This window comes from Chelonia mydas, chromosome 9 (assembly GCF_015237465.2).
Source record: "Chelonia mydas isolate rCheMyd1 chromosome 9, rCheMyd1.pri.v2, whole genome shotgun sequence".
NCBI classification, from domain to species: domain Eukaryota; kingdom Metazoa; phylum Chordata; order Testudines; family Cheloniidae; genus Chelonia; species Chelonia mydas.
In genome coordinates, this window is record NC_057855.1 from 70,940,932 (window position 1) to 71,085,110 (window position 144,179).

Sequence of the window (144,179 nt, forward strand, 5' to 3'; positions counted from 1 at the left end):
GTTTCAGAGTAACAGCCGTGTTAGTCTGTATTCGCAAAAAGAAAAGGAGTACTTGTGGCACCTTAGAGACTAACCAATTTATTTGAGCATAAGCTTTCGTGAGCTACAGCTCACTTCATCGGATACATCACAGTTTCCCAGTTAGCCTGTTTTGTTTTTGTTTTTTCTTCAGCAAGGGTCTCTTCCAGCTTCCATCTCTGTTTTAACTTGGGGCACATTGAGTAGCCTTTATAAAACATTCCATTGTATTTGGAGTACGATTTAAATATATCATGGAAACATTCTATAACAGTTTCCAGAACAGTACAGGAATCAGGTATGGGTATATGTCAATGTTAATGGAATATGACACATGTTAAAGGGGAAACTAACACCTGTTTTTATTTCTATTCAGTCAAAGTACAGCACATTTGCAGAATTAATCCATATCCTTTATCTAATACTAAGAAGGGCTAATAGTTTGAAAATAGAAGAGTTAGAGGAAAATAGATCTCTCTTCAGAATTAACTTGCAAAAAATTTCAGATTATACTGACTACAGATATGTCTCCTGTTGCTCTTAATAAGGATAACTTTACTATGATGATATGTGCAGCAGTGTACAATGCACTCCCTTTTATAAACAATTCCAGCTGCTATTGATAGATCTTTTCATTATACCCATAAAAATGATTGTGTGACAAATGAAATTTAGATCCGCTGGTATAAAAATGAAATGCAAGAATACAAAATTGTAACATTGATATAATAAAATATTAACCTAAATCTATGAAAGGGTTGTTTAACTAGATATTTTAGAGCAATTTCTAATTGTCTGTCTTCCATTTTCATGTACAGTTTCATAGTAAGTACAGTTTTTCATTGTCATTGCTTCTAATGAACATGATATTAGGTCATGTCCCTACGGTGATAATTAGATGATGAAAGCATGAGTTGGGTGCCAATGTGACCACACAAGCTTTCCTTACTGAGCTGTAGTTCATGCTCTTCCATCTTTATGAACTCTCTTCTTATTTTCAAGTGCGGAATTGGTCAAATACAGCACTATGTGTTGAAATCAGTCAGACTAGATGAGGCTTCATTTGGTTCAATGCCAATAACTTGCTCTTTTGGTCAAGTTCCATCACTTTCTACTAATAAATATTTCACTATCCCTATGTTACAGTGAGTAATTCCCTGGGCAGCAGAATATTGGTGAAGTTTAAATGAAAGGGTTGTACAACACTGTGAAGTTCCAGTGACAAAACATCATGTCGGCAGCAGCTTCAGATTCGCATTGGAAAAATGGCAGCAGGATGTGGCCTTAAAGCATAAAAGAGGGTGGGGTTTTTTGTTTTGTTTTTGGAGGGGGGGGATGTGATCAAATAGACATATATTAAAATGCAACAAAATTGGTCCACTACCCTAATCTTGTTTAATGAAACAATCAATTGGAAAAGTCAAGTTTAAATAAATGAAACTGTACTTAAAAATCTGCCATGGCTAACACATTAGTAAATTTCACAGCATTACAAAGGAAGCTTGCCTAGCCAGCCTACAGCTCTCTGTGAAGAATAACAAGTAGCAGCCTCAGGCTTACTGTTGTTGAACTCAGCTCTACCTCATTTCTAGAATGCCTCGTTATAAAATTGAACTAGCCTGTACAATAGAGCAGGTACGAACAGAGGACTACCTGGTATCCAGCCTCTGGCTATTGCTAATGTATGATGCTTCAGAGGAAGGGAAAAATCCCATAATACATCTATACACCTAGCCAAAAGTACAGAGGCAAACATAAGGTAAAATGCCTTCCTGGCCCCTGCAGTGATGGGCTTATGTCCTGTATAATGAGATTAAATTTAAACTTCTCTTAACTTCACATATTATTATTATTAATGGTCAATTATTCAGCCCATATTAAAGTTCATCTGCACTATTTTATTCTGTCCTTCTGTTGCACTGTATGAAGAATTATTGCCTTGTCTGAGTTATATATTTATTAACTATAAATCTCAGTGGGTGACCCACTGGTTTTTCTGTTATGAGAGGAGCTTCTGGGGGAATCTTGTTAAATATTCACTCACTGAGTTAAAAGGGTGGTGTTTAGAGTTCTGCTAGAGTGACACCAAAACTAGATAGTGTTAAATCACTTCTGCTAGAGTTCATGCATCATAAAAATAATCTATAGTCTATTTGTTCCTTTAGAAAGGGTGTACTATATAGCAGACATTCAGAGAAAAAGAATTCCTGGTGCGGGGAGACTCCCAGGCTTCATCCACCCTGTCCACAATATACAAGGATTTCATTCTGCTGTCTATTTCAAGTTACACTAGTAATTGAGTAAGAGGCCTTATCTTTAATAAATTTAATTTTTCTGGATCAAGTAAACAATTCTAGCAACTGCACTTCTTAGCAGTTTGTTTGTCATGGGGTTATTGCCTTATGGTTACGGTAAAACCTTTTCTATTAAATAGTTACAGACACAAGATTCCACAGTCCCTTATCTTTCCTCTCTGCCTTGCATCCAACCCTGGGATATGGAGTTTATTGCAGGATAGGAGAAAAATGTTTGCAGAAGCCCCTTGTTAAAATATTGGTTGCACATCCTAACAGGATGAAGGAGGAGGACTTTCAGGTTTCACTCAAACCCCAATTGTTCTGAATAGCTTAATCAAGTCCCCTCTAACTCTCTTCCTTTTCTCATAAATGTTTCGCTACAGCCACATAAACCACTTTGTGCTGTGATCCTTTTTTTTTGTTGAAGATTCAAAGTACCCATTTTAATTTCTCTAACAAAATCTGTCACTTTTATTAAACAAAGTAGAGGCTTCCACAGAATTACGGAGAAAAAATTGCTCTCCTTGGATTCCAGACAGATCAGAAGCTGCTCTTCTAGAATTCCAATTAGGATTCAGGGCCGAGCAGTTTAGAAGAAAAAACTTGCCCTGTGTTTAACCATAGGCACTAATAGCCAATGGGAACACAGCAGGCACGTGGAGTTATAATTAAGGCATGTGGCGTATTACAGAACCCATTTATGCCTGTTTGTTGCTTCATTATACAACTGATATCCACTCTACATCACTAGCTGTGCAAGAACAGGTCAGGTCATAGTTTCAAAGACACACTTTTATGGAAAACTTAAGTGCTGCAGGTAGTGGGGTTAGTGGTTTAGTATTTAGTGCATTTCCCTTTAAGACAAGTACTGAATTGGTGCCACTCAGCATGCTATAAGTAGGAGTTATGCTGTTTGAGTCTTTCAAATGAGATATAAAACCAGTGTCTTAACCTCGTGTGGTTATTAAAGGAGCCCATAAGAGTTGTTACATTAACTACAGTTTTGTCATCATATTCTAACTCAAGTCATATATTTTGTTTATATAAATGTCCCCTACAATATGAAACAGTGGCACTTTTCATTTTATGCCCTAAATCTTTGGCTCATGGTGCTGTATGCTGTTCAACAGCTGCTGTGTTTTAGCCCAAAATTGGCTGAATTTTCTGGGTGGAAGTGAGAGCCCCCTGATTTTTTGCCCAACCAAGGAGCCCTTGTGTCAGCCCCTCTGCTGTGGGGTTGGCCATTAAGTCGAGTGTGTGAATGTGAAAAGTGACCATAACCTGTACCTTGTAACTAGCAATGGGAGCCCTCATCTACCTATCTATTGGAATGGTTTGTTAACGTTTCAGAAATATTGTTTGTATGACTTACAAAATATGGGTTATTTTGTTAATATTGATAAATCAGATAAGCTTAACTTTGTTATCCAAACAGGAAATGTACTGGGCTCTGGTCCATAAAAAACCCCTAAAAACTAAGTGCCGTGTTTAAAATGATGGGGTTTACACTACAGGACATCAGTTGTTGCTAATGTCTTAGTATTTGGTTTCCAAAATCACTTGGTAACTCAGGAAGTAGACAGTTCTGTTATTTTGTATTCCCTGTTCAGAACGTGTGTGTGTGAATTTCCTCCAGATGGTAGCCACCCAGTCATGCACTCTGAACATATTGTAAACTATTCACTTTTCTGTAAGCTGAAGACTTCTATCCAGTTTCTTTTCCCATTCCCTTCTTCTGATCAATGCCCAAAAGAAAATCCCGTGCTATCCTTAGCTAGTCTCTTTCAGGGCAGACAGCCAAAAAAAAGGCATTAGTCACAAAGATATCCAAAGGAAGACATGAAGGTATTAGAAGTATGCTGTACTAAAAAGTATATCTCACCTGATATGTCCATAATTCACTGTATTCCAAAACTCTAATTCAGCATTGAATATATGAGTAATTTCTAAAGATCTCAGACTCGAAAAAAAACAGTTTTCCCCCTCTTCATTATATTGTTTTGGTAGTGTGTTGATTTTTTTTTTTTTTCCAGCTTGCTGCTGCTTCTAACATCACAGCTTTGGAAGGCTTCTGCAGCTGGTTCCTAAAAAGAAACCTATCCGAAATTCACATTTTGCCATCAGCTCAGAGCAATTGTTTTTGTCATTTCAGCTGCTTAAAGAGTTTCAGTATTTTATACAAAAGACCAAACTTTCCCATGAGAGTTGGATGCAAAATTCTAGTGTATTGTTTTTGGAGCTAACACAACTAGAATGATAAGCCTTCCAGTTTAAACAAATTTAGACTGTTGGTCAAGAGCACAGGAAGACTTAGTGAACTTAATGATTAGAAGGCTTAATGAACCATTTTGTTTTTCACTCTGCTCTTGGGAGTAGTCAGTACAGGGATCCTGAATATCCTGAGTCTCACAAGGAATGGGGATAGCTGTCTGTGGTATCATTTCCCTTGCTCAATGTGAGAGAAATTTCTGTGGGAATGTACAGCAGAAGAACCCTGGTCTGTGTATAACTCCTGACAAGGGGCCTGGAGGGAGCAAAGGTACTGAATGGGCAGCAGCTTGGGGAGACAGGTCATCAGCTGATTCACCTTATACTGTATTCTGATGACCAAACTCCTTGCTACTTATGCAAGGTCGAAGGATGTGTGTGTTTTGAACCCATTTGGAGTTTCCTGTCCCTATTGTAGAATCAGTACATGTAGGGGATGAGCTCTTTATACTTAGTTATTAATTGTTTTTTAATTGTTACCTATCTGTTTCTCACCTTCAGCATTGAAAAATGCTTTTTTAACACCCAGTTAATTTCCTATTTCTGTTGCCTTATATATCTGAAGTATATGAAACATTTTAGTCCTATTTTTTAAAAAAAAATCTCACCATCAGGCATATTAATAAACATTTTGAAGACTGTTTTGATCAAAAGGCAATGTTGAATTTTCTACAAAGAGAGTGTAAATTACACTTAACTAGTCCAGTTATATTTGAGACCAATTATAATTTATGGAATATTAATTTTAGTACAGTTCATAATATAGCTAGAAAAAACTTTGAAATGAATATTAAACATAGGGTAGACATTAACAGTGATTTATCTTCTGTCAGTAATTTTAGACCATATTCTTGCTTGAATTGAAACATTGTTTTATTAAGACAAGAGCATAGTTTTAAGTACAACTTCTGCAGTCACTGTGTTGGTATTTTGGGAGAAAAGCTCAGAGCTACCAATGATTGGTATGTATAGGTCGTACACTTTGAAAGTGCTAAAAAGGTATCATTGCAGGATGAAGTAAAACCTTAAATTGGACTCATGGTCAATATTTCAAACAAAGAAAATAAAATGTAACAATTGTGAATATTCTTTCATAAGGGTTCTGAGATTCTCATATTTCCTCTTAAAACACCTTACGTGGAAATAGTAGAGCTTAATCCTACAATGATCTGGAGGGTGAGGTGCCTGCTGCCAGCTGTCTGTCTATCATAAGTACTCATACGGCTCTGTAATAGGGTACACTCACTGCTGTGGCACCTCCATCTAATATGGGGATTAGCTCTCTCCTGATCTGGCGCCCCCTCCTTTGGTTGCGTGGCCCATGATCGGTCAGTCTCTCTTTCTCTAGACTCAGGGTATTCCCTCTTCATGATATGGTGGAAACCCCTAGTTCTAGCACCTATGCTTCCAGGTGCAGCCTGTAAGGTTAGTTGGCCTATTTTACTGGCTCAGGCCATATGTGGGGTAGACACCCCATCATAGGCCCATTACCATAGTATCTGAGTGTCTCTCAATCTTTAATGCATCCATTAATGTAATTAAAGCCAGCACATGAGAAATGCAGTAGCAAAACAATCAAACTCAACAAATAAATGAAAGTTAACATAATTGGCGAAGTTTCTACTGTATCAGGAAATACGCACTCTAATTATACATATATATATTTTAAAATCCCATGAATAAAGTATACAAAGCATGGAAAGAACTGTCCTGTGAGTCAGAAATTAACCAATAAATCAAAAGCACCATTAAAAAATAATGGAGATTCTTGATGTAGAAACTGAACATGGTTATAATTAATACAAGATAACTTTTTAAGTGTCACACAAAAAATACAGTGTAAAATAAAATAGTTGGTATGAAACAGTAAATCAATGTTAAAATATAAATTTTGACTTACAAATTTCTGAACTATGTACAACTAATATTTTGTTCCTTGTCTAAATTTAGACTTATGTTTAATTTATATTATGGTAGTGCTCAGAATTCCCAATCAGGATTGGCACCCTGCTGTGCTAGGCACTACAAACTTGGAGGTTAACAAGGTCAGTGCCCGACAGATCCCTTTATATAATACTCCAGTCATGGTGAACAGCTCTACATGGGTTCCAGTCATTGGGATTCCACATGGGTTCTCAGGTCTTCCTGTATGTTGAATTTGCAGCATCTGACCTCAGAAGATAGGCAACATAAAATGGGGTGGGGAGGAGACAAGGGAGACAGTCAAATATATGCAGTTGTATAACATGTCATAATTTTGTATACATTTTCTATATGCCTGTGGAAACCCCTCTATACATTTTCTTCACCCATTTGTGTGCTTTTTCTAGCTGCCTGTGGGTATACTATGTGACTGGAATAAGCAGGTGGTTGATATTTCCATATTTGGCATGGTGGAGATGATATGGCAATGCATTAGGAGGCAATAAGAAGTGAAAGGCAAAGTTGTGAAGGCTAAGAAGCTTGAACTCGATGTGATAGAGGAGAGGAGCCAGTGAAGTGACTCAAGAGGAGGTGATAAACTAGGAGGATGTTCAAGAAAACAGGTTAGAATATTGTTTAAATGTGGTGTTACCTAATTCATTCTAAAAGCAAAAATGAAAATTGCCAACAGAGATTTGCATAAGCACAAAAGACCTATCGTCTCTGGCAGGCATGACTTAGCTCTGTCCAAGAAGACAGTGGCTCCTTCAGAGACCACACAATTTCTTCACGCAACCTTGAAGACACAGGCAAACGCCTATGGGAGCATTCACCGCAAGGGTAACTTCGGAAGAGCTGGAACAACAATATCAGCAAGTGCCCCGCAGCTTCTGCTGGGTGACAGACTTGTAACCAAGGACAGTAGAAATCACTGAGGCCCCCTCCACCCTGTCACTTTTTTTTTTCTACACAGTAATTGCAGACCTGCTTCTTGTGCAGAACTCTGGTAGGCTGCAGGCATGGCAAAAAAAATTCAGGGACTATTTGTGGGGGGAAAATTCAGACAGATCTCTTAAATACATGGCTTTACACTCAATGTCATTTCCCTAGCTCAACTCACAGTACCCCCGCTGCGGGGGAGGTGAGAGTTTGGGCAACTTGGGCATGGAGGGGGGCGAGAAGGGGCAGACACAGAGCTCCTAGCATGAAGGTGGGAATGGGGAGAAGGGTGTCTTTAGGGGATGCCTGTTTTTTTACTAGAAAGTCCAGTTGAAAAGGGGACCTGACAGTGTCTGGTCAGATCTACTGACCAGACACCCAATATCCAGTTACTGCAGGTGGGCAGGCACCAAGTCATCACCCACGCCAGCCCCTACTTATCCAGGCCTGCCTCCTACCTGCATTGGGTGGGTGCAGCTATCAGCCCCGGCTCTGCAGGCGAGTCTCTCCCAACCTGGGCAGAGGTGAGGGAGAGAGATGAAGATCAACAAGCAACAGGGGGAGGGGGAAAGAGGAGCCAACAGGGACGGGGTTTCAAGGGGAAGGGGCAAAGGGCAGGAGTGGGGCCTCGGGCGCAGGGACAGGGCCTCAGGGGGAAGGGACGGGCAGGGGCGGGTCCTCAGGGGGAAGGGGCCGGGCAAAGGAGGTTCCGCCACTCCTGCTGGAGTGTTTGGTTTTTAAATATTACCCTAGATGGCTTAGGGGGCAGACAGGAAATAAGGGTTTACACCTAGGCCTTGCAATGGGGGGGTGAGAAAATGGGGGACCTTGGAATGGGTGAAGGGTGGATTAGGGGAGCCACACAGAACTTGTAATGTGGGGGGCAGAATGGAGGAATTGGTGCACACTCAGAACCCAGCCATAGTGGGCATAGTGGAAGACCCTACCAGTGCGGCGAAGGTGGACCCCACACAGCTCCTGGCATGGGGGAGAAGGAGGGGAATGGGGCACATAGAAACCCTATTGGGGGCAGATTGAGGGATATAGGGAGCATACAAACCCCTGGCAGAGGGGGAGATGCCTGCAGGGCATCCCTGAAATAGAGCAGGATGGGAAGGTGGCACGCAAGGAGCTTGTCGGGTGGAATGGAGGGATGCAGGCAGCCCCGGTATGTGCAGTATGTTCAGTCTACACAATTTACAAAGTGTGTGACTCCTAGACAACTAACATTTCAATCCTTGATATGATGTCTCCGCTGTTTTCCAAAACATCTTTCTCTTTTTCATCCCTCACACACCCTTGCTCAAAAGGAGTCCAGCTATGGGAGATATTATGCAAAGCTGTAAATTTTAATGAATCAGTCATGTTTTATATACCATATAAATGTTTGTGACTGTACAAATGGTCTGGTCATTGGATAAAGTTGATTGATGCAAGATGATAACCTGATTCACTTGCTGACTTTACCATGTGGAAGAATGCAAAAGGATAAGGCCTATATCTCTACTATCTGGCCCTGTGCATAGTTATTTACAACAGTAACGTGTGTGTGTGTGTGTGTGTGTAATGCTACCATTTTGATTTGGTAGCATTTTACACAGGTTCTGTAGAGATGTAAATAATTACACGGACAGTAGAAAATCAAGTTCTCATTGGCTGCAAGAAACAGGCCTGAAACCAAACCCTGGATCCAAAAATGTTGAAACTTTGGGGGAAGTTTGGATCTGAAGTTTGTGTGTCAGGCACATTTCCGCTTTAGTTTCTGTGCACTAGCTGCTAATGTTTCTCTCTCTCTCTCTCCCAAGGTTACCTGTGATATGAACACTTCTGTAGGAATTTGCTAGGGTTTTAGAACTATTTTTTTCTGCCACAATTTGAATAGTATCTCTCCTTTCCCTTTCTTTGCTCCAATTTGAAGAAAAATGTATTTGGTGCAGGAGATGTAAAACCAAGTATTCTGTTCTCATCTGCTCCTCACATCATCTTCACCCTTTTTTTCTCCAAACATTTTTTTCTAATTCCCCCTAAAACAAGACACATTTATTATTGTTGAGAGCACTCTCAAATGTTGACAAGAACTTGTGTGTTAAAACTGACTGATAAGGATGCAGTTTTATTACAGGTCAGTCTTTGTGAAGATACTCAGTGTTGAAGGGCCTAAAGTATAGGCAGCTCCAGAAATGGTCAATACTTAGTTTGGCCATTCCTGGTCACTAGCCATTTCTTGCATCAGTAACTCTGTGTGCACACTCAAAGACTGAGTAAACTAAGTCAAACCAAGGCTTCTCCTACTGACAGCTGCTCCTGCCATCAGTGATAGTGTTTCTTCTTTCCCTGAGGAGCTCTTGGGGACCACACTACATCAGGTGAACTTTTGGCCAATACCTAAAATGTTCTGCAGGAGGGAACTTGTCCTCATTTTTTTTTAAAAACACCGGGGTTTGAGAAATCATTGCCCTCCTGAAAGTGACCACTGCTGGGGGCTTTCTAGACACTTGCTCCTATGGTGATCCAGTTCCATTGGCAAAAATAGTGATCACACTGCAAGAATTCAATACCTATGACAGAAAGGCAAGAGCTAATGATTGCCCAAGGACAAGAAAAGTCAGTCAATTATCACCTAAGCTACATAAGTGGAAATGCAGGAAATATGCATGCTATCATGGTAAAGATCATATAACTGCATGGAATGGAAGGAGGGGGAACCCACTTGTGTGTGACATAACAGTCTCTGACATTTTGCCAAATGATCCAGATAACATCTTCAGGGTAGGGGAAAGAACTCTTAGCGGGTCATGCAAAGAAAGTAAAGGGAAGAAGGGAAATTATTTTAAATATGTCTGCTTTTTTTTTTTTTGAGTATTAGAAATAGCTGAAAGCCCTACCAGTTCATTTTTTGTGTGATTCTTTATTGTTATGCTGCATATTGATCTAGTGTAGTAATGCTGGTTTATACGGTGTGATTTATTTATTTAGTCATTTCTTACATTGAGAGGCTGAATCTGTCCTTTGTAATGTTTACTGCAGTCCACAATACCCAATTCCTAGTGGCAAATGTATTAAATCATTGTTACAGATAAAATGCACAGTCTAAATGTTGCAACACAACAAAGATGAAATTTGGCATTCTCTGCTTTTGTTAATCTACAGTCTATCAGTTCAGCGTATGAGAACAGACATTTCTTCACTGTTTAATCAACTATCTAAAGAAATTAAAACTAAAAGAAATTAGGGTGACTTATAGATTCAGAAAAGGCAGTAAGTTCAAGATGGTCCACATTATTTTTTTTAATTAAATGTAATTTGCTAAACCTAAAAAGAATAGAGGCTGGGTCTTGAAAAAGGGATGAGGATTCTATAGAAATCGGTCTGTTGTTAAAGTTTACATTGCAGTATATAGGGGAAAAAAAAGAAGACCAAGTGTATTAGATTTGGAAGGAAAAAATAAGGAAAATGGTGTGAGAATTGTAGGAAGCTAAAGAATAGCAAATTAATGACCAAAGAAAGATATATCGTGGTGAGTGACTATGTTAGATTTAGATTTTCGGACAAAAGTAATGAAGTCGAGGAGTACAACCAAACCAGTCAGAGGAAACCAGGTGTGAGCTTGTTTTTCAGATTTCATTCAGTACAGAAGATTATGTTTCACATAATCTTTAAAACGATGTATATAGAGACTTACCTTGTGGAGACTAAATTCTTTAGCTTTAAAAGGTTTATACAGCAGTGTCACAACCTTGGCTCTGAACATCTGAAGATTGCATTGTAATATACAGCATCCAATCATATAGGCGAATATGAGTAATAAAACCTAGGGCTCATAAACTGTCTCAGACTATGTACCTGTACTGCATTTTAATACGATCTCTCTACTTTCTGTATCATTAAATCTGACATACCAAATTTTATTCCCTTTAGTCGTGTTGTTAGGATGACTGCCCACTAAATATAAACCTTAAGTGAAGATGACTTCACCTTGGTACTGTACTTTCTTTGCTTCAATTAACTTTAGTACTTACCCTGTTTCAATTAACTTTGCAGCATGTGTTGTAAAGGTCCTCTTATTAATGTGAGATATTCTTCTAAGGCAGGAAACATATTTGGAGGGTACACAGTGGTACAGAAATGCATTAAAGAAAATATCAATCTTTTGACAACTGGCAGCAGTTAAAGGCCCAATTAAATAATACAAACAAAGTTATATTATATACCACTTCTGGTTTAAAGAAGGGACTTAAAACCACTACTCTTCCAAAGAGAGTCTCTACAAAGACATCTCCTTGACGTGCTCTGTCTGTGTTGTTCCTATGTATCCTGTTTATCTGAATTGGACTGTAAACTCCTCAGGGCAAGGACCATGTTTTTTTCTGTGTTTGAAGTGCTGTATAAATATTATTATTCCTAGCATTCGCTCTTCCCTTTAGATATCTCTAAAGTGGATCTTTATTTGGATTTTGCACTCTAATGTGAACTGTCAGCTTGAGTGTCTGATCAGGAGGTCGGATTAAGCCTATTGACTTGAAGCAGGAGTCATTCAAGAAATCCACAATGAATGTGGAGATGTCAACCTGTAAATGAACCAAGCATGAGAAGATGAGAGAAAGGTGAAGGATAACCAGTTCATGAATTGAACCGATCCATATTTCCCTGAAACAAAACATGAAAAAATCGTGATAATTAATGAATGGGAATGATTTGATTTCCATGGAGAAACAGAACTCGGTCATCTTTTGTTTTATTTTTAATCACAGTGGTAAACACGTATTATTAAGCTTTTCTCTTTGGTTTTTGTGTTCGTGTTTTAGCTCTGTCTTTTTCAGAACTGGTCTTTGATCTTGCTTCCATTAGCTCAATACAAAATTTGACCAGGATTTCTGGGTGTCCAACTTGAAAGACCTTTAAAAGGGGGATTTTCTGAACGTGATCATCCCTCACTAAAAATCAGACCCCTTGTCATGTTTTGGGGCCCAAAAAACTGGAGGTACCCAAATTTACTACTCACTTTTTATGTTTCCTTGAAAGGGAGAAGAAGCAGGCATTATATCTCTCGGGTACTGACATGGGGAAATCACTTTATTAGTGCATTACAATGAGCTAATTAATTCAGCAAACATTTTGGCAGTTTTTCAGCAGAGGGAGGTGTAGTAATCTTTTAGTCCTTAACTAAAACTAAATACAGGCTAACATCACACCTTAAAACCTAGTCTAGAAGAGCCCCTAATGAAAGAGAGAGGCCCCAGAGGGCAATCTGTCCCTCACAGTAAAAAGATTATAATTAAAATTAAAGGTTTCAGAGTGGTAGCCATGTTAGTCTGGAATTAATTTGCAAACTGGGCACCATTAAATTAGTCTTGAATAAAGACTGGGAGCGGATGAGTCATTACACAAACTAAAAACTATTTCCCCATGCTAATTTTTGCCCTACTGTTACTCACACCTTCTTGTCAACTGTTTGAAATGATTATCCTGATTATCACTACAAAAGTTTTTTTTTTCTCCTGCTGATAATAGCCCACCTTAATTGATTAGTCTCATTAGAGTTGTTATGGCAACAGGCATTTTTTCATGTTCTCTCTCTATACACATTTTCCACATGCAGTGGATTATATATATAATCTTCCTAGTGTATTTTCCACTGCATGCATCCGATGAAGTAGGTTTTAGCCCACAAAAGCTTATGCCCTAATACATTTGTTAGTCTCTAAGGTGCCACAAGTACTCCTCATTCCTTTTATTAAAATTAAAATGGCTGAATAACTGCTAAACATACGATTTTCAGTGAAAGGCCCTTTCCCATTTTTCAAGGAGGCACAAAACCATATGTAATTTTCGTATTATTTTAATTATTTTTTCCTAAAATCCCACACTTGTCATTGCATTATACTGTACTTTGGCAGAATCCTCGCCCACCTTACCTGTTCTGATATTTCCCCTTATAACTACCGTCTGCTTAAAAGCTATTACAAGAAATATATTGAGTCACAAGTAAATGCTCTAACAATAATGAGGAGCTATTGAAGCAAAAATTACTTGAATTACTGAAGCATACTAGAGGCCTGAAAGATGTCCCACAGAAGCAAGGAGAAGCCCAATTTAACATTTTGCAGTCTTAAAAGGGAAAGGTAGAATGTTGTGATGGAAAATGTAATAAAGTCACAGTGTTTAAGTCCAGAAGGGACCACTAGATCATCTAGCCTGACCTTCTGTGTATCAGACCACCAACACTACCCAACAAGCAAAATCCAACTCTGTTATCCAATTGTTCAGTCTTCCCAAAACCTCATTAAGCAGTTTGTATCTTCCCAGATGTTTCCATGTTCTTGGTTTTCTTCAGGCTTGCGTACATGCCAAACTCATGTATATGAGGAGTGGGGGTCTTGTAAATGTAACATTTTGCAATTACAAATATGTTAAGGGTTCCCTTGTAGCATTAAAGGCAAAAGGGAGATAAATAACTTAATTTTCCTTGCCAGCTGTTTTCTACAATACTATATGCCGACTGTATGATTTTACACCTGGGCCAGGTGGGTTTGGTGCAGTGTGTGTAAAAGATCATTTCTTTGTTCTTAGAAGCCTATTTTTCTCGAGTCTTGAAGATAATAAGGTGATAAGTAACAGCCAGCACGGATTTGTCAAGAACAAATCATATCAAACCAACCTGATAGCTTTCTTTGACAGGATAACAAATGTTGTGGATAGGGGGGAAGTGGTAGACATGGTATATCTTGACTTTAGTAAAGCCTTTGATGCTGTCTCACATGACCGTCTCATAAACAAACTAGGGAAATGCAACCTAGATGGAACTACTAAAAGGTGGGTGCAAAAGTGGTTGGAAAACTGTTCCCAGAGAGGTTTCAGAGTAGCAGCCATGTTAGTCTGTATTTGCAAAAAAAAAAAAAAAAAAAAAAGAGGAGTACTTGTGGCACCTTAGAGACTAGCAAATTTATTTGAGCATAAGCTTTCCCAGAGAGTAGTTATCAGTGGTTCACAGTCATGCTGGAAGGGCATAATGAGTGGGGTCCTGCAGGGATCAGTTCTGGATCCGGTTCCGTTCAATATCTTCATCAGTTATTTAGATAATGGCATAAAGAGTACACGTATAAAGTTTCTGGACAGTACGAAGCTGTGAGGGTTTGCAAATGCTTTGGAGGATAGGATTCAAATTCAAAATGATCTGGACAAACTGGAGAAATGGTCTGAAGTAAACAGGATGACATTCAATAAGGACAAATGCAAAGTACTCCATTTAGGAAGGAACAATCAGTTGCACACATATGAAATGTGAAATGACTGCCTAGGAAGGAGTACTGTGGAAAAGGATCTGGGGGTCATAGTGGACCACAAGCTAAATATGAGTCAACAGTGTAATACTGTTGCCTCCTCCCCCCCCCCCCAAAAAAAAAAAAAAAAAAAGGCGAACATCATTCTGGGATGTATTAGCAGGAGTGTTGTAAGCAAGACATGAGAAGTAATTCTTCCTCTCTACTCAGCACTGATCAGGCCTCAACTGGAGTATTGTGTCCAATTCTGGGCACCACATTTCAGAAAATGTGTGGACAAATTAGAGAAAATCCAGAGAAGAGCAATAAAAATAATTAAAGGTCTAGAAAACATGATCTATGAGGGAAGATTGGAAAAACTGGGTTTCTTTAGTCTGGAAAAGAGAAGACTGAGAGAGGACATAACAGTTTTCAAGTACATAAAAGGTTGTTACCAGGTGGAAGGAGAAGAATTATTCTTCTTAACCTTTGAGAATAGGATGAGAAGCAATGGTCTTAAACTGCAGCAAAGGAGGTTTAGTTTGGACATTAGGAAAAACTTCCTGTCAGGGTGGTTAAGTGCTGAAATAAATTGTCTAGGGAGGTTGTGGAATCTCCATCACTGGAGACTTTTAAGAGCAGTTTAGATAAACACCTGTTAGGAATGGTCTAGATAATGGTTAGTCCTGCCATGAGTGTAGGGGATTGGACTAGATGACCTCTTGAGGTTCCTTCCAGTCCTGTGATTCTGTGATTAACAGAATGTCTGTGACACATTCTTTTCTTGAATCTGGGTCTTATCATGTAATGTCCTCCCATTTTCTTCCTCTCTGTGCAATAGAATTTGAAAAGAGAAGACAACACCAGTGAAAATAATGTCATGTGCAATATTATTTAGTATATTGTGTATAAAAAATTGGTTTGAAAGGAAGTGAAAAGGGAATGTAATCAAAGTTATACTGCTAATGAAAGGTTGAGTGAAATTTCTTAAACTAAACACAGTCTTCTGATTATTTAACACACAGCAGCTATGTTCCATCATCCAAGCCCCTGACTTTGCATTCTTGCTCCACACACTCAGGTTGCCCACCACTGATGTAGATATTTGTGTCCAGAATCCTAAGGATTAGGTGACATTGAGATTGCTGCACAGCATAAATATACTGGCACATATGCTCTTCTGGAACTGAAAAAAATTTCTTCTGTAAAGATAACTTTACCTCAGGTTATTTTCAAGTGGCTTGATTTGTAATATTTTCTTCCCTGGGCTTTCCTGTTTTAATAAGATGTATGGTAATGTACTAATAGCTTTGAAAAGTATTGTTACTCATGTCTAGACCTACCATAAATTTCAGCAGCATAAGGTGATATGATTGTGAGTGCGGGATTTGCCAAAGATTGATACAGTACACACAAGTTATTGAGGGGAATGGGAGAGAGTAATATTCATTCATTAGTATTCATTAAACTCATGCCAAATATGCTTTATGGGGACTTCATCACAACATTGCATCAGTTCTTTAAGCATTGTTGAATGGAGGAAAGGCACTTCATGAAGACTGAAAGGTTTGATAAGCAACAGGACAACTGTACAATTCATTGGAAATGTAACCTTGAAATAAAATTAAGCTACAAGAGCAGATTATTCAGGCATTCGTGTGTGCAGATGTTGTTGAAATACATAGGCTCTAAACTGCTGATTTATTCCTCACTAACGTAACTTGCACTCGTACATAAAGTACACCTGTATATTTCCCTAAAATGAGCAACTCAGACAACTGTTTGCATTTCTATGTCTCTGTTAGGAATGATGGATTGAAAAATAGGTCACCACTACAGTCCTACATTATCCACTTGCCAGAGGCAGAGAATCCTCCTGTGCAGCATAGTTTATTTTCTTCATAATCATCCTTCCTCCCTGGCTCCATGTGGATGTTCATGGTTTTCAGAGGGGATGATACAGCAGGACAGGGTCCACTCTCCATGATCTCATCCCTAGAAATCTGGGTGAGAGTTTTATAGAGCTAGAGTTCTATTATGTTCCTCTAGGTCCTGCTACTGAACAGCCACAGAGGAACCCAATTAGTGGGGTCATGGCTTCTAAGATTGGGAGGATATGTGGCCCTCCAAATCCATGCCTCTGAATCCCCACCAGTGAAACTTCAGAGTTGTGTCCAGTCCTGCTTAGCTCCAACTATATTTTTTTTTCCTGGAGGAAAGAACGATCTAATTATCTACTAAAAAATATGCCTATCGCAACATGTGGTGTACCTCATCCAGTGAGTTAAATGCCCCAATAACAACTGAGTGGGGAAACCAAATAATCACTAGCTCAAGTGTTTTTGTCTTTTATCACCTGTAGGTGAACACTTTTCACAAAGGTCAGATATAGAGTGATCACGATCAGGCCTCTTCCTCAGAGGAAACCTGCACAACACTCTCAAAAGGTGAGCCTGGGAGCTTAAATTCATCACTTTGTTACACACTAAAAATCATGGTCTTAATAAAGGCACTGGTTTTATGGCTCATTACAACAATCTGTAGCCCTCTAACTTCCCTTTTTTTTTTTTCCTATCGCTGCAGGGGTGTTAATGGGACACTTCACCTTGAATGGTCCCTTAGAATACGTGCTAACTACTTTGCTAAACTATCTGTTTGACCTTGTATTTAGCTGTGACATTCTGAGTACCTTTTCTAGACCTGAAGAAGTCTGTGTAGCTTGAAAGCTTGTTTCTGTTACCAATAGAAGTTGGTCCAATAAAAGGTATTACCTCACCTACCTCTAATCCCCCCAAAATACACATTTTCTGTTGTGGTGTAATAATAATCCTAGAGGTAGAATGTAAGAATCCTTGAGGGGTAGGCACAACAGTTCTTCTGCCTCTAAATGATTTTTTTTTTTCCTATAACTCTGAAGCTTGAGGGATTTGCAAAACTGCAAACTCAGTTTTGGTGTCCATTACATGGCCATACTTTAAGAATTCAAACACTGTCCAACCAATGGAATTAATCTCACGATGTGTTGTTTTTTTTTAAATCTCTTCAGAGATTTTTATCGCTCTGCCATAGAGATAGTATATATTATCTTCTCAGCAACTAAAACATAAAGTGCAATTTTGATCACTTTCGCCTTGAAGGGAGTTAGGCTTCAAAGCTGCCTAGAATTAATTGGCCAATTTTTACCCAGAACCTACACAATTTGCAGGTTCAGGGGTCAGCCAAAGAAAAACTGATCATGTTATATCCTGATATAGCACATAACCTTACCGTAGCTTCTCAGGCTTAGAGTTAACCCAGTCTAGCCATAATGGTAGAATGAAAAAATCATGTCAACAGGCCTTTTAAATAAGATTTGAGAGAGAGATTTTTTCAAAGGCATAAATGGGAATGAGTTAGGTGTCCAACTCCCATTGAAAAGCAATGGGAGTTGGGCACTCAACTCCTGTTTGTATCTTTGCAAATCTACTTTAAAATCACTTACATCCTCTTAAGATATTTCTTCACTGCTAAAAAAAGTTATCTTGCGGTAGAAAACACACCTAACATACATTAGTTATCTTGCTGTAAAATCCTACTGGAGGCAGGGATCTAGTTTTTACCATGAGGTAGCAAAGTGAGGTCGACCATGGAGAAGGAATGTAACTGCATTAGGGTTTTGCAGTGAGATAACTAATGTGTGTTAGCTTTTACTCTGTACATACAAACCCTTTTGGGCAGTAAAGGTGCAGCCAAGTTAAGATTTCTCAATGCCTTACCTCAGTACCCCATCATCACAAGACTGCATCAATGGCATATCTTTTTGGCGAATGTGATTTAGGCTTTTCAATCTCTCGCAGCTTCTATACCAGTGCCAAAGCTTGGGGTATGGTTCCTCCCAACCAACAGATGGAAATGAGACATCAAGACTTCTGATTATGTCATGTCCGCACATAAGGAGCTAGCCATCTTCTAGTCTTGAATTGTTTCTATGCCCAGCAGGTGGAGGCCACTGTCCCCAAAAGGCTGTTGCTATGAGAGAGAAGAAAGAAACATACATTGGAGGCCTTGGCAACACTTAATTTAAGAGCTCTCAGTCCCATGTGAGGGAGTCCCCTCCCCCACAATATGCTCTTTAGCTTCCTAGCTGCATTTAACATGGCAGTGCTGAGTTTCCCCTCATGCAGTGGGGGATTCCCACACACTTACCAGATGTCCACCATTGTTGACCCGAGCAAGGGGACTGGGGCCCAGCGTAGGAACAATCTCTATTTCAGCCTAGCATTTTCCAACCCTTCCTAACTGACTACCTTTGCTGCACATGTGAAATTTTTCACATGACTGCTTAATTGTTAAAAGGCAATTTAAAAACTTAAATGTCTAAACAGAAATAAAGGCAGGGCACATTTGGCACCTAAAACCAAGCATGGAATAAAATAAGATTCAATACAACTGCTTACTTTTATGTATGTATAGTTTAAAAATAATCTTCACAATTTTTCAGTAAAATATACAACTCCGTTCTTTCAAATGTGTGTTACTTTTACTTTTACACTGTCCTGTCACTACATGGACTAAATATAATAGCAAACGCCTGCTTGTGGTGTGCATTCCGCAGAAGAGCCCTGTAAGATTTGTATCAAAGAATTCTACTCCAGAGCTTGTGTTCTTTTTGTAATTACAATTCTGTTGGAAAATTCTTGCATTATACAATGAAAATAGAACTTAAATTTACATTAAAATATCTACCAAACTATATAATTCAGTCTAAGAGTTGTGTCCCTTCCCCAAATCATTGCTTAAAAATGAAAATAGCAAACAAAGCGAGAATCATCTATGAAGAGAAATAGCCTGCATGTAGTAGGTAAAGAGAAAATACCTAAAGAGAACCCTGAATTCTGTCTATGACCCTGACATCAAAGTATACCTTGATGTGTGTATGCACTAAATATATAATTTAATTTTAAAGAGAAATAAATTATACTAGTTTACATGTTATAATACTAGGATACAAAACAAAATACATATCTAAAATACTGATATGCCGTCAGTTCATAGGCATTGCCAAGAAAGGTTATCACAGCATATTTAAACCTTACCAGATCAGGTGACAGATATTTGCATTTAGTTTAGCTGATTTTGCAAGTTACTATGATTAATATATAACATATTTGAAAGAGTAGGTTTCATCCATATTGGAAAAACAACATCCTTTATTTATAGCAATCATCATTACTTTCAAAACGTGAAGCTTCTGAGAAGGATTCAAGAAATCCGGGCCACTAGAGGATTCCACAATTTTTCTATCCATACTGTAAGCCCAAGGTGAAGCTCATATTTTCTAGTTCATAAAGCTCTATAATCTTAGGCAACTCTGACTTCATGTATATCAAGGTAACCCTAATGGATTTTACATATCCAACATATACTTTAATGATTGAAAGACCACCAACAACTCTTGAGTAGAGCAGCTACCCAAATTAACTTTTGGAAAACTTTATCTTATGCTGTGCACTGAATGGAAGCATGCAGAGAGGATGCTTTCTGATCACTCTTTACATTAAAATTACTTACCAAATTTATGATCGTGTTCTTCTCCCAAGACTTGTTCCCAACCTTCCTTCAAACCAGTGTTTGGGTATCCCCGCCTGTTTAACAGTTTCTACTCATGAACATTGCCTGTTTTTAATGACACCACTATTTTCCACTTACAGGAGATGTATTGTTTGGAGGGTTCTTTTGGTATGTTTTTATTGGTTCTAGCTTTCATAGTAAGATTTTTTTATATGTATGGAATTCAGTGTTGTCGCCAGCTATGTAGTGCACTGCTAATTGCTGGTGTGTTTGATACTGTTCCTCAGTCCTACAGTTGGTTAATGTCCTCTGTTTCTGAAATAATAGTGTTTTTTCTTAGATTGAGGAAGGCACGGGCTTTGAACATATAACACTTATTTGGCTATCAGAGATGACGTTTCCTTCACTGATAATTAGCATTAAAAAAAAAACCCCTCTTGAATGGCTAGCTCAGATGTTATGCAGCAAAGGAGGATAGTAGTAATACCCAGATCTTATGGTGTTCCCTCCAGTACTCAGACAGATCAGCAATGTAGTTATTGAGCTGTTTTCTCAAGTAGCTGTGGTGAAAGCTAGGGATTCTTGTTTCCAAATATGAGCACTCGAAACTTAAACTTCAATTAGTTTTCATCAGAATTATCAGACTCCTCCACTGTTCCCTTTATAAGTTAGAAGAAGACTTTTTGTAAAATTGCTGGAGTTGATAGAGGAGTAAATGGGAAACATGGAAAACAGAAGTCTCAACCAAATGAAAGTGTATTATCTTCTCTGTTGTTATTCATTATCACTTGCTTTTCCCATGCTATGGCTGATTATTTTGTACTTAGTGTAAGAGCCATCTGTGTACCAAGGAGACAGCTGTTACTCAAAGTGAGGACTAAGAAGAGTACTGAAGTGATAATGCTCGGTATTCATTGTACTGTAGACTGTTTAGGAGATTCCTTGTTTTTAGCAGTCTGTTAGCAAGCAATACACAAGATCTGTTGGGTTTGTTTGGGTTGTTTTTGGATTGGAAATTCCACTGCATTGCTTCTCAAGTTACTGTGTGTTCTCAGAAAAAAATTATAATAAAGCCAATGATTTAGTTGTAATGCGTTTGTCACAGTGACAGGACAAGCTGTGCTTAAGATCCCTTTTAGTCCCTCTCAAGTGCACCACAAAGGTATTTAGCATGTAGATCAGAGGGAAGGATAAAACAAAAAAAACTATATTATTATTACTTCTGTTACTGTAGCACCGAGGAGCCCAGTATGCATATCTCCCCTTATGTAAACCTTAAGCTTTCCTTCCACGCTTTAGTAAGTTTCATTGAGCCCAATTACTCCATCTTTGGGTGGGGAGTTGGCCTGCTTGCTGTAAGTTTGGTCTCTTTCTCTGGCCTTGTCTACAGAGGTGGTGTAGAGTACATGTAGCTACATAAAAAACAGGCTGCGTCCACACTGTGGTGTATTGCTCCATAAAGCAGCAGAAGGTTCTGGCAGGGGCAGAGGCGGGAGAGATAGTTAGGCTGGAGCCTTTCCCTACTGCCTCCCTTCTGCCAGAGGCCTTCTTGCTGCCAGAGTCTTTCACTGAAGTGGGGAAAAGCTCTAGAAGCTCCCTGTGGTGAAGTGCTCCAGCAGCAGGGAGCTATCAGAACCTTTTCTCGCTCCCTCCCCCTGCCAGAGCTTTTCCCTGCTGCCGGAGCCTTTTCCTGCTGTGGAGAATTTGCTGCTCTGGGGAGGCAATGGGACACTATACTGCTAAAAATAGCAGAGTAGACACAGGAGACATTGCTTGTGCATTTAGAGAGCTGTGTAGGGTACATGCCCTAAGGTTCTGTACTCTACTCACCTAAGCAGTGCCTCACCAGCTACATGACTGTCTTACGCCAGGCTAGGGAGCTTGTAATGTACATACTGTAGGTCAGTGGTTTTCAAACTGGGTTGCCACCCAGTACTGGGTCACAGAATGTAAGGCACTGGGTCATGTGGCTCTGGTCAGCAGCGCCGACTGGGCAGTTAAAAGTCCCATCGGTAGGGCTGCCCAGCTAAGGCAGGCTAGTGCCTACCTGTTCCGACACTGTTCTGTGCCCCGGAAGCACCCAGCAGCAGGTCCGGCTCCTAGGTGTTGGGGGGAGCCTTAGGGCTTGGCACACTGCCCCTGCCCCGAGTACTGGCTCTGCACTCCTATTGGCCGGTCACCAGCCTCCGCCTAGGAGCTGGACCTGCTGCTGGCTGCTTCTGGGGTGCAGCACGGTCCCTGCTGCCAGGACAGGCGGGAAGCCTGCCTCTGCACCCCGACTGCACCGCTGACCAGGAGCCGCTGGAGGTAAGCCTCTGCCCCAGCCCCATGCTCCAATCCCCTGCCCCATCCCTGACCCTCCCCTCAAACCAAGAGCCCCTTCCTGCACCCCAAACCCCTCATCTCTGGCCCCAGCCCAGAGCCTGCACCCCCAGTCCAGACCCCTGACCCCCTCCCACACCCCAAACTCCTCATCCCCAGCTCCACTGCGTCACGGACATCAACAATTTTCTTCAACTGGGTCGCCAGAAAAAAAGTTTGAAAACCACTGCTGTAGGTGCTGCCATGAGTGTAGATGTAACCTGTGTGCCTCTGTCAGCATCTAACCCTGGATAGCTGCTGACAACCCACTTAATCCCTCCCGCCTCTTCCCTCGGCCAGTATCTTCAAAGTTTTAGTATTTCTTTTATACCTAGGCTTAGGTCTGGAAAAAGTAACTTTTGGAAGCCTCGTTGGAAATAGGCTGGGGGTATTCCCCTGTTAATTGTTCTGCACTTGTTTCTTCCTGGACCATTGGTATTCTCTGCCCTGTAACTTTGCCATTCTTTTGTTTTCCATTTGCTTCTCCACAGTCTCTTTGATTTAACTGGTTTCAGAGTAGCTCTATGATTTAACTCTATATAGTCAGGCACAGTTGTAAACTAGTAAGCAGAGGTGCATATAATACCCAGAGCTTCCTCTTCTCCACAGCAATTGTAATACTTTGTACATGTAGAAATCAATTTTTTAACCCAAATCCAATAGAAGTGTCTGATTCTCCACTGCTTTCCCACTTGGGTAGTCATTTATGCATGTGGTGAGTGACGATAAAATGCTGCCACATCAGAATGGTGGCGTTTTACATTCAGTTTGCATGGATACACATTGCTAGATGAGGCAATAAAGAGTCTCAAGCTAGTATGCTAGCAGGGTGGACATTCCAGCTCAGGCTCTCAAGCCCACCTGACACCCTAGGCTTCAAAGCCTGAGTTCCAGCTCAAGCCAGAACATCAGCAGTGCTATTTTTAGGTTGTTAGCTTGAGCATCGTATCACTAGTTTGAGTCCCACTAGTGCAAGTCAGTCTATCTGAGTTGGGAGACTTGTTCCCAGATTCAGAGTAGACATACCCTTACAGGCTCTCTGTGCCTCAGGTTCTCATCTGTAAAATGGGGAGCCACCTGAAAAGGTGTTGAGGATAAATACATTTAAAAGATTTTGAGTTGCTCAGCTACTATAGTGATAAAGATAGACTGTTACTTTCTGACCTTTCTGACAAATACTCTTCTTGGGATGATATATGTGAGGAGGAGCAGCCTTCAAACTCCCTCAGATCTTATAGTTCTGCATGGAATGGAGGTATTCAGGAGGTATTTATTCAGGTATGTAGGACCACCTGTATGATGCTTCCCAGCCTCTCCTTTCCATCCGTCATTAACCATTTGTTTCTACTTGGGCTATCCACATTCCCTCAGCGGCATAAACTTACACTTGAATGTTCTCCTAACTAGGAGGTCGCAAGCCATGGAGAATGGCTGCTTGCTACCCACAGCTCCATGACATGCCCCACTGACTTGAATGAGATTTTGGGAAGCAAGGATGCAGAACTGTACCTCAGATGTAATATCTCTGCACTCACATAACTCAAAAGATGGTAAACTAGTTTCATTTGAATTTTTAAACAATAGCTACTGGGCTGAGGCTTTGTATGTTAGTAAGAAAACGTCTGCAGCTCAATTACAGCCAGGAAAATATGTTTATAATGAGCTTCTTGTGTCAGTGTAATCGAAAGTAAAAGAGAGAACTTCCTTTGGGAAATAAGCCAGCCAACTAATAGCATAAAAAAACCCTCCTACTTTATTTATGCTCTTCAATTTGGCAAGTGATGAGCACAGCTCAAAGACAGTTCCTGTAAACATTTACACTAATGAGTAACTTTACATATGTGGACAATCCTGTTGAGTTCAGTGTTGCTACTCACATATGTAACATTATGCACATGTGTAAGTATTTGCAGGATTGGAGCCAAAGTGTCTTCCTAAGAGAAAAAAATACCATGCATTCCTTTTGCTCAAATCACACTTTTTGCATTGAAACATCAGCAGTGCTTCTACTTTAACACTTTATCTGTTGTTATGAAGAAATGTAAATAAAGCAAGAGTTTCTTTTACCTTCGTTTTTGTTGACTTATTTCCAACAGGACATTTTTCATTTCATTTTGGAGCATGGTGGTTTCCCTTAAAAAATGTTCTCTTGCCTTAGTGACTAAAATAGTTTATATAAGATTTCCTATTTGTATTCTCTTTAGTAAGCCTGGGGAGTACAGCAAATACATCTGTGACATTATTTTGTTATCCAAGGCAAAGCTGGATATTTTTGATGGACAGTCATTGTCAAACTCATTAAACATTTTGGGGCTCTTTTTTTCTTGTAAACTGCTGTTCAAATGCCACTACTGAATTGACTTGTATTTATGAAGCACCTCAATTCACATTTTCCTATTAAAAAAAAAAAATCCTTCTTTGGAGTTTGGGGTCAGAGTTCTATATGAAACAATTCCCCCTCTCCCTGGCTGAGATATTGAACACCAAATTTCAGCCGTAAGCAGTTTTTATATGAATAATAGACCATGAAACTAGAGGTTGACACTGAAGGGAGCAGCTCCCGTGTTGCTACAAATAGTGGTGCTCAGTAGTAAAGCTGCAGAACACTTTCCATTACAGGGGCCTAAAATACTAAACCCCTTCACACACACCCTCCCTTTTTTTCCCCTTTGAATTGCAAGCTAACCCAAAAATCTTATTCATCCAATTCTAGTTAACACCAACATGGCATCCTTGGTCTTTAGATTTTACATTCCTATGAACTTAATAGAGGACAAGGAAGTTCACATCACTGAGTAATTGTTTCAGGCTGTCTTCAGACTCGGCAAAAATCACTGCCCCCAGTTACCCTCAATGCCCCAGACATCCTCAGTGCACATTTGGAAGGCATTCCTTGCAACTATTATGGTTAGAAATGTACTCTTTTTCATGCAACCATAGATTCTGCATAACTGTGCCCGATAAATATATCAAGGATGATGAATCTGTTTAACATCCACATTTTGTGGATGTTTTATTAATGCGTTATTTTTGAATTGTGAGATAGGAAAAAATATATTTGAGCTTGTTTTTAAAAGGTGAGCTGTTCTCCCTCCCACCCCAAGAAGATAAGTCAAATTACTATCTTTGAAACTTCAAACTGGTAAAGAAAAAATGACTGTACTAGTGACTCGACTAAATTTGTCCCACTGATACAATCCATTAATGGTGAAGATAGAAGTCTTTGCCACAGGTGATTTTTCTCTTCCAAATTCTATATATTTCAATACGTTCTAGCATCAAATATGCCCTGTTACTAGAAAAAATGGTCTGTTAGCTCTGATGTGAGGTCCAGAAAAGTGAGAGTGCGTGTGTATAGAAGGTCTGACTCTTGGCCTTCAAAATGCTGGTCATAATTCTTTCTTCTCCTGTTCAGATTTGGGGTGACTTACATGCATGCTCTTTCTCTGATGCTATGGCCAAGTCATCCACTATATCCACTGCTAATTGAGGGTCTCTTTCTTTTTCTGTGAATACGCTATGGGGACATTTATTGAAAGTGTCTTGTTGGAGAAAAAAATCTAATTATAAAGTACCTTAGCATTAGGTTGAGTCATAAAAAAATATTTCATATAGGACACCAAGACTCTTTAGACCTGTCATTTAAAAATATGCTACCTTACCTCTTCCAACACAATGGCATGAGTGGGAGCCTGTCCAACCAGCCTTTGAATAGGGGGAAGTGACCATTTTTAAAGAGACCATTTCTAATTTAGAAAGAGAGTTTCAGTGTTCTAAATGAAATCATTATTTTACAAATGAGTTAATACAAAAGTACTCTGAAGTATCCAGTGTTTCTCCGTAAATTACCTTGACCCAGAACTTACAAAAGCAGAAAATCCATTCAAAGAAAATCAAGCTACGGCTAGACACAGCAGTGAAACAGAGTGGGGGTGTTTTAGTGTAAGGCCAAGAAACTTTCACTAGTGCTTTTATATTTAGGTTTGTCTATTGATGAGTTCTAAGTAATAACCAACGGACTTTATTCAGTTCTGTTTTTACCGGCCTCTGCTGGTCCAACTTAGAGACAAGGGCTTCCAACAGTGGAAAGTGTACCTAAAATGGTGTTGCAATGGTTCAAGATGCTCTCAGTCACTCATCTGCTGTGGGACCCTTAGCCCATTGTTACAAAAGTGGGCAACACTGGCATGAAGGGCATGTGTCTGGGGAACATGCCAATTTCAACTCACCGAGTGCACCACCAACTCAAGCATGGATCATCCACAGAGTATACTTGTCCCCATAGTACAAGAGCATGCCATCTGAACTTTCCATATACCAGGGGACCAACCAAGCCCAGTGTACTACAGGTAATATGCAGTAGTCTTTCCATTTCAGAGCTCTCAGTCAGGGAGAAGAGATGGGGTCCATTGGCCTTGATGATTCCCTTTCTCAGTGGTAGACAGCGAAGACAAGACAGCTGTAGTGTGGATGACCCCCCAAAACTTCACTTCTCCAGTGGTTAGTAGAGGCCCCCAGCTATCCAAGAGGAAAAAACTGGTTCCAGAATCATCTCTCCTCCATCACTGCAGCTGATACCACTGGCTAACTCCTGTATTTTCCTGGTGTTTGTGTGTGTTTGGTGTTGAAGGAAAGGGGTTCTCTTGAGTCTGGATTAGTTCAATAATAAACCTTGAATAAGTCATTTTTGATTGTATTTATTGATTTAGCAGTTAGTAAAGATAGCACATACACAGAAAGGTATACAGTTACCAGCTGCTGCAGAAGATTTTTCCTGTAGTTCTCTGACAAACTGTGTCCAATCTTTAGATGGTGTTACTTCCCCCTGGTTTCTTAGGGTAACTATACCATTATTATTCTTCATTGTTTATCATTACAAGCTTTATTGATTTCCTCCTTTGGGAAATTTCTTCTTAAGTATCAGAGGGATAGCTGTGTTAGTCTGTATCCACAAAAACAACAAGTAGTCTGGTGGTACCTTAAAGACTAACCAGATTTATTTGGGCATAAGCTTTTGTGGGTAAAAAACCTTATTTCTTCAGATGCACAGAGTGAAAATTACAGATACAGGCATAACTCCCTTCTCTTCATGTGCCAGTATATTTATGCCTGTATCTGTACTTTTCACTCCATGCATCTGAAGAAGTGGCATTTTTTACCCATGAAAGCTTATGCCCAAATAAATATGTTAGACTTTAAGGTGCCACCGGACTCCTCCTCCTTATTTTAGGTTATTTTCTAAGTTCCTTGTTCCCTTGTAAAATTCCAAATGCCTTAAACCTTATGCTTAGTCATTGTTCATTCCCTTATTTTGGGTAATATCATTCATTATACCTCTTGCACATATTTTGCAGTTTGAATTATTAAAATATCTATTTCAGCTATTTTAAAATATGCTAAAGGATTACTGCTTAGTAAAATTCCATTTAAATTTAGCTTCACTGCAAAGCTTCATAAGACTCTTTCTCCCAGACAAGCCTTGGGTTGTTTCTTTGGCCTCTTAAGTGTCAATACGTCCATGAGACTGATTGTCTATAAGAGAGAAGTGGGTAAACAACAGCACTAATGCACATTGTCCTCCCTTGGAGGGAATCTTTGAAAAGTTATTGTCTGAGGTGTGCATTATTTTTTCATCACAGCACTCTTGGCCTATGGAAATTCTTTTAGAACAGACTGAAGGGTAGAGACAGGTTGAGGAGCTCCTCACCCCTATAGATGTGCATTCGAGGGGCTAATCACCCTCGTCATTTGTGGCGGAGGTGAGCAGGAAAGGAAAATAGGACTTCTCCCCCATACACACATACAACGGCTTGGGGAAAACTTTTCAAGGACATCCGTGCACGGCTTCCCTGTCTCTGTGGCCTCCGCCTCATTGAATTTCTGTACAGGATGAAGCTATCTAGCGAAGTTGGATTTCACTACTTAACTTTCTTTAACATAAACATAATCTTCAACTTTTGAAAAGGCTAAAAAATGGGGAACATTTCTTTTTTTATTCCTGTTCTCATATTTCCCATTTTAACTTGAGCCTATTGCATAGCTTCTTATGTTCTGTTTTTGGAGATAGTAAGGAAATATCAAAATACAGTATTCTTATAGCACCTTAGAATCATAGAATATCAGGGGGGGACCTCAGAACGTCATCTAGTCCAACCCCCTGCTCAAAGCAGGACCAGTCCCCAACTAAATCATCCCAGCCAATGCTTTGTCAAGCCTTACTTTAAAAACCTCTAAGGAAGGAGATTCCGCCACCTCCCTAGGTAACCCACTCCAGTGCTTCACCACCCTCCTAGTGATTTTTTCCCCCTAATATCCAACCTAAACCTTCCCCACTGCAACTTGAGACCATTACTCCTTGTTCTGTCATTTGGTACCACTGAGAACAGTCGAGATCCATCCTCTTTGGAACCCCCTTTCAGGTAGTTGAAAGCAGCTATCAAATCCCCCCTCATCCTTCTCTTCTGCAGACTAAATAATCCCAGTTCCCTCAGCTTCTCCTCATAAGTCATATGCTCCAGCCCCCTAATCATTTTTGTTGCCCTCCGCTGGACTCTTTCCAATTTTTCCACATCCTTCTTGTAGTGTGGGGCCCAAAACTGGACACTACTCCAGATGAGGTCTCACCAATGCCGAATAGAGGGGAATGATCACGTCCCTCGATCTGCTGGCAATGCTCCTACTTATACAGCCCAAAATGTCGTTAGTTTTCTTGGAAACAAAGGCACACTTGACTCATATCCAGCTGCTCATCCACTGTAACCCCTAGGTCCTTTTCTGCAGAACTGCTGCCTAGCCACTTGATCCCTAGTCTGTAGCAGTACATGGGATTCTTCCTTCCTAAGTGCAGGACTCTGCACTTGTCCTTGTTGAACCTCATCGGATTTCTTTTGGCCCAATCCTCTAATTTGTCTAGGTCCCTCTGTATCCTATCCCTACCCTCCAGCGTATCTACCTCTCCTCCCAGTTTAGTGTCATCTGCAAACTTGCTGAGGGTGCAATCCACGCCATCCTCCAGATCATTAATGAAGATATTGAACAAAACCAGCCCCAGGACTGACCCTTGGGGCACTCCGCTTGATACCAGCTGCCTACTAGACATGGAGCCATTGATCATTACCCGTTGAGCCCAACGATCTAGCCAGCTTTCTATCCACTTTATAGTGCGTTCATCCAGCCTATATTTCTTTAAAAAAAGAAAAGGAGTACTTGTGGCACCTTAGAGACTAACAAATTTATTTGAGCATAAGCTTTTGTGAGCTACAGCTCACTTCCACTGAATGAATCCGATGAAGTGAGCTGTAGCTCACAAAAGCTTATGCTCAAATAAATTTGTTAGTCTCTAAGGTGCCACAAGTACTCCTTTTCTTTTTGTGAATACAGACTAACATGGCTGCTACTCTGAAACCTATATTTCTTTAACTTTCTGGCAAGAATACTGTGGAAGACCGTATCAAAAGCTTTACTAAAGTCAAGGAATAACATGTCCACTGTTTTCCCCTCAGCCACAGAGCCACTTATCTCATCATAGAAGGCAATTAGATTAGTCAGGCATGACTTGCCCTTGGTGAATCCATGCTGACTGTTCCTGATCATTTTCCTCTCCTCAAAGTGCTTCAAAATTGATTCCTTGAGGACCTGCTCCATGATTTTTCCAGGGACTGAGGTGAGGCTGAATGGCCTGTAGTTCCCTGGATCCTCCTCCTTCCCTTTTTTAAAGATGGGCACTACATTAGCCTTTTTCCAGTCATCTGGGACCTCGCCCAGTCGCCATGAGTTTTCAAAGATAATGTCCAGTGGCTCTGCAGTCACATCCACCAACTCCTTTAGCACCCTTGGATGCAGCGCATCCAGCCCCATGGACTTGTGCTCGTCCAGCTTTTCTAAATAATCCTGAACCACTTCTTTCTCCACAGAGGGCTGGTCACCTCCTCCCCATACTGTGCTGCCCAGTGCAGTAGTCTGGGAGCTGACCTTGTTTGTGAAGACAGAGGCAAAAAAAGCATTGAGTACATTAGCTTTTTCCACATCCTCTGTCACTAGGTTGCCTCCCCCATTCAGTAAGGGGCCCACACTTAGCCTGATCTTCTTCTTGTAGCTAACATACCTGTAGAAACCCTTCTTGTTACTCTTAACATCCCTTGCTAGCTGCAACTCCCAGTTGCCTTCCTGATTTGACTCCTGCATGCCTGAGCAGTATTTTTATACTCCTTCCTAGTCATTTGTCTAATCTTCCACTTCTTGTAAGCTTCTTTTTTGTGTTCAAGATCAGCAACGATTTCACTGTTAAGCCAAGCTGGTCAACTGCCATATTTACTATTCTTTCTACACATCTGGTTGGTTTGTTCCTGCAACCTCAGTAAGGATTTTTTTAAAATACTCTCCTGGACTCCTTTCCCCTCATGTTATTCTCCCAGGGGATCCTGCCCATCAGTTCCCTGAGGGAGTCAAAGTCTGCCTTTCTGAAGTCCAGGGTCCATATTCTGCTGCTCTCCTTTCTTCCTTGTGTCAGGATCCTGCACTCAACCATCTCATCCTCACTGCCTCCCAGGTTCCCATCCACTTTTGCTTCCCCTACTGATTCTTCTCTGTTTGTGAGCAACAGGTCGAGAAGAGCTCTGCTCCTAGTTGGTTCCTCTAGCACTTGCACCAGGAAATTGTTCCCTACACTTTCCAAAAACTTCCTGGATTGTCTGTGCACCGCTATATTGCTCTCCCAGCAGATATTGGGGTGATTGAAGTTCCCCATGAGAACCAGGACCTGTGATCTAGTAACCTTGTGACCTTTCATCTGAGAATCTGAAAATGGACTACATTTGTTAATTAAGGTTCACAGAACACCTGCGGCAGAGACGTCAGTAAAATGACATTTGGAGTTTGTGTCTGGATGAAGGATAGAATCAGGAGTTCAGGCTTCTAGTCATATGCTTTAATTATTAAACAAGCATTCCGTCACTTTGTACTTAGACCGACTGAAGGAAGGTCTGAGTTTCATGACACACACAATGTGGGACCCAGAATCATAATTTCTCTTATTTTTTCTGGCATATGTTTATTGTCTTAAAATAACATGGATATAAATTAGTAAATCTAATCTATAATACAATTTCTTTTCCATGAGGGAATGAAAAAATATATATACAGTTAGGGCCCTACCCAAATTCACCGTCCATTCTGGTCAATTTCACAGTCATAGGATTTTAAAAATTGTCAATTTCATGGTTTCAGATATTTACACCTGAAATTTCAGGGTGTTATAACCATGGAGGTCCCAACCCAAAAGAGGGTTGAGGGTGCAAGGCTATTATAGGGGGGTAGTGGTATTGCCACCCTTACTTCTGTGCTGCTGCTGATGGAGGTGCTACCTTCAGAGTTGGGTAGCCGGAGAGCAGTGGGCAGCGCAGATGTGAGGGTTGGATGGTATTGGCGGGGGTCATCACTTTTGCAGTAGGGGACAGGACTGGCCTTACAGTTGAGTGACCACCCAGGGCCTCATGGTCAGGAGAGCACTGTGGTCTGTCCCTCCCACCCCCGCCCCCCCACACAGCCAGCCCAAGGCCCCTTTAACCTCTGAGTGCTGGGCCCAGAGCTGGGGGATGGCAGGGCTGGAGACAAGGGCACGGAAACCTTTGCAGAAATGGGGAGGCACCAGCGCCAGAACCAGAGGAGACTGGGGGCCATGCCTCACCACTTTCTAGCATGGTCTTCGTTTGGGAATACAGGGGGCAGCATTGCCCCCCTTCTCCCACCCAAACTGTAAGCCTCAGGCAGGTGCTATTCCAGTCACCATTATTCGCTCCAGCCCCTTCCTGTGCCACTCCACGCCTGCCTAAGGCTTGCAGTTGGGGGAGAGGTGGCAACACCACCCTTCTGCACCCCCTCAAACTAAGCCCATGTTAAAAGGGGGTGTGGCCCCCTGGACTCACCAATTCTTGCACCATTGGCTGGGGGGCACGGTGCACTGGGCTCCAGCTGCTCGTCCCAGATGGGCTGGGGAGAGATGGGTCTTCCTCTTCTGCTGCAGCGGTCACTCCCAGAGCCATGTCAGACCCACTTCCGGGAATGTCCCCTGGCTTCAAGACGCTCTGCAGCTGCTCCTTGTACAGTGGCCCCTCCCCCCACATCTGGGGAGCAATGGGGGCAGGAGTGGCCCCTGCCGCAGAAGAGGAAATCCCATCCCTCCCCAACCCCTCCAGAAGTAGCAGCTGGAGCCTGGCGCATGGTAGGAGCCTCAGTTGGGGCTCCCCTAGCCCTGCCCATCCAAGGCAGATTTCACAGTCCATGACGCATTTTCCACAGCCGTGAATTTGGTGGAGACTTATACCAATACACTCTGGTGTTTTTAGTCTTTTTCAAGTATATTGGTGGAAAGAAGCATATTTAAAGAAATTGTCCAGGTCAAGTGAATGCTCCAGCTTTCAGCATTGAGTAGGATTGTGCCTGTTATACAACCATCAAGTAATGGAAAGATCAGGTTAAAGACTCCCCTGGAGTTCTTACTGAGTGCACAGATATCCAATGAAGTCAGGAGTTGCTCATCAAAGGTTCATTCTGCTCCGTATACAATGTCTTTTAGAGCCCTTAATCATGTTGGTATTTAAAATAATAAAATAAGTTAATATATTATTATTATTCGCCCCCCCCAAAAAACAACCAAAGGTGAGAAAAATTCACCTCACCTCTTCCCTCTCCCTTACCTTGAGAAGTGTTTATATTGTTTAAAGAGCTTCCTAGGAGAAAGGCATGTTTTATTTTAAATTTTAAATTCAGGCAATGGTAAGATTCATTTTTTTCAAATGACATTTAGGTATGTGATTTGATGTGATTCCGTTTTTAATTCATCCATTATCTCATTGCAGTCATTCATTTGAAATGAAGAATTCCTATCTATTGATTGTATCCGCTTTACCAGTGATCCGAGTGTTGCTCTTCGAGAAAAGAAAATGTTAGACTTAATTCCACCTGGTTCTGTACTCAGAGTGCTCCCGAAAGTCCATTAGAGCAGGGGTTCTCAGACTTTTGTACTGGTGACCCCTTTCACAGAGCAAGCCTCTGAGTGCTTTTTATAAGTTAAAAACACTTTTTAAAAATATATGTAACACCATTTTAAATGCTGGAGGCAAAGTGGGGTTTGGGGTGGAGGCTGACAGCTCGTGACCCCCAATGTAATAACCACATGACGCCCTGAGGGGTCCCGACCGCCAGTTTGAGAACCCTTGCATTAGCGTATAGAATGCAGGTTGACCCCTTCTGAGTGACAAATTAAAATATAGAGGAGCTACTGGACAGGCTGTTTGTAATAGGAGCTATGGAGAAGTATTCCAGGGTGAGGGTTGTTGGTCAGTGGATGCGATCCAATGTGTGGTCCTCTGATCTGGTAATAGTACCTAACACAGCAGTAAGTGAGATTTTACCTGCCCAGTGGTAACCTATGAGTGGGACTGCAGCTAGTTAGTGCATACCATTACTGTTAATGCAAGCAGATTTTAACTTTTTTTACCTATTTTATAAAAGTCCAGAATTTGACCCATTCATTGTAAGAAAAAAAAATCACTAAATTACAACATTACAAAAATACAAAAAGAATGTCTTTCAGGGCTGCAATAGCCACTTTAACTTGAAAAGAACAATCATGCACATTAATGACTACATTCTTGAGGAACTTGCGGTTAAATTATAGTCCCTCCATCCCTGGACACAGTTTATTAAAATATTTCCCATTTCCTCCCGTCCACAAATAGTTGCTCTTAAATGCTCTTACACAACCTGTCAATGCCATATTTTCAGTTCAATTAAAATATTAGAACATATTTGAGGATTATATATGAGAATGATTGAATATAGTGAGGATCATTTAATCCATTCCCAATTAAAGAGAGGTTAGTTTGGTAAGACGTATAAGAAAAAGAATAACAGGTCTGGTGCTTAACTCTGTGTTGCTTTCAGTAGGTATGAAATCAGATTCCGCATGGCTCTGGAACTCTCCACCTTTTGTTGCTTTCACGGATCAGCCTTATTTCACACTTGAAATACCAGGTGGGGGTGGTGATAACAAGCCTGAATAATGAGACTAAAAAGCATCTGTTTGCTTGTGGTCATTCTCAGTTTTGTAAGATAGAGTGACTTTACTCCCAGTTTCACCTGGTTTGTTTTTTTTTTCTCAGCAGTAGGTAGGAAACCCCTGTTTTCTGGGTTTCAGTACAATAATCTGGGTGGAAATAGAATGAGTTGCTGATAAATTTGAATTGCTACAAGAGTCTGGATTATTGGAGTATCTGGTCTCCTTGTATTGAATTTTATTTTGGGGTCTCATGTACTGGCTTTCTTATGTGACTAATTCTGGACTTCTAATTCCTTGTTCTGTTTCATATTCTAAATGGCTGCCCTTACCAAAATATCATTCAGGAATTATGTTATGGCTGTTTGCCTCATCATCCTTCTGCTTTCCCAATGATTCTAAATTGGGTTCCTGGAGCAATCTTCAAGGTCAGTAGCTTTTTCATTAAGTGCAGAGAACCTTAGCTTTTCTGAGTTACATGAGTTCCTGTGCTCTGGGCCACTGATTCTACTTTTAGTAATTTCCATTTATTTTTGTATTTGGTCAAAGTTAATGTGACTAGGTGTGAGAGTTATCAACTTTTAAAAAAATGAAGTGCTCATGCTTTGAGTCTTGTATATTACCTGCATAATTGCTGAGCTATTAAGTCCTGTCTCCTCTGTGTCATTAGCTTTAGGTAGGTCAAGAATACAGGTTCCACCTCAGCTAGGCTGAAAAGTCTATAGAAAGTGATTTTCTGTCATTCTTTTACCATAGTGGCATTTATATCTGTTAATAAGTTCTTGTTATGTTGTGGAACAATGTCAAATGCTATGTGCGATCCAAAATTATGCAGGTCTCCAACAGAGCACTTTAGAATGCAGATGTCAGCATTAATAATCTCTAGTCCTTTACCATTATTGACTTGATCAGAATAACACTTCTACAGAATTATATGTGTGCATTGTGTGTGTGTATAAACTAGAGTTACACAGAACACCATTCCTGGCTTCTTCTCCCTGCTTCCAACTACAGCTGTCCACACTAGTGCACATACTCACACATGGTGCACATATTCATACTTATGCCGAGTGTCCACATTATGCTATGCTGGACTCGGGTATAATGATGCGTACGTGTATATAAGTGTGTCCACGCTGCTGCTGTGTGATGTTGGCTCTGCACACATCACACATTTGCTGAAGGCAGTTCCTATCATGTTGCCCCTCCCTGTCTCTGCAAAACTAGGTGGAAGACTTGGGGCAATAGGATGATGATCTGGTTCTACTTCTTATTGCAGGACAAATAATTGTGCAGTGGAGTAGCTGACAGGTGAGAGGCAGGATTGAATTTGGGCAGAACTTTCTGACACATTGAAGATGGCTGGTCTTCAGGGTCAATAACAATTCATTCAGCTCACACAGCACAGATATGGTGAATGTCAGTATTGCCACAAAAAGAAAAGGAGGACTTGTGGCACCTTAGAGACTAACAAATTTATTAGACAGAAGCTTTCGTGAGCTACAGCTCGCTTCATCGGATGCGAATACAGACTAACACGGCTGCTCCTCTGAAACCTGTCAGTTTTGCCACAGTATGCCGTTGGGCTGGTCATCCCTTCTGGTGCAGGAGAATAAGCACTGTGTGGTGGGATCACATCATTTCAGAAGAGTGGAATGAGCAATGGTGGCTTCAGAACTTCCAAATGAGGAAACAGGCCTTCATGAAGCTGTGTATGGAGTTTGCACCAAACCTCCAGCAGGAGAACACTCGAGTCAGGGAAGTTGTACTGCTGCGGAAGTGGGTGGTTATTGCCCTATGGAAGTTGGCAACACCAATAGGTCTGTTGCAAACCACATTGGGGTTGGAAAGACCACCATGTTGGGGGCATGGTGATGCAGGTTTGAAAGGCAATTACCACAGTGACCTACTCACAAGTAATAGGAAAAGCTGAAAAATTAATAGCTGTATTTAAGAGGATGATATTTCCAAACTGTGCAAGGCGAGTACTTTGCCCGCCACCGACAACAAGTGAGTATGTGAACTGAAGAGGTCACTATTCGTTTGTTCAGCAAGGTTTGATAGAACACAGAGGCAGATTCATGAATACAAACATGGAAACATTCAAGATGCCTGGTTGCTGAGGAGACCAGGTTTGTACTTGAAGAGTGAAGAAGGGACTCTATTACCCAGAAAGGATGTTATATTCTATCCCGCGTGTCTGTGTCTTGGGGCCCCTGCATACTTGCTCCTACCTTGGCTCATGAAATCATAGCCTAACATCAATGACCCTGGAAAAAGGGAATTCAGCTACAAGCTCTGTAGCCGCAGAATGGCCATTAAGTCCGCATTTGACAGACTGAATTCTCATTGACACTGCTTATGCACCCATCTGGATTCCAATGTGGCAAACACCAGTCATATAATTCTCATCTGCTGCACACTCCATAATGTTTGAGAGGGTAAAGGGGAGGGCTTCTATCCCGAGAGGACTCAGGACAAGTCTGGTTTACAGTCTCTGCACTGGCAGCTGGGTCTTATCCTCAGGTACACTGGTCCCGGTTCCCTTCAGGCAAGAGAAAACAGGGATGCCATATGTGCGCACATCTTGACACAGGAGGGAGGCAGAGGATGACATCTGCCTAGCTGAGGGAAAACCTTCACATCCTGTTCAAAAACTGCTAAGAAAAAGAACTGACAGTCTGTAGCCGTTCATTCCTGTGACAATTTAGACATGCAGACATTGCATAACAGGACAGGTCCCTGAGTTTTAAACATTAGGGTTGGGGTTGTGCTGTGGAGAATGTCAGCCAAGTTGTAAGGTGGTCACTGTAAAACACTTTATGTTCACTATTCATGCTTGTTTACAAACCTTTGTTAGCAGGAGCACTCAATTGCTCGCAACCTTAGACACTCTTGCACCCAGAGGTGCTACCTGTAGTTAGTGGCTGTTGTGGAACAACAATCTACTATGCTTGAATTGGTCTAAGGGTTTTCAGGTGGGGAAGGAGAGGGCATCTAGTCACAGGGTAATGGCAGATGCTGTCTTTGCCTTTATTCTTACTGGAATTGTGATTCGATTTTCTGCTTGTAACTGAGCCATAAAGATGCTCATCTAAGCCCTTTTCTGTCTTCTGAGTACTGCTGGTTGAGGACTAGCAGTGCTTTGTTATGTGCTTTCACATCCTACTTTCCCCATCCCTCTGGATATCCTTAGACCATGGATATTTCTGAACCATGGAAGTGGGAGAAGTCTGGGGGGGGGGGGGTGTGCAGTGGCATGGCTTCTCCGTGCGGTTTCTTTCCCAAAGCCACAGTTGCTGGTGTGACAGTAGGTATCACACAAGTCAGCAGAGAAGTGGCGTCGTCCTGCACAGTTTTAGTATGGATTCATAACCTACTACTACATGAAAAGTCTTTCCGGGGCTCAGATACCAGAGTGCCAAGTGCATTAGAAAGACCCCCATAGAACAGAATAGACTTCTGTCAAGACTGAATGAATCTGCATTTAGGAGGGATTTTTTTCCTAGCATGTTGACTGCCTGTATTATGTACCATTTTAATTTTTATTCTGAAATGCATCTTACTTGATAGGAGGAAGGAAGAGAATAATTGTATGAATTCTGTGTCATCTTCATTCTCAATTTCTTTTTCCTTTTGACCATCTTTTCTTGATAACAGTTCTGAAAGGACTTGCAGTCGAGTTTGCTCTTAAGCTTGATTACGCAGTCATTCTTCAAGAAATAATGCCAGATAGTTACATAATTATTAAATTATTTCGTTTTTAAAGGTTGAATATTATTAGGTTAAATATAGTGCTTTAACTTACAGTCAAAAGAACACTTGACAATATGTTCCACATGCATGGTTAAAAAAGATTGTTGTAAATCTCGAGCCTGCAATCCTGGTTTCCTTATCAACATGACATGAAGAAAATAAAGTCAAATATAAGGTCCCAAATAATAAGAGAGACAGTGAAAGAAGAATGTTAAAGTTCGAACTATAAAGTTTGCAGATGTATTTATACCAAAAAAATTACAATTAGACAGTTTAAGTTCTGTTACAAGCACTGTAATGTACGGGGATATGATAAACAACCTTCCTGATGTGAAAACAAATGCTATTTTTTTTTAATTCTAGCTTTGTACATTAATGCTAATTAAGGAATACTTCTTTTTCCCAATATCTCCTTTTTTGTGCTTTGCATAATTTTGACATGCCCAGCAGGTTTCCTTTCATACCAAGCATACGAATGGTCAATAGTGGAATAGAAAGTGAGAAGAGTATATCTCTAATATAATACAATCCTTGGAAAAAAAAAGAGAGAAAATCTGCAGATTAATTATGAATAATGTTACCTTAGGTTTCAGCTGTATGTTTCTAGTAATTTCGTGTAGCTGTCGTTTTTACTTAGTATCTCAAAACTGTAGTTTTGTTCAAAGTTGTTGAAACTAGCTTTGAGAAAATACCACAGTAAATACTTAGCTAAGTAGTTCAAGGTCAAAGTTCTGCTTTAGTAGAATTCAAAATAATTTGCTTCATAAAAATTTAATGCATTTTAAACTAATCAACAATTTTAAATTTTGTGGGGGATTTAACTTCTTTTTACAATTAAAAGTATGCTCAGAATATATAAATGGCCTAATAGCACCATCTTCTGACAAGTTGCAATTTCTGCAGTAACCTTGAAGAGTGTTATTTTAATCGTATGTATACATATTTTGGTTACTGTCACAATGAAGGATGGCTTTCTTCATGTAAACAGAAATCTTGGGATTTCAGGGGGAAAGGTGTGAGAAATAAATATAAGAGTAACCCCATGCATTCTGACAGAGAGAATTGGCTGGATGTCATAGGGCAGAAACTACTTATTTTACTCTCAAATTTTATGAAAAGAAACACTGAATAGAATGCAGTCCGTACAGTTAAATGTCTCAAATTCTTGGTAAAAGATTTAGGCAGCAAGCAAGATTTTGGATTAACAGAAACATTGCAAAAGGGTATCAGTGTCAGACATTTGGAAAGATGTATTTAGCATTTGATATCCCTAGTCTACACTGTAAATGCAGGAAAGAAGATTTCTGCAAATCTGTAAACATATGTTAGCAGTTAAAAACACCACTGATTTTAAGTATATTATATATTTGTTGTAATTTCAATAGTAGTAGTAGTACCCAATTTTGCCTTTTTTTGCACACCACATATTGCTATTGCTTGGTAATTTTGGATGTGCAAGAAGTATAGGCTCTATAAAGGCCCAGATTAGTCAGGCAGTCAACAGACCCTGATCTATTTTAATAAATTTATTAGAGAGACAAGGTGGGTGAGCTAATATATTTTATTGAACCAACTTCTGCTGGAGAGAGAGACAAGCTTTCAAGCCACACAGAGCTCCTCTTCAGGTCTGGGAAAGTTATTCCCAGCATCACAGCAAAATGCAAGGGGGTCCAGATTGTTTAGCATAAGTAGTTAGCACATATTTCAAGGGACCATTCAAGGTAGAATGGGCTGTAACACCTCTGCAGTCATAGGACAAAAATATGGGGTTAGTGGGCTATAGATTGTTGTAATAAACTGTAAACTCAGTGTCCCTGTCCAGTCCATGATTTTTAGTGTCTAGCACAATAATGAATGTAAGCGCCCATTCTTGTCTTTTGAAAGTATTATGCAGGATTCCTTTGATGACGGGGACTAATTGGTCAGACACAAAGTGATCACGTTGTGAAAAGTGTTCACCACAGGTGATATGGTTCACCAACAGGTGATAGGATGTTTTTGTCTTTTATCATTTTTATCTTGTTGACATTTTGAATGAAAAAGTCACTAGAACTCTTCAGATTTAGATTGCGACTCATTTTTGTGTATATGTTTGCTTGTTTTTACCTGTAAATAACTTATGTCTTTTCCTTGTAATAACCTTTAGATAGTTTACTACAGGATTGACTACAGGCACTGTGTTTGGTGTAAGACCTAGGTACCAATTGATCTAGGGTAGTGGTCACCAACCAGTCGATCGAGATCAACTGGTCAATCCTAGAGGATCTCCCAATCGATCGCAATCTCTGGTGGCACAGAGGGGCTGCCCCTAAGACAGGCTCCCTCCCTGCCCCAGCCCCACGCCACTCCTGGAAGTGGTCAGCATGGCCCGGGGGACAGGGCAGCAGGAGTCTCCCTCCGCGCGCTGCTCCTGCCTGCATGCTCCCATTGGCTCCTGCCTCCACAGCTCCCATTGGCCAGGAACGGGGAGCTGTGGCCAATGGGAGCTGCGGGGGAGGTACTTGCAGAGAGAGGCAGTGCGCGGAGCCACGTGCGACCCCTCCCCCCCCGTCCCCTTCCCAGGAGTCGCATGAGTAGTTGGTCCCTTCTGGGAGTGGCGTGAAGCGGAGTTAGGCAGGAAGCCTGCCTTAGCGGCAGCCATGCTACACTGCCGACTGGGAGCCGCCGGAGGTCAGTGCTGCCTGGCAGGAGGCCACATCCCAGTCCTGAGCTCCTTCCCGGAGCCAGCACCCCAAACCCCCTCCTGCACCCCAAGCCCCAGCCCTGAGCCTGCTTCCAGAGCTAGCACCCCTTCCCCCTCCTGTACCCCAACACTCTGCCCCAGCCCAGAGCACCCTCCCAGAGCCCACACCCCACACCCTCTCCTACATCCCAACATTCTGCCCCAGCCCGGAGCCCACTCCTGCACCCAAATTCCCTTCCAGAGTTTGCACACCTCACCCCCTCTTGCACCCTAATCTCCTGCCCCAGGCTCATCCCAGAGCCCCCTCCCACATTGCGAACTGCTCAGCTCCAGCCCAGAGACTGCACCCCCTCCCGAATCCCTACCCCAGCCTGGTGAAAGTGAATGAGGGTGGGGGAGAGTGAATGACGGAAAGACGGGGAGATGGAGTGAGTGGGTCGGGGCTTTGGGGAAGGGACTGGGCCTCAGGGAAGAGGCGGGATAGATCCTGTGTTGCCCTTAAATTCAAAAAGTGATCTTGGGCATAAAAAGTTTGGAGACCACTGATTTAGGGTAAGTGACTGAAAGCAACCTGAATATTTTTGTGATTTGTGATATAAGTAATTTATCACTAAGTCCAATTTGTCTGGGTGGCAAGATAGACTGGAGAGCCTAAGGTGATAGTCTGTGACCCTATGGTAAGACTGTTACAGTGGTCTAGGAGTTCACATTTATTACTGAGTTGATGAAATCTAATTATAGACCATTCCACTATGGGTGCCTGGCCTGTTTCTCACATTCTGCCCCATCATGAGCCAATCCAGGCAGTGTGACAGAGATAACGCAGTGATCAGAGTCAGGAGTTCTGAGCAAGTAGGGACTAGGGCTAGAGCAGAGGCAGGCATGGGTTCTGGTAAGGGCCGATGCACAAAGTTGGTCTGGCACAGCTGCAGGTGTGCAACGCATTGAGCAGTCACTATGCTGCTATTACTACCAGCCTTAAATAAGGAAATGTTGGCCCTTCTGTCCAATCAGAGAGCACAGTCACTTAGTGAGGGTTTATTGAGCCTAGCCAAGCTTATTGTATTCTTATGTGACTGCACACGGAGCCAACTGAATTCCTAGCAGTACCTTGCCTAGCATGCTGTTGACCCTGTGTTGTTAGGGTCACTGGTGAAATTGCCTCAGGAGATTGGGAGCATGAACTTTTTCTTCTGGTTCCCAGGATTGTTCCTCTGGCCCATACTCCTTCCAATCTATCAGATACTGGAGCTTCCTCCTGACCTGTCAGGAGTTGTGGAGATGATCGACTTTGTATTCCTCCTGCCCATGGACAATTGCAGGGGGTAGAAGAGGGTCTACCTGGTTGGGGAAGGGCTTGTCAACAAACAGTTTAAAGAGAGAAACATGGAAGACAGGATGAATATTGAGGGATTCTGGGAGCTGAAGCTTGAAGGCCACTGGGTTTATTTGTCTGATGATGTGCAAACACCCAGGCATTGGTGTCAAGCTTGGCTGAAGGACAGTCCATTCTTGGGTTCCGAGTCAAGAGCCAAACCTTATCCCCTACTTCAAGGTTAGGGGCGGCCTAGTGCTTTCAATCCACATAATGCTGATAAGTTTCTTTAGTGGAAAATAAGTGCTCTTTGAGTTGCTGGTGTGTTTTCAGGAGGTGGAAGGCCAGGTCCATGTCTGCTGTATGGCAAAGAGTTCAGGCATATCTGGATGGAATCAGGGATAAAAACCAAAATTTTCAAAGAATGGGTGTCTTGGCTTGAAGGGGTCAAGTTATTGTATGTGAACTCAGCCAACACAGCAGTGAAAGCCAATCATCCTGATGGAAGTTCAGCAAACAACAAAAATACTGCTCCATGCTCTGTCTCCTTTGGTTTGACCATCAGTCTGTGGATGGTAGGCTGTCAAGGTGAGGGTCTTGGTGCCAAGAAGGCAAAGAAATTCATGCCAGAATCAAGAAACAAATTGTGGGCTTCAATCTAAAATGATGTTAGTTAGCATGCCCTGGTACCAAAAGACATGCTTCAGGAAACCTTGTTCAGCTTCATGAATGGAAGGCATGGTGCAGCAGGGAATAAAATGAGCCATTTTGGTGAGGAGGTCCACTACAATCAGAATTACTGAGCATTCTTGGTAGCGAAGTAACTCCACTATAAAGTCCATTGAGAGAATGGACCAAGGATGCGGAGGTATGGGAAAGGATTATATGAGGCCCATAGATCTTGTTTGTGGTCCCTTCATGTGGATGCAGAGGTTGCAGGATCTAACATAGTTTTTAACGTGAATTTGTAGGGTTGGCCACCAGAAGTGTCTAGAGATTGAGTCTAGGTTTTAAATTGGCCAAAATGTCCTGCCATGGGTGAGTCAAGGGCATAACATCAGCACCTAAAGCCAGGAGTTGCCCTCACTAATGTAAAAAAACAATCTCCATGATAAAGGGTGTCTTGTTTTGTTGCAGATGGAATCTTGAATCTGGGGAAGTACCAGTGGTTCTTAGAGTCTGGAAAATGGGGCCACAAATAGGTCACTTGGAAGCAAAGAACATTTAGTGGTCATCAGGTGAGCAGTGAGGGTCCCACAGACAAAGTGAGAGGGTTTATAAATGGTGGTGCGAGCCTCCTGCTTCAGCTCTTGGTACTCATCCTCATGGGATAAGACATCTGCCTTCTTGTTCTTCACAATCATAAAGTTAAATGGGGAAAAGAAAAGAGCCAAGTGAATCTGATGTTGGTTGATACATCATGTTGTCTGTAGACACTCCAAATTCTTGTCATCTGTTCAGACTTGAACAGGAGTGTGGGCCCCCTCAAGGAGGCAGCACCATTCCTCGAAGGTGGCCTTGATGGCCAGGAGGTCCATATGTCATCATTTCTCTCATCAGGAATCCATTTCTAAGAGAAAGCACAGGGATGAAGCAACTGGTGAGACCTGTAAATTGCGAGAGAACCACCCTTATTGCAAAGTCCAAGGTGTCAGTCTTGACTATGATGATTTTTGTGGAGTCTGGATGGGTCAAAATGGGGGCAGAAATAAACAGTTTTTTTCAAGTGATCAAAAGCCACCCCTGTGTTGCTGGACCAGATGAACTTTAGTCTCCTTCTTGAGAAGAGACATTGTAGAAGTTATCAGGTCAGAGAATCCTTGGATAAATCACTGGTAAAAAAAAATGTGAATCAAAGAAACCATTGTACTCCATGTATATTTGCGGTTGCCTTCCATTCAGTGATGGATTTAGTGGTCCATGGTGAGTCCCGCCACATAGCCCAGAAACTCCACAGTATCCTTGTCACATTCATATATCCTGGGTTTCACATAAACTTGATTGTGGCAAAGCTGATCGACAATGGTGGACACGTGGTGGTCTTGGTTTTCTGAAAAAAATTAGAACATAATCTAAGTGAATCATCACAAATTTGTGGAAGATGTTGCAGAAGACATTGTTCGTGAAATGCTGGAAGGTAGCGGAGGCATTACAGAGACCAAATGACATGACCAGGTATTCAAAATGGCTGTATCTTCTCCAAACTGCTGTCTTCAATGCCTCCCCCTGTTGGATTCTAACTAGGTTGTATGTTCCATGCACATCTAGTTTCATGAAGACCCAAGCCAAATGGAATCTTTCCAGGAGTTTGTTTATGGGAGGAAGCGGGTATCAACTGTGGATGGTAGTCTTATTTAGGGATCAGTAATCAGTACAGGTTGTAGGGAGCCATCTTTCTTAGCCACAAAGAAGATAGGTGTTCCTGTTGGGGAAGGCAATCCCCTTTCACAGATTTTCCTCAAGGTACTCATACAAGGCCTGCAGCTCAGGTTGGGATAGGGCATAAATGTATCTAAAACAAACCTCCATTCCAGGTTGAAGGTTGATTGGGCAATTGTACTATGGTGAGGAAGTAGAGCATGTTTTCTTCTGTTTGTCAAATATCTTGGCATATTCTAGGTACTTGGCAGGAGTTCAGGCAATGCTAATGAATCTTCAGTTTGTGACTCTGAATCATTCGAGGGCGGGAGCATGCTGAAGAACATGACCATTTGTCTCCTGGAGCTGAGGAGGCATGCTCATCAGCACCGCAGGGAACAGAAGGGTACAGATCACAAGAGGCAGTTGATTCGGGGGTCATGAGTGACATGCCAGGAGATACTACCAGGACTAGCAGCAAGTATGAAGTGCAGATTACCTTGAACTGCAAGATCTCTTGTGATCGCCAAGGGTAATGACTTCAGGGGGGACTGTCTGATCCACAATGAGTCCTGAAGAGAGAAGTGACCCATCATAGCCTTGACAAGCTCAGCGAAGTCCTTGCAAAGGATGAGATTTGATGCCCCTTAACCAATTACTGGTCAATGAAGTTGCCAGAAGCACCTGAGTCAACCAATGCTTGAAGTGGCATGGCAGAATGCCGGAGGTGAAGAGGGAGATGGGGAGAGGTAGTTTGCTGAATAGGGGTTGGCATGATTCTGGCAGATACGCATCAGTGCAATTCACTATGTGGAGGAGGGAGCACTATGGGAAGAAGTGGCCCCCTTACTGGGGATGGGCTCTGGCATTTTCCAACCTGCAGGTGGATTGGTCTTTGGTCAGGGACTCTGCTACAAGTTGCCCAGGCATCCCACAATACAGGCACAATCCAAATGCCCAAAGACAGTTATTTTCATCAGCGGAGAGGTGGGGCTGGGCTCAGTCAACTTGCATCAATTCAAAGTCTGATAGGGCAACTGGGGCACCAGGAGATAGAAGAACTCTGGCTGGCAGAGGTCGGGTGGTATGTTGCTTTTCTTGGGCTGACTCTATTAGCCAATGACTCCTAATACAAAGATTAGTTAAGACTTCCACGTTAGGTGGAGGTTACACCCATGCTAACTCATCTTTGATAGAGCTGTAGAGTCCCCGCCTCAACTGGTATCACTGAACAGCTTCATTTCAGTGGGTATCTGCAGCCAGGCATTGAAATTCTGCTGCATATTTGGCAACAGACCCAGGACCTTGCCAGAGGGCATGGAGAACAGTCTCTGCATTACATTTTTAATTAGGATTATTGAAGATGCCTGCTGTTGCCTGTAAAAGTTCTCAAAGTGTTCAGAAAGAGGACTGGACTCCTCCAGAAGCGGGGATGCCCATTTAAGGGCCTCTCTGGTGAGCAGAGTAAGTACTAATCCTACTTGGGACTGATCTGTGGGGTAGGACAATGGCAGCAACACAAACTGGAGATGTCATTGGCTAAGGAACCCCTTGAAACTTGGCATAATCCACATCAAATTTATCAGGTAGCAGCAGCTTGGGCTCATGGAGGACAGAAGACACTCCGTGGTCTTGTACCTGGGCCTGAAATGTCGCATTCTGATTATGTAGTGCAACAACATGAGCTTGCGGGTCCTGCAAGTCCCCAACAACATCTGAGGTGGGTTGGGCTCCTGCTGGGGCCCTTCTGGAGGGGAGTTCCGTGCCATGGGACAAAGTCCCCTCTTATCTTCTAGTGGGTTGCTCAAACTGTAACACACTGAGGTGTAGGTGGGGTATCCTAGTGGTCAGAACAGGAATCTGACCTAGTGGTTGGAGCAGAATCAGGGCAGAACTGGAGTTGTGGTCAGGAGATAAGCCAGTGGTCAGAGCCAGGAGTCAGGAGCCAGACCAGAACTGAAGAGGCAGATCTGGAGTTTTGGTCAGGAGACAAGCCAGTGGTCATAGCCAGGAGTTGGGAGTTCTGAGGAAGGTAGGAACTAGGTCTGGAGCAGGAGCAGGCTTGGATTAAAGCAAGGGCTGGTACAGGAAGCAGACTTGGCACAGCTGTGGGTATGGAACACATTGAGTAGCCACTGTGCTGTTGTTGCTACCAGGCTGTTGGCCCTTCGTTTCAATCAGGGAATTATCAATCATCAATTAGTGAGGGCTTAGTGGGCCCTGCCAAGGTCATTGGGTTACTAGGAGATGGCACCCAGAGCCAGCTGAGAGTCTGACAGCCATTTAGAAATATTAGAGAAATTTATTTATTGGCGACAGTCCCAGCAGTAATGAATGCTACTTGACAAGTGTTGATAAAGAATTATACAGTCTCATTATGAAAAATGGATGATGGAGACAGTACCAGAAGGAATGGAAAGTAATCACATATCATATGGAAAGGAAACAAGGAGTGCTGTAGCCTTCCCCAAGTAATTTGTAAACATACATTTTATTTCTGAAGTCTATTATGTCTTAGAAAGAGACAAGTTTTGGTAATCCCTAGTTTTAAAATGTATGCATAAAGTTGTAACCATATGAGAACATTTCATCTTATCATGAATGTAGAGATTAATTATGTTTAATGCTTAGAGATGGGCTAAACAGGAAAAACATGCTACACGTTGCCATAATTCCTAGAAGCCATTGGCAGGGATTATCTTTGAGAGTGATCTCTGAGACTGGTATTTCGTTTCCAACTTTGTAATGGTGGGTATAGGTGTGTTATGTAGACACTGTGTTGAGAGATACTTGAATATTTCCAGGGATGACAGTAACATTTCTAATCATAAATGATTAAATGGAGCATGAAATTACATTCAGTAGTCCCAAACTAGAAGACAGGAATCTTCATGGAAGAGAAGTGGTTGTTATTATTAAGGTCATTTTGGTAAAGCTATCATACCTCTAGTGTGTAACCAGATGGGATGGCCCGTGTTACAGCATAATGGCAGTAGAAGCTAGTATTGGACTACTTGTGTCCTTCCCTCAGACATGTGAGGCACATTGTTCTCAATCACTTTCAATATAGTGATGTTACACCCCCAAAGACAGTTCTGTCTTGCTGGTGCTATGACATTTTTATTTTCAAAAATACTGAGTTAAGACAATGGTGGTGTACTCTGGGCGGGGGAGGGAGGAGGGCAGGGGAGGAAGCATTGTACTATAGTGTTTGGCATACACAAATACATAACATATTCATGTGTATACACTCAGGGAAGAGAATTGTCAGTAAAGGTAGTTCTAGCCTATCTGTCATTCTGACGTTCACTGTGTTTATGGTATGTTGAAACAAATTAAAAGGTAGGGAAACATTATTCGAAAAGGACACTGAGGAACACAGCTTTAATGAACTGAAGAGTTGTACAGAAAAAAATAACGATTTGTATAAATCCACAAAGTTTTATTACTATAAAACTATTACTGTACTGGAAATTAATATAAGTATTAGAGTAATTATCCTTAAATGAAGCTACAAATACAAAGTTCAACAGATGATTCAACATACTGTGGATTAGGGGAAAGACTGTGCATAGCAAAAGTTCATGAATCTATTTCACACCTGCTAAAAATCAGGTTGATGTAAGATTACTCATCTAGTAATAATTGAAACCTATTGTAATTCTATTTTACTAATTTGTGTTTTAACTGTCTGGTGTACAGGTAGTTCACTGCTTGGGTTTCAGCATATGTTACTCATTGAAGTCTGGAAGTGCTCTGGGAGTTTTGGATTACCATCTGGAAGTTATACCCCCTTCTTCCTAGCTGATAAAATCTAGCAAGGTGATAGTAGGTCCTTTGTTGGAAGAGATTGTTGATGCTTCTCTTCAGGAAGGCAGAGTGCCAATATCTCTTAAAGAAACAATGTTTAAGCTCTTGGCCAAGAAACTATCCCTTGAAGCTAAGAATTTTGCCAATTGCTGCCTTTCTTTAGGGAATAATTTTGAGTTGGTTTTGGGATGGCCACTCTAGCAATGCCTGCAGTCCTCAGATTCCCTTGGCCGCTCTCTGGCTGACTTTTTAGCCTAGCACTGGTTTCACTGATATAATTCTCTCCTGATGATGTACAAAAATCCAGCATCTGCATCCAATTCTCTTAAAGCAGATTTTGAGGCTGCTGATATGCCTGTGGATTCTTGCAGCAGTGGGTATAATTGCAATTGAATGACTGATTTTTTTTAAAAAATTGTTTTCCTGAGATAATCCATAGGGTACTATTGGGCCATTGCTCTTTTCTGCCAAGGATACTCTCCAACAGGATACCAAGAGTTTTATTTTGTTCACTTCTCTGATTAAGTACATATATGAAACCATTAGTGAAGGTAGGGATACAGAGTAACCTGTCTTCTCTCCAGAGTGCGTATGAGAGACACTTCCACATCTCTGTTTCACTGGAGACCGATTTGGTAGTCAATCGATTCATTCTCTGTCTAGACACAACTGGGACCTGATTAATAGCTGACTATTGAAGGGTAAATCCACGTAATGTTTGGAGTCTGGCTGGAGGAAACAACCAAAATAAACAGTAGATCTGATTTTAGCTCCCTTGATTGATGGAGTTTGTCTGCCTTTTGGTAGGCAGGTTCACAACCTGGGAGTTTTGTTAAATTCTCAGATGCTTGTGGATGTTCATATAGCAGCAGTGATCAAAAAGCTTTGTTATGTCTTTGCTTGGCCAGGAGTACAGCTGGTCAAAAATATTTCCATCAGAAAATACTGTCAATTTTTACACAATGTTTTACTGAAAATTTTTGAGAAAATTTGAATCAAAATGGGGTATTTCATTTTGATGTTCATTTTGAGCTTATCGTCTTGGTTCATTTCTTTCCAACATTTTAATTTCATTTGGATTTGATGTGGAAATGTTTCAGTGTACTGTGCTTTGTCTTGTCACATGTAACCCTGGGTCCTTTTTTGTTGTTGGAGTAGTGCACATTGTTTCAGATTGGTTCTGTTTTACCATTGTGATGACATGGTGAACAGCATCTTTCAGATAGTAGCAAGCCCCGACTTTGGGTGAGGCTGTGATTGCAGGACATGCATCTTTGAAGAAAGAGAGCAGTGATTACTAGGCACTGTGTCTATTTGTGACCCCCACAGGTCCTATGTGCTGTTACGAAGAAAGGCATATTTATTGATTTCACCTCACAAACCCCCTCTTCTCTTCCTTCCTACTGCTTTCCCCCATTCTGAATGATGAAAAGAGGGAGTGGAAGTGGTTCAAGTCACACTGAAGTTGTCTGACTCCCTCACAAACAAACAAGTTTTTTTTTTCTGATGCTGCTCCTAATACAAGTAACGTTGCACCATCCCTCACACAGGTCCCATATGAGAGCTGTGTTAATGGATCCAAAAGGCCCCAGCATGAGGCTGCTCAGAAGTAGCATTCTTCTATGTAGCAATTTGGAGTGGGAAAAAGACCAACACTCGAGGCTTGCACTAGCTCAGTAGAGAAAGTGTTGTGGAAGCTCCACACCATGAACCCCAGGAAGTGAAGGGAGAGAAACCAGATTGCCTAGAGAGGCAGTCAGCAGAATTAATTTTGTCTCAGGCAGACATCTCCTCTGGAGGAGGAGGTTAGTGTACTCTGATTCATCAAGTACTATATGAGGTTGTTTCTCTTCTATAGGCTGACTCCCAGTGGGCCAATGCCTTAGACCATCAGCTAAAGCTCCCTCTAAGTCTTTGCTTCATTACTTCAGTTCTAGAAAGGTTTCAATTACTAGTCACAACTTCCTTCTCTGCTGAACATGGTTTTGATGGGAACATGAGTGGGAAAGGTAGTGCTCCCACATTGCATTTCTCTCAGTTGCAACCATGACCGCACATCAGCCCCCTCCTGCAAGATGCATTAACCAGACATCCTCCTGGGTTAGGCAACATTTCACAGTTGATGCTAGGAACAGTCCCAGTGCCATTTGCCAACTATGAAGATATAGGGTCACTCTGAGCTATGACCCGAAAAGGCTGGGGACATTAGCTGTGCTGAAACACATGGAACATAATCACAGAGCGCATGCAGTAGTTGGGCTAGCTCAGGAGAAAAGCAAACAAGGACTGGGTCCACTACAGAACAAAGGTTGACACCAGCAATGTTTCCATGGTATTATCAGCTGAATCTCCCAGCAATATTCCACAGACCACAGCAGAGTGTGTTCAGGGGGGGCAGAAATATGATCACAAATACCCTACGCTATGTCACTAACCATTACATGTGAGAGGATGCTGGCTGTGGACACGCTTCCTTCTCTCCTGATGGATAGAGGATGAGGGCTTCAGAGGCCTTATGGCTACAGCTGCTCCCAAGGGGGGAGATGCCTTCCACTCTTTCTATTTTGCTAAAAAGACCAGATCTGTGTGCTGCTGTGGGAACTGCAGCACAGAATGCCCTGGATATCTGTGAAGAATGGATGGTGCAACTGATTACATATCTGTTACTCCCCACTGAGTGAGCAGCAGCATAAAGGCTAGCCGCAGCACTAGGAACTTGTACACCCTCATGTGACAGCCCACCACTCTTTGCTTATGTTACGAAACACAGCATACCTCCAGAATCAAATTATTTCCAGACAAATTGTGTGCTGTCGTGGAGGAGTGGTGAAGACTATACACCCTCCATGCTGGGTTTGTGGCAACAAGTAATGCATTAAATATTGCAAAAGCAAGGCAGGAAGAGGCTTTCCAACATGTCCCTTGCTTCATTCACTGACCTTAATGGTTGTGAGGCAATTGCTGGAGAGCGATGCCTGGGTGAAGGCACTATGTCAGTGGCCTGGAAGATCTGTTGCCATTTCAGCAGGTACAGTGCAGCATACCACATACTTAGCTAAGGCGGACACTTTCTCTGCCTCACCAGCAGATGAAGCAGAAGGTGGGGACCATGTGGAACACCACCTTTCACAGGCTGGAACATCTGTCTGAGTAGATAGTAGGAGTGATAGCATTCTACATCCCTGGCTCCAGACAAGCATAGACAGACATTAGCCTCCATTTGTCACCTTCCCACTGGTCATTCATGGTGACTCTAATAGATGTCATAGGTTACTTGGAAGTCACAAAGCTAGTCAGCAGGGATGACGCTGGAACTAGCCACGTAATTCTCTTACAGTATCTGTTGGGGAGAAAACTGACCTACATGAAGAGGTCTAAAGTGTGATGACAGTTGTGAATCCTTGGTAGATGGGAATCATGCCTTCTGCTCTTCTAGGAATATGCCACCTCCACATCATCGGGGAGCAGAAGCACTACTTGATGGGAACATATCTAGAACTCCGAGTCAAAAGCATCATGGTTTCCATCCTCCCAGGTAACAGGGAGGCAGGTCCCACTTGTAAGAAAGGCTGAACATCATGGTGACTGAAGTCATTGCTCCTGGCCCTCTAAGACATGGGCAGCAGCATGCTCACCACTAGGAATTAGATGAGGTACTCAGGGTAAAATCCTCGTATATAGATGTAAGAGCATTTTGAATTAGTCCTTGTGAGAGAGGATGGGATGGTTGAGGAAGAAAAGTCTACATTTTGTGGGTTTGGGCGAGTGCTTTAACTGTAGATATTGTTTGTAACAATGTTGCTTTTGTATATGTACCTAGAATTATGGGTAAATGCACTTTAAATTGAAACATAAATGTGCTGGTCTGTAGATTCTCCAGGCTAATGGCCTCAAGTAAGATTAACTAGAGATTAATGTAATAATATTTTTCATTATCTCTGGTGTTCTATTTGGTATACTGAGGGTGAATTAACTGCTTTCTTATTACTCTCCCCTACCTCCTTTTCATTCTTATACTTCTCTTTCCACATACGGAATGTAGGTAACACAAAAAACATGATTCAATGAGAACTAATTACAAAATACAAGAGTGGGTGGTACCAATTTGCGTTGTTGGAGCTTGAAAGTTTCAAGTTTAACATATTTTCTGGTGACTTATTTGTTCACATATTCCATAAAATGCAGAATTACCCATGAGACATCCAAGACAAAGAAGATGCCAAGAGACTAATGTGTTTGCATTTCTAAGTTTCCCTGGAGTGACTACAAATACAGTATAATTTAGAGTGGAAAAATATGTCTGTATTATTATTAACAACAACAACAATTTACTTTGCCTATTGTAGGTTGGCCTCAGCCAAAAAAAAAAAAAAAAAGACATGACGTGTGTTTAGGGGAATGAAAGGAAACAGGCTGCAATTTCACATGACATAAATATATATAAATATCCATATCAGTATGCATCCGATGAAGTGAGCTGTAGCTCACGAAAGTTTATGCTCAAATAAATTGGTTAGTCTCTAAGGTGCCACAAGTACTCCTTTCTTTATCCATAAATTGTCACTCATCAAATCAAATTCCTGTGTTAACTCTCCATATTAAGCCTTGTATGCCGACAGATTTCCCAGTGCTCACTCTTTGGGAGGATCAATCCTTAAGCTCTAAGTCCTCAAACTACCCCTTTTTCCAGAGTCAGTCTTCCGTGCAGGGTTGCTTTAAAAATAAAATGTCCCCAGTCTACTTTTGGACTGTTTACTCCTTGCACCAGGAACTAACACTTCTTGAATGCCTGAAAAATGCCAAACATTTGATGGCCTGAGGAGATAGCCCTTGCTTTTGGTGACAGATGTCCTGGATTTAAACCTAGGAGATATCCAGTGGCAAGAGCTAAATCTATAGCTCCTTTATAGAATTAAGAGAATAGTGGATTTTTTCATTTGGGGGTCGAACTGAAAAATCCAAAAGATATTCTGGTTGGGTTTTCATATTTTGTTTTTAGTTTTTCATTTTCATTTCAAATAAATTTTCAGGTGTTTTTCACCTCACCTTTGATTTCTCAAAATCAGCTATTTTTTTTAAACAAAACCCCATTTTAAAACAGTCAGAATGTTTAGTTTCAAAGCTGTTCAACTGAAACGTTTCAGAAATGTTAAAATGGAAGAGTTTGGCACTGCCTAAAAAAATAGTGTTATTTTTTTTTCCCCACAAGCTGAAACTATTAGTTTAATTCACAAAGGGTTTGGTACCATGAAAAATGCATTTTCTAATTAAATTTCTATTCGTTGAAACGAATTTGCCCAGGTCCACTCCTTTATTTTTGGGGTGAAATTCTTTGGCCTGTGTAATGCAGGAGGTCAGGATAGGTGACTATAATGGTCCCATCTAGCTTTAAAATCTACGATAAATAAATTATAATCGACCAGTATCTCAAAGGAAAAAAATTCTCTCTGATCTTATATGGTTGTCGGTGCTAATGTATGCATATGACCAAGAAACACCTTGAACCCCTTTCAAATTCACACTTACACTTACTTTTTACCTTCCAACCACCTTTCAAATTCTCTGAAATAAGGTGTGGATCGGATGTGCTGACACTGAGGTGGGCTGAGCATAGATTTCTATTGCCAACCTTTTAGCTGCCAGCTCTAACCAGGTAAACTGGTGGGACCCAAGCCTACCAGCCACATTTGTTTATCTATTCTTTCTGAATATGTATTTTCCAGAAAATACTATCAGTAGTGGGGTGTGCATATTCCCTGGACATCCGCTTTCTGGTGTGGGAAAGAACATGGTTTTTTGTCTTACCTCGTAGACGCTGAAGCCAAGAGGGAATTAAATCTGGGAGAAACTAGTGGCACCATGTCCATGTGTGCAATTTCTTTTGTGATTCTATTGTCATGTAGTCTTAGAAATTAAATAATAGTCCTATGCTACATGGTGTGACAGGGTCAGGCCAGATGGCTATCGGAGAGTAATAGAAGGCAGATATATTAGCCCCAGGATAAGTAGATCCCTTTTCCCTGGATAAGGTAACAGGGAAGGTTTTTTTTTTTTTTTTTTTTTTTTTTTTTTTGAAACAGAAAAGAAGTTTATTTGTAACAGTTACAGAGATTACAAAAAGATAAAGAAAAACTTAGCAACAAAACAACGCAATCAGAAGGTATAACACAACAGCTTTCAGGAGGGAGAGGTGTTCGGGTTAGCCCAGGCCCAGAGCGGGGGGGCTTCCTCGACACTCGTGGTCTTCCACCCTCCTGAGTTACCTGGTGGCCTAGAGCGGGGGGGCTTCCTCGACACTCGTGGTCTTCCACCCCCTCGAGTTACCTAGTGCCGCGCCCAGGGTCACCGACCCTCCCTCTCCTGAGAGTGCCCGACAAGATGGGCACGGCTGCGGGGTGGGTGGTTGGGAGGGAGGGGGGTACACCCATGTATTATAAGACCCCTCCTAGATGACAATAATGAAGGTATTCACAGCAGCTAACGGCTGTGGCTGGCGTCTCTCGCTCTGTCCCTCAATCAGAGGGTCAGGCGGAGGGAACCGGACGGGGTCACCGAGCAGAGAACCCCGGACAGCGCCCACCGCTCCTCGAAGGTGTCAAGGGAGTCGGTGGACGCCGCCCAGAGGAACTCCGCCCGGATGCGTGAATGTACTGAGGATCGGAAAACGGCCCTACAATCGCAGGACGCCTCATGAGCCAACCTCCGCTCTCTGGTCTTATAAATGGCTGTTTTAGCCAAGGCTAGGAGGAGGTTAACCAGGAGATCCCGCGATTTGGTGGGGCCACGGATGGGGAGTGTATAGATAAAGAGGTGAGGGGAGAAATGAAGCCAAAAGCGCAAAAGAATATTTGTGAGGAGCCGAAAAAGAGGCTGCAATCTGGCACACTCTAAATAGACGTGCGCCAGGGTTTCCCTCACATTGCAAAAAGGGCAAGTCTCCGGGATGGAGGTAAAACGTGTCAAAAACACGCCCGTGCTCACAGCCCCGTGAAGGAGCCGCCAACTGATGTCCCCGACGGGCCTCGGGACCAAGGTGGAGTACAGGCTGGCCCACCGAGGTTGCTCACCCTCTAAAGGTGGTAAGAGATCTCGCCACTTTGTATCGGGGCGGGACACCAGGGTGCGGGCGTGAAGGGTATGAAGCGTGAGTGTATATAAATATTGCCGTGGTGCAACTTGAAAACCGACCGGTTGCAGTTCATGCAGCCGGCTTGCAGTGAAAGGATGAGGGGTGTGTTGGGATCGGCAGGGTAGGGGCCCGATGGAAAGGTCCGGCGGGCCTGGGGTAAAGGATGGGCGGGGTGCGCCCTCGCGCAAGGCTCGGCTAACATAAGCCCGAGCGGCGGGGGTCAAAGCGGCCTCCACCTCCTGAAGCACGCGCCGGGGGGTGCGAAGGCTGGAGAGCCCCATGCGTCGAGCGAGCGTCAGGGGATCCAGCCAGTCTCCCCGGTCGTAGTCCAGGAGGTCCCCGACCCTCGTAACTCCCGCCAGGACCAACCTCTGGCGCACCGTGCGGGACTCCGCCGCCTGCACACAAAGTTGGGGGTTGTGTAGCAGGGGCTCCGTGAGGAGATCTGCCCCCACGATGGCCGCCACGGACCTGGTCGTTGAAAACAGTTTCCAGGTCCGGAGGAGGTCCTGGTAGAAATCCGGCAGCCCGGAGAGGTCTCGCGGAAAACCTCTCGGACAAAGATAAAAGAGCTGCCGGTCATATCGGAGCCCATGGAAGCGGCGTAGGAAGGCATGCGCCAATATGCTCCACGTCGAACTACCTGCACTATAAAGGAGCCTCTGCAGGGCCTGAGGCGGAAAACGCGGACCTGAGTGTACAGACACTTCAGGCCCTGCCCTCCTTCCTTCAGGGGCAAATGAAGAACTCCAACAGGGGCCCAGTGCAATCCTGACCAAAAGAACTCCAGAATCAATCTCCGGAGGTGGGACAGGAAACCCGGGGCCGGGGCTAGGGTGTTGAGCCGGTACCAGAGCGTGGACAGGACCAGCTGGTTAAGCACCAGTGCTCTCCCCCGAAGGGAGAGACAGCGGAGTAGCCTCGTCCATTTCCTGATCCGCTCAATCACGCCGCCTTCCAAATTTTGCCAGTTCTCCGGCGGAGAAGGGTGCGTGGCAGAAAGGTAAACGCCGAGATAGAGCAGAGGGCCGGCACTCCACCGGATGGTCTGAAGCGCGGGTGGGAGGGAGCTTACCTGCCGCCAGCCCCCCACCGCCAAGCCAGAGCTCTTGACCCAGTTGACTCGGGCGGAGGAGGCTGCCGAATAGATGGCTTGGCATGCCTCCACTCGTGCCAAGTCGCCCGGGTCCTGGACCACGAGGAGGACGTCATCGGCGTACGCCGACAGGACCAGCCGCAGCTCCGGCTCCCGCAGCACCAACCCCGTCAACCTCCTGCGGAGGAGACAGAGGAAAGGCTCGATCACCAGAGCGTACAGCTGGCCTGAGAGGGGGCACCCCTGCCGCACCCCTCGCCCGAAGCTGACCGGTTCGGTCAGGGTCCAGTTGAGCCTAACCAAACACTCCGCGGAGGCGTACAGCACCCGGAGAAAACCCACAAACTGAGGTCCGAATCCAAACGCCCGCAGGGTGCTCAGGAGGTACCCATGATCTACTCTATCGAACGCCTTCTCCTGATCGAGAGACAGGAGGGCGAACGACAGACCGTCTCTCCGCCCGAGTTCCAAAAGGTCTCGGACTAGAAAGAGGTTGTCAAAAATGCTGCGACCCGGGACAGTATAGGTCTGGTCTGGGTGAATCACGTCCGCCATCACGGACCCTAGCCGCAGCGAGATTGCTTTCGCTACGATTTTGTAATCCGTGCTAAGGAGTGAGAGGGGACGCCAGTTTCGTAAGTCGCGGAGGTCCCCCTTCTTCGGCAGCAAGGCGAGCACCGCTCGTCTGCACGAGAGAGGGAGGACCCCGCCCTGCAAGGACTCGGCCCAGACAGCGACTAGGTCTGGGCCGAGGATGTCCCAGAACGCGCGGTAAAACTCCACGGTCAGCCCGTCCATGCCCTGAGATTTATTGGTGGGCATGCGATGGAGGGCTTCCGAGAACTCGGCCAGGGTGAGAGGCAGCTCTAGCCGGTCTCGGTCGCCCACGCTGACCGTGGGGAGTTCCTCCCAGAGCACCCCGCAAGCGTCGGGATCGGTCGGATCCGGGGAGAAAAGGCTTGCATAGAAGTCACGGGCCCTCCCACACATCTCCTCCGGATCCGTGAGGGGGGTGCCGTCTTCCTCTAGAAGGCAGGTGACGTGTTTTTTGGCCCCCCTCGTTTTCTCCAGGGCATAGAAGAAGCGGGAGCCGCGATCCATCTCCCGAAGGAGGCGGATGCGGGACCGGACAAAGGCACCTCGGGCCCGGTGGTCCTCGAGGGCTCAAAGTTCCTCCCGCTTCTCCCGGCATGCTCCGCAGAGGGACGGGTCCCCGGGGCTGGCGGCCAGACGCCTCTCCAGCTCTAAGACCTCCCGTTCTAACTGCTCTATCGCCGCATTTCTCCGTCGGCTGGTGCCCCGAGTGTAGTTGCGGCAGAAGAGCTTGGCGCGTACCTTCCCTAGATCCCACCAGCGCCGCACCGAGGGAAAGGCACGCCACTGCTCCCGCCAGGCCAGCCAAAACTCCCGGAAGGACATCACAAAGCTCTCGTCCTCCAACAGGCTGTTGTTAAAGTGCCAGTAAGCCGGCCCCGGTCCCTCTGCACGGAGGGAGACCGTGACGGTAACCAAATGATGGTCGGAAAAAGGGGCCGGCCGAATGGTGGAGGAGTGAGCCTGTGAAAGATGGAGACGGGATAGGTAAATACGGTCTAACCGAGAGCGGCGTGACCGATGGGCCTCCACCCGAACAAAGGTAAACGTGGAAGTGTCATCTGGGTGATGGTCACGCCAGACGTCCACTAGGGAGTGAGAGTTGACTATGTCTCGGAGAATGGTCGCGGCGGCCGGGCTCGGCTCGGCCCCCGAGCGGTCCCGTTCCTCGAGGGTGGTGTTAAAGTCCCCTCCCAGGATCAGGCACTCGTGCGAATCTAGGGTGTCGAGAAAATCGGACACCTGCTGGTAGAATTGTGGCCGCTATGAACTCACTTGCGGGGCATAGATATTAGCAAGGTTGACCACGAGCCCCTCCAAACGAACTCGGAGGTGCAACAAGTGGCCCGGCACGACCTCAGTGACCCCTAGCACCTCGAGCCGCAGGGTGGGGGAGAACAGGGTCGCCACTCCAGCCTGCCAAGTCGTGCAGTGGCTGAAGTATGCCCCGTCCCCCCACTCCAGCCGCCACCTATCCTCAGCGGTTAGGTCCGTGTGGGTCGCCTGCAGGAAAACCACAGAGTACCCCCCCTCCCGAAGGTAGGAGAGCACCTGGGACCTGCGGAGAGCCATCCTACAGCCCCTGGTATTCAGGGTTACAATAATGAGAGGTGTCATGCGGAGGGCTGGGGGGGTGGGGAGTTCCCATTGGTGGGGGTACTCACGGCCCCCGGCGGGTCGCGTAGCAACCCGTGTCCCATCCCGTGAGTAAGTAGATCTCTCCGGAAGCTGCGGGCCCGCTCGTAGGCCGCGGCACCGCGCTTCCCTTGCCCTCTGCCCTCCCTCATAAGGGCTCTTGCGGCCCGAAGGAGTTGATCAAAGTCCCCCCATTGCTGGAGAGCCAGCTGTGCCCTATTGCGGGCACCACGGGTGTGTTCTAAGAACTCCCGTAGTGCATGCCGCAGCTCATGGGGGGGTGGGGTTACGATTCCCAGAGTAGTCCCTGGTGGGGCTCTTGATACAGCCTCGTGGTCCGCTAAGGCGGGTAGGCAGAGTGCGGACCGCCGACGGGGCGTCTGACAGGCTGGGGTTACTAAATCCATCTCATGCCTTGGGGTGGACGGGGATGGCAGGGGGAAAGGTGCAACTCCTGAGGAGTCGCAACTAGAAAACGTAAAGACTGCTCCCTGGGGGGAGTCTGCAAAAGGCGGAAAAGAAATAACCCCAGGGGCGGCGGTAGCCTTGCAGGAGGAGGGAAATTGAACCGGGACAGGGGTGGGGGCAGGGGCAGAGGTAAGGCCCTGGGCTTCGGGAGGCGAGCAGCAAAAAGAAGGTGCCTCCTGAACAGGGTCGGGGGTTAAGGGGCAAGGGAGGGGGCTCCGAGGAATGCTAGGTACTGGCTCCGGGGTGGTCATGGCAGCCATGGCATCAGGTGGTAAACCACTTTCCGTGGGGTGCTCACCCGGAAAGGCAGTCAGGGGGAAAGAACATGGGGAAAGGGGGCCTGGGGTGAGATTGCCCAAATCGAGGCCGGCCGGCAGTAAATCATCCCCTCCCTGGGTGACCGGGGTCAAATCTAGGGCTTCAATCTCTGCATACACAGAGGAGAGGCCGCCTCCCACTACCCTGGGGGCCTCTCCGCTAGGGCCCGCCTCAACGGTCACGTCGGGGTTCGTAGGGAGTTCAGATGGTATCCGGTTAGAAGGGGCTTCCTCCGGGGCTTCGGAGGGGAGGGTCCCCCGCGGAGGGGGGATTCCGCCCTCCAATGCTAGTCTATCTTCACCTCCCGACACCAGCGAATGGATCTCACTCGTGGCCGAAGCGGGAGGCTCAAGGTCGGTACCTCCCTTCCTGGTCTTCCGGGGGGCTTCCGCGTCAGATGAATGCAGCGGAGCTCGAGCCCTCCGCTTGCCTCGCTTCCCCTGGACCACGGTCCAGCCCTCCATGACATCGTCTGGGGGTTGGGTAGCAGGGGGCGGAACGGGGCGCGGAGGCAGAGGTTCAGGGGTTCGGGGGGGTAGCGGTGAGGCAGCATGAGGGGCGGGGGGTTCTCCCTGGGGCGAGCCCTCTCCTGCACCCGGTAATAGCTGCGCCACACCCTCCTCCATAAGCTCTGCCGAGGTGGTTACAGCAAGAGCGGGACTCCCGTGGTCGCCCGGACGTTGTTGGAGAGGCGCCTCTTGGGCCCGGACGGGGGCAGCGGTGGATCGGGTGGGAGGAGGGGTGGCTTCAGGTGCCGGGTGGCCAGGGGTGTCGGCAACGACGGGGCCGACATCCTGCCGGGTCTCGGGGGTCTCAGGTGCCCCTCTCCCCCGGGCCAAAGGGCAGTCCCTGCGGACATGCCCCGCCGAGCGACAGAGGTAGCACCGGGCCTCTCCGGTGGAATAAAAGACCCTATAGCGGGCTCCCTGGTAGGGGACTAGGAAGGACCCCTCGAGCGCCTCTCCGTCACGCGCCCCCGCCGGCAGTGAAATCTGCACTTGCCGGCGGAACGAAAGGACGTGACGGAGGGCGGGGTCCTTGCAGCCCAACGGGAGAGGGCTGATGACAGAGACGAGTTTCCCCAGGGCAGAAAGAGCGGGTAACAGGGCGACGTTAGGCAAAAAGGGAGGAACGGAGGTGAGGACGAGGCGAACGCCCAGATCTTCTAGCGGTTCTAGGGGGAGAAACACCCCCCCCACCACTAGGCCCTTCTCCACCGCCTCGTGGGCGGCAGTCTCCGAAGCCAGAAAGAAAACGACCTTCCCATACATCTTGGAGGCCGCCACAATGGCCATGGGTCCCACCACCTTTGCCAACGCCTGCACGTATGCCTCCACGTGGGGCGAGGCGGGAACCAGGAGGCAACGGACACCGTGCTTCCTGGTCAGGGCGGGAAGAGGGCCCCGGTCGCTAGTGATGGTAGCGGAGGCAGTGGGTGGGCGAGATGAGGAGGCGGCAGGCGAGGGGGAGCCTGCCGCCGCCCGGGCGTACGTCCTGGGGGCCGGGGGAGGGACGGTCGCAGAGCTGGTGGAGGGAACAGCTGGGAGGGGTGCCACGATCGACAACGAGGCCACAGTGGTGGGGGCGGCCTCCGCCATGGAGGGCCCAGCGGCATTAGCGGGGCCCTTCCCTTTTGGCCCTCCCCGACTTTTCCGTCTAACTGGGGGGGGGTTCCTGGAATCCAATGGGGCAAGAACCAAAGCAGCAGTAGTAATTGCCCCGGTGCCTCCCACTGCCGATGCCCCAGCGGGGGCGGTGGCAGGGGTCCTAACAATGGAGGCGGTGGGGAGATCTTGAGGGGTGGGCAGGGGGGTAGATGGGGAAGGGACAACCAATTTCGTTGGAGGGGCCTTGCGTCCCTCCTTCTCTGCCATTGTAAGCAGGGAGAGACAGGGAGACACTGGAAGGAGTGGGGGGGGCAAAAATCGGGGTCTGGTAGTAGGGGTAGGCTATGGGATAAACAATCCGGGGGGGGGGAGGTGGAGGGAGGACGACCCACCACAATTGTCCAAAGAGTCTCGTTTGGTTGGTTGTTATGCCCGGTCCGAAAGGCAAAGTCCAAAGCAAACAGCTGGATCCGAAGGCAGATGGCAGATTGCCAGCAGGGACGAAGCAGCGGGGGCCGTGATAGTCGTAGTAGTGGTGGGGGGGTTGGGGGCACCGATGGATCTGGGGTTAGCTCCCTGCTACACCCCTGTGCCGCCACAGACGCAGCTGGAACGCAGTCAACTCCCCCCCCCCCGAGGGTATAATTCAAAAGAAATCCCTCAGTCTTACGGCCTCTCTCCACGATGATTCATAGCTGCCCGGGCGAGTTCTCCGGCCTCTGGCGTCTGCTGCAGCTGTTGGCTCTGTCCCAAGGCTCTCGGCAGCTAGGAATGTTGTAATGATAAGGAAAAAGTCCAGGCAAAAAACAAAACGGCTGGGTCTGGGGCGTCCACTCCCCTCTCCGGACAGCGGGTTGGCAGTCCTCCCCCCCTCCTCCGGGGGTTTCAATTAAGCAAAGAGCAAAGTCCAAAAGCAGGCGTCGGGGGGGGGGGTGCTGGCGACCGGCCAGCACACTGACGCAGCTCAGAAAAACGGGAAAAAACGAAACCAAAAAAACAAAGCGTCCGGCCCATACGCGGGGGGGGGAAACTAAGCAAAAGGAAAAGTGTGAAAAATCCGGGCCGGGGGGCTCTAGGAAAGAAAGGAAAGCAGATAGCTCAGGAGCGAGCGAAGAAACGATTCCGTCTCCGTAACAGGGAAGGTTCCAGAACAATCAGGAACCTTCTGGAGACAATTAGGACAGACAGGCTGATTGGCTGCAGGTGTTCTAATCAAGAACCTGCTAGAATCAATTAAGGCAGGCTAATCAGGGCACCTGGGTTTAAAAAGGTGTGCGTGTGAGGAGTTTGCGGTGTGCATGTGAGGAGCTGGGAGCAAGAGGCACTAGGAGCTGAGAGTGAGAACGCGGACTGTTGGAGGACTGAGGTGTACAAGCATTATCAGACACCAGGAGGAAGGTCCTGTGGTGAGGATAAAGAAGATGTTGGGAGGAGGCCATGGGGAAGTAGCCCAGGGAGTTCTAGATGTTACACAGCTGTTCCAGGAGGCACTCTAGACAGCTGCATTCCAAAGGGCCTGGGCTGGAACCCCGAGTAGAGGGCGGGCCCGGGTTCCCCCCAAATCCTCCCAACTCCTGGCTAGACACAGGAGGAGTCAACCTGGACTGTGGGTTCAGAAAAACGGCCAAGCTGAGAGCTGCCGTGAAGCTCCAAGGCAAGCAAATCCGCCAATAAGCGCAAGACCCACCCAGGTAGAGCAGGAACTTTGTCACAATGGCTACTGTACTACTGTCCGAAACAAATTCTATCAGGAAACAAATTCCAGCTGCAATTTAAACATTTGTTTTCCAGGAATATTTACCCAAACAAAACTTTAATCACCCAGATGTTTGTGAAAAGAAAATATAAAAGGAATACAAAAATGGCAAATTGAAATTCAGATTCTAAATCACCAAAATGTTTGAAATTAATTTTTCCCACTATTGACTGTCATTTAATGGTAAGGCTAATTTGCTTTCCAGCACCAAAATGGCTCCCTTTCCTCAGTGGGTGACATGAAACATCAAATATATTTATGCAGTTGTTTCTCAAATACATATCCTGTTGGTTGGGATTTTTCTCACCTCTCGGTATGGGAAGTCAAGGGGGTAAAATTCTCATTGACTTCAATGGGATCAGAGATAGATCAACACAGAGCTTTTGAAAGTCCAACCCTGTGTTCTTTTTGGTGCAGCCAGACAACAGATTACATTTCCAAAATGAAAAGGCTCCTTGGATGACATCATTAACTTATGGTGTGTATTTATTGTTCGAGAGTAATGAATGGTCTGATATGATATTGATTATGAAAATTAAAGTATGTAAGGGACCTCAAAGCATGGCATAGGTGTTTGTATATGCTTTATAAATAAATAAGTAATCCCTACCTCACATGTCAATGAAGATGCTAGAAAATAATCATGTAAAAAGTGAACAAAATGCCAAAGGAATTAAAAATATTCCTCTAAAATATAACAGAGATTGTTTTCCTATTTGGTTTCCTTGTTAACCTTTATTTTGAAAGAGATGCCAGGGGTCTTAATAAATTCAGATTATATCTGGTTCACCTGGGTATTTAATGTCCTGTGTGACATTGAAGATCTCTTTCAGTCTTTGGAGATCTCTATGGTATGCCTAAACACTGTGCTTAACTTTGACTGTCCTTGCTCTTGTGGGTGTGACTTAGACCCCTGATATTATTGAACACACAGTCGATTTTTTTGTCTGTGAATAAGATCTTTTTTTCTACTGATAGAAAATAAGACTATAAATCCCAGTGGTGGGACTTGAAAAATTGGGTTTGTGTGGTTAAAATCTTCTGAAAATTCTATAAAGCAGCATGAGACATTGTTCTATTCAATTTCTAGCTATTGATCCAACCAAATGCTTGTTTGGAGATTGCCTTTACAGCTTTAGTTGAACATAAGAAATACTTCTCTCTTTAGAGATAGGGTGGGTGGGGATTTCATTTACAAGGGACACATATGATGTATAAGGATTTCTCATGCTGAGGTCAATAAAGGAGTTTTGCCCTTGAAAAAAGTATTGTACACCTCCCAGCTGCAGAGCTTGCGTATGTGTTAATTGCAAAAAGGATGGTGAACAGCTGACAATTGGGAAGATAAATGCCTTGACTAGCTGAGGAAAATAGTTCTGATTAAAGATATGTCAAACAAGGCAGCCTGCTGGTGTATCAGATGCCCTGTGAGAAAACTAACACTGGAATAGATTCAAAGCTATAAGTGTCAGATTTTAGGCCAGAGGAGATTGAGACTGTCATAAAAAGAGAACTATCTTTATGAAGGGAGACATGAACTGACCTAGTCTCTCTGCATCCTTACAGGCTAACCCACAGGTAGAATGGATATTGGTCTCAAAAGAGGTGCCTACATTTGTTGCCCTCACAACAGAAACAGAAAGGTAGAGGCCTGTTTTCAGAAACAAAGAGCTAAAGGTAATCAGAACACAGGGGTATGCTACACGTTGCCCTCATCTTCCTCCCTTCCTCAGACATATATTTTCCTTATTCTCTTTTATATCATTAAAATTATATTGAACTGTGATGATGAATCAATGCATACACAACTATCTATATATTTTTAACACTGAGTATTCTGAGATTTTAATCCTAGCATTGAAACAGATTCTATAGAATGCTTTTTAACAGAGCACATGAGCACTGTAGGACAATGTCTAACACCATCAAATTGCTAAGGCAAAACTCAGGTTTAGGTCGGACATATCAAAGAGAAGGTACCTACATGTGACCTACATGAAAACCCTGAGCCAATCACCCCACACTTGCTAAATGTTACCAGCCCTCCACTCTTGTCCTGAGGATTCCTTCTGACACATTCCTTCATCTGCTGCTCACTATTTCAGGGAGGACACTGTCTTGTATGCCACAGCCTGCTGACAGTCCCCATGGTAAAAAGACACCATGTGCACTTCTGCAGACACAACCTATGAAACTCAGCATTGAAATGAGATATACATGATCCTTCAAAGTACACCTTTTGTCATATCACAGTGACATCTTTGGCAAGATGTTCCAACTAATCCTTCCATCGTTCAATACAGTTATACAAGTTGCATGCAGATAAATCTGTGGAGCACAGCACAAACAATGGCAGATTCTCTTAAAACTTCCTCACATCTATTTATTCTGATACCCCACCCCATTACTAAGTCATTCTCCGTGGTTATTGCCTGCTCCAGGGGCAGATTTCAGTTTGCATTGCTGGGATGTTGTGTAACTTATCTGTATTTCCTGGTTTTCAGAGGTTTGTTAGCTATTCTCCATATTCTGGAAGGGCATGAGGCATCACTGGGCAACCTTAACCCTCCACTAACAAAGTTTTGGGGCATTTAATTGATAACTTTTCTGCTGGCCAATGCCTAGTTGTGTTAATGTTTCTACACAAAATTTCTGGCCTTCACAGGTATTTTCCAAGGTTATTTGATGTTGTATAGAATTGCATTACATTAAATTACAAACATGATGAAAATGCAGTATTGACGTAGGTGTTTCATATAGTCTATATTATTTTGTAAAGTAATATTGATTCATCTTCAGTTTGGAAGGTCAGCATAAAGTTTACAAAGAAAAATATATGAGGTTTGGCAATATTATATGGTGCTTGCCTATTAAAGTACTAAAATGTGAATAGCTGCTACAGGAGCTTTTCTTTAAAAAAAAAAAAAAGCTTTAATATCCTCATCAACTCCAAGATGTATTCATTTGGTCTACATTTTGGCTTATAAAAATGAATATAATGATGCAATGATGATGATATTTTGCACTTCTAGCACACTTTCATCTGAAGATCTCTGTGTGTACTGCTATCTATCCTTCAGGAGCAGAACAAGATTTCCTGACTCACGGCCTTGAGCTCTATGTATCTGACCACAGACGCTTTGAATAATACTTTGCTCTTCCACAATATCTAGAATCTTGAAGCACTTTATAACCTTGAATGAATGTTGCTTCAGCACATCTGCTTGAGGTAGGTAAATATTATTAACTCTTTCTAGAGGGAGATAATGAAAAACAGCAGAATTAAGTGACACGCCTAAGATCGCATGGGAAGTCTGTGGTGGCAGAACCAAAAATAGAACCCACAATTCTCAAATACTGATCCTATACTGTGACCGCAAAACTATCCTTCCAATGCTTTACAACATTAATTGAACAATTCTGTAATATGATATTCTGAGAATTACTGTAATTTATAGGAATCTCACTCTGTCACTATTGCATTAAGACTAAGTAGGCCTGATTTAGGAAAGCACTTAATCAGGTGCTTTAAGTCCTGTTGACCTTCAGTGTAACTCAAAGCACCCTTCCTGAGTGGGTATGCTTTCTGAATTGATGCCTATGTAAGGTTGCGGACTGACATTATAGAACTAGATGGAGTATCTAGTTTAAGGGAGGAGCGCTGGTCTTGTGGTACAGGCACAGGACACGGACTTAGGACAACCCTAAATTATTTTCCTATCTTTGTCACTTGCTTCCTTTGTGATTTTAGCTCAAGCCAAGTAGATTACTCACACATTACCCCTACACCTTATATCATATAGTAAAATTGTCTGGTATGTAGTGGGAAAAAAAACTGTATTGAGAATCTTCATGATGGTTTCTCCTAAACGAGGAAGAAAAAGAACATTACCATGACTATTTTTAGTTGACCAGTTTTTGAGAAAGCCAGAGAAAGGTCACATAGGTTCCTCTTTTACTTGCTTGTGCAAATTTTTTCTAACACTCATGTAACTATCATACCACATAGTTGAGAAATTCTGCAGGCAAGAAAACATGGTCAATTAAGTTTAATTTCCATCACGTTTTGCGTTCATGTAGACATTAAGAAATGTAATTTGTTTGAATCCTGCAGTTTATTATTAAAATGTTAATTACTTTTATATATTAGCATTCTCCTAGACCTCGAGCACTTGATTTATAAAATTGAAAATATATTTTTGCTGTGAAAAAGAGAGTATAATTTAGCTCTATTTTTAATGATCATTTTAGACATTTTTAGCATTTATATTATTTTCATATTATAGTATATAAAATATATGCAACAAAATCCTATGGTAAATCTTATCGTCTTCAACAAACCGTTGATACCCTTCAAGATACCCTTTCAGAAACAAAAAAGTAAAGCTCACCTTGACAGATTAGGAAAGAATATTGTTTCAATCTGTGCTAAATTAGCAATAGCATTGTGGGTTTTTCACCTTCCCAGGAAAAGCTGGATGTTTTTGAATGCTTCTACAGTCATGTTTTGCTGTGACAACTTTTGGCAAAATACATTGTGAGAGGAGTCTTCTAGCAGGACTCAGTTTCGTGAAGAACACTCTGTCATAGAATCAGGAAGTGTTTGTCTGGACCTTCAGTATGTTACAGGGTATAAGTAAGGTTATACCATCTTGCAATAATCCAGACATGTAAACCCTTGTCTGTAGTCCTATCCATCATGTGAGAGGAGGGGGCAGGGATCTTAGCTGCAGAGACAGATTATGGTACATATCGCATAGGAGGTAGGGCTAAATCTGGATTTCCTTTTGATTGTTTGGGTCTGCACAATTATTGCCAGGTACTGCCGGACAATGGTGTTAGTTTTTCCAGCCATGTGTTTGGTATGTTAATTAGGGCATGTCTACACTTGCAAAGTTACAGCGCCGGCAGTTACAGTGCCACTCAGAGAGCGCCGAAGGAAAACCGCTGTTGTGTGTTCACACTGACAGCTGCCTGTGCAATAGTGTGTTCACACTTGCAACGCTATTCGGAGCGGTGCATTCTGGGCAGCTACCCCACAAAGCACCTCTTTCTCTTTTCCCGCTAAGACTTGTGGGAAGGCAGAAGGGGTTGCGGGGCAGCCTGAGTCCTGTCCCAATGCCCCGTGATGCATTGCTCTGCATCCCTGCAATCCCTGTGCTTCCGTCCACATCTGGCACCATCTTTCAACGGTTTGTATGCTGCACGCCCTGCCCGGCCGCTTTCGGGCTGCAGGAATGGATCCCGAGCTGTTGACCAGTATGCTGCTCACACTAACCAACACGTCACAAGTGGCAGTGGAGTTATTCCTTAAACTACAAAGACAAGAGGAGTGTGACATTGATCTTGCCATGCATACTAGCTACGACACGAGATTGCTTGTGACCACAGTGGGCTTTTGGGCTCGGGAAACAAGCACTGACTGGTGGGATCACATCATGATGCACGTCTGGGGTGACAAGCAGTGGCTGCAGAACTTTCGCATGAGGAAAGCCACATTCATGGGACTGTGTGATGAGCTCGCTCCAGCCCTGCGGCACAAGGAAACGAGAATGAGAGCTGCCCCGTTGCTGGAGAAGCATGTGGAGATTACACTGTGGAAGCTACTACCAGAGTGCTACCGATCAGTTGCTAACCAGTTCATAGTGGGAAAGTTGACTGTTGGACTCGTGTTGATGGAAATGTGCAGGGCCATTATTCGCATCCTGCTCCGAAAGACTGTGACTCTGGTCAATGTGCATGACATTGTGGATGGCTTTGCACAAATGGGCTTCCCTAACTGCAGAAGGGTGATCGATGGCACGCACGTTCCAATTCTGGCACCAGATCACCTAGCCACCGAGTACATTAATTACAAAGTGTATTTCTCAAAGGTTCTCCAGGCGCTTGTGGATCACCGTGGGTGTTTCACAGACATTAACGCGGGCTGGTCCAGAAAGGAGCATGATGCACACATCTTTCAGAACACTGGCCCGTTCAAGAAGTTGCAAGCAGGTACTTTTTTCCCTTTCCAGAAGATCACTGTAGGTGAAGTCAAAATGCCCATTGTGAACCTGGGAGACCCCGTCTACCTCATAATGCCGTGGCTTATGAAGCCATACACGGGGCAACTGACAGCATCAGGGAGCGATTCAACAACAGCCTGAGCAAATGCAGAATGACTGTGAAGTGTGCATTTGGCCATTTAAATGCCCGCTGGTGATGCCTGTATAGGAAGTTGGACATGGCCGATAATATTCCTATGTTTATAGCCACGTGCTGTACTCTCCATAATATTTGTGAAGGGAAGGGCGAAAGCTTCAGGGGCTGGGGATGAAGGGTTTGGGGTGTTGGAGGGGCTCAGGGCTAGGACAGAGGGTTGGGGTGTAGGGGGGTGAGGGTTCTGGCTGGGGAGCAGGCTCTGGGGTGGGGCGTGGCGAGGGATGAGGAGTTTGGGGTGCAGACAGGCTGCCCCGGGGCTGGGACCAGAGAGGAGGCCTCCCCCAGCCTTCTCCTTGCCAGCAGCAGCGAGCTCTGAGGGAGGGGAGCTCTCGCCCCCCGCAGCAGCACACTCCTCTCTCACCACTGTCACTGCACATGCTCCTTGGGCTCCTGCACATGCTCCTGTGGGCAGTGGGGAGGAGGGGCGTGTGCTGGTGGAGGGTCCCTCCAGAAAAGGGAAGGATCCGAGGCAGAAGGGCAGGGTCAGGGTCAGCCAGCCCTGGCACTAGTGAATAGGGAGCACTAGGACCCTGCAGCGGCAGTTAATTCCAGGAGCCAGCAGAGCAGAGCACAGCATGCAGCTGCAGGGGGCAGCCACCGGCTTGAGGCAGGGATGATCTGGGGCCTGGAAGGTGCACGGGGGCAGCAAGTGGGGGCTGAGGGACACTCGCGGGAGGCGCACGGGGGCAGCAGGTGGGGCCAGGGGAGAGACCTGGCCCCAAACATTGGTGGAGCTGTCCCCCGGGCCCTGAATATTGCTGGAGCCCGGGCACCACGGGCCCATATAACTCACTGCCCCTGAGTAGGCGTTAGTACCTGTAGTTTAGAGTAGTGTTAGTTTACCAGGGTAGAGCTCAGTGTGCTAATGTTCACACACCTGAGTGGAATACAGATCTGCACCCACATCTTGAAGAACAATAGTTACAGAACAAATAAATAATTGGGATTTTTTTATATCGACACTTTCCTGTGCATGTCTCATTCCCTGCTGTGTCTGAATCAGTGTTTTGTTTCTTTTTACTCAGAAGGGTTTCCAGATCAGTTTGAGGTCCTGGAGTTTCCTACATGATTTGTGGGATACAATCTCTAAGGGAGCAGTTCACACAACTTGATGGATAGAAGTGGAGTTTATGTACTAAAAAGGGCAGGGGGATGGGAGCAATGTTCTTTCTAATTTTTGACAGGCTGAAAAATTTCTTCTGTGTGCAGAAAAAATTTCTTCTGTGCAAATGTTTGTGCTTCTGTGCAAATGTTTGTGTGTGCGGTGTTTTGCCGTGTGCGCAGGGTTTAGCATCTGTGTGCACGCGCACACGCACACAGCTTAGAGGGAACAGTGGATGGGAGGGGGAGTGCCAAGTGAAGTACTCTTTGGATCTCATGTTCTTAGTAAAGGAAGAAGTTAAAGTAGTTATAGAAAAAGACAGATGTTTTGATTAGATAATCATTAGGTACAACATTCATAGGGTTTACTGTAGATTTTGTGTTGTTACTGATGGGACATTTCATTATTTGATTTCAGTGTGTCACTGTTACCTCATGCTTTTCAAAGTACTCAGTAGGTATTTTTGTTAGCACCCTATACACGTTTTCTGATAGCATACAAAGTTAGTTTCACTAACCTTATGATTTCATTTCCAGGGTATTATTTATGAGTTACAAGATAAGCATTTTCAATGCACACTTAAATGAGTCACTGTAGCATATTGTATAATTTCAAAACTATGCTATATTTAGTATGTAGTTAAACATATGCTTGTGTTTGATCATTCAGAAAACAATCATTTCTGGGATTCAGCTGCAGCATTCCTAAGCAATATACTGTACAGTAACTCCTTGCTTAACATTGTAGTTATGTTCTTGAAAAATGTGACTTTAAGCGAAACGATGTTAAGTGAATCCAATTTCCCCATAAGAATTAATGTAAATAGGGGGGGTTAGGTTCCAGGGGAAAAAATTTTTGCCAGACAAAAGACATTATATACATATGCAGTATAAGTTTTAAACAAGTTCTAATCAGAGGATTGTCTGCTCAGGAGCTCCCTGAGATTCTCCTAAAGCAACCATGTTTATATGAGGTGGGATATTTCCCAAGGAATGCCTTGCTGCTAAATGATGAACTAGCACTCGGCTGAGCCCTCAAGGGTTAACACTTTGTTGTTAATCTAGCCTTCCCACTCTTCAGGTGGCACCGAAGGAGGCAGGAGGAAGGAGACACAACAGTCGCATGGCAGTGGCTGCAAACACTTCCCTGCGGAAACTGAATGTGATGATGAACCCATGCTATCCCACTGGAGCACACCACTCTCTCCTCTGGATGGCGCATGCATGGCTGCACAGGCACCAACTTTCCAAAGCACCAGGGAGTGCTTAACCCCCACCCAGCTCTGTCCTAGGCCCTCCCACACTCCACCCCCTCTCCCCGAGTGCACCGCATCCTCACTACTCCCCTCTCCCTCCCCTCGCCTCCCGCCCACAGCAATCAGCTGTTTCACAGCATTCAGGAGGCTCAGGGGTTGAGGAGCGAGGACGCAGCATGCAGCCTCCTCCCTTCCTTCCCATGCCTCCCTCCTGCAGCAATCAACTGTTTTGCAGCAGTCAGGAGGCTCAGGGGGATGGGAGAGGAGAGAGGGCGCGGCATGCAGCCTCCCTGCACCTCCCACCCACAGGAATCAGCTGCCTGTTTCTCAGTGTTCAGGAGGCTCTGGGGGGAGGAGTGAGGACACGGCGCGCAGGCTCCCCACTCCCTCCCCGCACCTACCACCCGCAGCAATCAGCTGTTTCTCAGCATTCAGAAGGCTCTGGGGGAGAACAGGAAGGCTGCACGCCATGTCCTCACTCCTCCCCCTTCCCTCCCAAGCCTCCTGAATGCCGCAAAACAGCTGATTGCTGCAAGCGGAAGGCACAGGAAGGATGGGGGAGTTACTGAATCATGGGGCCCACCGGTGGGCGGGAGGTGCGGGGGGTTGGGAGGGAGCTGATGAGGGGCTGCCGGCCCACCCTGGTTCTAAGCCCCCCACTCACTAGCAGGCGGCAGCCAGACAATGTTATAAGCAAACATTGTGCAACTTTAAATGAGTGTGTTCTCTAATAGATCAGTGATGTAACAACGCAGCAACATTAACTGGGATGAGATTTAATCTATCTCTATCCAGATATCCCTGGGGGGAGGGATAGGTCAGTGGTTTGAGCTTTGGCCTGCTAAATCCAGGGTTGTGAGTTGAATCCATGAGGGGGCCATTTGGGGTCTGGGGCAAAAATTGGGGATTTGTCCTGCTTTGAGCAGGAGGTTGGACTAGATGACCTCCTGAGGTCCCTTCCAACTGTGGTATTCTATGATTCTATGATACTTCCAAGCTGGTGACAGATTTAAGGCAACCTACTATTTCATGTGTCATCCTATGAAAGAGAAATAAGCTTCTGTGCTAAGGATTTTTTTTAAAATCACTGTAATTAAGGCATATTGGGCAAGTAGCGCATGAGTGCAGTTTGGCTGTATTGCCTTAGAGTCTAAGGCTTAGAGAATGCACAGGTGGGGCACATGTGGACAAGCTCACTTGGAACCCAGTCCTCCAAGGTTCTGAATTCCCCTGAGAGGTGTTGCGCATTCACAATAATAATTGAAGCCAAAGCGACTGGAGCGTAATTAATTCCTCTCCACAGAAACTTAGCACTTTACAGCATGGAGCCTTGGTTTGCCTTTTTTTTTTTTACGAGCCTCTGTGTGAAAATGCATCCTCAGCTGAAACCCATTTTAAGTTCCAGGGTTCTAACATATGATTCAGAGAGAAGCCAGAAATAGACTTGTGGTGGTGTGGTCTTTGCAATTTCTCAGTCTAAGCTCCAGCAATACTTTTGTTCAACACAGAACTTACCAAACGTAGAACTTGAACATCCCCAGCAGAAAACAAGGAGTATATAAAAGCTTCATATAAATCTTACACTGGTTTAACAGAAGCACAAATACGAATTTGAGGAAAGAGGGACAAGCAGATGAAAATAGATCAATCTATCTGTCCCATGGTAGTTGGGCCCTGAAGGGGACAGGCCGTTGCCCTACCTGTGTCAGATTCTGCTGAAAAGAAAACCTCCCCCAGATCCACCTGTGGATTGTTAATTACTTAACTGGGGTGCTACTAGAGCAGGGGTGGGCAAACTTTTTGGCCCGAGGACCACATCGGGGTTGTGAAACTGTATGGAGGGCCAGGTAGGGAAGGCTGTGCCTCCCCAAACAGCCTGGCCCCCGCCCCCATCTGCCCCCTCCCACTTTCCGCCCCCTGACTACCCCCCTCGGAGCCCCCAACCTATCCAACCCCCCCTGCTCCTTGTCTCCTGACTGCCCCCTCCCGGAACCCCTGCCCCTAACAGCCCCCCCAGGACCCCACCCCCTATCCAACCCCCCGATCCCTGTCCCCTTACTGCCCCGACCCCTGCCTACACCCCCGCCCCCTGATAGCCCCCCTGGGACTCCGACCCTCTATCCAACCACCCCTGTTCCCAGTCCCCTGATCCCCCCCAATCTCTGCCCCATCCAACTGCTCCCTGTCCCCTGACTGGCCACTGGGACCCCCTCCCCCTTATCCGATCCCCCCGCTCCCCGCCCCCTTACCATGCAGCTCAGAGCGGCAGGAGCTCGCAGCTGCGCGGCCCGGCCGGAGCCAGCCACACCGCCCATAGTGCTGGCAGCATGGTAAGGTGAGGTTGCGGGGGAGGGGGGACAGTAGGGAAGGGGCTGGAGGCTAGCCTCCCTGTTCGGGAGCTCAAGGGCCGGGCAGGACAGTCCTGCGGGCCAGATGTGGCCCACAGGCCGTAGTTTGCCCACCTCTGTATTAGAGACTGGCTCAGCAAAGAGTGATGCACTGTTGGGGGAAGAGTGGCATGTATCTGAACCCCCAGCAGAGGCTCAAGCCCCAAGCAGGGAATTCATCCGGAGGGTGTTCTGTGGACAGCGGGGCAAGACATAAGATTGATTAACCCAGAGGCCAAGAGTTTCTGATGGAGTAGCTGACTAAAGCGTTTGTTTCTTTTCATATTGTCCTTCTCTGATAAATAAAATAGTAACCTCCAAAGAGGGTACACTGTAATACTAGAAAGGGCTGCTTGGATTTGTTTATACCCCCGGTGAAGGGAACCTGAGGCTGGAGCACACCTGCGGCACCATACCTAACTGCAGGGGAGCAAGCCAGTGTGACCTCCATGCCATTACACCATCCAAATTATATAAGGAACTGGGCATTTTGGATCTGTTGGCATCATATGCTTGTTATTTCTTGACTTCATGATATACAGTTAGACCTTTGTAAGTGGCTTAAATGAGTTCTTATTCTGACTCAACTTCTCTTTGCATGTTAGTTTGATTCAAATATCAGTTGTATTCTTTCTGCAATAGAAACATTAAGGTTAATTTGTTACCTAATGCAAGTGTGCAATTGCCTATGCAAGAATATACTATCATCTTGTTTGACAATGCATGTAGCAAGGACTTAAAATGTAAATATGTGGTGTTAGGTATTCTTTAAGTGCACTATTTAATTATTCGCTTACACCTTAATGATTAGTAATGTCTAAAGTAATGTTTTTACAGTACTTGAGGTTTTAGATGAGCTTGTAATGTCTTTCACTCTGAGTTAATATAACTAATGCAATATTCATATGGGACGATGCCAGAATATCGATCATATTAAAATCTAACCTGTGTAACAATGGACTAATAAGTGACTTTATATGCAAAACCTACCTTGTGTTCCTGTGTTTCTTTGAACTACTCTGTTCATTATTTGTGTTCTAGCGTGCCCAGGGTGTATCTAAAATGTATTATTCCCAAACAAACATTGTACATTCTTCCCACGGTTTCACAAACAGAATATAGGAAAATAAAATGGTTCTTTTTCGGAAAGGAAGAATTTCAATTCTACAGTTTTCTTTTGGGAAACTGGAGTTTCCCTTAGTTAGAACACTACTTTTTTGCTAGCAGTTTTCATATGTCATTAAATTGCTCTTGTTATTTAGCAATGTTCATGTTGCAAAGTAAACCCCAATCAGTGGGATGATTACCTCTATGACAATTTCTATTAAACTTAGTATAGTAGCAATGGCCTATTGTAATGCTCCCCTGCTGTTACAGAATTCCTATTTAATGAGACTTAAGTGAAAAAAACAAGTCTGATAAAAGATGCCACATACAGTAAGCTGCACAGTTGCATTTTTAATGAGTATGCATATTAAGCACCACATACTCTATAACAAATTGACTGTGTAGAAAGCCAGGTTTTGGTTTTGTCCATGAGTAATTCTGTAGAATTATCACAAGAAACCATTTGAATATGTCCATACACTCTAATCTTGGATACAAACAGTAAGTGCTGGCTAATCTCTTGTTTCTGAAATGCAAGGCAATGAGATGAAGGAATTTTCTTGATAATTCTAGAAGTGCTAATACTGCTTTGGGGCATAATTTGTACTGAACAACCTTTATCTTTTTCAAACAATTTTACAACTGCATATGCTATTGTAGCTGTAGATACCTGTGATACAAGCTGACTACTCCTATGCCTTAACCAATTTTTTGCACAGTATATCTAGAGTTTTGTTAGAATCAAGAAAACAGAGATCTGTATGTTGCTATATATAAATGCTCAGTCTTCAGATTTCAGTTTATTCTGTAAAATGAAAAGTTTTGTTTTGTTTTAAAAGGACAGTTTTAAATGTAACTGTATAGTGACATTTGGGGCCTAGGACTGAATTTTCTGATGCATTTGGTAAAATACAGGAGAAGAAACAAATGTTTTCATGTTTTTAATGAATGTGTTTAATTTAACAATACAGTTCTCAGTCTATAGGATTCCATGCTTAGAAGAAGACTGCAAATATGTCATTGTGGTGTGTGCCTGGATATAAGTGCTACCTAATGGCTATTCTGTGAGGTTTTGGTGACATTAATTGGATGTTACTTTATGTTTATGATTATGCTGTCATCTCGAAGGAATGAGGTTAGATGGTATGCTTAGTAATAGAGATACATTAAAATTTGTATCTATCTAGTATCACTTTTCTTTTAAAAAGAGTATTCCTCTTACTTTCAGGCAAAACAGAAACTTTAGAAAATTGTTGAATTTAATCACATTTGTACCGTTCAGAATGCACATATGTATTTTAGTCTCAGTCTTAGCTGGACCATCTCTGTTAATGAAGGTAATGGGTTGTAAATGTGTAACCAGTTATGCCATAAATAAGTAGGAACTCCAGCTAAGGTTTGGAAGCAGTGTCTTGTATCTAGTTATTTTGCACAAGGGGGTGGGGGGCAACCAGGGGTATTGCCCCCCACCCCCCCAAATCTCTGTGTTCCTGCAGCTGGTGAGGGAGGAAGCAGGCTGCCAGCTGAGCTGCTCCTTCTCCCACCCCCCACCCCACAACCTACAGCTGCAGCCTGCTGCTTCTCCTTCCTTGTTGTCGGAGTCCCACATGTTGCCTCTGCCTCCAGCCCCTGGCTCACATAATGGGTGCCTGCAAAGCAGGCAGCAATGCTGGGACCCAGCAGCAGGGAAGGAGAAGCAGCAGGCTGCAGCTGTAAGGGTCAGGGGAGTACCTCGCAGCCAGCCAGCCACCCTGCTGCTTCCTCCTGCCCAGGTTGCAGGGACATGGAGAGTGCAGCTGCCGGGAGAGCCTCTGTCTCCTGGCGGCTGAGCGCCCCTGCCAGAGGCATCCCGAGAAAGGGTGGGGCATCCCGCAAACCGTTCATTTGTATGTGTTTAACGAGCCCCTCCAAAAGTATTCAAATTCAAATTCCTTCGCACACTCCTGGATAAAATGGGACTATTTCTTTTTCAGGGACTTGGAAATCATCCCATCTTATCAACATTTTACCAGACTTTAGTTTGCCAAAAATTCAGATAGCCAACTGGCTGTCAAGCTGATTGTGGTTATCCAATCAAAACCATTTTTTTTCTTCTTTAAATTTTGACAGTTGTCATGTTTCATCAGTCACATCAGATTTCTAGGCTTGATGCCCCTGTCACTGACAGACTGTAAGTCAAGAGCACCTCTACGGAAGTCAAAGGAGTTATACCAGTGTAAAATTGATGTAAAGGAGAGGAGAATTAGGCTTTGTCGGTTTACTTTTTCATGCCGATGAAACATAAACAATGCAGTATGACACAGCAATCATATTTCAAAAGTTTTCATAATTTTAAATATTATAGTTCCTATTATGGAAAATACCCATGGCCCTCTTGGATATTCCTTGGAAGGGTGCAGAAGCTAGTTCAAAATCAGGTTTCCAAGGACAGTGAAATAGTGCTGAAAAGCAACATCCCCTCTGACTTTCTAAACCCTGTAACACTGTCCTGGTGCACCATCAAGGAGAGCAGAGCTCAAGTAAGTGAATTCCTTGCCTCTGCCACTCCTAGAATATATATGCTGGAGCTGATTACATTCACTGGAACTTCACAGTCCACTGGAGCTTCAACAGCCCTTAGGCTTGAATAGCTTCCCTGCGTAACCCCTTAATGGGGAGATGACTGGCACTGATTTGGGAGTTTGGTGAGAAATAGAGGAAACTTCTGCCCTCCCACTGGAGTTTTGTTGGTGGTGCTAAGGAGTGGACAGTTACATCCTGTTGCTACAGCTCTCTGCTGGTGTGCTGGAGCTTGGGGTTACATAAGAATGGCCATACTGGGTCAGACCAAATGTCCATCTAGCCCAGGATCCTATCTTTCCACATTGGCCAATGCCAGGTGCCCCAGGAGGAATGAACAGAAGAGGTAATCATCAAGTGATCCATTCTTTGTTGCCCATTCCCAGTTCTGGCAAACAGAGCCTATGGACACCATCCCTGCCCATCCTGGTTAATAGCCATTGATGGACCTATCCTCCATGAATTTATCTAGTTCTCTTTTGAACCCTTTTATAGTCTTGGCCTTCACAACATCCTCCGACAAGGAGTCCCACAGGTTGACTGTGTTTTTTGAAAAAATACTTCCTTTTTTTTAAAAAAAAAACCCTGCTGCCTATTAATTTCATTTGGTGTCCCCTAGTTTTTATGTTATGAGAAGGAGTAAATAACAATTTCTTACTTACTTTCTCCACACCAGTCATGATTTTATAGACTTTTATTGATATAGACATGATTTTACATCCCCCATGAACACCATTATCACAAGCTGTCTGACCATTTACCCGTCTATCTAGTTTTCATACAACACCTACCACCCTTGTATTTAGCACCATGGGTGTAATCATGAAGGCTGATTTTTATCTATATTTTGGAGCTCAGTCAAGACAAAGTGGTTTATGCTGTGTGATATTTCTACTTTTCTTTCCTCGTGGTCTGACATTGATGGTGTTCCCTGGATGTCATCCACAGAAGCTTGTTTGTCTTTTCTTAGATCAGTAGATAAATATTCCTTAAACTTTGTTGTAGGTAATAAACATATCATCTTGGGAACACTGTAAATACTGAGAGAGGAAATTCTTAGCGTGGGGTTTTTTGTTTTGTTTTTGTTTGTTTTTTAAGGCTGATAGCTACAGACATTATGCCATATATGGTTTATTATGATGTCTGACGAATGATTCCAGCCCAAATCTTAATTGACTGTGGAAGCGTACACTCTTGTAACAATGAGCAGCATCCTTCCAGGCCTCATAAGCTTACAGAATATCTGAGGTGTTCTTTCTTCTGTTAATCAACAATAATCAAATAAAATCAGAAGTGGTTAATATTAAATAACCGACAGCATGGTCTCTCTATTTTCTATATTTGGTGGTAGTAACAGAGTATTTAATCACTATTATCCACATTTACCATATAGATCCTAGGCCTCTGAAGCCAATGGAAAAACAGGATCTGACCCACACTAGTGTTCTTACGTTATGAAATTGTTCCCTGTAAGGCCTGATCCCAAGCCCGTTGGAATCAATGGGAGCCTTTCCATTGATATCAACAGGTTTGGGAACAAGCCCTCGGACACCAGTGTGTGGGAATAGTTAGTAAGTGCTAACCACACTATAATATTTGAAAAGACTAGATATGTAGGACTGAAAGGGATCTCGAGAGGTCATTTAGTCCAGCCCTCCCATGTTGAGGCAGGACAAACCTTTCCTTGTAGATCAGTTTTTCTAAACCTTTTATCATTTTTGTTACTCTCCTCTCCAGTTTGTCCACAACTTAGTGTGGTGTCCAGAACTGAACACAGTACTGCTGCTGAGTGTCAAGTACAGCAGGACAATTACCTCCCAGGTCTTACATACAACATCCTTGTTAATACACTCCAGGATATTAACCTTATGTGCAGCTGCATCACATTGTTGATTCATACTGAGTTTGTGATACTCTCTAACCCCCAGATCCTTTTCAATAGTACTACCAGTTCACCAGTTATTCCTCATTTTGTAGTTGTGTTTTTGACTTTTCCTTCGTAAATATAATACTTTGTACTTCTTTATTGAATTTAATCTTGTTGGTTTCAGACCAATTCTCCAATTTGTCCAAGTTATTTTGAATTCTAATCCTGTCCTCCAAAATGTTTGTAGCCCCTCCCAGCCTGGTGTCACCCACAAATTTTATAAGCATACTCTCCACTCCATTATCCAAGTAATTAATGAAAATATTGAATTGTACCAGAACCAGGACAGAGTGCTGAGGGACACTACTAGACACACAATCTCAGTTTGACAGTGAACCATTGATAACTACTCTTTAATTACAGTCTTTCAACCAGTTGTTCATTCACCTTATAGTAATTTTATCTAGACCACATGTCCCTAGTTTTAACTAAGAGAATGTCATGTGGAATGGCATGAAAAGTCTTACTATCAAGATATATCATGTGTACAGCTTTCCCCTTCATCCACCTGGCCAGTTACCCTGCCAAAGAAGGAAATTAGGTTGGTTTGGCATAATTTGTTCTTGACAAATCCATGCTGATTATTCTTATAACCCTATTATCCTCTTTGTACTTACAAACTGATTGATTAATATTTGTTCCAGTATCTTTCCAGATATCAAAGTTAGGCTCACTGGTCTATAATTCACTGAGTCCTCTTTGTTCCCCTTTTCAAAAATAGGTGTTGCCCTTCTTGAGTCTTCTGGGACCTCACCTATTCTCCATGATTTCTCAAAGTTAATCACTAGTTCTGAGATTGCTTCATCTACTTCCTTAAGTATCCTAGGATTAATTTAGTCAGTTGAATACATCTAACTTATCTAAATATTCTTTAACCTGTCCTCTCCATATTTTGATTTATGTTCCTTCACCCTTGTTATTAATATTGAGTATATTGCCACCATTAACCTTTTTAGAGAAGACTGAAGCAAAATAGGCATTAAACACCTTCTCTATCTTGATGTCTCTATTATTAGCTTTTCTCGCTAAGTAGAGGACCTACACTTTCCATTGTATTTCTTTTTCTCCTAATATATTTATAGAATCATTTCTTATTGCTCTTTATGTTCCTTTCTAGGTGTAACTTATCCTTTTTTGATTTTTCAGGTTATTAAAGAGCTCCTGATAAAGCCGTATTGGCCTATTACTCTTCTTCCTATCTTTCTTTAGCACCAGGATAGATTGTGCTTGAATACCTTCAGTATTGTGTGTCTGAGAAACTGCCAACTCTCCTGAACTCCTTTTTCTTTTATATTTTCGTCCCATGGGACTTTTCCTATCAGTTATAAGTTTGTCTGGATTTTGTTTGTTTGTTTCTGCAATTCATTGTCTTTATTCTGCTGCTCTCACTCCTTCCATTCCTTACAATCATGAAATCTATCATTTATGATCACTTTCATCCAAATTCCCTTCTACCTTCAGATTTGCAATCATTTCCTTTCGGTAAGTCAGAATCAAGTCTAAAATGGCCGTTCCCCTGATTATTACTTCCACTTTTTGAAACTAAACGTTATTCCAAATCCATTCCAAGAAGTTATTGGACATTTTGTGTCTTGCTATATTACTATTCCATCAGATGTCTCAGTAGTTAAATCCTCCATTACCACCAGGTCTTGTGTTTTGGATATTTCTCTTCTTTGTCCCAGAAATGCCTCATCCTCCACCTTCTCCTGATTTGGTATTTAGAAGCCCCCTCTCCCAAAACCTCTGTTTTTCCCCTTTATCTTCACCCAGACATGTTCTCAGGTCCAGAAGGCAGTGAGAGGCAGACCAGTTGAAAAAGTGTATATGTTCTTGATGTATCATGCAATACCTTCTCCCTTTTTCCCTGTCTGTCCTGCCTGAACAAGCTGTATCCCTCTCTACCAATATTCCAGTAATGAGATTTATCCCACCAAGTCTCTGTGATGCCAATTAAGTCACGTTTAGGTGTGTGTGTGTGAAAGAGAGACTGCTCACCATCTTAATTGTTTGTCTGTATTTCAACATATGTGACAGACTTTAAAAAAAGTGTTTAAAGGAAAGTATTTGAAGTATTGTTTTTTCTAGTTTGGAGTATACTTTACAAGACACCGTAAGTGTCAGGACAAAATAATACTGAACAATAAAATGCAGTTTGCTGTGAAATTACATTTGTGTTAAACCATATATACTGACTTCAAAGGCAATGACTGTCCTTCTGAAGGTGAATCTCTACTCCTATGGTTTCAAATCCACAGAGCTGCAGTGTCTATAATAATTATATCAAAGGCAAATTCTTGGCTCAGTACATTAAAAATGAATGATCCCTGGATTGTTGTCTGTTTTTTTAAAGAAAGAGAAACTCTGCTTTAAAAAACAAAATATTAATTACTTGTGATCCACTACAAATAAAATAGAGAAATATAATAGCTGCAAATATTACATCAACCTGTTTTGAAGTTTTATTGGTCCACAATAATAAACAAAGTTGCAGTAAAAAATAACGTGGCACTCTTCAAATAAATTAAATTGTTGTTATAGCCAGATGAACATTTCAAACTCACTCTTGGCTTTGAGGAATCTTTTGTGTATAGTAAACAGACCTGTAGAGTGCTTCCAATACTGAAGGCAAAGCACTAAATCACCATTTCTGAAAACTGGCAGGGACATCACTCAAGTTTAACTAAAACGTGTTGGAAATATATGCCATACCCAACACTGTAGCTTGACTACCTTATTCCTTTAATGAAATGAAATAACAGCCATTGAGAAGTCTTCAAAACCAAGAGTGGATTATCAACTAGTGAAGACAAAAAAAAAATATCAAGAGAATGCTTGATAAATCCAGAAGAGAGAGAGAGAGATCCGAAAGTTGTTAGGAGAGAGAGCCAAAAGGTGGTAGACTGGATTTTTTTTTTCATGCACTACATCAACTCTGCATGTGTACATACAAGCAACATAGTTAATAATTTTGTAAATCAGGGACGCAATTAGCTCTGACAGTGTTATTATAGCCCCATTTACAACCACATTCTAGCACATATTTGCATATTATGCTTTTTTTAAAAAGCTGCAGACACTAGCGTCCAGTCCTGGACCAGGTTTGTGCATCAATATAGAGGCATGGTGTAGAGTTATGGTAATCAGGCTCACCTTTCATGGGACTGTCAGCCCTTGTGCACAAAGTAGGCTACTTCTCCCCAGCTCTGAAGAAGGCCAAAACAGCAGTGGAACAATTGGCCAGCTGCAGACCTGGTGTAAATAGTCTAACCTCCATTGCAGGCAGTGGAGTTACCACACTGCTGAATCTGGACCACAGACTTCAATATCGGTAATTCAAAGCAACTGTATTAAGAGGATTAAAATTCTATCTTCTCTGAGTGTGTATGTGTGGTTCTGCATATGTGTTAAGTGGTTTTTTGAGTGCTTCAAGTTTAGCGTTCCCAGCTTGATACATTTAGTACCCCAAAATATGGAAACCGTTTTTATTAAAATATTTATGAATTCAAATGAGTATAATAAGATAAATGGTAACATTAATCTTTCTGAAATACATTGATAATTTGTTATATTTGATAGTTGGGAAGTTCTGGTTCAAAATATCACCATGACTCTGACCACTTAGAATACAGCATTTCTTAATGAAACTTAATAATTATTAAGAACCTTCCTATGTCCTTGGCTCTTTTGACACTGCCAGTCAAAATTTGTCCTCCCTGTGGACACCTCTTGTGAGCTTTTCAGATCAAGAACAATTTATAATGAGTAAATCAAACAATCCTCTAACATGTTAATAGCTTTAATTTCCTCCTTCTCCTCAAGGTCTAAAGATTTAATTGCTGTATTGAGAATATGAAAATGAATATTATAAATTGGAATCTGTCAGATGGTCAGAAGGAAAAAAGTGCTGATACAAGAAACAATGAACGGTACATAAAAATGAAAAACTTCTGGCTACTGTTCATGCCATGCATAAGGAATAACTTCTTGTGTTGCACTATGACAATAAATACTATTTATTTTAATGAAATATATATATTTTTATGATTATAAATTTATTTGTATGCTATAAAAGCATTTCTGGAATCAGACCTTTATTATAAGCCAATCGGGGTATGTACAAGGAGCACTGCTGACCCAAAGGGAAATAAGTAATTAATGAAATTGTGTCCTGGTGGAATGTGGCCTTTAGTTACTGGCTATAATATCTCATAGGGAAAATAAGACTGGCCTTTAAAAGCCACTAATTTATGAGTCTATGCTGGGTACTTTTATATAAATTACAGGTTATATTACATGCATTTATAAGGCATTCATCATCATAGTATTTGGCCATATACTTATAATATTACATACTATATATGTTAGAATGAAAATACTTCAAAGGTAACAGTGAGATACAAGATGTCTAGGGAATTCAATAACAAGTGATAGCATGGAAACCTTGGTATTGAATTTTCAGTATTTCTATTTTAGAACAGTTGCATTTTTATAGACTTATTAGCAATATTTTTGAGATTCATATTTGATGTACGTTTGTATGTGTATGATAGTCCTATACGTTTTTAAAATATGAATCTTAAGCATTAAAACAAAAAGACTCAAATTTTCAGTGCATATGTGCAGTATAGCACTTGACAAGATATGGTTCAGAATATGTGCCCTCAATTTAAAGAGATATAGTTTACCTGAACATATGTTGGATTAATAATATGACCTAGAGTATAATATGGCCTAGAGTAAAGTCACAGGAGGAGTCCCCATTATAGCAAGAATGTGTGTTTCAAATCTTTACACTGTCAAGCTGAAGCTATATCAAAAACAGAAGGTGGATGCATGCTCAGTTAATATTTGATATTTTACAATCAACATCAATATCTGAAAGTTACTGCAAGCCTAGTATTTTCTTCTGCCCCATGGTGATAATGTCAAACATATTGTGGTGTCATACAATCCTCTTGTTGCATTATGGGGAATAGATCTGAATTAGTAATATTCCAACACTTCCTGTCCTGCCTAAGGCCATTATAACGAAAGTCGTTTATTAGTACAGTGCTTATTATAAGATATGTGTAACTGGATTGCAGTTAAAGTAATGAAAATGTAAAGGTAAATCAAGGTAAATCAAAATGAACTGTTCATATTTTGGATAATAAAATCCTTCTTCAGTAAGTTTGTTTATATTTACAAATGATTTTTTTACTACTGGAAAATTAATTTGTTTTAATTTTCAGCAAGCATCCTCAGAATCCCATTTTGCTGACTCAAAGCAATCCTGCTTCCTATGTCTGTGATGAGCAATTAGAGCTTTTATACCAAATACTGTTTGAAGGCTTGAAAAATAAAACATGGGATAATAAAACAAAGGCTGCTTCTAGCATGGCAGAGACAAGAACTATTTTAATGACTCTAAATTTTAACTTGGTATGCTTTACAAACATGGCTTATTTCTCTAAAGCTAGAAGTGAATGAATCTGACTTCAGTAAGAAAGAAAATCATTAATTTTAAATGAATGGCATTATATTTTACTCTATATGTATTAGTTAAGTTCCGTAAAGTTAAAGGTTTGCAGTAAGCAAATTTGGGGCCTGGTCCTGTAATCATTACTCCTATAAGTATCCACTGTTGTCAGTGGGAATTGAACAAGTGTAAGAATCTCAGACTGGATTCTCTATTTAAAAATAAAAAGATTAGAATACTGATTTAAATGTTAACACTAATAATTTATATCTTTCAGCTATTTAACATCAGAATATTTCCAGGTCCTCAACTGGTGTAAATCAGCATAGCTCAATTGAAGTAAATAGAATTAATCAACTTTACACTAGATGAAAACTGACTTCTTCCCTTTTATAGATTTTTAAGCCCAGAACGAACCATTCGATCGCCCAGTCTGATCTCCTGTATAACACAGGCCATATAATTTCACCCCATTACCCCTGTGTTGAGCCCAATAACTTGACTAAGCATACCTTTTACAGAGGTGCATCTAGTGTTGATTTTGATTGCATCTGGGAATGGAGAATGCACCACCACATCCCTTGGTGGTTTGTTGCAATAGTTAATCACTCCCACTGATGAAAATGTGCCTTATTTTGAATGTGAATTTGTCTGGCTTTAACTTTTAGACATGGGTTCTTGTTATGCTTTTTTCTGCCAAGTTGAAGAGACCTTTAGTCCCAGGGCCTGATTTACACCCCATGCGCCCCTAGGCACAGAATCTTCAGCACTCCCCCTGCCTACAGCTGACTTTCGTGTTTTCTGTAAAAAATGAATTTTTTAACCCACTTTTAACTTCTAGGCACCCCTAGGCATGTGCCTACTATGACTAATTGGAAATCCGGCCCTGTTTAGTACTGGCAATTTTTCCCCATAAAGGTGCTTTTTCATTGTACTGAAATTGCCTCTCAAGTTTCTTTTTGATAAATTAAACAGATGAAGCTATTTAAAAGTCTCTCATTGTAAAGCATATCCTCCAGCCCTCATGTCATTTTTGTGGTTCTTTTCTTGGCCCTCTCTTGTTTTTCAACATCTTTTTAAAAAAAATGGACACCAGAACTGTAACACAGCATCTAGTATTGGTCTCACCTATTTCATAAACAAAGGTAAAAATCACCTGTCTGCTCCTACTCCGCTGTTTATACATGAAAGGATCACATTAACCTTCTGTGTCACAGCATTGCACTGGTTGCATATATTGAGTTGCTTTTCCACTATGACCCCTAAGTCCTTTTTTGAGTCACTGATGTCAAATTTCAGAGTAGCAGCCGTGTTAGTCTGTATTCGCAAAAAGAAAAGGAGTACTTGTGGCACCTTAGAGACTAACCAATTTATTTGAGCATAAGCTTTCGTGAGCTACAGCTCACTCTGAAGTGAGCTGTAGCTCACTCTGAAGTGAGCTGTAGCTCACGAAAGCTTATGCTCAAATAAATTGGTTAGTCTCTAAGGTGCCACAAGTACTCCTTTTCTTTTTACTGATGTCAAAGACACAGTCCCCCATTCTGTCAGTAAGGCCTACATTCTTTGTTCTTAGATATGACTTTCTTTGCTGTATTAAAATTCATATTTTTTTAAAGGTGGGAAAGGACTTTTGTGATCACCTAGTCGGACTACATAATACATTACAATGCATTGTATTTGAATGGGCCCAGTTAGCCAAGCCATTTCTGAATGGCTTCCTGCAAAGTGGTTGTCTCTGAATCATCTGATTTCTTCATGTGCTAAGATATTTTGCAACAGTCCATTTCAATACTTTACATAGCCTAACCTATCATGAGTAGTGTATTGCATTCCCATAAGAGATTAATATTCTTGTAGCAAATGTCTACTTTTTTTTTTAAGGGAAGTCTGACATCTCTCTTTTCAAAGAAACCATTAAGTCAACATTCCCATTGTTATTCTCACACTCGCCTTTTATATTTCTCTTAGTGATTTTAACCATTAATGGAAGAAGAATCAAATTCCCTGAGTTACCTTGTCAAGGTTCCTCCCCCACTCTGAACTCTAGGGTACAGATGTGGGGACCTGCATGAAAAACCTCCTAAGCTTATCTTTACCAGCTTAGGTCAAAACTTCCCCAAGGTACAAAATATTCCACCCTTTGTCCTTGGATTGGCCGCTACCACCACCAAACTAATACTGGTTACTGGGGAAGAGCTGTTTGGACACGTCTTTCCCCCCAAAATACTTCCCAAAACCTTGCACCCCACTTCCTGGACAAGGTTTGGTAAAAAGCCTCACCAATTTGCCTAGGTGACTACAGACCCAGACCCTTGGATCTTAAGAACAATGAACAATCCTCCCAACACTTGCACCCCCCCTTTCCTGCGAAATGTTGGATAAAAAGCCTCACCAATTTGCATAGGTGACCACAGATCCAAACCCTTGAATCTGAGAACAATGAAAAAGCATTCAGTTTTCTTACAAGAAGACTTTTAATAAAAATAGAAGTAAATAGAAATAAAGAGATCCCCCCTGTAAAATCAGGATGGTAGATACCTTACAGGGTAATTAGATTCAAAACATAGAGAACCCCTCTAGGCAAAACCTTAAGTTACAAAAAAGATACACAGACAGAAATAGTTATTCTATTCAGCACAATTCTTTTCTCAGCCATTTAAAGAAATCATAATCTAACACGTACCTAGCTAGATTACTTACTAAAAGTTCTAAGACTCCATTCCTGGTCTATCCCCGGCAAAGACAGAATATAGACAGACCCACAGACCCTTTGTTTCTCTCCCTCCTCCCAGCTTTTGAAAGTATCTTGTCTCCTCATTGGTCATTTTGGTCAGGTGCCAGCGAGGTTACCTTTAGCTTCTTAACCCTTTACAGGTGAGAGGAGATTTCCTCTGGCCAGGAGGGATTTTAAAGGGGTTTACCCTTCCCTTTATATTTATGACATACCTCCTTTTAATAAGGTCTGAAATGAAGACAGACAAGAATTAGCGATTTAAGTGTCAAATGTTTAGAGAAGTTGTTGCTCAATACGAGGCACCAAATCAAACCACAAATGTCAGTCATAAAATATTGAATAGATTGAAGAGCCATACAATTTGTATCTTCACTTTAATTTAAAAAAATCTGTAAGCTTTTTATATTCAAATATCACTTCACAGGATCAAATTTAATAAAGATAAGTGCAAATTGCTACTTAGGAAGAAAAACAGAAATAGAAAATGGGGAATAATTGTCTAGACAGTAAGTAGCACTGCAGAAGAGGTTCTGGGAAAGTTAGGGTCTTGGGTAAATCAGAATTTTTATTTTATGTTTTTAAAGAAAAATAAGAGTGTAATGGCAAAGTACTGAATTTCACAGCATTTGCAGAGAATTAATTTTACAGCTAAAGTTGGTCATTTTGAAAGACTGAATGAATTTTGCAACTAATGTTAATCAGTTGCAAGGACTGAATGAATTTCACAAGTAAATGTAGTCAATCTCTAGGAAAAAAGTATTTAAAAAATAGAGTATGGGGACATTTTCACAATTTCTGTGTACTCTGGGGAAACATGATTTACACAGGGCCCTAGTTATAGTGGACCACAAGCAAAAACGGCTGCTACTCTGAAACTGAATACAAGCTCTTGCAAGTGATGCACTTGCAAAAAAGTCTAATATTCTGGTGTATATTATCAGCAGTGTCACATATAAAACACAGGAGGTAATTGTTCTGCTCTATTTTGCACTGGTCAGGCCTCAGATGGAGTATTGTGTTCAATTTTGGGAGCCACACTTCAAGAAAGATGTGAACAAATTGAAGAGAGTCCAGAGGAAACCAACAAAGATGATACAAGGTTTAAAAAACCTGACCTTTGAGGAAAGGTGGAAAAATATCTGGGCGTGTTTAGTCTTGAGGAAAGACGAATGCGGGACAAAGACCTGATTACAGTCTTCAAATGTGTTATGGGCTGTTGTAAAGAAGACAGTGATCAATTTTTTTCTAATGTCCATTGAAGGGAGGACAAGAATGTGGCAGCAGGGAAGAGTTAGGCTAGATATTAGGAAAAACTTCCTAACTATAAAGAGAGTTTAATTACTGGAATAGGTCACCAAGGGAGATTGTGGAATCCTCATCATTGGATGTTTTTAAGACGAGGTTAAATCAACATTAGTTCGGTATGGTCTTGGTATCCTGGCCTCAGTGCAGAGGGATGAATTAGATGACCTCTTAAGGTTCCTTCCAGTCCTTCATTTGTATGGTTTTATTTGTGTGGTCACATTGTGGAATCTTGAAAACATTTAAGTTTAGCTCAATATGCAAAAAAGGCGGCAACAGCAAAAAAATAAATGAAAAGGCGATAGTACTAATATTTCCCTAAAAATCAGGAACTTTGGATTTTTTATGTGTTTAGAAATTCATTCAATATGCACAAATCCTGAAAAGCTAAAAGAATCAAGCTAGGGTAAATACATTCAATCTCATCTGTAGAACATTTTAAGGACAGTTAACATAGTTGCAAATTTAATTTTAAGTCTTAAAGAGTTTTGATCACATGTCACCGAGATCCTACATTATGTGAAATTATAGTGTCGGTAGACTTGGACGAAAAATAGGACAATAGCAAAAGTGCTTCAGTATGAGACATGAGGAATTTATCTATGCAATATAAGGATGAGCACTGAATTTATGAAGATAGATAGCCATGCACACACATTTTTCAATAAATTGACCTTGCAGGACAGAGTAATAACTTGGTATCAATGAAAAATATATCACTCTTTGAAATAGTCACTTGTTGTGGTTACTATAATGCTAAAATGTTACTCTACGTGCTCAGATACCTTTGGCTTGTAAGGCAACACAATAAGATATTTTATCTCTGTAAAAGGTTAGTACTATATATGTACATAGTAGATCCATTGGGGTCACTGAGACATAGCTCACTAGAGTGGTTCTAGTGCACAACTGCAATGTCATAAGTTTCAATATGTTTTAATATGTTCAAATTTGGTCATCCAAGCTTTTCCCAATTCTCCACTTGAATCTTAAGCACAGGATGTGAGGGAGCACAGTGATAGCGCTGCTACCCAGGGCCTGAATTACCAGCCATAGAGTGGTTGTGAGAGTGTTCACGTCACTCTTTGGATTTTTATAAATCTGAGTTCTGTCTACAATGGAGAACACTTCAGCTGGAGTTTGGAGGCTCCCATCTGAGCAGAGCAGGTATCCATAAGACCTTTCTCTTTTAAATGGAGTGGAAAAACTTCCTCTTAGCAGTGCTTGGAGAGAAGTCACCCTCTTTCTGTGTCTCTTGGCATTCTCTCTCTTTCCCTATGTCTTCACCCCTAAATTGTACATAAATCCAAGGACGGCAATTTGGGTGTGCAGAGCAGAATAGTCTGTAGATTCTGTAGTGACCCTGCTGCTCTGTTTAAATCTGCATGTCTGGTCAGGAACTTCGAGGTGAGGTGAAGTGAAGAAAGGACTTTTCTTCATCTTCTTTCAAGATCTACAAATTACCGTGTCCCACTTTCCTCAGGGTTCACAAAGAATTATGGGCGGCTTTACCAGACCACCTGCTCTTTCCACCTTAAGCTGCTGCTATTTTTCATTGATTTTGGAGGATGTCCACAGTCTTATTAGAAATGAGTGTTCCAGCATGATTTGGCCATCTGAGCTGTATTCCCTCTCTGCATCCCCCCTTGCAAGCGGTTTTGGATGAAGTGGGATTCAAAACAAGTAGGGTTGATTTGTAACCATGGTTGTTGATTTGAGCCCCTGGAGTTTGGTTTCAGTCCTATCTCTCATCCATTCAGAGATCACACCCATTAAAAAGTATTTCAGCCACCAAAAGCAATTGGACTATGTGATGAACTTCAAACATTATTTAGTTCTATGGCGATTCAAAAATGTTCCAGAACTACTTGTGTGTGAATTTTTAAATTTTCGTAATTTTATGTGTACCTGAACACATTTTAAAATCTGTAACTAGTTTCTGCAACAAAGTAGTAAAAAAACAAGAAACTGTAAGCCTACTCCTGTCTTCAGTTATCAATGGTCATAAGAACAGCTGGGTTAGCCCAACATTGGTTGAGAATTTGAGGACCAATGAGAGGTCTGTGATCATTGCCTGGCTAACAAAGTAGCTCTGTAATGTTGGGGGGATGACAATGCTGTGTGATTGCTGGTGGCAGGTCTAGTGAGGTCTTACATGAAGATAATTTCTCCTTGTTTAGAAGAAGTTTGACTGCTGCCCTCAATGTGATTCTGTAGTGACCCTGACCACAGAAATATGAAGGAAGCCATGAAAGAAATGCTTCAGAGGGTTAGTTCATTTGCAAATTTGACACCATCAGCTCAGGATTAAACAAAGACTGTGACTGGCTAGCCAGCTACAAAAGCAGTTTCTCCTCCCTTAGCGTTCACACCACAACTGCTAGAAGAGGGCCTCATCCTCCCTGATTGAACTAACCTTGTTATCCCTAGCCTGATTCTTGCTTGCATATTTATACCTGCCTCTGGAAATTTCCACTACATGCATCCGATGAAGTGGGTATTCACCTACGAAACCTCATGCTCCAATATGTCTGTTAGTCTATAAGGTGCCACAGGACTCTTTGCTGCTGTGAAAGAAATACCATGCCACCACCATCATCCCTAGGACAAAGAGCCATTGACATGAGCAACTGCCCCAGGAAATCTGCCTGTAGTTAGTTTTATTTTTCTGTTGCGCTCCTTACTGGTTTCAAGTGGGTTGCCTCTTTTCAAAGTAAACCTCACTTAAAACCACAAAGTCTGTGAATCTTGAAGATCGCACTATTGTGATATTTCCACACCAAGAGTTTAGCATTGAGTTCATAATAAGAATCAGAAAACTATGAGGATTATCAGACAGAAATCAAACCTTTTTTCATTGTAAGCCATGGGACAGGGCAGGGCTGGAGGTATGCATGCAAGATAGGGCAGGGAAGAAGGGTGTTGTTAGAGAGCTTATTCCCTCACTCTCCCACTTCCCTGGTCCTTCTCGCATGAACAGAGAGCAACAATACCCGAAGTCCGAAGGTGCAAACAATTTGATGTTTATTGGGGTGAACTTCCAGCAAGCTTAAATACAAGTTCCTTTTTCCTTATTTTCGAATCCCAACTTACTTCCTGTTTGCCCCTAATTTATATAGTAATATTCTTAGCTATACCTTAACCAATCATTCTACTGAAATTTAACTAATCAATCCTAACATATTGTAACATGATTAGCTAACCAATTATATCCCACCACCTTAATTAGTTTACACCCAGCAAAATTAATTATACAGCAGACGGAAACAATCACAGAACCAGACAGAGACCATGCCAATAAACAATAGCAAAGTGGGAACTATAATGACAAAACAATACAGAAGTGAGGATTTCACAACTACATCTACGAAGACATAAGAGTTTCCCAGCTGTGTCTATTGATAAGTGAGTTCTTACCAGATAGAAAACTATCAACCTCAATTTCCTTTTACATCTTCTAGGCACTTCCCTTTCTCTGGAGGTGATAGGCACTATCAGGACAGGATTTATTCCTAACAGCCCAATAGCACCTTCTTTCAATGTGACTACTTTGGAATGTGAGGATGTGACCGGTCGCTTCCCAGCTTATGGCTGCCTCTGTCGCTTAGCCAAAGGCCTTAGCCTGAGAACAGGACCTCAGACTGTCACAGTAAGAGAAGGACCTTACACTGGCAGACAGTGATTTTGATTCTCTTTTATACTTCTAACTAGCCAAGTGATAAGAATACACCTAAATTCTTAAAGTACAGGCCTTTGTAGACAGGCCTGAATATCTATAGCCTAACAGGTGTGTTAATTGTTTTGTCTCTTCTGGTTCCATGGGGCTGCTAGATGTCATGTTATCTAAACCTCATCACATCCTGCAAATTGTCAGATGTATTAAGTTGCTTTAAATGTTGTCAAAAAGAGAAAAACAATGTCTGGTGTCAACTACTGTAGCGAATTTGCCATGTTGTCAATTTAAAAATGTTTATATGAAAAATGTATCTTGAATTTCTTCTTGTTCTTGTTGCAAAGGTGAAATTACAGATGCATTTAAATTTGAAAAGTAACCACAGAATAATATATAGCACATTGACACAATTGTTTAATACGAGGCCAATACACCAGATACTTGAACGGGGAGTTCACATTATAATGGTTGCATTATGAAGGCATTACAGTGCTTCTATTATGTGAAATTAGAATGCTCAAGTTGCTTCAGTAGAAATCTAGGTGGAGTCCAGTATTAGGTTATTATGTTGCCATTACAATGTCAAAGCAATATGTAAGCTGGTCCATGAAGACCCCATTATTATGTCATGATAGGAGATTACGACTTTGGGCTAAATGGTTTCAGATTAAGTCTACAGAGACTTAATTATATTGTTGCTGCTGTTTGAGAGGATTGTATAATGGCAAAACATTTTCAATATAATTCTGTGGAGATTCAGTTATAATAAGAGAATAAAATGAAAAGATGGCAATGCAAGTTATAGAGCCAGAAAAAAAATGTTGTAAAACTACATTCAGATATCATAAAAGGCTGAGAGACATAAATACACCACAGCAAGAAAATGCTGATTTGACAACCAGAATACCCTTAACTCTGTCTTCTTGTGACAACAATATATCTTGTAACTCATAATGGTCCTCTTTGAGTTTGCTCCACAAATAATTTTTAACTGGGAAAACAGTTATTAAACATATAAAACACACAATGCGTTCGCACAGATCCAATTGTTCTGTACACCTCTTATTGTGGTATGATCTTTTTCTAAACTCTTTCTAAACTATTGTATTCAGTAATTTGATGTATCTAAGTTCTGAGGTAGGATTTTAGACTGCTTGGGCAGCAAGGCAGCTGTGACAGTCTTAAATTTGAATTTCTGTGTGTTTGTAAGTTTATCTGAATATAATTAATATTTTAATGTAGTTTTTTATCTTTGTCAGGCTAGAGAGCACATTAATCACATTTTTGCCACAAAAGTAAAATTAATATTAATAACAGAAGAACACAACATTCGTCCACTAAGAGAGGGCAACACAAAGGCAAAATCAATTCCTGCAAAACTTAAGTCCATGGTGTATCTTGCAAATATTCTTTTAGAATGTTTTTCAGGCTATGAAGATGTTATTCATTACTTGTTCATATAGCTGCAGTGTCTCCTTTAACTTGTTATAGAAAATCAATGGCTTTGAGTCGGAGAAAAGCCACCTCTCCTCAATAAATCAGGGGAGTGGATTTCATTGTGATAAATTAAATTTAATATAGAAACAATGAAAACAAAGCAAATTTCACTTTGCCATTTTATTAATAAGAAAACAATCTATTAACATTATTGAATAACATGCACTTGAGTTTGATAAAGGTCGAACAAAATTTCTTGCAAGAGGAAAACCAATGTGACAAAGAATTTAAATTGTCATCTTCTATATACATTTTTTAAAAGCAGTTCTGTTTTCTTGAAAAAAGGTGACTTTGAAATTGGAATTTTAAACTGTTTTTCATATGTATATATTAGATTTTAGTATATCTAGAAAAAAACTGCTTTCAAGTCCTTCATCAACTAAAAAAGGAGAAAACTGAGATGAGCCACAATTAGTTTTACAAATGAAAGACTGAGAAAATGAAAGACTGAGAAAATTGGTTAGCATTAATAAAGCTGGGAATTGGAGAATAGTAAGAGGAATATATTACTCATCAACCTAAGCAAATATAGTGCTAGTTCTATCTGTCTAATATAGCTATTTTGATATTTCTGAAGTATCTTTATCTATGGTACCTAGGTGCCACATGTAAGAATTAGCAAACCTCATTAGATCATTGTGTAAAACCTTACTTAAAAATAAAGTAAGGTATTGTCTTTTTTTGGTTGAAAAATAATGAAGGACTTTTCCAACCAAGATTCTGATAGCAAAGTGCAATATTATGAGTTAGGAGAATAATATAAGCTATTTACACATTGTTTCATGGCAGTTTATACACTACCCACAAGAAAATTTGAAGAGAAAACCAACTTTTCTGACAATTGTATGTGAAATGTGCCCACAAAGTCCAACATTTGGTCTGCAGTGGAAATCATAGAAATGAAGGACTGGAAGGGATCTCAATAATATCTAGTCCAGTCCCCTGCACTGAGGCAGGACTAAATATTATCTAGACCATCCCTGACAGGTGTTTTGTCTAACCTGTTTTTAAAAGCTCCAATGACAGAGATTGCACAACCTCTCTAGGTAATTTGTCCCAGTGTTTAACTATCCTTATAGTTAAGAATTTTATCCTAATGCCTTACCTAAATCTCCCTTGCTGCATTTAAGATCATTACTTCTTGTCTTGTCCTCAGTGGCTAAGGAAAACAATTTGTCAACTTCCTTTTTAAAACAACCTTTATGTATTTAAGAACTGTTATCATGTCACGCCCTACCCCCCCCAGTCTTTGTTTCTCCAGATCAAACAAACCCATTTTTTTCAATCTTTCCTGGTTGGTCATGCTTTCTAGCCCTTTACTTTTTTTGTTGCTCTCCTCTGGATTTTCTCCAATTTGTCCACATCTTTCCTGAAGTGTGGTGCCCAGAACTGGACAGAATACTCTGTTGAGGCCTTATCAGTGCTGTGTAGAGTGAAAGAATTACTTATTGTGTCTTGCTTACAACACTTCTGCTAATTTACATGCCAGAATGATGTTCCTTTTTCCCTTTTTTTTTTGCAACAGCATTACATTGTTGACTCGTATTTAGTTTGTGATCCACTATAACCCCCACATCCTTTCTCAGTTGTCATATCCCATTTTGTATTTGTGTAATTGATTCTTCCTTCCTAAGTGTAATACTTTGCATTTGTCCGTACTGAATTTCATCCTATTTCAGACCACTTCTCCAGTTTCTCAAGATAATTTTGAGTTCTAATCCTATCTTCCAGAATGCTGGCAACCCCTCCCAGTATGGTACCATCTGCAAATTCTATAAATTCACTCTCTATGCCATTATCTAAATTATTTATGAAGTTATTGAATAAACCAGATGCAGAACAGATTCCTGAAAGACCAGACTCAATAATCCCTTCTAGCACAATGGTGATCCACTGATAACTATTTTCTGAGTATGATTTTCCAATCAGTTGTGCATCCACCTTAGAGTAGGTTTGTCTAGGCTATATTTGTCTAGTTTATTTGAGAAGGTCATGTGAAACCACATCAAAAGCTTTAGTAAAGCTGAGATATATCACAGCTACTGCTTCCCTCCAGCCACAAGGCTTCTTACCATGTCAAAGAAGGATATTAGGTTGATTTGACATGATTTGTTCTTGACAAATCCATGCTGACTGTTACTTACCACATTTTTTTTCTTCTAGGTGCTTACAAATTGATTGATTTATTAGTTCCATTATTTTTCCATTATCTGAAATTAAACTGACTGTTCTATAATTCCTTGGATTGTCTTTATTCCTTTTTTTATAGATAGCTACTGTATTTGGCTTTCTCCATTTCTCTGGGATCTTCTCCATGAGTTCTCAAAGCTAATCACTAATGGCTAAGTGATCTCTTTAGCCAGTTCCTTAAATACATCTAAAGACATCTAACTTGCTCTTTTCCTATTTTAGCCTCACCTCCTGCTCCGTTTTCAGTGACATTCACTTTGTTAGTCATCTAATCACTGCTAACTTGTTCGGTGAAAACAGAAACAAAAAAGGCATTTAACACTTTGGCCATTGTTGTATTTTCTGTTGTTGTTTCCCCACCTCGTTGAGTAACGTCCTATCCTTGGTCTTCCTCTTGTTTGTATATATTCTTATTTAGCCAACTGAGATTCTGAAAAAAAAAAAAACCCTAAAATAATGAGATACAGTTTTATACAAAAACAATGAGGAGTCTGGTGGCACCTTAAAGACTAACAGATTTATTTGGGCATAGGTTTTCGTGGGTAAAAAACCCACTTCTTCAGATGCATGAAGTGAAGAAGTGGGTTTTTTATCCACAAAAGCTTATGCCAAAATAAATCTGTTAATCTTTAAAGTGCCACCAGACTCCTCATTGTTTTTGTGGATACAGACTAACACGGCTACCACTCTGATACTTAGTTTTACACAAATGTCTTAAGGATGTAATTCATTTCCATACTTTTCAGATTTTAAGTTTGAAAGTTTCCTAGTATGAGAGCATTCAGAAAAAAAATGACTATTTTGCTGCAAAAAAAGCACTTGTAATTCAATGTTTTTATATATTAATCAGGCCTAAATGTTGGTGACGCTAGGCCTCAGATGGCTCACCTTTGAATATTTCTTTAATGTAATGAATTTTCATGCTAAAATTAGATTGATGGCACTGCTTAATTAGCCACAGCCATAATGCAGATTTCATAAGGGCCAGTTTCCTAAAGTGTTTCCTATTATTTATACTTGGAATTAGAAGGGCACAACTTGGAATATTGTAGCTGATCTACTCAATTTCCTACCAAAGTTTTGGTGGGTGGATTTGAGGCCAAATGTGTGAATAGGTCCTTGTAGTTCAGGTACCATGTCTGATCCAAAACCATAGACATCATTTGTAGATGTTTGGACTGCAGACCTCAGGAAGTGAAGGGTTAAGAGGAATTTCAGTTTCAAGGAAATCCCAAATCACCCTATCCCCTCAAGTCTGCTCTCTCAATTCCTATCCTACATCTTCCCCCTACCTGGCAAGAAAGGGGTAAAGAAGAATCTTTGTAGGTCACCCCCAAATCCTGCTCTCCACACTTTGCTGCCATATTCTTCCTCTTGCTGACCTTTGAAAGCACCCTATAGCTTCTCCAGGCCTCCGTCAATTGCCCTCAAAGTCTAGAAGTCTCATTTCCCTCAGTCTGTGGCCACACTAATCCCTGGTTGCTCCTCAGCTCCTCCCAGCACCTGCTCTCCTAACCAACCCAATTTCCAGTTCCTCCACAACTCCTCTTTGACTGCACCTTCTGGATGTCCATCCCTAAATATCCCCAGCTCACTTTCGGCTCTCCTTAGTGGCTGGCTCAAAGTCTTCTGGAGCAGCAGCTGATCCATATCTTCCATTGTCTTTTAGTGGTGGCAATTGCCATTTTGGGAACTCCCTTCTGTCCCCATTCCACCTGGAAATTTCAGGAGTTTCTCAGGGTTTTGCCCAATAAATGAGATAAGGGTTTTCCTGATGTCTGGGAAACCTTATCCACAGGGGGCAGAGCATCCTGTCATCCTGCCCATAAAAGGCATAGCTGAGTCAATCTGACTTCCTTCTTCCCGCCTTTTTGTCTCCTTTGTTACCTTGAACATGTGAGTTTGGCGGTTGGTAAGCAGATAAATTAAGGGGAGAAAGGCAGAGCTGGAAATAAAAAGTTCAAATGCTTTAATATTTTCAGGAAATCACAGGCACAGTAGAAGAAATCTAATTTGTCTACTTGCTGACTACTTATTGACTTCTTACAATTAAGCAATCTTCAGTTAAAAGTTTCAGGAATACGCATTCTTCAGGATAGTAAGAAAGAGGCAGATTTGCACTCGGTGTTTAGAAAACTGCAGCCTGTATTTGGGTCCACTGGAAATAAGAACTATAATTCTTCATGACAAATTCTGCACTACATTTAATCATCAAATTTAATAATATGGGACTACATCTATCTCTAATACTTTTCATATCACCTAAAATAACTTAGATTTTAGTTTAGTTTATTTTTTTTTTCCTTTTAATAAAAGCTCATTATTGGGCTAAAACATTTTGGGACACTCACCACCTAATAAATAACATTGCAGTGTGGCTTGAATATCAGTTTTCATTTGATAAATCAACTAATTACTTTGGTCTTCATAACTCTTCCACATATACTGTGTGATCCACTTCTCCATGTGATGGTATAGATGCAATTTATTTTCTGTATGCCTGGTAATCAGTGTAGGTGTGTTTTAGAGAAAGATGAATGAGTTGCAGAATTCAGATCCATATTTTGAACACCACAATGATCAGGAATGTGTGGAACTTTGATTTTTGTTTGGGACTGCCTGTCTTTGCAAGATATGTTTATTATTTTGATATTTACTAAAAAAGCATATACAATGGCATAGAGCAGTGTTGAGAGAACTATATAACAATGTGTATTGTAATCTGGAATTAGTTTTCTGTTTTCATTGGAGTTCTTTCTTATTATTTAGGTATGTTCGTAGACTCAGGCAAAGTTAAATCTCGGGATCCTGTTTCAGTTTTCAGTCTTTTTTAAAAAGGTACATGCAAAAAAACTCCCCAATATGCATATTTCGTATTTTTTTAACTTTTTGACATTTCCAGGTACTTCTGCTTTTGAAAATGGCAGACTGAGAAATGAGCACACTACGTAAAACACAATCTAATGACCCTGGCCATTTGCAATTCTGTGATATGACATGATGAGCGATAATGCCCTATTCCTGAAAATATGTGCTTTTAATCATCCTGGGCAAAATCCTGGCCCCATTGAAGTCAATGGCAAAACTCCTGTTGTTTAATTATGAGGAGACAGATGCTCTTGTATTCTACTTTGATGTATTTGATTTCAGACAAACTATAGCAAGTTTCTATAGGAAAACTCAAACTTGTGGACACATGGAAACAAAATGTGAAGGATAGACCATACTTTCAAAGGTAAAATTGGTAATAAAAGATGTTCACTTTCTGCATTTTTTTAAAGATTTTTTTTCATTTCCTAGGTTAAATATGTAAAAAAGTGAGACAGTTTTTTGTAGAATCTGGCAAAACTAGTGACATGAATGCTGGGTTCCTTTGTACCTTGGGGATGTTTAGAGGCACCAAAGGGGAGAAAGGCTATACATTTTTGGATGCCCTTCACTCTGCACTGACTAGAAGACTGAAAGTGTAATATAGCCCAAGAAGACGGAGGGACAATAGTATAAGAGGCATATCCCAAGAGACAGCTCCTACATCAAGCCAGGGAGTCTCTATAATGTCAACTAGGGCCCTTGATGCAGATATAATTGACCCAAGAAAGCCTTGGCATATTATTGGGTCATTATGGAAAAAACAACTGATATATAGGAGCAGCAGAAAAAACTAGAATGCATGCTTAAAACTGCAGATATTCTTCTGCCAATGCAAGAAAGTTCCAGAGGATAGAATACCAGGCATGTAAAATACAACATTGTCAACAAAGCAAAGCACCAACAATTATAAAGAAATAAGATGCAACAGTTCTCCCAGTAATGCAATGGAAAAGAATTGCAAGTATGAGAAATTCATATTTTAAATGGATGTTAAAAGGTTCTATGAAAATTTTCAAATCACAAGTTGTAGTATGCTGTGGAATAGCCTTCCAAGGGCAAGTAAATGAAACTTCATCATTTGAGTTGTTTAAGGCTGGACCCGACAAACTAGATACAGTTTGGAGAATTCACCATAGAGAACAATACTGTAGTGGCCCAGGACAGATGCGGTAATCTAATAAGTCTTTAATAGTAATAAATTTAACTTATAAAGCATTCTCCACCAAGGCATTTGTGGTGCTGTAAGTGTTTAATAAATATAAAAACAATATAATATAAAATATTATGTAAATGATTCACTGCATGTGGAGCCTATATGTGTGTTTCTTTGATAGAGGATCACAGCATCAGCATTATGGATGCTAGCTGCCTCCAGAACGAAGAATGAAAGCAGTTTTGTTCTGATTGTTTAAATAATAGTAGCTTAATATATTGTAAAGGAGAAGGAAGCTTACAGACTGCCATCCTTATTATCTTCCTGTAGAGTGATCAGTAAGGAACTGGCAACTTGTTCCTTTATAACCTTTACATTTCTTTACTGCTTTTAGTCTTTTCAAGCTCATTCTTATCTGTACTGTACTGCACAGTGGTTCCTTACCATCCTTACAATGGAGAAAATGCTAGCTGTTAAAACAGTCAGTTCAAGTTGACATAGTGTGTGTAAAAGATCACTCTAGTTTGTTTGTTTTTCCCCAAAATAGGTGGATACAGTTGTCTGATTTTTTTTTCTGTAATAATTTGTTGAACTCTGCAGATTACACTTATTCAGGGCCCTCATTAGTACAAAATTTTAACATGAATAAAATACTGTTAACTATGAACCCCTCTTGTACCTGATAGGCCTAAGCCTGAGGCCATGTGAGGAGTGGTGCAAAAAAAAAAAAAGGTTAAATATGGCAGCTGTTACTACTATACCACAAATCCTGGAGACAGGACTGTTGGGGCTCTAACTATCACAGTCACATCAGTGTGTAAACCCTGGTATGTTAATACACTCAGGTGTCACAAAACCAACAGAAAACTTTATTTTCAGACTGGCAGAGATAAAGTTGACTGCTGCTTAGAGGCAATCTAAAAACAGGAACCGTTTCATGCAAAGGGATTTCCATTTTCCAGACAGCTCTGGCTAACTGAGTCCTGTGATGGGATATACATACCCCACAAGGAGTTAAGGAGCAACTCTGGGCCAAGCTGCACAAGCTGCCGGCTGAGTTAAAACATGGCAGCAGAGCAGCTCTCAGAGGGAGGCAGACAGTGGAAGAAAGCACACCTTTGTTCTCAGCTCTGGGGAAGTACAGTCCAGGAGTTCTTGTATCAATGTTGATAAATGCAAAGTAATACATATTGGAAAACATAATCCAAACTATACATATAAAATGATGGGGTCTAAATTAGCTGTTACCACTCAAGAAAGAGATCTTGGGGCCATTGTGGATAGTTCTCTGAAAACATCTACTCAATGTGCAATGGCAGTCAAAAAACGAACAACGTTGGGAATAGATAGGGAAAGGGATAGATAAGAAGGGATAATAGGGATAGAAAGGAATAGATAATAAGACAGAAAATATCCTATTGCCTCTGTATAAATCCATGGTATGCCTACATCTTGAATACTGCGTGCAGATGTGGTCGCCCCATCTCAGAAAAAGATATATTGGAATTGGAAAAGGTTCAGAAAAGGGCAACAAAAATGATTAGGGATATGGAACAACTTCCATAGGAGGAGAGATTAATAAAACTGGGACATTTCAGCTTGGAAAAGAGACAACTAAGAGGGGTTATGATAGAGGTCTATAAAATCATGACTAGTGTGGAGAAAGTAAATACGGAAGCGTTATTTACTCAGAATACTATAAGTAGGGATCACCAAATGAAATTAATAGGCAGCAGCTTTAAAACAAGCAGAAGGAAGTATTTTTTCACACAGCGCACAGTCAACCTGTAGAACTCGTTGTTAGAGGATGTTGTGAAGGCCAAGACTATAACAGGGTTCAAAAAAGCACTAGATAAATTCATGGAGGATAGGTCCATCAATAGCTATTAGCAAGGATGGGCAGGGATGGTATCCCCAGCCTCTGTTTGCCAGAAGCTGGGAAAGGGTGACATGGATGGATCACTTGGTGATTACCTGTTCTGTTAATTCCCTCTGAAACATCTGGCATTGGCCACTATTGGAAGATAGGATACTGGGCTAGATGGACCTTTGGTCTGACCCAGTATGGCTGTTCCTATACACTTAATATAGTAATTTTAAACCAAAATCTTGATAACTTTCTGCTAAAAAATCTGATTTCTGCTTGATAAACTTTTTCAAATTACTTTCAGATAATTGCTTTGTCAAAGTCTTCTCACATATATATCTACTGTCAATCTTTACAGCTCATTGAGCTATTTCAAATTACATCTGGCTTGCCTTATGAAATAAAAATGATTAATTAATGATGTTAAGTGTCACTTTAGCAGAAGCTGCAGTTTTATTTTCCAGCCTTATTACAAAAATACTTTAAAAATTGCTTTTTTCCAGATGATGTGATTAAACTAAATTCTTAAAGGAAAAAGGAAAAAAAATATTTTGTTTGTGCTGGACAACTATATATGTTGTTTGAATTGGTGTTGTAGCTAGGATGGTCCTCAGATACGAGCAAGACTAGGTAGGTGAGGTAATATCTTTTTATTAGACCAGCTTCAGTTGCTAGAAGGTACTAGCTTTTGAGCTTCACGGAGGTCTTCTGCAGATCTGGGGAAGTAAACCAGTGTGTCTGATCTAAATACAAATTGGGACAGATTAAGTATAATGGGTTAACACATATTGTGGGAGACCACTTAAAATGAAATGGGCAACTATGGGGTTTGTAGGCAGTTGGATGTGTTACTAATTGTTGTAATGAGCCATAAAGCCAGCGTTTCTGAGTCTACCAACACTTTAAAAGACAAAGGATTAGTCACACACAGTACTCTTTGATGCCCCCCAACATGCTACTGTGTATATGTCAATTAGCTAACTCTTAAATCTTCAAATTATGGCTAGAACAAAAACCAAAATTGTTGTTAGCTGTTTTTTTCCCCTCAGACCTTAATCATCAAGCATATTGTCCTGTAGACTTTGTCTTAGAGTTAGATCTGAGAAAAAAAATACTTTACTGTTTAATTGATCGATAATGAATAAAATGCCCCACCCATTGTTGTATTCAACAACAAAAGATTCAGTAGAGAAAATCTACACTCTCATGGTGATACTTGACCGGACACTATGTGAAGGGTGCAATATAAATGCCAGGATAAGTAGAACCTATGAGCAGGTCTACATGAACAGTTACTGCACGGCATGCTGGGATGTAAATCAATAGTACTCCATCGTGCCACTCACTAACTGTCCATGTGTTGTGAACCCTGATGATGTACCCTAAAAGATTCCTAATGTGCTCTGACATATTGCTCTCAGATGAATAAAAAGCAGAATTATAGAAATGATACTGTTATGTGTTAATATATATTAACTGAGGGAGCATACATCATATTGTTCTGAGGTACTACAAGTTTTAAATCTTGTATTACCTTTTAAATCCGTAAATGTCATGTCTCAATTTTGTTCAGTGTTGCAACCAGCTGTAAGAGTCATATCTTCAGTTGCATCACTGTTGGGGTTTTGATTAAGTAAACTGAATAACCAACCTTAATACAGTATGCAATATCTGAATAAGGCTAGCTTACAATGGCAAGAACATTTTTATTAGGACCAGATATACTGTGGCAGATATTTCAGTAATTCACATTGCTAATTACTACCTCAGATTATGTGCAGCTTCGCTATCTCAACCGGAACAAATGTATATCTCCTAGTAGAGCAATTATATGTTGATGTACTTGTTTGATAATGGCATAGACCTTGAAAAAAGTGTCGTCTTTAACATGTGCTTTACAACTATAATTTGTTATTGTATTGACCATCTGTTTAATTGACTAGTTTGAATGTCTTCTGTTACTAACTTAAGAGTGTCTCTTAGGAGACTATGTAAAATGTGGTTTTGCCTTAAGGCTTTTCTCTCCCCTATACCAAATTGAATAAAATGCAACTGGTAAACAGAAGGCCACCATTTTATTCATTTGATCTGTAGCATAATGAATGCATACAATAAACTCAATCAATCCTTACCTTTCAGTTACATACATTCAGCCACCCGATGCATGTGGACGAATAAGTAAAGGCTTATCGTATTTTGAGTGTTCATGGTGCAGGCTTCTCTTCCCATTCAAACCAAATATGTTAGAGAGAACTTAAATAGGAAGTATCTGAAACCCAAGGACATGTAATTCTCTCTGGGGAAGACACCACTGAAGTCATCATAGTTTGGTCAGGAATGATTTTGACCCAGTCTTTCAAGTTACATATTATCTAATGCACAGCAAGTCCAGGTCAGTCCTTTTGATCTTTCCAGCTATAATAAAATGGAAAGTTTCTTTGTGGGTCTGTCCATTCAGGATTACTATTCAGCCACTGACTCTCCAGTAAAGGCATCTTTCAGTCAAATCTGTAGCCTACATTGCACAGGGAAAATTACAAAACAGATCGCTCACCCCTCTAATATTTGATGTGAGTGAGTCCTAATAAAGTTTTATAATGGGATTCCCAATGCAAATGTCTTTACTACAATAAGGTGTGCTTTGAATGACTGAAACACAGGAAAAAATCAATTTTTAAAGACACTGATAATGCATTTTATCAGTTCAGTAATACCTGAGTGAGAAATGAATCCCTTATTGGCAATGCATACATAAAACTGAAAGGAAGTCTCTGAATAGAATGTTGCCACCGGATCAATATGTACTGTTTTGTTGCCAAACTTCAGCCTGCCAGAACTCTTTCATATCAAATAAGGAAAAAAGCATTATCCTGAGATAACGTTATATATTAACATTTTCCTCCTATTTAAATTACTGCTTTTGATGACCAAAAGGAATCATTCTTGCCAAGGGGTAGGGAATTCATGAAACCATGAATCATAATGAAAGACCCTAAATATTTATCAATAGCTCGACAGCAGTGTCCATTCACAAAGATCAGAGGCATCTGTAGTAATTGTATCGGATATTAAGCTGGAAACATACAGTATGCAAAGGCCACAGACAAACAATGCTTAAGATTCCTATAGTGTCTTTCATCCAAGTGTGTTACAAACATTAATTAACCCTCAAAGTATCCATATGAGGTAGGCAAAGGTTGTAATTCCTATTTTACAGATGGAGAAACTAAGGCACACAGGGCCAGACTGCAAGTCAGTTACTTATATTATTATTCCTCTAAATGTCACTGGGACTACTCATGTGAGTAACTACTCACCAGTGCAAGCAAGGGACTGATAATCAGACCCTCTGAGATTGCAAGTTGCCTACTGAGTCAGTGGCAGAATAGAGCCCAGAATTCCTAACTCTTAGACCTGTACTTTAACCATCAGTTCTGCTCACCCTCATGGAAACACAGACATCTCAAAAAGAACGAGGAGTACTTGTGGCACCTTAGAGACTAACAAATTTATTTGAGCATAAGCTTTCGTGGGCTAAAACCCACTTCATCGGATTTTCGCCCATGAAAGCTTATGCTCAGATAAATTTGTTAGTCTCTCAGGTGCCACAAGTACTCCTCGTTCTTTTTGCTGATACAGACTAACACGGCTACCACTCTGAAACAGACATCTCAGAAGTCAAGTGTAACAAGGTTGGTGCTGGAGGCCCCAAGGCTAGCCAACTTTGATTACGAAGGAGCCACCCCTGGGCTTGATCAGGTGATTCCACTATAAGAGTAGCAGGAAGCTGCCGTGAAAGGGGTTGTGAGAGTGGCTGAGGACTGGCAGTAAGCTTGTAGAACAGACATACCTAACACTAGCAGGGTAATCAAGTTTTACTCAGTTTTGGATTTCCATATTGGGAAAGTTAAAAAGGAATAAAAGCCTGGCCAGAAGGGCCTGTGAAACTGTTTGTTTGGTGGGAATGTAATGAAAGATCCCTGAAGAGGGGAGAAATTGTTAGCAGGGTGCTGAAGAGGTCAGGAGGTGGCGCATATTAAGTGGCTAATCCAGTGGTTCTCAAACTTTTGCATTGGTGACCCCTTTCACACAGCAAACCTCTGAATGCAACCCCCTCCCCCCCATATAAATTAAAAACACTTTTAAAATATTTAATACTATTATAAATACTGGAGGCGAAGCGTGGCTTGGGGATGGAGGCTGACAGCTTGTAACCGCTCACATCACGACCCCCAGTTTGAGAATCCTTGGGCTAATCCTACTACTACATTTGGGGGTGGTTTTGCCTTCAGTGCATAGATACTGAAGGAGAAAATGTATTAATCCCTGCTTAAATGCTCCCTAGTGTATTGAAAAAAAACTTAAAGCATTGAGTTCTTCTAACAAATTAAATGCCTTTGAATACTACATAAAGTATTTAGCCTGAGCATTTGTCTAAAAAACCTTGTTACTAGAGCTGGTTAAAAAGGGAAAACAAACAGACTGATCTGCTAATATAGCTATGAATTTACAAGCCAACTTTTCCCCATGGTTGTTTGTGGGGTCATATTATTCTAGCATGTGAAATGTCATCCTATCAGAAAAATAACGTGACATTAAGATGATCAAACACATATACAAGTAACCGCTAACAGTTTGAGAATAGCCAATGGCCTGAAAATTGTTGAAACTATTCAGGGCATGCTTGTGAACAATGAATATGCACATGAATCTCGGTGCACTAAAAAGAGGACTAAATTCTAATAATATTCACAATGATTTACAGAGAATCATGTGCCTTAATGGACAGGGCACTGTACTGGGACTTAGTAGCCCCTGGTTCTGCCCCCAACCTGATGGATGACCTTAGCATGCCGGGTCAGTTCATTTGTTTGTGACCCTCTGTGCCTCAGTTTCCCTGTTTGTAAAATGGAGTTTATAGTACTTACTACCTTCGTGATGTACTTTGAGCTCTACTGATAAAAAGTACTATATTAGAACTAGGTATAATTATTATGATTTTATTATTTATTCACCCATTTATTACTCTCTCTATTGATATTGCGTCATCTGCATAGATTTACTTTAACAGTACAAGCATCAGAGGGGTAGCCGTGTTAGTCTGGATCTGTAAAAGCGGCAAAGAGTCCTGTGGCACCCTATAGACTTACAGACGTATGCTCCAATATGTCTGTTAGTCTATAACGTGCCACACGACTCTTCAACAGTACAGTAACTTGTAAATATATGTTAAAGAGGATACTTTTGGGTGGGGGTTGTAACATACATTTAAATACACATATCGCTGAGGTTGAGAGAAGCATAGATCATACTATACAATGAAAACCATTACACTATGGATTATAGTTACGGACTTGCTTAGCTAAGTGAGCAGAGTAATGATGGAGGCCTCTAAATATTAGCTGAGAGAGAGAATTTCTTTGAAATTCAGTGCATGTTTGTGGGATTTTCATACATAAATGCAAGTTACAATTAACCCTTCCAAAGGTGCATTTTCTGCGAACCGTTCTGGTCCTGAGCTCTATTGCCAAGAGATGGTAGACCAGCTTTATTGGTCTTTGGATCACTATTGCTTTGGTTTGAGCCAGTCCAGGGTGTTTGGTTGTTCCCTATCCCTTGTTCCCATACATAGCTCCATTAAATGCAGTGTAGACCCTGTATAACCTGGAAACCAGATTCTTTATATACAAGAAAACATCACAACACTACAATTATTTTGTTATAATGTCAGGCCAATGAATAGTTAATTAAATGTTCTTGTTTTTTACAGATATTCTTAACTGTCATTCTGAATTTCTATGATTTTTTCCCCACAAACTGTTTCTTTAGATTCATATTACAAAAGTCAGTGAACTCTTATAATTGCTAAATTGTCTATGTGGGTGTATGAGGAATTAAGTATGCAGATTCTGTCATTCTAAGTGTTAAACAACTAATTCTCTTAAAAACAAGTCTAAAAATGTACACATGCAAGTCCCTTATGTTTGTAGGCATTCCTTGTACTATGTATTCTTGAACTTTGTAATGAACATTAGTGAACAGTCAAGAACACAGACACAAATGTTCATTACAAATAAATCACATTTCATGATCACTTCAGGATGGTACCCTCCTAATAATCACCAAAGCATCGAAATAACATTAAAAATGGCAACTGTTCCAATTCCCACATACCTATGAGACAAGTGATTCCAGATTGTTCCCAAAGAACCATTTAAGTGACAATACATAGTTCTGCCTCCAGGATATCTGCTCAGACAAATCTGAACACACCAATCACACAACTTGGTGTGCCTACTTGTAAGAAAGATTATCTAACAAATTACTCCCATGTTGCCTAACCTTTAATGAGACATTAATACAAGATACCACCTTTCCATGTGAGGTTTTCCAGGTAGAAGCTTAGCCATCTATCTAAGTTGTTTTGTTGTGCTCATCACCGTGTTAACTAAGCATCTAAAGTGCACAGATGTAATGACCTCATGTCACTTTTGTCAAACGGTAAACCCTGTGTGCTGTCCAGAATAAGCTATCTCCAATGCAGTCTGTATCTAATACACTGGGACCACTGCACTTAAGGCAGTCAGAAAAATGAGAAAATAAATTCAAAACTAAATAAATTTCCTTCATCCTAATTGTGTCTGCACAACAAGAAGTGGGCGTTTTACCCACAAAAGCTTATGCTCAAATAAATCTGTTAGTCTTTAAGGTGCCACCAGACTCCTTGTTGTTTTTGTGGATACAGACTAATACGGCTACCCCCTGATACTGAATGGAATATAGTATCTCTTCCAGATTAAGAAACCAATAGGGCAGTTGCCTGTATAAAGTACACATTCCAGTGCAAGGATCCAAAACAGCAGCAGGACTTTACTGAACCTGGCAATGACAGTTGTTGAGGCCACTTTCAGAATGTCTTTAATTAACATAAGTAGAGCAAGGATTGTTACAGTTCTGTTGCTGAAATCCAGATGTAAATCTGCCACTGCATTTCCCAGAAACACTAGTTTTATCTGAAGCTATTGTTGGATGAATAAGAACTGCTCCGGTTTCCTCCACAATTGCTGTTTCTACTAGTATTTGTCTGATTACTTTGTAAAGTACTTGAGAGTCCAGTACCTTATGTATTGAAGATGCCTGCATGAAACCAAATTCTATTGACCATGAAGAAAATTTATATGAGTGGTGCCAGAAATCTTGATTAAAATATATAGAAATATTTTCTAGTAAGCCAGTACAATCAAAACATTGCTCCAAGCATTTAACCCCAAAGACATGGAAAACAATTAACAATGGTATTATGTCAAATTTATTCGGTACACTTCAGATTTAACTTAATAAAGTACAGGTTCTCATACTTGTAGAAGTCAATTGCATTCTTTATTTCTCTTATGAGAGCTGAACTTATCTCTTATGTTGATAAATATCTCTGTAATCTACAAACCTAGTGTTATAATAATTTAGCAATTATATCTTCATTTGTATAACCCCAAAGTGCTAGATTTATCTTCTAAATGTAATACAATTTTGACTAAATTTGACTTGAGATACTTGTAATGAATTATTCACCGCTGCTACTGGTAAAACCTACATCAGATAAACATTAATCTTCATTACTCAATTAATAATAAACTTTCTTTATCTAGTTGCCAGCACTATAGTTGCTGGCCACAGAGATTTACTCACTTAGTACCATAATGCATAATCCTCCAAACAGTAGCATGTCTGTAGAATTATACAACACTAGTTAGTCTTACAGAAATGTGGTGTTTGATCTTCCAATATTCTGTATCAAAACATTGTCATGATCTGCAATTTTCCAAAATGGGGACACTTTATAGAAATCCATACAATTTGATATTTTGAGAAAAATAACCTAAAATTTTAATATGTAGAATGTGATGATGGTCAAACAATTTTATTGTTCAGAGAGGCAAAGTATGTAGGAAAGTGTTTAACTATATATTTCCTGCTATTTTCCCTTTTTTCTGGTAGGGCAGGGGAAATCTCTTTATTTAGCTTTCAGCATTTGCAACTGTGCTGTGTATGTTACAGATTTCCTTAAATATTTGGTGGCAGATATTTAAGCTGTCCTGTCAAGTTGCAAAACAAAGAGCTGAATAAAGCTTTCACGTATACTTACATGTTGTAGTACCTTGGATCTGGCAAACTGTGTTAAATACTGAAGTCCAGTATGTACCCCATCCTTTTCTGCTTGTAATCAGACATGATTTCTGACTGTTCAATCAGGAAGGAGCTAACGGCTTACACGTGGGACCCCTGAAAAGATGGTTCACGGGTAGGCAGAAGGCTGAGAAATGTATTTAGCTAGTGAGCTGGGTAAGTCAGGAGAAGTTATTTATTTCAATAGAATATTAGAGGCTTGGTTTTATTGTAGCCTGTGCTGGGGCTCTTTTTCCATATTTGAAATATATAGTGAAACACATTCTTAAATATTTTGTGTCTCTGAACAACCACATACACATATTAAGAGACAGTCCTTACTTCAGAGACCTTACAAATAAACTAGGGAAGAGAGGTGGGAGAAAGTGTTGTTTCCATTTTACAGATGTGGAACTGAGGTACAGAAGGTGTTCATGATTTGCCCAAGGTCACATGGGGAGTCTATGGCAAAACTGAATCCAGATCAGAGTGCCAGGACTATTTGGCACTGTATCAGAATACAATTTTATTTGGATAAATCACAAATAAGGTACACCAAAACACTTGCAGCAAACCTTAATAGCCTCTTCCCACCCCTGACAATCGACTAGCCAGAGGTTGGACTATTTTGGGAGTTATCTGACCTCTGGTAATGACAGATTATTTGAAATTAATGTTGCTCATCTTGCTGCATTTCTCATTCTTCTTCCCTAAAGTAGACTGAATGGAGAACTTGGGAAAAGGAGGAGGTGGATTTTGCCTCACACTAGTGTAAGAGGAAGGGGAAGTAGGCCTGACATTTCACACTCACAGGTATTGCCTCTCCCCATTTTTCCATTCTCCCCTGCCTTGGTGAACTCCTCCCTGTAGTTGTTATCCTTCTGTCGCTTTTTCTGATGACTTCTTCCATTCCCCCCACCCACACACATATCAAAGTTCCTGCGCTCTCCCCAAAGTCCCTCTGCATTGCCCTCTCCAGCATCCCATAATATTTGCTTTCTGCCACCCCATGAGATTTGCTTGTATATCCTCCACTCCATATCTGGCTCCAGCTCCAGAGATTTGCTCTGCCCTATCGTACCCATGATTATTTTCCTCCGTCCCTTGCTTTATTTTGTATTTAATGTAGGAGGGCTGAATATTCTGAATTTAACTGTTCTTTATTGACATTATTTAAAAACTACTATTTAAAAAAATAATAATACTCCTCTAGTGAGAGAGAGGGATCTAACTTATCTCCAAGGTACAAACAGAAGCAGAGCAGAAGGGTTAAGTGATATAACGGTGGAGAGCGGCTGAGAGTTTGAGTTGGTCATTCTTGTTGTGAGTGTATGGGTAAGGTAGTTTTGAGATTAGAATCCATTCAGAGCACAGGGTTGAGAGGAGGAAGAGCATATTTCACCTAACTATAAATTGAAGGCTTTTTCCTCTTTACTCTCATAGTCCTGGGTCTCAAAGTTTATTTAACATAGGATACAGTTGTTATGTTCAGAAAACACTCCAGTCATTTTCTGAGTTCTGCAGCAATAGTGTTTCATTATTTTTTGTATTTCTGTAGTGTTTTCTATTCAAAGCTCTCAAAGCACATTAATGAGTGAAGCCTCACAACACCCCCTTTGAGATTGTATTCGTATATATGTCTTACAGAAGGAAAAACCAAAATACAGACGCATTAAGAGAGTTGCCCAAAGTCACACAGGAAATTTGTGGCAGATCAAGGAATAGAATCTTCCCATTGCTATGTTTTCTGCAGAAGACAATCCTTCCCCATCAGGATTTTGCATTGATATGCTCTCAAATCACTCCTCATTAATATATTTTATTTGTAGCTCATACAATTTTTAGGTGTGTAATTATTCCACATCCAAATTATGAGTCTTACCTTGCTGTTGAGAAACCACCTCACTGATGACAGGAGAACTGCATAGTCAAATCCATGGCATGATATGAACCCGGAACATTTTTCAACTGTTGTTTGGTTTATTGTTTATACAGTATCATAGGTGTACAGAGCATGTTAGGCAGTCCTTGCCCTGAAGAATTTATCACTTACATATTTTACATTCAAGGAACAAAATGGTTTTTAGATTTTATCACTCTGACACAAACTCTTTTCATAATACTTCTAACTAGCAAGTGCCTAGGATTTTATTACTTTAGTAGATCCATATTTGCAATTTATGTTCATGTTAAACATATCTAACCATCAAAAATGTTAGTAATCATGATATAAACAGTTTATTCTCATTAGTATTAAATTATTTGGGGGAAATTAATCATCTCCAAATGAATGTTTGCTTTAAGTGTCCTTGGAAAAAAACAAAATTCCTCCCCATAGATGGAAGTTAGTACCAATGGGAGAATTTAAGCTATTTCAGACCATAGTGTTGTGAGGGATCATATGAAAGCTAATAATATACTGGTTATTAATATTGTGATATTTGAGTGTAACCTTATATGTGAAGTTATGAATTCCCTCTGTATGATCTTACTAGAACACGTTTATCACTTTTACCAAGGCTAGGCTGTCTTGTCTCAAATAGATCTGTCCTAGACAAAGGAATGTGGATTTACCTCATTTTACATATTTTTAGTAAATACAGCTAGTCAGTTAAACCAGCAGGGGTTATCCTGAACTTGAGAGACTGAGAATTAACATGGCTCCTACATACTAGTGAGACACAGGACACTGAATCCCTAGGGGGCTTTCCTGACTTGTAAGACAAAGGCATTCCTTTGGGGATGGATATAAGAAACAGATAGCGATTCCATCTTTATCCTTCACCTTAGGAGAGAAAAAAATCAAGCAATTTAATCTCTGTGTTGGTTCCTAGCCAGGCTGGCTAGTGAATAGCTGGAAAGGGGACTGTAGATTTTAAAAAAACCCTGGTTTCAGAGTAACAGCCGTGTTAGTCTGTATTCGCAAAAAGAAAAGGAGTACTTGTGGCACCTTAGAGACTAACCAATTTATTTGAGCATAAGCTTTCGTGAGCTACAGCTCACTTCATCGGATGCATCCGATGAAGTGAGCTGTAGCTCACGAAAGCTTATGCTCCATACTCCATTACTCCATGCTCCATTACTTACTCCATGCTCTTTTGTTAACAAATGTGTTTTACTATTACTGCAAACCAATTTAGTGCTGTGTTTGACAGGAAGGATGTATTTACCCCTGTTAAATTAATAAACCATGATGTACTGACTCTTTAAAAGAGCTGGAAACTTAATATCTTCTATTGATACATACTTGTACAGGCTGTGCATTACAGAGAAACATCTGAGGCACACGGGGGCTGGAGTTTACGGATTGTTACCTTCTAGGCAAGGTCTGGGGTGGGAGAGCCTTGAGGATTTTGCTGATCAGAAAGGCAGGCTGGTGTGGCAGGGAGCTGACACACAGTCTAATCGCCAGCAAAACTCATTCTTGCTGAGGCAGAGAGTAACACAGTGACTCACAGCTCTAGGCATCCCCAGCAGTGAGTCAGAAGTATACACTAGGAATATAATCAATTTTCTCTAATTACTACCTGATTGTATGTATCCAAACAGTCTGTATTTCAGATAAAAAATCTACCAGTGAAAATAATTTATCTATTGATACACGATTTGAAAAGAGGAAAAATCAATCAACCTCCATTCATTGTTTATAGTCTGGGGAGATATTAAACTTAGATTTGTAGAAAAGCCTCTGAAGTGAAAACTTCTATAGAGGCTCAAACATTGTTTATCCTCTCTTGCACTTAGTGTGAAACCGTGCAGGTGCATGTGCCTGCGCAACCGTGATGGGGAAATTCTGAGTACTCAGAAGTATTAACATCTGGAGTCATCTGAACTCCTAAAAATCATAGACCCGGCCATGAATCCACTGACTATCCGCTTAAAATGGAAGAATGAATATATCTTTAGGCCAAACAGATTTCTACTCAGGCATTTTGACTTCATTCCTAACCTATTGCTGTCTTTAACTCAGCTATATACAAAGAACCAATGTGTATTTTGGGTCTGCAAAATTTGATTGGAAAGCCCAAAGTGCAGAGGTGTTTTTTTGTCTGCATTTCCCCACTTCTGTTCTTGGAAAATTCAGATGGACAAGAATAAAAATAACACTAGGAGAAAAAAGGTGAAGACTCCTATCATTTCCTATTTCATAGCTAAATCACGTTTGTTAAAACATTCAGGGAAAGCATTCTATAGAGTATGTGTAAAGCTCCATGAAAAGAAGGAATTGATCAAAAGAAGGACTATTTTGTGGTTACTAGTAATGCAAAATAAATGAATATTTATTCAACCATTTTAATGCTAAAAAAAATTAACTGAAACATACAAATGCACACCTCTTCAAAAAATGTAGGTCTAAAACTTTCCAGCAGAGATGATGCCACAATTGAATTGTTGGATCCATCTGCTTAGGGACCCATTTATTTTGCGTAGTTATGTAACATACCAGTGTAGCAAATAAAAGGTTGGTTACAGCACACACAGTTAGTACATAGGGTTGAATCAGTTATTAACTCATTCATTTCTAGAACTGTACAAACAGAACACAGACAAGGCCATTTCACCAATGCTAAGAATAGTGCTGTATTTTAAATCTCCCCTGTCAGAAGTGGAAATCTGTTTTCATCTGTGAAACAGCTTTGTGCTTACTGAAAAGAGTAAGTTTTGATAAAGTGTGAATTTCAGTCCAAATGTCACGATTCAAAATATAGAGAGATTGAAGAGGGAGTGAGGTTATTTTGCTGCCATAGAAGAAGGAAAAACTCCTTTGGATGGAGAGGGTATAGTTGGTAGCACTTGTGTCTTGTATTTCAGATTTCCTTGTGTACACTATAGGAATATTTTATTATTATTTTTTACTACTTGACAAACTAAAGAGCAAAGGTTAAGGGACACAATCTGGGGGATTCATTTAACAGAAACATGGGCATTTAGGCAGATGATCTATTGCACTGAGCTGGTGTTTAAAGGAATAATGACCTCTCCCATACCTACCCAACCACAACTCTTGCCTTTACTGTCTGTAAATACTTTGTACAAAAAACTTCAAAATGTTCAGTTAAATAATTATGCTTCACTACAACCTTATGAGGGCGGTGATATTGCACCCATTTTTGTAGATAAACTGAAGCATAGATAGGCTATGGGGCTGAGAAATGAACTAAGAAATCCCTATTTAAGTTCATGGATATAACTACTCTATAGCACTCCCTCTTTAGGTAGTGCTCAAATAAGAATGACTGGAGGCATAACCCATACCACCTAGCCAATGCATCATGGCCTGGTATATCTCAGTCAGGTTTTTAAGGCATATCAAACAAGAAAAATAAGAGACTAAAACCAGTACTGTTGTCATGCTGAAAAAATACATTACATCCATACATCCTGGCACTAAGTGACATGCATACTTTTGTCTTTGGTTTTATCACTACTTGTTTATGAGGAATTACTAATGATTTATTTTATTGTATTTGGTAAAATAAGTAAGCTAGTGTTTAAGGGATGGAATTTTTACATTTTTAATAATTTTACTCATCCCCTTTTCCTTGACATCTCAGAGACTTCTGTAGCTCCCATCACCATGGCACTTCACAAATACGTTAGATTGGCATAACAAGGTCCCAATGCAGCAATTCTCAACTAGTGGAGCATCACCCACCAGCTGACATCTGCAAACCCACAATCACAAGGACCCACTGATGGAACACGAGAAGAGGAAGGAAAGAGCTGCTACCCTGCCCCCTCTGCTGCTGTTACAGCCACTTTTCCCTCCTCTTCTGACCCAGTTATGCAACAGCCTCTTGTGCTCCCATCTTCCCCACAGCATTGGGGAATCAAGTGAGCAGCTCTTCAGGGGGCTGTGGAGTTAGCAGGGCAGTGGATGGAGAAGCTTCACTCTATCACAGCAGAACTCTCACCTCATTAGCACTCCATCACACCCCAAGCACCAGGCCTCCATCAGATATAGCCCATCTCATCGCACCCATGTCTCCCCTCCAAACCCCACTCGCTCAGCCCCACCTTTGAAGCACCAGCCTTATGTCACACGCCCCTCCCTCCCCAGCCTCCAAGGCCATTGCCTGTTCCAGAAGCACCCTCACACTACTAGTCCAGCCTTTTCTGAGCAGCCCAGTTCCCCCTACACCCCACCAGCTTTCCTACAGTGGCTCAATAATAGTCTCATAGTACCAAGCCCACGATTCTTTGCCCTCTGATAGGTTTCTGGGATAAGGTGGATTGCAGGACGATTTTTTTGGCCAAAACAGGATTGCATCTGTGTATATGTATATATGCTCATATGGTGGGAGAGCAAAGAGGAGAGTCTGGTGGCATACCCTAAATCTGATCCGACAGTGGATTTTGAAATAGTCAAGGCAGAAGGAAGAGGACAAGGAAAGCCAAACAAAGTTGTGAAAGTCAGCTAAAGCAATGCTAATTTTAATAAAAATAAAAATTAAGATTTTGTTCTTTAAAGTTGTTAGCATGAATGTGGCAGATCATTCTATAAAAGAAAAGTAAAATATTATGTTTTATAGTTGGCATTAAACAGTCTTCTTTACTGGAGACCAGGAATGGCTCCAAACACCATTTCAGGCTTTGCTTTGAAACCATATTTTGTAGTTTTTGATAATACACAGGGTTTTCTTGCTCAAAGAGACTTCTTGCTCAAACACAAACCTTAACAGTTATATGTACAGTAACTGTGGATAATAGAATTAATATTGAAAGTAAACATTATATAACAAAATACCCAAACCAAAATTGCTACTATTTTTTCCCACACTTCAAATTGTCCATATTTTGTCCCCTGAAGACATTTGATAAAAAACTTTAAACATTTGCTTCATTTTGAGTGACTAATGTATGCTTAGAAAAGATAATATGGCTTAGCATGTCATTGTGCCAAATGAATGGATGGGATGAACAGCCAATATCCATTAAACAGAACAATTTTTCTGTTTTACACTTCTTTGCATGGAAAATAGCATATAATTTCTTCTCCAAACATGTTGTCTGTTTGTGCTCTTCCCCTAATCTAATAAAATAATTATTAATGATTTGATTTTAATTATCTAACAGTTATTTTAATTAAGATGGTTAAATGCTCAGTTAAGATTTCCTATTTATCTTTTGCAGACAGCAGATGTAGACTGTAATAATAATTATGATAGAAATAACTGCAGATGGTCCATATTCCTGCCCTTATCCTAAAATATATCATGGGGAATCTGTCACATTGCAGTGATAATATGCAGCAGTTTCATATTAATTACTCAAGCCTTAATTCATGCTGATTCTTATGCTGAACTTAAACTATGTTTATAAATGTGGTTTTCTTTGTCATCTGGAGAATATTTCTCTTTAATATATTCAAGAACCAAATTAATTTCAATCATGAATTGCCAAGGGAAATAGAGTTTTTGACCTCTATATCACCAGTTCAGATCATGTCTAGGTTGGTAATGACCTGTAAAATATGTGGGCTAGTCTCAAATCTTGTTCCTAGTGCAGTGTCCATATAATAGATACCAATAAGATTAACACGCTTTGGCAATCTCGCCGGAAAGACCAATGTCTGAGTACACCCCAGAACAGAGGTGATTGGAGTAAAGAACACTGGCGGGGGGGGGGCAGCATGAAAGAGGGCTTTAGTCATCAATATGGTACCTTTCAACAGCATTTCATTAATAATATTTTTTTAAAACCTAACATGTAGTAGGAAGATCTAGTTTGTGCATGTGGCTTTACGCAATATAAAATAAACAGATATACTCTACAGTACAACAGATGAGTTGAACAGTTTCTATGGTATCTCTTCTATCCCCAAGACTAAAAGTATACATAGTGGAATGTGATTAAATTGTAATATACTGATTATTTGTGGAGATTACTCCCACATTCCAAATTTAAATTCAGATTTGAATGATCCCAAAGTTCAGCAGTGTTTGGATCTGGAGTTATGCTTGCAAATGAAAACCATGAACTGATTCTGTAATCCAATTAGTTAAGATTAAATAATCAATTTTCCTATTTCAATTTGCCATTGTATTTGTAATATATTGTACCAAATCCCATAAATCTGAAGACAGATTCCCATGTTAACTATTGGCTTAGAGTTCCAAAACTTATTCAGCATACTTTATATTACAATCAGAATAACTCCAATTATAAATACATCATTTTGGAATGTAATCTTCAAGACAAGTAATGCGGAGTGCTGTGAAACACACAAGATTAATTTTGTGCAGGATTTGTTTGCATAGAACGAAACTAAACACACTCTGTGCTTTAGGAGAGCATCCCCCTAATACTGAAGTATTTTTTTTTAAAAAAATGGGGGGAGAGAAGTATGCAATGCATACATCAATCAGTATTTCTGATTACTGTTCTGTCTTCATTATTGGTCCGTTCAGCACAGCTCGCAATACTAATGGAACTCAAAAAATGGTCAGAAGCTGTCTTTCCTCTTTTTCATCTTTGAATGATAGAAACAAACTTCCCTGATCATTATCTTCTCTTTGGCATTGGACAATATAAATGTATTTTGTTTTATTTTAATTATCTTTTCTTGCAATTAAATAAAGCTACTTTGGACTTTATACCGCATTTCAACTGCTGACGTTAAAGTGCTTCACAATCATTAAAAACCTAGCTGTGAAGGTATGTAAAGGATACACTAAATTGTAGGATTTTTAACTTGTAGTTTTAAAGAGGTTTGAGCAGGATATATGATACATGCTGAAGATCAAATATTTGTGGCATAGTTACCATGTTAAATGCTGTCACAGTGGGCCCTGATACCAATCATCTTCCATGTTGATGCTCTCTGGGATATTTTCATCTACTCTGTCATGTGGGGACAAGTATGACCTGACTGAAGAATGTAGCTCTGGCCAAACACCATGTAAAAACAGAAAATAAAATGAATTAACATTAATTATGCCAGGGTTTTTGTCAGAAAAATCTATAACTACGTCAACTAGAACAACCTTGAAAGGTGACTAAGGTCACTTCTGATCTAAGTCTCCTTCCCCGCTCCCCCCGCCCCCCATGGTTGGCTGGTGGTGTGTGGTATGGAAAATGCCCATATCACACACCATGTGGTGGGCCTAATATCTGTAATTTCTGTATGTGAGAGATGGGGAGAAGGGAAAAATTTGGTCTCTATACTTATCTGTGTTGCATTTGTGTCACCAATAAAGTATAAAAAACAAACAAACAAAAAGCCCACATCACAGCTAGGATGCCCTGAAAAAGATAAGAAAAATTGGAATGAGTGTGTGACACAGTTGTTTAGGTCTTTTATATTATATTTTAACTTTAGCCTCCAGTTGGATGGCCACACTTGCAAACTATTAAAATATTTTGCTCTTATGGTGACGTGAGGGTAACAGTTTTTTCTTCCAGCTGTTACCTGCATTCCAGTGTTGACATTAAGGCTTATGATGAACAGCAAATGGCAGAAAGCTCCTGAGCTAAAGCTTGAGTAAAGAGGGCTTCATTGTTTGAGCTCAGCAGCAGCTTGCTGCCACTCTAAATTGGACTAATCTTTTTTTTTTTTTTTTTTTAAATACAAAGGGAAATGAGCCTTTTAAAGGCATGTTATTTTTTAAAAGTAGCTTTGGAAGACATTTCTTCCATTCTTTCTCTTATAAGAATTTCTTCTTAGAGAAAGATGTCTTTCTCAAAAACAGTAAACTGTTGTAATTAGCGGGGTGCCCATAATTCAGATGGAATCTCGATACAGTGTTCAGTAATGGACTGAAATCTTCATTCAAGAATAACTGCTATGAGAATAAACTCTAATACAATATTCATTTTTAGTCTCTCTGCTTTTAACATTCTTCACTGTGTAATATCTACTAATATATATTCTGCAATATTATCATAAAAATACACCTTCTAAATGCTTCATAAGAATATTACTATCCCTTTAGGATGGTATAAATAATATAAACTTTAATGATACTTTAACAAATGCTATGATGCCGATTCAGATATGTAATGGGCTACCACACTGGGAAAAGTGAATATAAAAGAAGATAAAAGACACGCCTGGTGGAATTTTCACGGCACAGCATTATTAGAGAATGTAATTTTAGTTTTTAGAATTCAGTTATCCAAGCAGCTAATTAAAGTGTTGAGATATTGAAGACACAGGGCATTAATCATAAAATTGTTTGGAGAAAATAAGCCATTGCCAAATTTGTTTTCTAGTATTTTGAGTTGCCCCTACATGACATGAGTGAAATGCCTCCAAAAGTGAGAGTGCACCTTAGACCAATTCTTGTCCATCCCAAAGAATCCTGAAGTGCTTATCTTGTGTATGTTCAGCGTTCACTCCATTGCTGAAATACAGCCACCCCTACATTAGAAACATAGAAGTCACTCTCCATGAACAAAATTATAAGACAGAATATTTAGGAGGAGACCAAAGGATGATTTTTTCAGTTAAAATGAAAAGAGGTATTTAGATGGATTCGTCTCAGAAGGCTTTGAGTATGGGTTCAGATAAACATCCAAAACTGAGTGCCTCTCTAAACTGCTTTTGGGCTGGAAAACTTAAAAGAACAGGCTTTCGCATGAGATTTCTGGTATTTACCATCTCAATTCAGACTTTTTTAATTTTTTTTTTGTTTTTATTTGTTTTAATTTCGTTGTTTCTCTTAGTGAGCAAACCAGTGAGTTGAGAAGTGCAAACAAATAAAGGGGGGCATTAGGGGAGGAGGGAATTAATCAAACTTTCATTTTGAACCTCAAAGAAATTTTAGATTGAGTAAGGAAATTAGCAGTGTGTATGACTTTTTAAATTAGATTTGATCCATGTGGGTTTGCATCCCCCTGAGCTTTGATCTGAGTTTAGATTTTGAATTAACTAAAAAATCGTAAAGCAAATCTTAGTATAATGTGTCATCTTTCCAGATTATATGAACTGCAGTTCTGAGAGTAAAAATTTGAAGCTTTAAAGTGACTAGTACTTAATGGGTAGTGCATGCATGGGAGGCAAGGAGTGCTTTGCTTTATCTCCGTGCAAAACCATTAATTGGCCCATATAACTCAAAACTAATTCTGCTTTTACTGAGGACCTTTGCAAACCTTTTGATGTGCAAGTTTCTAACAAATCCTTATACCAAGCAAATTTTTAAAGGTTGAATTGTAAATGTTTGAGACAGCTCTAGTTCTCAGTGTAGAAAAGTTCTGGATTGATTCATATTGCATCCAAATCTGATTGTCTCTTTTGTATTTTTTCCTTTTCAAATTTGGTTGGGATCTCAGGGTTCAAACTACTAAGCATTTGGCTATTACTGGGCATGAAAGACACCAGTCTCTTTGTTCACAAGTTAGAATTAGTAATGAACTATTTGTGAAAAACAGAAATTCAGTTTTTAAAGTATTAGAAAATGGGAGAGATTTTTTTCCAAGCAGGTTAATTCTATTCCTTCAGTCTCAAACTTTGCATACAAAGTTGTGAATTTGAATACATTCATGGCCGAATATTTTACACATGTACAGGAAAAAGAGGTATCATATTTTCACTTTGCAAAGAGTTAAGAGGTGCCATCTTTCTGAATTTGAATTAATTTAAAACATAGGAAGAGTGTTGACTATCCAAGAAGGTAGTGTTTATTAACAAATTGTATTTGGAGTGAAAAATATAATAGCTTTAGTCACTATTGCATGAAATTCTTTTCTGGAAGAGAACTGAGTCTGCAGCATAACCATTTGGTGGAATTTACATGAAAGTTGTGAAACTATTAAAATATTTACCACTTGCATTTAGTCTATGAGATTGCCAGTCCCAGATGGCTTAATACTTACTCGTAACCCAGCTGTCTAAAATTCAGGTAAGGAATGTGTGCAGGGAGTAAGGGGAATGGGGAAAGAGAGGGAAATGGAGAGTTTTACCATCTGTTCCTCAAATCTATATATATAGAAGTCCTGAAGATATGTACTTTTATTTAAAACTTTGATTATAAACCATTTGTGTACTTTGCTCAGCTTCTTGTTGCAGGAGCCCTGAGGGCAAAACACTTCCCATTAGAACCTTCCTTGCAAGGGAAGGAAATAAACATTCCAGGCCAAACCATATTAGCTCACTGAGAATATGTTTGAGGTAGAATGTCCTATATTTGAAAAATTGGAATCAGAAATGGTTCATATTACTGACGGGTTTTCAAAACTGAGACAAAAACAAAAATGATGAATGTAAAAGTAGATAGAAGCTTTGGACTACATGGAGTGCATGCCAACATATGCCAGGATATAGAATGTGTTTCTAACAGGCTATAGAAGGAAGTAGCTTAAATCAGTTTAATAAATAATTAACAATGTAGAGAAGTGACTAAAAGTGTGTGAAATGTGGCAGTTACACTGTGCAATGGTTTGGTATAAATACTTATGGCTTTGCAGTAACCATCAATGCCCTATTTTTTGCTTTGTGTTTCAGAATTCACAATGTCATAATGAAAATGTGACAATCACTGATTTTATCTACTTCAGTGTTGACATTGCACATTATGTATGGCTTTATTCTAAAATTATTAAACAGAACAGATTTTCCCAATTCTGGTCAAAAGTTTTTAGTGAACTTTATCAGATATTACCACTGAATGCTGAGTTTGTGATGAAACCTCCTCAAATTAAATGAGTCTTGCATAGTTTCAGGTTTAGTTGCAAATACTTTATACTGCCTTGATACTCATAGGTTATAGTGATAAAGCAGAGGAATTAAATCTACTTACCAGGACTGACTCTGGGGCTATTTGTCATCTTCTTGGTTAGAAATTACATACATAAAGTAGGCTAAACAAGGTGTTTGTTACATTGCTTGATCCATTTGCTTTTAATCACCCCATATAGACATATTGTAAATTACTGAAAGAATATCATAAACAAAGCACTGGAATGTAGGATAGGGTATTGTTGTTCTCCTCTTCAGCCAAGCACATTTTCATAAAATATAATTTCTTCTGAGAAGATTCAAGAGCCCAACACCACTCCCTACCCCACACACACTGCTTTTCCCTCCCAAACCTTCAAAAACTGTAAGAACCATTAACACTACCATTGTAAGCAAAAGTAATTACCATACAGATGAAAATTATGAGTGATTTAAATTAGGAGGAGAGTTTGGAAGCTATTTCCTTTTTACCCCTACTAAGTGGAATGTAATTATTCAAGCAAACTAAAACTACCCCAGTTTCAGTGTTAAACCCTTTTCCAGAATAACAAATGTCAGGGAGAGATTTTAAATGATGTTGGAAAATTTAAAAAATGTTTGTAGCTGGTTTAGACCAAAAAAAAAAAATCCTGCTCTCTACCAGAGAGCTTCATTTCAGGCACAAACTGAGAGTGCAATTTTCTTTGCTGCTTTTTTATTTATTTATTTATTTTGGTGGTGGGGGGGGGATAGGAGACTCTAAATGGTTAAATGACTTTTTCACTTTTTAAAAGAAAAATGTTGAAAATTACTAAAAGTTGGTTCTCCAGTTTTGCTTCCTGTGGTTGAATGGAGAGGAACATGGAGCAAGGAGAACTAAATATATAGAAATAAACAGCATAAAATGCTCAATCACACAAACTACTTCAGTTTTTTATCACTTTTCAGGCTTCATAGCCAATTAAAATATGAAGAAAATACATCAAGGTCTTTTCATTTCTTGACCCCACTAGATAGCCTAGTTTTAATCATTATATTAATAAAACTCTGATACAGAAATTTCACCATTAATATATACTTTAAATTCAATAGATTGTCATCCATAGGCAGTGGTAAAGCTCTGCCACGCATATAATTTTGCACAATAGCTGGAAAGAAGGAGGCAGGACAGAACAACAGAGTCCTCATTACTAGGGAAAATGGGGGAAAAAACGTTTTAGAGAGGGAAACTTTTTTTTGTTGTTGTTCTTACTGCAAATGCTTCTTGAAAACAAAGACCAGTTTTCACAGGCATTACAGCATGATTAAATGGTGATGAAATGGTAGTTGGTACCGTTAAACAGCTACTGTGCAGCAAAAGGCATGCTTATTTGCAGAGTTCCATTCTAACCCGCTTTTATGTCACTTCAGCTTGACCCTGCCTTGCATCCTTCCCAAACATTTTCTGCTTTTTGATCTGCTAGATACTGACCTTCGCTTATCTGGCCTGAAAGCAAAACTGTTCCTAAGCTGAGGACAATTCCTCCCTCACCCCCATCTTAATGCTAGCTAGGGACTTGGCACCATTTTCTGATACATCATCCTTCCCAGGCCTGTTTTCTGAATCTAGCTTTCAAAGTGTATATGAAATGAATGTTGGTAATGACAAAACAGGAGTCTGGAGAGATTACACAGGTTGCCATTTCAGCAACTGTCCATTAATAAAAAATGCTTTTGGTGTTAAGCTCTCAGAAAACCCAAAGATAGAGGATCAAATATGCTATTTAATTAAAACATAAATGAAGGAATAAAATAAAGGTTTTATGGTCAGAGTGAATTCCTCTGACAATCGGATGCTTTTAAAACATCTGAGTGTAAACTATCCTTTTCTCTCTTCTGCATTTCAAATCAGAGAAATAGAATACTCAGAACTGCCATATTTCTGAGAGTATGTGCAATAGATCCAAGATCAAAAATTATCCAGATTAGTCTCCAGTCTTTACTAAATAGGAGAACCCCTTGTAGACACAGTATTAAGAGAGATCTGAGCAGGGGAGCACGGAGCATAACCTGTTTTGCATACTCAGGCTCGGGATATTACAAATGTGTGTGTGTGGAGAGAGAGAAAGCTCAGTAAATATACATGAACACATTTTTTTTTAAACCTTCTTCCAAACAGATCCTTATCTAAAGTATAGGAACCATTAAAAAATTCACATTTGCCATTTTTTCCCCACACAGCTACCACAAATATCTCCTATTAAAAATATACAGAAATACTGTAGTAATTCAGATACCACTATATTGTAATTGTTGGCAGACTATCTAACTCTGACAAATGCAATGTACAGGACAACAGCAAAGACTTGAGATGATTTAGAAACATTATCTCTGAGATCAGCCAATAAGCTTGCCAAAAGTGGGAATTAAGAACAAGAGGAGGGGCACTTTTGTCCTTTCCATCATTAAATGGCAATGAATTCTTTGATCAACTTCTAACAAAAGCTTAAAATCCAATATGAAGATTGTTCACCTGCATCAGAGCAGTAACTGTCAAAAATGGAAAACATTGTTTGGATGTTACGGTGGAAAACCAAGAAAATAATTCACAAGAAATATATTTTATGGATCTTCCCTTTTTAATAGAATATTTATTAGCAGATTTGTGTAGCGTTAGGTACATTTGATGAATTAAAAAAATCTACAGGTTGTGAATAGTCCCCTGCAAGCATTCAATACTCAGTGTTTCTCAGTCTGAGCTGTGGTGTTCAGGTACCATTCTGATAAATCCTCATGGTGGTGGTATGTTCATTGTTGGGATAAATGCCTAAGCATTTCTAAAAGCAATTCAGTATGTCCTAAAATTCAATCTCATAAATGTTCACAGAAAGTAAACACACATGGCTATGGTAAATCCCTCACTAATCAGCAGATATCAATGTCTTTGTCAATTTGTAAATTTCCAGTTCAGTTTTGCCTGATTTATCCTGGTAGTGATTTGTTGACAGTATCTGGTATCTTGCTTTTACTATAATTTAAATATAGTTTTTAATCAGACAATTCGAACTTTTCCTTATTATGCTGTGAAGCCAGAACAAAAGAATGGAACAAATCTTTCTAGCCTCACTCACTAAACTCTCCCCCGAATTCAGTGAGAGTTTTGCCTAAGTAAATACTGAATGATAAAGCCCATAATTTTCATTGCACAGTCTTGAAAACATTTCAGCATTGACAATCCTGTTCCCCCATCCCACCCCTCGTGTAGCATTCAGTGTCTTCAAAAATCTTCCTTTTAAACATCAGTTTATCCTCTACTATAAGGTAACGTGTTTTGCCATGGCTTCACTTTTTTTTTTAAATCCTTCTCTGTCGGTTAGAGTGTACACCTACACCTACCTTACACTGGGAATTGATATATTAATAACGGTGAATTCTCTTACACTTTGTATCATGTCCTAACTATAGATTCCCTCCCGCCTCCACTTTATTTCTGTATAGCTGTCTCAACCCAATGAGACTGAGCAATCATTTTCATGTACATAAGCTGAATTGCTAAGGGCAAGTGACTTTTGCTTGACATTTTACTCTTTCCTTGTGATGGCTGCCTTGCTGCTTTGTGTGTAACATAAAGGCTCTTTGCTTTATAGGAAGTTATGAGGTATCTGAAGAATTTCATATGTGAAAAAACAGTTGCTTGCTTAACATGTTTATTTGGGGATATGGAAGTTTTTATTTTTGACTTACAAACTCTGGATCCCATCTTCATTAGTTAAATAAGGAAATGAGGGTGTGACAAACAGAGTTAGTGGCTCACAGTCCAAGAATTATTTTTTTTTGCATACACTTCAAATTATTGCTTTATACCAGAAATAAAATGGGGGGAGGGAGTCAGGGGAGGAATTTGATTGGTTTTTATCATTGGAAAATCAAAATATATCTCTCGGTGTGAAATACAAGGGGGAAAGCCCATGGTAATGGCAGTTTGCTGTCATCTGTATAGCCTGTACCTCTGTGGACACCACCAATGAGCAAGGGTAGCAGGAAAGTGTGTGAGAGTTCAGAAAAATTGAACTGATAAAAGACTAATGCTGAAGAAAGTTCCAATATAAAAAATGGATTTAAAATAGTACTTTGCAGTAATGAGGGGAAATCATGACAGGAGTATAAAGCATTAAAAAAAATATCCTTGGGGCATAAGTGAGATGATTAGAAATATCATTAAAGCCAAGGCATCTGTTTGAATCCTTTGTGAGGCACCCAGTTCACCCACATGCGCACACAAATGAGGGCTCAGTTTACTAATGCTGCAGTTTGAACAGTAAGCATAACATGCTTTGCATTTAAAGAACATACAGATTAAATATGAGGAGACTAAAACTGAGGAGCTGACAGTAATGATTCTCAGTGGGTTTAAAGGAGATCATATGTAAACAGGCAGCTGTCCAAAGTGAGCAAATGTTCATTATGGAAAATTTCCCATTAGGTATCTACCTTATACTGCTAAAGTGAAATGAAAAGTAATTTATTTTAAAATTTCTTATAGGAAATATAAAATGAATGAGTAAAGATCAGTGGAAAGGTGACAGAGGTACCATTCCGATGACCTTCCAGAACAGATTTATTAAGTGCGTGCATTTTTACAGACACACTAGAAAAGTATAGGAATCAGTGAGGCAGGATAGTGCTGATTCCCATGTGTTGTATGTAGATGTGCAGTAAGCTAACTTCCCTTTTAAGACCCTGATTCAGCAAAACAACTGGGCATGTACTTTAAGCACTTGCTTAACTTTATTCCTTTTCGGGAGCGAAGTTAAATGTGATTTTAGTTGTAAACTTATGCTTAAGTCTTGGGGCTTAACTGCTTGCTTAAAGTTAGGCATGTGCCTAAGTGCTTTGTTGAATCAGGACCTAATACCCAGATGGTTTGGGGGTTAGTTTACTACTTGCTTGGTGAAATCCACTGTTAACAGAAGCAAGCTGGTGCTAAAGAACAGGTCCAACACATTTTATATTACTTTATTAGTAGTGTTTTATTAGTACTTATTTGTATTACCATAGCACCTGAAAGTCCCCTCTGAGATTGTGGCCTCATTTTGCCAAGAACTGTATATATATATTTATAGTGAGAAACCTCTGAAGAGATTCCAACTTAAATAGGCAAGACAGAGAAGTGGTGGAAGAGGAAACAGTCACAGAAAAGGGAAATGAGGTTACAACCCACGTTTCCTGACAAGAGCAAGTAAAAAAAATGAGAACGCCCGCCCCCCCCTCAGCCCCCCTACACACATACACTTTTTCATCAAAAAATATTATTATTATTATTATTATTATTTATTATTTTATTTTGATGCAGGTCTAATCCTGACTTCCAGTTTGGTGTCATATGTGCTAGACTATGGTGCCTCCCTAATTTTAGCAACAAGTTAATCAAGTAAAAAAGTGCTCACGTGTGTATTATGTTCTGACTGGGCCAGGAAAAAATCACCTGACCAGTCAAGCTTTGTATTTCTATTTCTGTTTTTAGTAGTTGTAGTGCAGGTCAAAGAATCCCAGTTTCCTCTTGCTGTGATAGATGCTAAATCCCAGAGTGTGATAGACAGAAGAAGTTCAATGTCTTGACTCCAGAGTTAAAGCCGAATTCCATTTTGCACTTAAGGGAGATATTCAGTATCTTTGTTTTGTATGAAAAATACAACAAAATCTCCCCAAATTTACTACCTTAACTCTTTGAGTATCGAATGAACTTTCTGAACATTTATAAGTAAATACATTAGTTTAAATGTAAACTAATTAATTAAAAATCGGTTCTTTAAGGAATGTAACATAAGTATAAATCTCTACTTTCTCATAACTTATCTAATGAAACAACAGACACTTCAAACCTTCCATATTTTTAAATTTAAATGAAATCTTGTGCATACTTGAAGAATATAGGTTGTAATTAAGGTACATTATTAACAATTGTTGCCTCTGATTGCCTTAGTTTTCCCATCTGTACAATGGGGATGATACCTCTTTTATCAACACTTTGTGATGAAAAGTGCTAAATAAGAGGCAGCTGTTAATATTATTGTCTCAAGTCAAGACAGACTCAAGTCAAAAGTTCAGATAATTCTTTAGGTGGGGTCATTGTGATACAACAGGTAACGATCACCAACCTTCCTCTGCAGCTTATTTGCAGGCACTTCAGAGTTAAGAGTTAATTTACAATTTACAGTTAAGGTTACACACACACACACAAATTCCAATGTGTTAAGGTAGGAAATGCAGTTAAGGCACCGAACAATCTTAGCTCTACCCTATAGTGCAACCATGGGGGGAAATAAATATTTTTTAAAAAAATCTTTAAAAATCAATGTCATCAGTGTAATCTGGGACCACAGATACTAAAATGCCTCAGTCACAATCCTGGGGTTACTATATGGCATCACTACAAGGCAGCATTAAACTAGTTTAGGTACCCACAAAATATGTTAAGGTAAAAAAATGAGGAGTTAAATGTAACCTTAGTAGGCCTGTGCAAATAACTGATTGATTGATTGATTTTTTGGTGTGGTGGCTAAGGGTATGTCTACACTACGAAATTAGGTCGAATTTATAGAAGTCAGTTTTTTAGAAATCGTTTTTATATATTCGAGTGTGTGTGTCCCCACAGAAAATGCTCTAAGTGCATTAAGTGCATTAACTCGGCAGAGTGCTTCCACAGTACCGAGGCAAGTGTCGACTTCCGGAGTGTTGCACTGTGGGTAGCTATCCCACAGTTCCCGCAGTCTCCGCTGCCCATTGGAATTCTGGGTTGAGATCCCAATGCCTGATGGGGCTAAAACATTGTCGCAGGTGGTTCTGGGTACATGTCGTCAGGCCCCCCTTCCCTCCCTCCCTCCGTGAAAGCAAGGGCAGACAATCGTTTCGCACCTTTTTTCTTGAGTTACCTGTGCAGACGCCATACCACGGCAAGCATGGAGTCCGCTCAGGTAACCGTCACCATATGTCTCCTGGGTGCTGGCAGACGTGGTACTGCATTGCTACACAACAGCAGCAACCCCTTGCCTTGTGGCAGCAGACGGTGCAGTGGGACTGGTAGCCGTCATCGTCATGTCCGAGGTGCTCCTGGCCACATCGGCCAGGAGTGCCTGGGCAAACATGGGTGCAGGGACTACATTAGAAGTGACTTGACCAGGTCATTCTCTTTAGTCCTGCAGTCAGTCCTATTGAACCATCTTACGGTGAGCAGGCAGGCGATACGGATTGCTAGCAGTCCTACTGTACCATCTTCTGCCAGGCAGGCAAGAGATGAGGATGGCTAGCAGTCCTACTGCACCATCTTTTGCCGAGCAGCCATGAGATGTGGATAGCTTGCAGTCCTTCTGCACCGTCTGCTGCCAGCCAAAGATGTAAAAGATAGATGGAGTGGATCAAAACAAGAAATAGACCAGATTTGTTTTGTACGCATTTGCTTCCCCCTCTCCCCCATCTAGGGGACTCATTCCTCTAGGTCACACTGCAGTCACTCACAGAGAAGGTGCAGCGAGGTAAATCTAGCCATGTATCAATCAGAGGCCAGACCAACCTGCTTGTTCCAATAAGAACAATTACTTAGGTGCACCATTTCTTATTGGAACCCTCCGTGAAGTCCTGCCTGAAATACTCATTGATGTAAAGCCACCCCCTTTGTTGATTTTAATTCCCTGTAAGCCAACCCTGTAAGTCATGTCATCAGTCACCCCCCCTCCATCAGAGCAATGGCAGACAATCATTCCGCGCCTTTTTTCTGTGCGGACGCCATACCACGGCAAGCATGGAGGCCGCTCAGCTCACTTTGGCAATTAGAAGCACATTAAACACCAAACACATTATCCAGCAGTATATGCAGCACCAGAACCTGGCAGAGCGATACCGGGCGAGGAGGCAACGTCAGCACGGTCACATGAGTGATCAGGACGTGGACACAGATTTCTCTCAAAGCATGGGCCCTGCCAATGCATGCATCATGGTGCTAATGGGGCAGGTTCATGCTGTGGAATGCCAATTCTGGGCTCGGGAAACAAGCACAGACTGGTGGGACCGCATAGTGTTGCAGGTCTGGGATGATTCCCAGTGGCTGCGAAACTTTCGCATGCGTAAGGGCACTTTCATGGAACTTTGTGACTTGCTTTCCCCTGCCCTGAAGCGCATGAATTCCAAGATGAGAGCAGCACTCACAGTTGAGAAGTGAGTGGCGATAGCCCTGTGGAAGCTTGCAACGCCAGACAGCTACCAGTCAGCTGGGAATCAATTTGGAGTGGGCAAATCTACTGTGGGGGCTTCTGTGATGCAAGTAGCCCACGCAATCAAAGATCTGCTGATATCAAGGGTAGTGACCCTGGGAAATGTGCAGGTCATAGTGGATGGCTTTGCTGCAATGGGATTCCCTAACTGTGGTGGGGCCATAGACGGAACCCATATCCCTATCTCGGCACCGGAGCACCAAGCCGACGAGTACATAAACCGCAAGGGGTACTTTTCAATAGTGCTGCAAGCTCTGGTGGATCACAAGGGACGTTTCACCAACATCAACGTGGGATGGCCGGGAAAGGTACATGATGCTCGCATCTTCAGGAACTCTGGTCTGTTTCAAAAGCTGCAGGAAGGGACTTTATTCCCAGACCAGAAAATAACTGTTGGGGATGTTGAAATGCCTATAGTTATCCTTGGGGACCCAGCCTACCCCTTAATGCCATGGCTCATGAAGCCGTACACAGGCAGCCTGGACAGTAGTCAAGAGCTGTTCAACTACAGGCTGAGCAAGTGCAGAATGGTGGTAGAATGTGCATTTGGATGTTTAAAGGCGCGCTGGCGCAGTTTACTGACTCGCTTAGACCTCAGCGAAACCAATATTCCCACTGTTATTACTGCTTGCTGTGCGCTCCACAATATCTGTGAGAGTAAGGGGGAGACGTTTATGGCAGGATGGGAGGTTGAGGCAAATCGCCTGGCTGCTGGTTACGCGCAGACAGACACCAGGGCGGTTAGAAGAGCACAGGAGGGCGCGGTACGCATCAGAGAAGCTTTGAAAACCAGTTTCATGACTGGACAGGCTACGGTGTGAAAGTTCTGTTTGTTTCTTCTTGCTGAAACCCCCCGCCCCTTGGTTCACTCTACTTCCCTGTAAGCTAACCACCCTCCTCTCCTCCCTTCGATAACCGCTTGCAGAGGCAGTAAAGTCATTGTTGCTTCACATTCATGCATTCTTTATTCATTCATCACACAAACAGGGGGATGACTACCAAGGTAGCCCAGGAGGGGTGGTGGAGGAGGGAAGGAAAATGCCACACAGCACTTTAAAAGTTTACAACTTTAAAATTTATTGAATGCCAGCCTTCTGTTTTTTGGGCAATCCTCTGTGGTGGAGTGGCTGGTTGGCCGGAGGTCCCCCCACCACGTTCTTGGGCGTCTGGGTGAGGAGGCTATGGAACTTGGGGAGGAAGGCCGTTGGTTACACAGGGGCTGTAGTGGCAGTCTGTGCTCCAGCTGCCTTTGCTGCAGCTCACTGGAGCTGTCAAGGTTCCTCCCCCACTCTGAACTCTAGGGTACAGATATGGGGACCTGCATGAAAACCTCCTAAGCTTACTTTTACCAGCTTAGGTTAAAACTTCCCCGAGGTACAAATTAATTGTATCCTTTGTCCTTGGAATATCCACTGCCACCACCAAACTCTAACTGGGTTTACTGGGAAACGTAGTTTGGACACATCTTTCCCCACAAAATCCTCCCAACCCTTGCACCCCACTTCCTGGGAAAGGTTTGGTAAAAATCCTCACCAATTTGCATAGGTGACCACAGACCCAAACCCTTGGATCTGAGAACAATGAAAAAGCATTCAGTTTTCTTACAAGAAGACTTTTAATAGAAATAGAAGTAAATAGAGGTAAAGGAATCACCCCTGTAAAATCAGGATGGTAGATACCTTACAGGGTAATTAGATTCAAGACATAGAGAATCCCTCTAGGCAAAACCTTAAGTTACAAAAAAGACACACAGACAGAAATAGTCGTTCTATTCAGCACAATTCTTTTCTCAGCCATTTAAAGAAATCGTCATCTAACGCATACCTAGCTAGATTACTTACTAAAAATTCTAAGACTCCATTCCTGTTCTATCCCCGGCAAAAGCAGCATATAGACAGACACACAGATCCTTTGTTTCTCTCCCTCCTCCCAGCTTTTGAAAGTATCTTGTCTCCTCATTGGTCATTTTGATCAGGTGCCAACGAGGTTACCTTTAGCTTCTTAACCCTTTACAGGTGAGAGGATTTTTCCTCTGGCCAGGAGGGATTTTAAAGGGGTTTACCCTTCCCTTTATATTTATGACAGGAGCATACTGGTTTGATCCTCCAGCAGCCTCAGCATTGAATCCTGCCTCCTCTCATTACGCTGCCGCCACATTTGAGCTTCAGCCCTGTCTTCAGCCCACCATTTACTCTCTTCAGCCCGCCACCTCTCCTCCTGGTCATTTTGTGCTTTCCTGCACTCTGACATTATTTGCCTCCACACATTCATCTGTGCTCTGTCAGTGTGGGAGGACAGCATGATCTCAGAGAACATTTCATCACGAGTGCGTTTTTTTTTTCTTTCTAATCTTCACTAGCCTCTGGGAAGGAGAAGATCCTGTGATCATTGAAACACATGCAGCTGTTGGAGAAAAAAAAGGGACAGCGGTATTTAAGAAGACACATTTTATAAAACAGTGGCTACACTCTTTCAGGGTAAACCTTGCTGTTAACATTACATACATAGCACATGTGCTTTCGTTACAAGGTCGCATTTTGTCTCCCCCCACCGCGTGGCTACCCCCTCAACCCTCCCCCCTCCCCGTGGCTAACAGCGGGGAACACTTCTGTTCAACCACAGGCAAACAGCCCAGAGGGAACGGGCACCTCTGAGTATCCCCTGAAGAAAAGCACCCTATTTCAACCAGGTGACCATGAATGATGTCTCTCTCTCCTGAGGATAACACAGAGATATAAAGAACGGATGTTGTTTGAATGCCAGCAAACATACACTGCAATGCTTTGTTGTACAATGATTCCCGAGTACATGTTACTGGCCTGGAGTGGTAAAGTGTCCTACCATGGAGGACGCAATAAGGGTGCCCTCCCCAGAAACCTTTTGCAAAGGCTTTGGGAGTACATCCAGGAGAGCCGCAAATGCCAGGGCAAATTAATCCTTTCACATGCTTGCTTTTAAACCATGTATAGTATTTTAAAAGGTACACTCACTGGAGGTCCCTTCTCCGCCTGCTGGGTCCAGGAGGCAGCCTTGGGTAGGTTCGGCGGGTACTGGCTCCAGGTCCAGGGTGAGAAACAGTTCCTGGCTGTTGGGAAAACTGGTTTCTCCGCTTGCTTGCTGTGAGCTATCTACAACCTCCTCCTCATCATCATCATCTTCTTCGTCCCCAAAACCTGCTTCCGTGTTGCCTCCATCTCCATTGAAGGAGTCAAACAACACGGCTGGGGTAGTGGTGTCTGAACCCCCTAAAATGGCATGCAGCTCATCATAGAAGCGGCATGTTTGGGGCTCTGACCCGGAGCGGCCGTTCGCCTCTCTGGGTTTCTGGTAGGCTTGCCTCAGCTCCTTAAGTTTCACGTGGCACTGCTTCAGGTCCCTGTTATGGCCTCTGTCCTTCATGCCTGGGAGATTTTGACAAAGGTTTTGGCATTTCGAAAACTGGAACGGAGTTCTGATAGCACGGATTCCTCTCCCCATACAGCGATCAGATCCCGTATCTCCCGTTCAGTCCATGCTGGAGCTCTTTTGCGATTCTGGGACACCATCATGGTCACCTCTGCTGATGAGCTCTGTATGGTCACCTGCACCTTGCCACGCTGGCCAAACAGGAAATGAGATTCAAAAGTTTGCGGTTCTTTTCCTGTCTACCTGGCCAGTGCATCTGAGTTGAGAGTGCTGTCCAGAGCGGTCACAATGGAGCACTCTGGGATAGCTCCCGGAGGCCAATACCGTCGAATTGTGTCCACAGTACCCCAAATTTGACCCGGCAAGGCAGATTTAAGCGCTAATATACTTGTCAGGGGTGGAGTAAGGAAATCGATTTTAAGAGCCCTTTAAGTCAAAAAAAAGGGCTTCATCGTGTGGACGGGTGCAGGTTTACATCGATTTAACACTGCTAAATTCAACCTAAAGTCCTAGTGTAGACCAGGGCTAATATATATAGTTAAATATTTATATAAATAGAATATAGTTTGGGGCTGACACATAACGAAAGTATTAAGGTAAAAATCAGTTGAACGAAAGAGATTTTGTTGTTGTTGAGGTTTTTCACCTTAAAAAAAAAAACACTTTGAAGCAAATTTAAAAACCAAAGGTCACTTTGAAGCAAAAATTGTTATGTTTCATTCTGAAAATGTCTAAATATGGCATCTTGATTGGGGGGATTTTCCCCCTGAAAACAATTTTGTTGACTTCAACAAGAATTCACAAAATGTTTCAGTAAACACATATATTCATTTTTGGTCAGGGAGAAGGGACATTTGTATGAAATTTTGCACAACAATGAACCATAACTGAATTCCCTAGGTTTTAAATTCTTGGTTTTGCGATGTTTACAACATCCATGTAATATTTTTTTAGTCATTAAGTTAGTGATAAACTTAATGCCCTCTTAATGTAAGCTGTTTTTTGTAGGGGGGAAGGGGGCACAGGGGAGGGAAGATGATGTAAAATAAGGATGGCTTTTCTTGAAAGTAGATCAGACTATACCAGAAATACAGGAAGATGGTCTCCACACAAGGCATTTCTACAAAACATCTCCTCTCTGAGGGCCAAACCCAACTCTACTGGAGTCAATATAAAGATTCCAGTTGCTTTTACTAGGACTTGGATTGGGCCCTGATAAAGAAGCATTTTTGCTTAACTCAGAGTATGCAAGAAACCTTCAATTTTATGGGGCAATCTGCATGAGAGGTAGATAATCTCAATATATGATCTCACTCAAAATAGATCCATATTGACTTTGTTATTCAATATTGTTCATATTGCAGTTAAAAGTTACTCAATTTATTAAGTGGAAAACATCGTTCCTCTTCCACTTCACTCTTAAACAGATAGACAAGCTGTGATGGGAAGTTCACCCCACACCAACCCTGAATTGGTTAAGGTGGCTTAGAAGGGGGACCTGTGGGAGAGTGTGGTTTGACTGATATGCACAAATTGAAGATGAAGTCCAACTGGGCAGAAGCAGGCTGGGCTTGTATAAAGTCAGGAAGTTGAGAGCAGAATAGGTTTTAGGGACAGCGTCTGCGGTCACTCTCTGGGCACAGAGAGGCAGGCAGAAGGAAACCCCGGGGGGGAGCAAAAGCCCTGGGATCCTAGCCCTATGGTTAGGGTTTTACCTAGGGGAGGTGTAAGGAATAAAATCTGCGGAAGGCAGAGTTAGGAAGAAGCCCAGGAAAAGAGCAGCGAGGCTTGAGACAGTATAGACCTTGGCTGCTGATTGTAGGGTCCCTGAGTTGGAGCCCAGAGTAGCAGGTGGGCCCAGGTTCCCCTACAAGCCACAGGGAAAGTGGAACAGACCAGGACTTACAGAAGACTGCCAGAGATGGCACAAGGGCAGATTGTCCAGTGGAACTTGGTTACTCTAGAAGGAAAAGACTATATGAGACTGTAAGAGTTTGTGCCCCTGGGGGAATTCTTTGGCACTGTGCATGTGCAGAATTTATGTTCCCCACACATTTCTTTGTTTCCCCGCAGAAAAATAAATTTCTGATGGGGAAGCAAAGGGAAGCCACAAGAGCAGTCATGCAACCCTCTTCAGCACTATCTTCTGGGTGCCCAGAGCAGCCAGCAGACAGACAAATCACTGTGGGACAGGAGGTGGAACTGTGGAAGACCTGGCTGGTGGCTCCTACTCTGCGCTGGGCTCAGCTACTAGTCCTGGCTGGGCTGGAGAGGACAAGCTGTAGGAAGCTCTGAAAACTCCCTCTCCCCCACTTCCTGTACCCATTGCTCCTCAGCTGCATGGGGAGGGATCCCTGTACAGGGAGCTGAACCCCCATCTGCCCAACCCCCATGCATTCAGACCTCCTCATATCCAAACCCTCCTGCTGACCCTCACCGCCCTGCACTCAGACCCCCACACAATGAGCCCCACTCCCCCTGCACCTGCACCACCCCAGTGAGCCACCTGCACCCAAATCCCCACCCCATCTAAACCCAACCAGCTGCACTTGGATCCCCACCCACTGAGCCCCACTCTACCAGCATCTGGGCCCCCTACACCTAGACCCCCCTGCCGAGCTCTGTCCCCAACCCCCAGATCCTCTCTGCTGATCCACAACCACTTTCATCTGGACCACCCTGCAGTTGCCTTACCATGGCACCCAGAACCCCTGAACAAGCCCCTGTGCATCCAGATGCCCCCTGCATCCAGATCCCCTTCTGAGCTGCCTACACCCAGATTTCCCCATACAGAACCCTCTCAACTCACAAGTGGATCCCCCCACACTAAGCCTGTCCACACTTGGATCCTGCCTTGCTGAGCCTGCCTTCCAACATGGAGGAGCAGGGCCCTGGGGTATTTCTGGGGCAGACGTGGTCCTCGCGCTGTGTGAGGGTTGAGTGCAGCCTCACTGTTGAGTTTGTGTCCCAGGGGACATGGGGGAAGCTGCACAGTGATCTCCCACCTCTGTGCAGCCAATGCCCTGTGCTCCCTACCGGCATACTGGAGCCTCCACATTTATTTGACAAATACAGTTTGCAGAATTTTAAAATATTGTGCGCAGAATTTAAATTTTTTTGGCACACAATTTTTTTTTTGGCACAGAATGCCCTCAGGAATGAAAATATATATATATAGTGACCCAGCTGGAGGGCTCAGTTACAAAGAAGGAAGTTCTGTGAAGCACAGGAGCAGATCAGGAGCAGATTAACACAGGAGCTTTAGGGGCTGCCGCCCAGGGCCCCAGACTAAGGGGGGTCCCAGCACAACAGGGCTCAGGCAGGCTGTCTGCATGCCATGGCTCCACAGCACTCCCGGAAGCAGCCAGCTGCTGGCACATCTCTGCGGCCCTGGCGGGAGGGAGAGGAGGCTCCGCGCACTGTCCCTGCCCCCAGCACCATCCCCACAGCTCCCATTGACTGGTTCCCAGCCAATGGGATCTGCAGAGGTGGTGCTTGCAGGCATGGTCAGTGCACGGAGACACTCTGTCCCCCTCCCCTCAGGGGCGCGTAGAGACATGCCAGCTGCAGGCCGCTTCCAGGAGCGGTGTGGGGCCACAGCATGCAGGCAAGCAGCCTGCCTGAGCCCTGCTGCTTTTACTCAGTTAGGCAAACCCTCCCCTTGTGATAAAAACAATCTCCGGGAGCCATAAGTGCTCATTCATTCTGATTCCCTCAGCTGCCCAAACTCCTCCACATCTTTCTCTTGGCTTGTATCCCTAGACTGACCTGAACAGTGCTCCATAGGTACCTTTCAAATGGCCCTTGATCCAAGAGACTTCTCTCATTTTAGTTACAACATTATCTATGTTCCTCGCAATGGTGGTGTCTCCTCATGTTTACTGTGGAATATTATTTACGTCAGAAATATTTATTTACACTTAAAATAAACCATGCAGCATTTTAAGTTTCTTGTGTGAATAATGGTTTTACTGTTCCCATTTTGGGTCTTTATCACACATTGCATCCCACATTTGGGTCTTGGATTTTATAAATATGGTCTGCAGGTTATGCTTTTGGCAGGCTCAAATGTGCTCAGTGTGCCATGGAAGTCTACCTGTTTCCATATGCATCTTGCTGTGTACTAAGACTGGCCCATGGTATTTGTAAATCTTTCAACAACGGGGGGGTGGGAACTCATTTTCAGGGGTCCCTCAATGTAATGAAAATTAAAAGTGGATATAGTGTTTCCAGTTTTGAGAAGAGTCAAGGGACTCTGCACAGTTATAACCTATCTGACTTTTGGCGCTGAAGCCAACAAAAATTTAATGGGTGCCTTGTTCTGTACATAAGCAGAATTTCAGTTTTCCAGGCTGTCATTCTGACACCATTTGCAGTCATTGAAATTCATTTTAAAAAAATAAACTAATTAAAAAAACAAAAAAAAACTGTGATTTATAATGGAAATGGTATCAGATCTTTAACTGTAGTGTCACTTGCAGGCTTTGATATAATGACTGCATAAAAATAAACAATGCTTAGGCTTTTATTGCTATAGCAGCCTGTCTGCAGGATTTTCAGACCAAAATCCTGAAGGCTACAATAATTACACTTAACTATTCCCAGTGTATTTGTAAGTGCTTCCTTTAAAATGAACAGATTTTTGCCCTTAAGGCCTACTCAAGTTGCACTCACTTTAATTAGTGACACACATGGCTTAATTTGACACATTCGACATGCACTTTTACAGATATTTAAACCAAGCAAAGCCCTGTGTAATCAAAGAGGTTTAAAGGTGTCTCTGTAGTGATATAGACTTACAGGTGTCTGTTCTTTCCTCAAACAGGAAGCTGGCCTTTTGAGGCAGGAGGAGATTGAACTTCACAGCATGACCAGTTATATCTTTTAAGCGGAGGTCACCTGGTTTAGAGAAGTTTGGACTAGGTGAAAGCAAGGTGTCTTGCTTGTATCTGATTAACTTGGACAGACACATAAGGTAACCAGCCTTTGAGATCTGGGCAATTACATGAGGGCAGTGATGAGCTGCCAAAATCTTAACAACGGGTTCCCTCCTCACCCCATGAGGGGGTCGTTGCCCACCCCCGCCCCCCGGGACTCCTGCCCCACCCAACCCCCCGCGTTCCTTGATAATCCATAAAGTGATGAGTGTTTGGGGGGAAGAGTGTTTTGATTATGACAAGGTAGCCTTAAGTCAGAACTTCAGTGTGCTTATCAGTATTATGATGTAAATTAGTCTGGTGAGGGCACATACATCTAGAATGTTCATTTTCATGCTTGTTTGATAAAGCTGAGACCTTGTTTTTTATAAAAATCATGTCTGTCAGTCATGATATGTCAACAGCATCTTTTTCCCTAAGATGATGTCACATGGAAAGAAAAATAATAAATCACATGCTGAAAGAATAAAATGCAATATTCCTTTTTCTAGAACTATGTTGGATGAAAATCGTTTATTGTTTGAAGGAAGACTTTTTAAAAATTGTAAGTAATTATTTTAATGTATTACTTATGTTCTAAATTTAAAACGAAGACAGCCAAAAGAACTTCCACCTCCACCCATCTCCTATGACCAGCTTAGGACCCACAAACAGCAGTGAAAACCTTATTAGGCACAAGAGAGTGGTTCCTTCTTTCTCACTAGTTTTGTCTCTTTGGATGTCTGTACAATGAGTAGAATACTCTTTATGGCTCTTTTTCTTTATGCATGAGCTCAAATTCCACTTAAAGAAACACAAGCAAACTGTTGCCTTTTGGAATGCTAATAGAAACTAAGACATTACTACACATCAACAAGAAACTTCTTCATAATTTTTCTTTTATAGAGATATGAATGTATCTAATAGTAAGAGATTTATGATGGCTACTGCCATCCCACAGTTTTTAAGGAGTACTGTGCTTTCTATGGAAAGCCAAATAGAATATCAAAACATACTTAAATCATCATTTATACATACAATAGCAAATGTTTTTTTCTGCATGCTCTCTAATGTTGGTTGGGGCCATACAATTCCTGTCATTTTAGAACAATGAATGGATGGCTGGCATTAAAAAAAAATACTGTTTACTTCACTAGGGTTGCCACCTTTGGTAGACATAAAAAATATTATGGGCTGTAGAGGTATTACATTTCCAATTTAATGAACCAAACATCTTCTATTTTAAAGAAGGAAGATCCCAGTATGCAAAATTATGAGAGGAATGCCAAACCATAATTCTACATATGCTTTGTGATAGCTTTGCTTATCAGGAAAACTATAGCATAGTGAGGATAGATTAATTACCTAAGTAACAGAGCAAGTCAGCAAGAGAATTAGGAATAGAACCCTGGCCTTCTGACTTCCAGCTCACTGCTTTAATTACATTCACTAAATATACAGCTTGCCCTTCTGTTGAGGTTGTTTTTTGGGTTTTTTTGTTGTTTTTTGGGTTGGGGGGAGCTTGCATATGAATGAAGTGTTCTTGATTGAGATGATTCCAGCTGCAGTTATGTCTCTGAGATTATATTAAAGTAAATAGGATGCAATGGGAGAGAAATTACAGATTTATTTTAACAACCTAAATGTTGTAACCAGGTTCTTATTTGTAGACTATATTTTGTTGAGTTGGGATTAGTTTATAGAAGAGCAAAAAAGAAGAGATGCTTTGATGTGTTTGGTTACGGTCCTTGTTCTTAAACAGATATGTGTCTTACTGTCACAAGGTTGATTAAAGTAAAGCTCAGCAAATGTCACTCCTGTCTCCTTGCTCTTTGCTAACCAGTCTATTTAAAAATGTATGCATTCAATTGTCAGCAGTATTAGCATCCTATGAATTTGTTTTATAGGATTGATGCTTGGCAACAGAGCTTATCTGAATATTTCTACTTTGTTAGGAGGCAGTCTCAACAATCTGTGATATGCCAAACATGATGTTACACACAGTTGTCGTTTGTACAGCAATGATAAGCTGTAAAGTGCTGTGTTGAGGCTCCCTGTGTGTCTAAATGTCAGATATATGGCTTAAGAAGGAAAGCACGATACCTCATATTTAGCCTTTTTTAGGCCAATCAGGACTATGCTTCAGGTTTGGCTTTGACTACCTTGAAATCTGAAATCTCATCATGCTTTGGCACAAAAAGGCAGAAATACCAAGAAAAGTTGGATAGTTGTTTTGAATGGTGGGATTTGGGCCTCATGAAATCAGAAATGTGAAATAAATCACTTCCAGTTTTGGATCAGAACTAGTTCTGATCATAGGCTTGGATTTAGATCTAGGACTTTGAGTATTGATCTTCCCCTGACTTTTTGATTCAGGTGGTGAAATCGTGGCCCTATCCAAGTCAGTAAGATTTCTAAGAATACACTGTTAAAGAACATTATAGATTTTTTTGGTTTCATCATAATTCAATAGTGTATAAATGGAAACTATCTTAAAGATGAGTCAAGTTTCGAAAAGTTCAGGCACTCCAGTTTTGTGGAAGTTCATATTGTACTGCCGTGTACATTAATTAAAAGAATGCAAAATAACATCAGAAATCAGTAAAATTGCCAGATGTTCTTTTTATTCTGTAGTAAAATGGCATATAGAAGCCTTAGCCACATACTCCCATCACCAAAGTCTCAGTATATGCCATTTTTAAGTACAAAAAAAGTTTGATTGCTAGCACCAACAATATAACTTTCAGACTGCATGTTAAAAATAAAGTTTGAGCATTAACAAAACAAGAAAGCTCAGTGAATCTTTAACACTCCCTTCTTCTGTTGCCAACTATAAATGTGTCTTTTAGCTCTTGTTTCGAACCTGCTTCTATTCCCATTGGTGCTAATGGGAAAACTCACATTGATTTCAATGCAACTGCGATTGGGCTCATCATTTATATCATATGAAAATGTATGTGTGCTATTTTTCACTAGATTCTCTTTCCGTTTACTGTACTATTATCTCTATAATAGATGCATCATACTTGGAAATTCATACTTTTATATGGTGCTTGAATAGCAACTGTGTAATAAGAGTAGTGCTTGGGTTATATAACTGTTGTTCAGACAACTGCATCTCTTGAGTGGAAAGAGTAATTGACTTAAACTTTGAAATATATAGTTGACATATTAATTGCTACAAACATGACAAGTTTGATTTCATTATCTGAAAAACAGTTGGGATTTTTTTTAAACAGCTTGTAAAGAAGTGTGAATTTTATAAAACAAGGCTCTTAGGAAGACCAAGCTTCCAATTTTTAATAATGTAAAATTTAGATAAAGCTTTATCTGTGAAGAATGTTTTTAAACCACAATACTTTCTGTAATGCATAAATACTATACAAATGATTTTATATGTCCAGTGCAGGTACTCCATAGGAAAGGTATAGAGGGACCGGATAAATGGCTTGGAAAAGGACTTAAGAAGAGGTGTTTTGTAAAGGAGGGAACGGGGTGGGAGGCAGTTGGGGACTCCTATTATTGGTATGGCAAGGAGACAAACCCCCATTATTACACCCCACCTTAACCTTACCATCTACCCCTCTACCGGCAGGGGTAGATGGTAAGGTCCCAGCAATGGATTTGCTGGAGGGACCAGGATGGAAAAAGATGGGGAGCTGGTAAAAGCCCCTGTGTAATTATGGAATAAACATGGGGTTACCTGCACTGTACACTTTTGTCTGCTGGGTAGTCCCCGACATCTAATAATAAAGTTGAGGCCTGATTAAACCTATGTCAGATGTCTCCTGTCCTTTGGTCCAGCCAGTTATGCACCCACCTGATAGTAGCTTCATCTAGGCTATATTTCCCTAGTTTGTTTATGAGAAGGTCATACAAGATCGTATCAAAAGCTTTACTAAAGTCAAGATATACCACATCCACCTCTTCCCCCTAACCCCAAGGCTTGTTACCCTGTCAAAGAAAGCTATTAGGTTATTCTGACATAATTTTTTTTTGGCAAATCCATGTTGGATGATACTTATCTTTTAGGTGTTTGCAAATTGATTACTTGATTATTTGTTCCATTATCTTTCCAGATTCTGAAGTTATGCTGACTGGTCTGTAATTCCCCAGGTTGTTCTTATTCCCCTTTTTATAGATTAGGACTATATTTGCCCTCTTCCAGTCCAGAATCTCTCCTGTTTTACGAGTTTTCAAAGATAATTGCTAATGGCTCAGATATCTCATCAGTTAGCTACATGGGTAATCTAGGATGTATTTCATTGGGTGACTTGAAGACATCTAACTTGTCAAAGTAATTTTTAACT